Source organism: Polyodon spathula, chromosome 7 (assembly GCF_017654505.1).
Source record: "Polyodon spathula isolate WHYD16114869_AA chromosome 7, ASM1765450v1, whole genome shotgun sequence".
NCBI classification, from domain to species: Eukaryota; Metazoa; Chordata; class Actinopteri; order Acipenseriformes; family Polyodontidae; genus Polyodon; species Polyodon spathula.
In genome coordinates this window covers 28,682,801-28,826,979 of record NC_054540.1, presented here as the reverse complement: position 1 = coordinate 28,826,979, position 144,179 = coordinate 28,682,801, and the positions used below count along the sequence as shown (strand labels likewise).

Sequence of the window (144,179 nt, the reverse complement as noted above, 5' to 3'; positions counted from 1 at the left end):
ACAAAGAACTTAAAGAAACACAATGCTCTGCAGAATAAAATGCAGTATTCCCCATTAAACTAATGAATATAAAAGAGTTACAAAAAATATGATAACATTTGCAGAATGGTTGATATTTGTGAAATATAAAGGGGTGTACTATATGTGTAAAGACATTGTTTCATTAACAAAATCCCTTTAATTAAATATAAAATATAAATATACAATGTATAGCCTCTACCTGTACATATTCTGACAAGCTTGTGAGCAATCTGTTGTTGTCTTTCAAGCTGTGAAGACAATGGTATTTATAATAACTTTTTTTTTATACAGTCCTGAACTTGAACCAGACAGTTACCATATTACTAGCAGAGTCAGTGCATATGTTACGGAAATTGGATTTACATTCATGATTTGCTTTTAATATTCTAAACTATGGCCAAAAAAAAAAAAAAAAACTTTGCCGATACTCCAATAGACAAATGCAAAGCATTGATCTGCTCAATTACGGAGGCAGAAAATAAATGTTTTGGCTTAAGGAGCTTATATGCACTATTGCCCACGTTGATTAGACAGAAATTCATTTTCTCCAGCCAAGATCTCAGTGGAACATTTTAGTACATTTTATAAAGTACTGTGCATCTCAAGATAGCAATTTAGTGCTTAAGCTCACATAGCCTGCTACCAAAGAAATTACAAAATTCAACTGTGGAGACAGCTACATTGAAGGCAGCTTCTCTAGAGCATCTTATCCACTGCCAGTAAACCTGAATGTAGATGAAGACAGATGGCAGACTGCCTCTAGTGAGCCCATGTCAGTAATGACTGGAATTCTCAATTAGGGAAGAAGGAAAAAGAACCTCCACCTTGCATGACAGCACTAAAATAAAGTAAAAAAACCCTCTGCTCTAGGAGAAAATCCAGGCCCTGATGCATAAAAGAGTGTCGGTTCTGATCCTTCCTCCATCACTGACAAATAATGACAGTAAAACTTGCAGCATAAGATGACATCCAATGACATCCGTTAATGATACAATAATTTCATTAAGTCACTGATGCTTAGGAAGTGCTAAAGCAGGGGTGTCAAATTCAAGGCCCATGGGCCAAATACGGCCCTTGGAGGTACTTTATCTGGCCCCCTGCAAAGTTAATTCATTACAGTGTAATTTGGCCTGGCCCAGTTTGACTCCATTGGGTTATTACACGTAAGAACTCCAACTCCCATCAGCCATCAGAAAAGTAGCAGGAAGCTGATTAATCAAATTTTGTGCCCCTTTCTCCAAAGGCACTCTTGAGAAGCTTACCCCACAGCTACAAGGAACGTTCTGCGCCCCTTACTCCTTATCAGCAACCCCCCCCCATCCACCATCTCTTAGTGAGGTGGCTGCGTCCTCACCCCATGGCTCTGCGTCAATGGAGATCAAACAATATACCTAGGAAAGCAGCCCAGGCAGGAAACTGTCTTCATGGTCTTCCTCAACCTCCTCGATCTCTGCCTCTCCCTCCCCTCCCCCACAGAAGAGGAAGAAGAGTCGCCGTTCCAGGCAATCAGCAGACTCTGAGCGCATGAAGAAAATCTGGGCAGTTGTTTCCTACCAAGGAACTGTTCTTGCTGAATTGCTGCAGGAAGGTACGGCTCCACCTGCTTCCTTGGAGCCTATGAATGGGAGAGAAGGAATCTGAGAAGCAAGTCTACCTCCTGACCAGGATGGGCGCTAAGTAAGATTGGTGGTACACTTTCTCAGGAATGGGCCAACAGACACTGTCAAAACTGCCTATGAGCTGGCCAACTTCCCCCCTCCAGAAAAGCTCACTGCCCATTATACCAGGGGCCTGTCAATTTCCAGGCTGCATCTGTCAAGGATATATGAAATGCGGTGGTGTGGGCTACTCCCCATACCTTCATTATGTTCTACAGGATAAATGTTGTGGATCCTCAAAACCGTGGTTTTGGAACTAGAGTATTAAGAGGGGCTAACCAGTCAACCCTTACAACACAGGCAGAGGTGAAATTCTTCCACAGTTTGTCACCCTAGCTACTTGTTACTGGGGTGCCAAATGATTAATGCACAGGGTAGCCTCTCGGCATAGCCTTGTAGCATTCCGGTTATTCTCCAATCATGCCCATGTGACGGCTTGGGTATACTCACCCATTTGGTTGAGTGTGTGTCTGCGTGTGTGTGTGTGTGTGTACATACTAACTGTCAGCATTCCCTGCGGGACATATATTGAAGAGTTTTCTCTTTTTAATTTAAATTATTGTTCCACTTGTAGTTTTAATTGTTGTACGGTTGCACTTAATTTAATGTAGATGTCTCTTGTCTGCCCCATACCCTCTTTGTGTTATCCTAGTTTGTGTATTTCTTGCCCCCAAAGTGTGTTACCCTTCTCATCTGCTTACTCTTTCCCCTGTTTGCGTCTTTATTCTCTGTTTAGTTCAGCGCTTGTAAATACTACTGTTAGTCACCAGTTGCAGAGCAAATAAAAAAGCAACACATTGAAATTCCATTTGCTTGTCTCTTCCTTTGCTGAATCTGTGCGCACCAAAGCCACAATATGCTTTTATTAAACAGTTATTTTATTTATTTATTTTATCCCTGTGACTTTATTCTCCATCATTTTCTCCGTGATTTTGAACGCGATTTACGTCCAAATTTTCCGTAACAAGCTCCTAGCCCTACTCATGACATTGCATCTCTCCTGGCAAAAACAAAACCCCACCTGTTTTTTTTTTTTTCACAATTTAACTTCCTGCATAAGCCGTAGGCTATCATCATGAGCAACTGGGCATAATACAGTACCTTGACTGCCACAACGCAGTGTGCTGCCCCTTCTGCCCCTAAAACTTCTGAACAATAACAATACTTTACTGCTGCTTATTAGGAAACTGCTATTGTAAGCCATCCTTTCAGAATTACTGTGTTAAATTCTTTCAATAAGAAGAAGCAAATCAGTAAAGTTGAGACAAACAGCATCTAAAGCCTCATTCATCATGACTGTTTAATGCAGGTGGTGTATTTGTCTTAATATAGGTGTTGTGGAACATGTCAGCCATTAAGTTTTTCTCTCACCCATGCTGTTTGGTTAAAATCCAGGCTCAGTCACAGGTCTGATCTGTTACCATTATGAGTCAGTAGGCAAATATATTAGCAACACTGAGATGCATATATTAGAAAAAAATGTAGGATGCATCAACCAAAAGACATGATGTTAAATCTGTATAGTTGTATTTTAAAATACATACATATTTTTTTCTGATGTGCTGCATATATTTTTTTGTTCCAGTCAAGACAATTTAAGAAGCCTGTATGTCTGGCAGAATGTTTTAACCATATTGCGTTTTCCCAATATTCCCTGCATATCCTGCAATATCTTTTATTTATTCACCCAAATATGCACCCTCTCCTACTTTATCTCAAGAATGGCAGCCCAGATGTAAACATGGCCATCATGGTTTGGGGGAGATCAGTTACCCCTAATTTTCAGATACATTTTAAGTAGCAATGAAAGTGAACTAGGAAGATAGAACAATAATATGCCTAATACTGACACTTTTTAATATGCCTATTAAAAAAGTATCTGCTGAAAAATGTCATAAATGTATACAGACTGTAACAGGGTTCAAGTTTTGGGTAAAGAGTCCAAAAGGTTTTTTTTTTTTTTTTTTTAGCTAAAAAGTATTTTTTTTTTTTTTTTTTAGACTAGCAGGGGGTTTCCGTTGGAGTAGAGCAGGGGTCCCCGACCCTGGTCCTTGAGAGCCTCTATCCAGCTGGTTTTATAGGTGTCTTTACATCGTCAGTGGCTAAAGATATGGAACACCTGTTAATCTTGACTAAGCCAATAATTGGATTGGTTGAAACGAAAACCAGCAGCCGCAGTAGCTCACCAGGACCAGGGTTGGAGACCCTTGGAGTAGAGGGACTAAAAGTGAGCTCCTAACTATTTTACAGTTACCTCTTGCAATCCCTTATTATTACAGAACTCTATTCCTGACCAGTAAATATCAATTAGTTAAACGTTGCTGCTTTTGATTAGATTTTTTAAAATCTTTTTTCATATTCACATATTTCAGATTTTTCTTCCAACACACCCTGCCGAGGTCATCAAGTAAGAAACCAGCCTCAGAGAGCCTTGTGCTCACCGAACCGATCCGAGTTCCTTAACACTGGAAAGCATTTGACAAGTTATTGGAGGGGAGATTGACATTTTACAAGCCAAAATGAAATCAACAATGACTCTGTTGCAGGGTGTATTGTCATCTTGCTGCGAGAGAATGGGTGAGGTTGAAGCAGTAGTTACAAATATTGAGGGCTGCCTCGGCTTCCTGGAAACAAACTGCACTAACCTGTTGGCCGCAAACAACGAATTGTGAGTAAAAATAGACGACCTGGAGAGTTGCTTGAGGTGAGACAACCTGCATGCCATTGGGATTCCAGAGGGCAAGGAGAAGGGAAATCCAACAGAATTTGTGTGCAAGTTCCTCTTGGAAGTCCTTGACCCAGTTTGCTCTTGCAATTGAACCCCCTCTCTCGATCTCCCTCTGTAGCAACTGTGCTATTCAGGGGATAGTTCAGGCAGGGCAGGAACAAGTTTCCCTATATGCAGACAACCTTCTGTTATATGCCTCTGACCCTGTTTTCTCCCTCCCTCATGCCCTATTCACTCTAGAATAGTTTGGAAAATGGAAACTAAATTTACACAAATTTCTTAACCCCATAGCAGTACACATGTCCTTTAATAACTTTATGTTCAAAATTGCCCATGAGAGCTTTACCTATTTGGGGATTTCAGTCAACCACTCCTTTTAAAAAGTATTTTTAAGACTAACTTTATTTCTCTGTTGGAGCATACTAAACTTGACACTTTGGTCTACACTGCCCCTCTCACCGAGGGGTCAGGGTAATTCTGTCAAAATGAATATGCTTCCTAAATTTCTTCACCTTTTTTTCAGTGTATCCCAGTTTTTATCCCTAGAACCTTTTTTTATTACTTTAGATCACAGTATTTACTAGTTTATTTGGAATGCAAAGAGCCCTAGAATCCAGAGATTATCTTCATAGACTGAAGCCAAGAGGAGATCTGGGTCTTCCTAACTTCCAGCTTTACTATTGAGCCACAAACATCCTTAATATGCTGTAGTGGTTAGAATTTCACCCTGGAACAGGGGTGTTCTGTTATTGTGTAGGTATCTGCAGAGAGACAAGAGAGACACAGAGAGCTTGAGATTAAAAACGCAGCTCAGGCGTCAGGTTTTATGAATAAACTAGGGCTGCAGGTAGTTGCAGTTATTGATGGCCACCACTAGGGTACCAGCAATGGTATCCTTAGTGTGGAAGGATACATACAAACATGTACGTGGCCAAAAAAAAAAAAAAAAAAAAACACACAGTGTGAAAAACAGCTGAAACAAGTTTGCCATCCAGTGGTTCAGCGCTGCTCCCACTAAAAGGGAGGTTCAGCTTATGGAACTTTCTCCTTAACACAAATTTAAATACATTTTGGTGGGATTAAAATCCCTTAAACGAATCAATACCCTAATGTTAATGCAATTATCCCGGTTCCACACACACGGTGATAATCTTGGTTGGTCCATCCAGTTCACTCTCCTTCGCTATCCGCCCTGGTATGAATCGTCACACTGGTACACACGGACAGGAATAAACAAAAGCAGAACAAAGAAGAAAATAAACTGGCTTTTCAGACTCGTTTTAAAAGCAAGGTGAACAGGGTTAATTGATTGTCAATTCTTCAATTGATACCTGGCCACCTGCTGCACATTGGGTTTCAAGTAGGCAGGCAGGGAGGTCCAACCTCCCAGTCCTGCCATTCAGCACACATTTTGTTTTTACAAAATTGAACACATATTATTTACAAACCAAACCAAACTATATTTTATTTAGAGATCAAACCAAAAGTACACTATTTACAGAGGCACGCCTCAACACTGACACACACCCCCAGCATGAACATCCACAGTGGTTACATTTAGAAGAAACCTCTTGCATAGCATCGTCTGTTTCTGGTCTACTGTGTTCCTTCCTTCTCCATCTCAGTACAGCACTAACCCAGTAGTTATTCACTGTCTTCGAACTTGGAGTCTCTTTGGTCTGCCATCACAAAGCAAATAACTTATTTCCACCCTCTCTTGAAGATAAGGCCTTTAACATCTGGTATCAAAATGGGGTTTGTTGTCTCAATTACTCGTATATTGAAAGTACCTTTGCTTTGAACAAACTTCGCTCAAACATTTAATCTACTGCAAACTAATTTCTTTCGTTACCTTCAATTTCATGACTTTGCACGAAATAAGACGCGGCGTTTCCCCAGCTCCCTCCTGAATCCCATATTGATCCTTTGCTTGATTTCAATTCCGCTTGTGGGGCATCATATCACAAATGTATGGCATTATTCAGCCATTACACTGCCCATCACTATCATCAATAGAAAATGCATTAGAGCAGGATGTAGGTCTCAAGTTTCCTGAATGAAGTGTGAGAACCAGTTCTCAGTAGATTACACTCATCAATTTTAAGCCCAACATGGGCTAATACAATTTAAGATTTGTGCATTGTCTACATCTGTCGAAAGTCAAATTGGTGCTATGGTGCTAGATTCTAGTACCAGGGTAAGAACATAAGAACATAAGAAAGTTTACAAACGAGAGGAGGCCATTCGGCCCATCTTGCTCGTTTGGTTGTTAGTAGCTTATTGATCCCAAAATCTCATCAAGCAGCTTCTTGAAGGATCCCAGGGTGTCAGCTTCAACAACATTACTGGGGAGTTGATTCCAGACCCTCACAATTCTCTGTGTAAAAAAGTAACTCCTATTTTCTGTTCTGGATGGCCCTTTTTCTAAACTCCATTTGTGACCCCTGGTCCTTGTTTCTTTTTTCAGGCTGAAAAAGTCCCTTGGGTCAATACTGTCAATACCTTTTAGAATTTTGAATGCTTGAATTAGGTCGCCACGTAGTCTTCTTTGTTCAAGACTGAACAGATTCAATTCTTTTAGCCTGTCTGCATATGACATGCCTTTTAAGCCCGGAATAATTCTGGTCGCTCTTCTTTGCACTCTTTCTAGAGCAGCAATATCTTTTTTATAGCGAGGTGACCAGAACTGAACACAATATTCAAGATGAGGTCTTACTAGTGCATTGTACAGTTTTAACATTACTTCCCTTGATTTAAATTCAACACTTTTCACAATGTATCCGAGCATCTTGTTAGCCTTTTTTATAGCTTCCCCACATTGTCTAGATGAAGACATTTCTGAGTCAACAAAAACTCCTAGGTCTTTTTCATAGATTCCTTCTCCAATTTCAATATCTCCCATATGATATTTATAATGTACATTTTTATTTCCTGCGTGCAGTACCTTACACTTTTCTCTATTAAATGTCATTTGCCATGTGTCTGCCCAGTTCTGAATCTTGTCTAGATCATTTTGAATGACCTTTGCTGCTGCAACAGTGTTTGCCACTCCTCCTACTTTTGTGTCGTCTGCAAATTTAACAAACTATATGGACAATTTGTACCTCATGAAACGCCAGAATATTAAATGCTGGCACTGGTAGACATGTTTAATGTTATTATTTATTTTTTATTCCTTAGTAACCATAGATGAAGATAGTTTCACATTGGTTCTCTGATACTCACATGACCCATCCACACTCACCCACATACACAGGAGATTTGAATACCTGGTACTAGACCTGTCCCAGGCTCGGTTCTGGTCATCTGTTTTTTGAGACACTCTCTAAAGTTCTTAAAGTACCCATCGATCCTTCCCTACTTACAGCTCTGTTTGATGTTGTGCCCAGTGATAGTTTCTTAACAAAGTTACAATCTGTCACCCTGGCCTTTGGCACCTTTTTGTCAACACATGATATTGATGGTCTGGAAACAATTTGCCCTGCCCTCTCACGTTCTAACCCTAATCCTAACCCTAACCATCTCACGTTCATTGGGTTAGAGAACTTCTATATTTCCAGAAATTGCAAAAATTCTTCAAGACATGGCAACCTTTTCTGCTGTATGTTGATTAACTCAGGCAATCCCATAATCTTATATTCTCCTGTCATTGAAAAGCATTACTCTCTTCACTTATGTTTCCTTTTTTCTTTCTCCTTCTTTTTTTCTGCCTTTTGGCTTTAACTTCCAGTAACCCATATGAGGCTACTAGATCACTATCTTTGATAGAGGCCATCTTGCTTGGGGAAGGTAAGGTTTTCTAAACCTAAACTTCAGACTACTGTTTTATTAGTTGTTCATATTATAAAATAAGCACATACTATAAGTTTTACAACCATGAAGTTTCTTACTAATATAGCTTTTATCGTACAACAGGCAAATTAAGGCAATAAAGATTTAGAGGTTTGCTGGCCAGAGAACAGATGAGAAAAAAAAACAAACAATGAAGATTTTAATTCACAACACTAAATTAATACAACTATTCTAGTTTTAGTTTTTTTTCTAGCTTTTTATACCATCAGAAACAAACATTTCCTAGATTATAATTGTAATTATAATTGTAATTGTGGAGTAATTTACAGGGTCTTAATAAAAAGTACATATGATTTGTCAATATTCTGAACATTAAAATTATTATTCAAAACCAATTATCCTTGATATTGTTGTCAAGGACTGCTTTCAGAATTGTGTCAGTCTTCTTTTGCTAGTGTAATATAGCCACATGAATTTTCCTCTTTTTGCAATTGAGGTTAGCAATGAACATTAATACATTTTTTATCAAATCCATTTTAAATCTGATTCAAAACAACTTTCCTGAGGTCCTCCAAGTCAATTTCCATGCCTTTTATTGACTTTTGTTTAATATTACACACTAAATAGTGCAAGCTTACAAATTCTGTTCTTTTTCATGCATATAAAACACAAACCCAAAGGAGTGCGATTTCATATTTATTTCATGTACATTATCCGATTGTTTTTTTGTTTTTTTTTTAACACTTTATATTTTTTTTACTACTTTATCCATAGATCTATAATATTATGAGACTACATAAAATAAATATCATCTCAACAAAAAATAAGATGCATGATATTTATACACTCTATGAAGTATCCTTTTTTATTTATTTATTTATTTTTTGGACAGATGAAATGCTATATCATCAAATTAGCACTGAAGCAGGTACAACTCATTGACAGACTGTCTGTCTGGATACAATAAATGCTCTCAAATATATATCCAAAAGGTACCTGAGGCAGTCATAGGGGATAAGTCAGGCTTACTACATAAATATAACATCAACATGTTTATGAAATACTGAAAGAAATGAAGTGGAATAAAATTTAATGGAAAATAGAAAGTTCTCACAATGACAAAGTACTGTTCTAGCAATGTCCCTGATTCTGTAGAACTAAGTGAAGGTCAGCTGAAGGGCAATGTTTGTATTAAAGATTCTAAATGACTTTGCAGGATAGCCCCATGGTGATAATCTTCCATGTGCTTATTTTAGAACAGAATAAACTACCGGTATTGATGTTTCATGTTTCATGTGAACTACGTGGGGCCTTCCCCAAAGAGATGTTAGGATAGCAGGTTATATCAATTAGAATAAACTGTCATCGGTCCTTTTTTCTTTCTGAAAATAAAATGCCTCAAAAATCAACTGTATGAACCTGACAAACTGCCTGAAGGCTATTGTTATATTGGAACTGTCATGTTTGATGTTTCCTGAACTAACCTGTGTCTCCTGTTCATGAACTAGTTTAAGCTCCGTGACACCTCTCGTCAATAAGCATGTAAACACTTTACATAACCTATTGTCCACACAAAACCCATACACCACACTAACATTTGGTCCCAATATCAAAATATAAAATGTTTGCATGACTATTGGATCTATTCACCATACTTGTAACTCTTTATTTACTTGTAAACTAATTTATTTATGAAATAGTTATATCATTTTAGTTATATTTATTTATATATATATATATTATATATTATATATATATATATATATATATATATTTGATTCAAATTCTAATATAATTTAATTTCTGTAGCCAGAAGCAATTTCATCTTTTTATGGTTTGTGTGACTTGTGACATTTCCTGCACACGTAAGGTAGTAAAAGGACGTGTGCATTCCATCTGTAGAATTCAGACCTATTTTATTATTATTATTATTATTATTATTATTATTATTATATTATTATTATTATTATTATTAGGTATTTAGCAGATGCTTTTATCCAAAGCAACTTACAGACTAGGGGGTGAGCTGTGCATCACAACTGCTGCTGCAGAGTCACTTACAATAGGACACTGTTTTCATCAATTCTACATATTCATGTTATTGGCGTATTCAGCAGTATTGCAATGTTTCACTTTATTAGCCTTAGTAACAAAAAAATAACAATGGCTATTTACCCAATCCACTGTTTGCCTTTTTCACTGATTCCTTGCACTGTCTGGCAATGAGTCTATTACAAGACCAAGGTCTGTCTCTTGGTTAGCCTGTTCAAGTTCTACACCCCCATTTGGTATTTGGATCCTATATTTTTGTGACTGGCATGTAAAACTTTACATATGTTGACATTGAATCTGTATTTTGGATTACCCGGTTGGCCGAAAACATGTTGGCCACTCCCCCAGGCTTTGTGTTGTCGTCAAAATTGACAAGTTTGCTAATTAACCCCAGATCTAAGTCATTGATATACGTAAGAAACAACAGGAATCCAACCACGGCACATTAGTTAATTAATCGGTAGATAGTTAGATTAATCCATGCACATTTTTAATAAAGGTAACAATCTTGTAGCAGCTATCCTGCTTAGTAATACTAAAAAATCAATAGAATCTAAACATTTTTTAGTAAATTTAACACATTTTCACAGCACAGCCATTCTTTCGGGCCACTGTCAATCATATACCTGAAAACACAAGTCCGCTGAGCTGCGTTTCCAACATCAGTTGTTTAATCTACCATTACAGCTACATACTACTGCATCTAGCAGAACCAGAGGAACCCTAAAAGATTAAGTCATTCTGAATCTTGTTAGAGGTATCTGAGAATACTGTGGCTATTGATAAGTGCTTAACATGCAGTCATAGTCAGAAATCGGAGAAAGTAATTCCACATAATTACCTCTTTATCAGCCCTCTAAATGCCAGTGCTTGCTTGCCAAGGTAAACAAGAGAATCAATCAAGCATTTAAGAACCTCACGATTTTTGTCTTGCTTGTTCATTGTGGTGTATTGTATCTCTCTATTTCTGCTCAACCAGTTGAACATCAATCTGGGCTTGTCCCTGGGAACGCTCATGTTTTTGTGCTGACTTCGTTAGACATCCTAGGTTGCTGTAGCTAGTGCTATTCCATATTGTCTTTTCTGTACTGAACAAAATACCGTTCCAGCAGTATTTTTTTTTTTTTTAATTGACAGCTACTGGTAAGCCACGGATACCTTTCATAATTAGAATTTTGGAGTAGCGAGTATATCCCTTTCCTTCCTGTGGCAGTTCAGGTATTTGTCTTTCCCATTGGTTAAACTCTGAATTATGTCCCGACTGTGTTCACATATGATTGGACAGCTGCATAAGAAAGGGGCAGATCTTTGACTCTCCGATTGGTTTATGGTTGGACTGCCGAAAAGAAAATGCAGATATTCTATTAATACCAAAATATATATTTTACGTCTATAAGATAATGATATCTATATATATATATCTATATATATATATATATATATATATATATATATATATGTGTGTGTGTGTGTGTGTGTGTGTGTGTGTGTGTGTGTGTATATATATATATATATATATATATATATATATATATATATATATATATATAATTGCACGATTAAATTGCAATCAACTCTTTACTTGATTAATCGGTCTGATTAATATGTTAATCGGAGCAGCCCTAGTTTTAATCAATTAGGTATCCACGTGAATGTACTTCCTTGTATTCCCATGGATTTATGCTTTAAGATTCTTTCAGTCTTTCATGCTGCACTTTGGCAGAAGAACTGTTTGGGGTTCCCTTTCAATGGAATGACGACCATTACCAAATAGGAAAGAGCCCTCTCTGACCGTCAATTTCTGAGCATATATATAAGCTGCCCTATCAAGGCCCTACTGTGAGGGGGAAGTCCCACCCACCTCCTGTTGAAGAGGGACGTCCTCACAGTAACATATCACCATTTTCTCTCTCACTGAGACAGGTCACAGATTGCTTCATGCTTTCTTTGTTCGAATTTGGCTGATATATCATTTTTTTACTGTCAGATTTAATTTTTCCACGGTAGAATGATGCGAGAGTTTTAGAGTGCTCCTACTCGATTCTTTCGTCAGTTTACTGACTATAGCTGGTTTCGACCCCTCTTCTTGAGATTGGTAAGCGGCCATTACTCTCTTTCACTGCACGAGGCTTCGTGTAGTTTTCAGATACCGTGTGCAGAGCTGTTCTGGTGCTGTAAGGAGACCCCTTGGGCTCACGGTGTCATACTCTATGCCATTATAATCAGCTACAGCGACCAAAAAAAAAAGAAAAAAACAGCTTGGGCCTAGCGCCCCTCCCAAGCCTTGGGCTCACCTAGCGCGGCTGGCCTCGACGACAACGCTGACTGATTCGGCTACATACCCCAGCATCGACTTTCCTGACGACTTTGAGGCTGAGAAAAACAGCAGCTACCCCAATTCTGGACCTCAGGGTCCTCAACTTGTTCCTCAAACAAAGTAAGTTCAACATGTTGACAGAACAGCGTATCCTCCAGTCCGTCCAACCGGGCGACTGGTTCACATCGATCAACCTGCAAGATGCCTACTTTCATTATCCCGATCCGTCCCGCGCTCAAATTCTGCGTGCCATTTGGCCTCTCGGTGGTGCCCCATACATTTTCCAAAGTGCATGGATGCAGCACTGGCAGATCCTGAACTATCTGAATGATTGGCTAGTTTCCACGCATTCCAAAGCACGCGCAGTGGCGCACACAAAACAGGTCATAGATCATGTGACAAAGTTAAGGCTCTCAGTACATCAACAGAAGAGCAACTACGTAGCGTCTTAGTCCACAGTGTTCCAGGGGATCAAACTGAACTCTGTGAGCATGCTTGCCTCACTGTCAGAAGACAGGATTCAATCGTTGGAGGCCACACTCTCCCTATTCAGAGAGAACACTCTCCTATAGGTCAAACTATATCAGAGGATGTTGGGGCTGATGGCAGCCGCCACAAGAATCCTTCCACTAGGGCTGCTGAGAATGCACCCGCTTCAAGCCTGGGTTAATACTTTCAAGGTGCACCCGGTCCCCAAGTCCAGACAATGCTGGAAGACACTGGAGTGGTGGCTCCGTCCCACAATCTGTGCCTCGGATTTCCCCATGGATCCCCTCACAGAAGGGAAGTGGTCACTACAGATCCTTGAACTGAGCCTTCTATTCAGACGAGGTTTGCCAGATGCAGTAGTAGAATCACTACAGTCTGCTAGGGCGCCGAGCACTAGAGCTCAGTACTCATACAAATGGAAAGTTTTCCAAGACTGGTGCATTGCCGAAGGTCACGATCCTGTGTTCTGCACTACTGAGACGATATTAACCATCTGTTTGATGCAGGAAAATCAGCATCCACCTTGAAGGTATACCTGGCAGCAATATCAGTGTGCCATGACAAAATCTGGGCACATCTCCTGGAAGTGCAATTTCTTAAAGGGGCTCGGAGGATTTGTCCTCCAGTGAAAAGTATGTCCCCCAAGTGGGATCTAGAACTGGTACTGTGGGTCCTTATGGGTCCCCCATACGAACCCATGGCGTCAGCAGAACTGCACCTTGTTTCCTTGAAGGTGGGGTTTTTAATAGCCATTACGTCTGCCAGATGAGTACGTGAGCTTCATGTGCTGTCCATCTATGACACATTCATGACTTTCACGGGAAATGACTCGGGAAATCTTCCATATTAACCAACCAGTGGTTTTGGAAACCTTCAGACCTCCCCCGCAAGAGTCAGAGGAGGAGTGTAGACAGTTCAGGCTCTGCGCTGTTACCTGGATAGGACAGTGTCCTGGAGACAGTCCAACCAGCTGTTTGTCTGCTGTTTGACTGACTTCCCCTTATCGGGGGACATTACAGCCCATTCTACAAGAGGTCAGGCAACTTTCGGGGCTTTCTTTCATGGCGTCTCCTTAGATGAGCTATGCTATGCTGCAACATGGACAGGTAGTCAGACATTTGTACGTTTTTACCGCCTTGATGTGGCAAACCAAGCAAGACCCTCTCTGGGCTCTAGGGTGTTGCAGACAGCATGCCCTTAGGCGTCATGTGGGCTCTGAGGATATCACCGTGAGGCTGTACTTAAGGTAATCTGGAGCCACGACAGCTTTGGTACAGCTTCCTGTTCGGTAATGGTTGTCATTCCATTGAAAGAGAATGTTAGTTTTAGTACCATAACCCTGATTCCCTGAAAGAGAATGACAACCATTACCCTTCAAGGTCGTGTCCCCAACTGACCTCTGATTTTGAAAGAAAATGGCAATATGTTACTGTGAGGATGTCCCTCTTCAACAGGAGGTGGATGGGACTTCCCCCTCACAACAGGGCCCTGATAGGGCAGCTTTTTATATATGCTCAGTGATTGACGGTTAGAGATGGCTCTTTCCCATTTGGTAATGGTTGTCATTCTCTTCCAGATTTGTGGTAATAACCAAAGTTATGTTTGCTGTTGTGGTATTGGAAGGACCGTTGGTACATTTGTTGGAATGGTACATTTTCTTAGCGACGAGTCATCACTTAGGTCACCTCTGTTCTGCATTTTATGTTATTACACCAGACTATACCATAGATAGATAGATAGATAGATAGATAGATAGATAGATAGATAGATAGATAGATAGATAGATAGATAGAGAGAGAGAGATAGATAGATAGATAGAAATAGAATAACTGAAGGAACATTTTTGTCTGGTGGACAAACTACACTGGTGAAGGCAAAAATAGAGAAGTGAGAATGAAAAAAAAATTGGGATAGTGTTATGGATAACAGTAGGAATGTAATCTTTTAAGCATTTCCAGATGATTATATTATTATTTTTTGTACCATTGGATTTCCTTATTTTTGTTTTGAAGATCGATTGAGTTCAGAATAAGTGACTCAGTGCTCGGAGCACAAATTCTGTGGCTCAACAGTGTCTGTAGTTCTATATAACCACATTTAATTTAAAAGTCTTGAAAGGGGTGTTTTTTTTTTCCAGGACATTCAAAAACACTACTTGGCTACATTGATACTCTGTTGCTGCATAGAAAATTGATGCTCATTTTCAGGTGTCTGTATTATGCAGCCTAAATGCTGAATTAAACCTGATCTTCATGTAGGCAGATGTCTAGCTGACAATCTGTAAAGTCAGTCTAGATTAGACAATACAAGGCTGTCGCTGACAATCAGCAAGGATAATTGAATGCCTTCAAGGTAATAACATCACTTTGTTGGTTTAGGAGGAATAATGTAATAGGACTGCCTAAGGCTTATCTAATTTGTATTGGGAAACATAGACTGTGGAATTTAAGAAGAAACTTCTGTTTGCCATTGAGATATTTTCCATTTCTGTCACTTTATTACATTTTTATGCCTGAGATGATCCAGTTGTTTTTCTATTAGATGAAGAAAGTATGATGGGATGCTTGTTTCAACTGGCCTTTGCTGACCAGGTAGAAAAACATAAGGAAAACATTATTACATACAGTAGTGGGCTGGAAAGATACCCTCTTTAATTCATAAACCCAGATCGTCCAACTCTTAGCAACTTGTACAATATGTTGAGGAGACTACATTTTATATATATATATATATATATATATATATATATATATATATATATATATATATATATATATATATATATATATATATTGAGGGCAGACTATAAACTTCAGTAACCGCAGAACCGGAAACAGCTCCACCAAAGTTGTACGTGCTACCTTATCCTATTACAGAATTTTTTCTGCCTACCCCCAATTGCATGTCTTCACTATTATAAAAAAAAATACATATTTCATTCTGTTCTGAAAGCAACTAGCACTAATATGAACAAATTATATGCAGAGCATCGTTCAGATTATGGATGTTTTTGTACAAACATCAGCTGAAAACAGTTGAAAGAAAATTATTATACGTAGGAGTGAATGTGAGTGTACAGCTGATCCAGGTGCTCCAAACAAGGACAAATACAAAGTTCACAGTTCACCTTTTTATTTGCTTTCCTGTCTCTGGTGGGATGACCGTGTTAAATAATAAAGCTGGCTCTGCCCAGCTATGGGTATTGACAGCATCAAAACCAAGGGGTTGCAGTCCCAAAATAATAATACAGATCACAGACACACAAAACAGACCCAGGCCCATCTCTGGATAGTGTGTGCCCTAAGTGCAGGAGTGGTGAGGGAAACTGTGGTGCTGATAGGTGTACAGGTGCTGTGCAGTCCGGGTTTGTCACTGGTGTAAAGCTGCAGCTTTCGGATTCGTATTTAGCTGTCTGGTGAAGATAAACACACTGTTAGTACCCAAAACAAGACTTTCACTCACGTTTGAACAGTCCTCGTTTCCTCCCATTAACTACAACAAAGGAAGAAATTACGGCGTCACGTCCCCTAAAGCAGGGGTTGGCAAGTGGCTGCCCGCGGGCCAATGGCAGCCCATTTGAGGTTTGGTGGCGGCTCATCTGATCTTCTTTATCAATGTATTACATTTTAAAAAAACATTAATTAGATCCGCCGCCTCGGCACTTGTGCAGCCAGTTTCTGTTTGTTGTTGTTGCTGGAGTGATTTTATCACACCGGATGCAGTCTGTCAATGGTTGTTAGGCAACAGTTCCAAGGTACGCAGCCAACGTCACGTGGAAGTACATAATCAATGCTCATGCAGTAACTGTATGCTGAGCCAGCAGAACAGTGAAGTTGGCCAAATTAAATGTTTGTTAATTGTTAATTGCTTGTTTTAATTTAAGAGAAATCTTCATTTTTCCGTTGATGGGAGCAAAATGTACAATTTAATAACTACATGTAATGTTAAATGGGAATAGATTAAACCTGCATTTGTGTGTTATGGCTGCTTTTGGTGGAAATCCACGTACCTTCAAACATTATTTGCGCACTTATTTTTTGTTGGAGTTTTTTTTTTCTTTGAGAAACACAGAAGTAATGGGCAGCTAGTAAATGTAAATGAAACCTATTTAAATAATTATTTATCTTTGCTTTTGCACAGATAAGCACTGTTTGAATTCTGTCTGGTTTTATATTGTGAATTCTGTCTGGTTTAACATTGTTGGCTGAAAAGACGATAGCAACGGTACAGCAGTAATGTTTTTCTTCAAAGATTTCCATATTTTTAATAAATACAGTATAATTGTACTCCATGCTTTTTCCAGTGTGTTTCTGTAAGTACGTTGGTATTGTCTGGGTATTGCCACCTGACAATTGAGTTAAAAACTGTTCAGTTTTGTTGGTGGCGGCCCACAAATCGTTTTATGGGTTACAGTGAGGTTGCCGACCCATGCCCTGAAGTACCTTCAGCCCTGCCCCCTCCGATAGCTAGTTCAATCACGTCTCCACCAATTCATGACTGACAGTTCGCTCACCGTGCCAGGGCGGTGACTCCTGGTACCGTGACTCCACCCACGCAGTTCCTGTTGTACAGTGCTCACAGGTCAAGGGGGAGATTGTTGATTCGGATTCATTCACTCTCTCTCACATTAGGGCTTCTGTTTTTATAAATTTAATTTTTCGGAGCTTATTTTTCGGAGCTTATTTTTTTAGCAATTTTCAAGTTTTATATAAATCTCCCCCCCCCCCCCCCCCCCCCCAATGCTTTCGCTTTTTATATATTGTATGAAATTATTGTTTTCGGTTACTTCCCAAAAATGCTTGGGCACTTTTTTATGGTCACAATATGTATAGTAAGTCAATAGTACTTGCACACTTAAGTTGTACTTTCTATTATTTGCTGTCTTTCACAACTAAATACGTATTGTCTCAGGCACAATTTCTTCTGGGGTTTTTGTGTGTCTAGACTTTTTTTTACATTTCGCTACCATTTGCAATTCTGTTTTAAATTCTCCCTATCTAACATTAACATAGTTTAAAATCCTGCAAACCAGCCTTCTAATTGTAATCCCGTTTTAAATCTCGCAAGCGGACTCTCCAATAGAAATGTAGGAATTTGGTGCCAAGGTATTTAGAACAAATCAGTGATAGATACAAGTCAGGAAGGAAGGACATTGGCCAACTGCACTGGGAAAGGTAGTTTGTTTTTGTTTTTTTGTAGTAGGCTTATTTTTTTTTTAAATGGGAAAGGGGTGAAGTCAATCTGAATTGAGTAACCATTTCCAGTTCTTTCCATTGTTTATTGGGGAGGGTTATTGGTTAAAACAAAAAATCAGAAGCCCAAATTATATGCTAAAAAAATGGGAGAGGACTGCAACTAGACAACACGCAATACACTTAACTATTTTTATTAATTCTAGCTTCTAAGATTTTATTCTTCATCAGATTTCCTGAAGCTACATTGCGTTTGATCTTTTTTTTTTTTTTTTCCGGTGGTAACATACTGTTATCTTTTAAAGCAGCGTTTCCTAAGCTTTTGGATTGGTGACCAAAATGAACACAGAAATACTGAACCTACGACCCAAAAGTATTCACTAGTGTAACTGAAATACTTCTTAACCAAGCAAAAAGTGATTGTAACTACACTATATAAGCATTCAGGCTTTGATAGTTTTTCAGGTTTCTAAAATGTTTGCTTTTATCAAATTAATTATTAGTAAAAAAAAAAAATTGTATTAAACTAAACATATTGTAACAAGGCAGACAAACCTGGGTGTGGGGTTCCACTTCTATGAACATTCTCTCACACAACAGCCAGCTCAGGCTTTTGAGTAAGGGTCCCCTTCACACAGACATCAGGACTGCAGCCGATCGTAGACATGAATTTGAAGGAGAGTCCCCATGGGGATTAACGGACTATGTTTGGTGCAAACCCAACACAGCGCATCACCCAAAGAGCACCATTCCTGCTGTGAAGCATGGTGGTGGCAGCATCATGTTATTGGGATGTTTCTCATCGGCAGGGACTGGGGCACTTGCCAGGATAGAAGGGAAAATGAATGGAGCAAAGTAGAGAGAAGTCCATGAGGAAAACCTGCTGCCCTCTGCAAGAAAGCTGAAACTGGGACAGAAGTTCACCTTTTAGCATGACAACTATCCAAAACACACAGCCAAAGCTACATTGGAGTGGCTAAGGAACAAAAAGGTAAATGTCTTTGAGTGGTCCAGTCAGAGGCCCGACCTAAATCCAATCAAAAATGTGTGGCATGAGTTGAAGATTGCTGTCCATCAACGCTCCCCAAGGAACTTGACAGAGCTTGAGCAGTTTTGTAAAGAAGACTGGTCAAATATTGCAAAATCTAGGTGTGCAAAGTTGGTAGAGACCTATCCCAACAGACTCACAGCTGTAATTGCTGCCAAAGGTGCTTCCACCAAGTATTAATAGAGACTTGTCCAATTATGATCTTTCAGTTTTTTTTTTTTTTTTTTAAATATATATATACTATATATATATATATATATATATATATATATATTTCTCAATAAAAACTTTCCCATTAACAATGTGGAGTATGGCATGTAGATACGTGGAAAAAAAATCAAATTCATTTAAATATATGAAACTCTGATGTACTGACACAACAAAATGTAAAAAAAGTTCAAAGGGGTGTAGATTTTGTATAGGCACTGTAAATGCATACAAAATGGTATTTAATCCATCAAAACAAAAATACTTGGGAGTTGGAGAATGGGCCTTTTTTTTTTCAAAACACTACTTAAAATATTGCCTGTATGGATCAAGTGTTTTACATAATTACCGTTTAAAATGAATTCACTTCCCTAAAATAGTAGTCGAACAATACAGTAGACTCTCGTTAGTCGAAATCCCAATAGTTTGAATTTATTTGTAGTCTGAACCATGTTATCAATACGAATGAATGTTCATAGTAGATGTAGGAACCAAACTTCAAATGTATGTAAAACCTTTAAACCTGTCCTTTGCCTTTGCCATTCAGTAACTAACTTCCTGCCCTAGTGCAAGCTGATAGCTTTAATTTTATTAAAATAAATAAATAAAAAAAAAACAAAAAAACAATTTAAATCAGTTAGATCTCAATCTGCTACTGATGTAAATGGGCCTGAGTTGAAATCTTATTCAAGTTGGGCTTAGTTTGTGTGAGCTTTATTATCCACACCTTGCAGAATATCTCAAATTGCTCTAGTATGCTTTTGAAAACCTAAATTATTATCTTAGACGACGTGTCCCAATACTATGTGTGTGTGTGTGTGACTATATATATATATATATACACACACACACACACACACACACACACACACACACACACACACACACACACACATATATATATATATATATATATATATATATATATATATATATATATATATATATATATACACACACACACACAAAAGCAGGAATACAAAAAAATATGTTTTTGCAGTAAAATCCTTTTAAACTAATGCACCATAAAATTGCCTCAGGCTATGATAAATAGAGAAGATATTGCACATATATAAAGTTTTATTGAATTTGAAGAGCTACGGGGGCTTACTTTGGAAATAAAGTACACATTCCACATTTCACTTTAGACATTCCACATTTATGCATTTCTTACATCCATTAGGGACTGAGTGATGCAGGGGAACAGGTTAATGGTTACCTTCTAGTGCGAGAGCTGTACTTAGAGACAGGACTGTCTGAGAGCTCACCTTTAAAATTCTGTGTTTTAAAAAGTCACCAGGATGCCATGACTGAAACAGAGAATAATTTATTAAGTGAATCTAAACAAGACGAATACATTAGTTAAGATAACTGTGATATTTCATACCCATATGAAGTAAAGTGTTGTACCAGTTATTGGAAGTGTTAGAAATGTCACTTTATGTATGCATTTTATGTAATATTTTTTAGTATGGTTCCTGTATTGAAACCCATTGCAAACACTTAACTAGGCTTTAGTATGACATTATCCTAAGCCCTATTTTTATAAAGTGAAATTTGGCAGGCTGACGGCTGAAGGATGAGTACATGCTGAGCATGGTCCCTTTGCATATCAATACTATACTTTGGCGTTAGAATCTGTAGTGTACGTTCAATTCAATTTTCAATTTTATTTTTTTATAGCTCCTTTTTGCAACAGGCAAAAACAATACATATTACTGAACAACAGTAAACATTAAAAAAAAAAACAGAATAAAAACAAACACAGAATACATAAACTGTATTATAAAAATATGATTTTAATCTAGATTAAAAAAATAAATAAAAAGAGTGGGAACAATATGGGCGCAAGAGGATATCAACTCATCTGGATGAAAATGCCAGGCTAGAGAAATGGGTTTTTAGTCTATACTTGAAGACATTGACTGAAGGGGCTTCTCTAATTGTGATGGGAAAGTTGTTCCATTATTTAGGTGCCATATAACTAAAAGATCTACCACATGAAGTTTTTTTTCTCAATAATTGGTACAGACAGTAGGCCGGCATCCAGTGATCGGAGTGGGCAATTGGGGACAAAGGGTTCCAAAAGACCTTTAAGGTATGTAGGTGCAGGACCATTTAAAGCCTTATACGTTAGCACCAACACCTTAAAATCTATTCTAAAACTGACTGGTAGCCAATGCAAAGATGCCAGCACCGGGGTAATATGCTCTCGCCTCTGGACCTGAGTAAAGTTCTAGCTGCAGCATTTTGTACAAGTTGAAGGTGAGAAATAATGTTGTGGTTAGTCCATATAAAAAGACCATTGCAATAGTCAATCCTATAGGATATAAAAACACACATTAATTTCTCTGCATCCTGCCTGGAAAGAATACCTCTAAGTCTTGCAATATTTTTTTTAATGAAAAAAGGACACTTTTGTGACATTTTTAATGTGTTCTTCAAAAGAAAGAAAACACCTAGTTTTTTTTTTTTTTTACTTTTGCCCTAAAATCTGTACAGAGTCCATCAGATAAGACATCAATCAAATGCTCTACATTTGTTTTCTCAGTTCATTTTTAAGTACAATGGAAATGTAATGAAGCTCATTGTGATCTGGAGCAAATGCCCATACCTGTATACAAGGGATAGCAGATCCCCTTCCCCTGAGCTATTTTAAGAAAAATAAAAAATATATTATTAATGTGCTGTAAAAAAAAGTTGGTATTTGTGCACTGTTATCTGCAGACTATTTGTTTGCTGTCAGCATGAACTGTGCTGACAAACGATTGAGAGATTACACCTTTCAGCTAAACTGACAAGACATTCTTAGCAGGGGACATATGGCCCCCTATGTACCTACAAATTCAAGGGCAAAAAGCACATTTTCTGAAATGAACATAATAAAACTGGAAAGGAATTGATAAGAACAATACATGACCTGCTCCTACAGTAGGTGCATTTAGGTTGTTTTTTGCTAAGTTACATTACAGGGGTCTGAGACAAGTAGGGGCACTTTTACTCTAGTTTATTATTTGCGTGTTGCAATTAAATGTATGTTTTATTACAATACAGTGTATGTTAAGCAGTCACATAATTTGGTAGGAAGCATGTCACAGCACTTCGATTCACATGTGTCCAGCACTGGTTTATATAGCAGGCTATACTGTAAGAGAATTGTGAGTGACAAAATAATCTACCAGATGGAAACTGAAAAAAAAAACCATCTAGTTTAAACAGGGTGCTAGTTTTGTTTACTTCCTATATCGCCATGCTCGATTATGTACAAATTATTTTTGTACTGGAATTGGGGAAGCATAAAAATTGCATGATTTTAATTGAACAACTGCTTCTTCATTCTTGGCATCCTAAAACCTTTCTGCCTGGATTCAAATTCCTTTGTCTACCAGCATTTACTATCCCAGTGGCTTCGTCAGACAAAATCTTTCTTGAAGTTGAATCAATCTATCAATGAGGCCCATTTTGAGAAAACTATATACACTGTGACAGTTGATGTAATTGATGTACTAATCAATAAAGGTTGAAGTATAGGTAATGTGACACTACACTACCTTCTAATATTTTACAATGCTTAGTATAGTAGAACATTACAGTTACGAATACCAAACTGACCTGTGAACTGAACACCCCACTTCTAGCTGTAAGTCAGCAATCACTCAGCCATGCAACCAGAATCCAGTACAAAAAAAATGTGAGGGTAACCTACTGAAATGGCAAGTACTGGTAAACACAAATGTGTTACACTTTCAATGGAAACAAAACTTGAAATATAAAAAAGTGGTACCAGACAAAGCTAGGGCAGATTTCAATCTAAGAATTAACATCAATGTAAGAATCAACATAACTTCAGATTTAATCAAAATTATTTTAATTCTAATATCAACACATCACTCTTTTATAACAACTGTGGACTTTGTGTGCAAGGTACAATAAAAAATGTACACGATTGTTAGGTTATATGTTAAAATCTGAAACAGATTTAGTATGTAATGAGGTTAGGCTTTAAAACATCAAGGAGGTAGGAGAAATACATTATACAACATGTTTTCAAAGTTCTAGGCTGGAGTATCCTCTGTTTTCCCTTCTGAAAGATGAAGGATGAACTTCACAAGTTAGACTGCAAACGGGATGTTCTTTCATTCTACTTTATCATTACAGTAAATCTGGATCTGTGATACTTGGGATTAACTTCAGTGTTACTTTGGGATTACTTTGGTCACAAGAATAACTTCAGAGCTCAATACTCTCTTGATGTCCACCAAGTGTCACTATTGATTACAATGACTATCATGTAATGAAGAAAACAAATTCTTCAGGAAATAAAAAAGGAGCAGGCTCTTCCCAGCTCTGCTACACTGATGTCATGACCCAAATGACAGAAAATGAGTACCCATTTAGAAAAACACTAGACCTTGACACTAGACCAGTAACTTGATGAATATTAAACACAGCAGAGGCCTCAGAACCACTTTAATATTCTTCCACTGAGAAGCTTGTAAAACTATGTAAATTAGGAAGGTCAATGCATTTGCCTTTTCACCTGTGTTGCCTCCACATTTGGTGTCACAAGTGAAATGAGTTTAAACTTAGCCCTCAGTAGACAATAGTCAACATCACAAACTGCCACGCATTTCTTTATAATTGGCTATGGCAATCATCGTTTACTCACCCCTTTTAAAGGTCTCTCCAAAAAGACTTACGGAGCAAACTGGCCTTACTGCTACATGGACATCACTTTCGATGAGCATCAACTTTTACACAGAATACACCTAAACCCAAGCAGCTTTTCTCGGTGGATTCAAATAAGCATTTGTTTTCATTTTCATCCTGTAAAATGGATCATCCAGTTACATTCTCAAACAGGTGTAACTGTTGTATGTCATTGACTCTAGTAGAACAATTAACATCATTTATGGAAATCAACTAAAGATTAAAAGTTAAACACAGGAGGTTTTGACATTTAGGCTCCGGCTCGAACAGCTCGGCACTGACCGTGCTCTTCTTCAACGCCAAACCCTACACTGAATGAACTCGGCACTGGCTCAAACATCCTCGGCGCCGACCCCGACGCCAATTAACTTGGCACTGGCTGAAACAGCTTGGCACCGACAGCACTCTTCTTTGGCACCAACTGCTCGGCACTGAGCGTGCTCTTCTTCGACGCCGACCTCAGCACCGACGGCAACAGTCCGGCACCGACCGTACTTCCTTGGTGCTGATGCCTACTGACTTGGCACCGATTAACAGCCCGGCACCGTCCGCGCTCATTTCAGCACCGACATTGATGCCGATGCCTACTACCGAGCAGCCCCAGCTTCCCCACTCCTACTCTCCAACCCTGGCCCCACCTAGACCCGAAGCCCAGACGAGCTGTAGAAATGGAGAAGGTTGCGTTGTTAGATGCCCCTATAACACCTGGGCAGACGTTTGGAGCGACCATTGATGTGAGCTTTGAGAGGTCCCACAAGGCTGAACGCTGCCCTCCACCCCAGACCAAGCAAGCAGGCAGAGGAAGAGCCAGCGGTAAGGGACCACCGCCAGCCAGGGGTAACCGGTTCTTTGGCTTTAGACCGAAGCCGGGGCCTAAAAAAGACATGCCCCCTCCCAAGCCCAAGGGAGACCACCCCTGAAGGGCTCCTAATGCCACCTTCCCGCCTCACAACCGGATTGACGACTGGACATGACCCATGGCAAGGCTGCACCCAGGGATCCTGGATGCTATCGACTATGAGACACAGCTACGCTCTGCAATTCCACTTAGGCCCGCCACCCTTCAAGGGTGTGCTCTTTACCACCTTTGAACCAGCGTGCGCGATTCTCCTTCAACAGGAGATAGCCAGTCTTCCATAGAAGAACGCTTTGTGCTTGGTGAACCAAACGATGCCCTCAGCAGCTTCTACTCCTGGTACTTCCTGGTGCCCAAGATGGACGGCGGTTTTCGACCTATTCTGGACCTCAGGGTCCTCAACATGTTCCTCCAGTCCATCCAGCCAGGCGCACAGAACATATCTATGCATTGCCTTTCAAGGCAATGCATACGAATTCTGCGTGCTGCTGTTTGGCCTCTCGCTAGCACCCCACATGGATGCAGCACTGGCTCCACTCAGGCTGCGGGGTATTTGGATCTTGAACTACCTGGATGATTGGCTAATTTGTGCGCATTCCAAAGCATGCACCGAGGTACACACCAGACAGGTCATAGATCATGTGACAAAGTTAAAGCTCTCCATACATCAACAGAAGAGCAGCTTCGTACCATCTCAGTCTACAGTGTTCCTGGGGGTCAAACTGTACTCTGTGAGCATGCTTGCCTCACTGTCAGAAGACAGGATTCGGTCGTTGGAAGTCACACTGGTAGCCTACATAAACCACCAAGGCGGCCTGTACTCACCAGGCCTTCACCACGCAGTGCACAGACTCCTGTCTTGGATGCACAGAAACTTGCATTCCATTAAGGCGGTTCACCTCCCCGGTGTGGACAACAGAATAGCAGACCTCCTGTCCAGAGGAGATCCAGACAGCTCAGAGTGGAGACTGCACCCTCAGGTTGTGAAACAGATTTGGGAGAGGTTTCGTACGGCACAAGTCGACCTCTTCGCCACAGCCGAGTCCACTCATTGCCCCCTATGGTTCTCTATGGAGAGAGACGGGGGCCCCCTGGGAGTAGATGCACTAGCTCACCCCTGGCCACAGGGGCTCTTGTATGCATTCCCTCCGCTACCGCTATTACCCCTGACACTAGAGAGGATCAGGGTGGAGAGGTCCAAGGTTTTGCTGATTTCACCCAGATGGCCAAGGCGCCCCTGGTTTGCTCTCTTCTCCAACATGTTGTTGGGCCGACCGTGGCAGCTTCCACTCTGCAAGGATCTCCTGAGCCAAGAGGAGGGGTGGTTATGGCACCCGAACCCAGCCCAGCTCCAACTCTGGGTCTAGCCGTTGAACAGAGTTGTCTATCCAGAGGAGGTTTGTCAGACACAGTGGTAGAAACACTTTAGTCTGGTAGGGCGCCTATCACTAGAGCCCAGTATTCATATAAATGGAAAGTTTTCCAAGACTGGTGCATTGCTGAGGGTCCTGTAAACTGCCCTACTGAGACAATCCTTACCTTCTTGCAACACCTGTTTGATGCGGGAAAATCTGCATCCACTCTGAAGGTCTACCTGGCAGCAATATCGCTGTGCCATGATAAAATTGACTCTGTGTCCCCTGGGGCACACTTCCTGGCAGTGCAATTTCTTAAAGGGGCTCAGAGGCGCCATCCTTCGATGAATAGCATGGTCCCTAAATGGGATCTGGAGCTGGTGCTGGGGATCCTTACAGGTCTCCCATTTGAGCCCATGGCCTCAGGAGAGCTGCACCCTGCTTCCCTCAAAGGGGTGTTTTTATTAGCTATTACATTTGCCAGAAGAGTAAGTGAGCTTCATGCACTGTCTATCAATGACACATGTATGGCGTTCACTGGAAATGACTCACAAGTAACATTAAGAACAAACCCAGCCTTTTCGCCAAAGGTGGTCTTATCATTCCATATTAACCAACCAGTGGTTTTGGAAGCTTTCAGACCTCCCCCGCACGAGTCAGAGGAAGCCTGTAAACAGCACACGCTTTGCCCGGTCCACGTTCTGCGCTGTTACCTGGATAGGACAGTGTCCTGGAGACAGTCCAACCAGCTGTTTGTCTGCTATGGGTCCCGCTCTAGAGGTCAAGCCCTATCGAAGCACATCTAGCACACTGGGTGTCAGATGCCATACGCTTGCCGTATGAGCAGATGGATTCCCCCATGCCGGGGGACATTACGGCTCATTCTACCCGGGGCCAAGCGACTTCGTGGGCTCTTTTTCATGGCGGCTCCTTGGATGAGCTTTGCAATGCTGCTACATGGACAGGTAGACAGACATTTGTGCGTTTTTACCGTCTTGATGTTGCAAACTGAACAGGGCCCTCTCTGGGCTCTAGGGTGTTGCAGGCAGCATGCCCTTAGGCGTCATGAGGGCTCTGAGGCTATTGCCGTGAGGTTGTACTGTCGGTAATCTGGAGCCACGACAGCTTTGATACAGCTTCCCATTCGGTAATGGTTGTCATTCCACTTCAAAGGAAACATTAGGTCATTACCATAACCCTGGTTCCCTGAAAAGAATGACAACCATTAACCTTCAAGGTCATGTCCCCAGCTGACCTTCGATTTCGAAAAAAAATGGCGATATGCTACTGTGAGGACATCCCTCTTCACCAGGAGGTGGGAGGGACTTCCTCCTCAAAGCAGGGCCCTGACAGGGGAGCTTTTTAATATATGCTCAGTGATTGACGGTCAGAGAAGCTCTTCCTGTTCGGTAATGGTTGTCATTCTTTTCAGGGAACCAGGGTTATGGTAATAGCCTAAATTTACACTGAAACTCTGTGAATAACTGAAATTAGTACCCAAGAGATGCTGCATAGCACAGCCAATCACCTCATAAATTGTCTGTGTTGCTGTAGTGGCTACCCCCAGCCCCCACCAGATGCGTTACAATGTAATATCAATACAGACACTTTAAAAAAAAAAAAATCAGATGCCTTTGTCTAAGGTGACTTACAGAGACTAAGGTGTGTGAACTATGCATCAGCTTCAGAGTCACTTACAACAACATCTCACCTGAATGATGGAGCACAAGGAGGTTTAGTGACTTGCTCAGAGTCGCACAACGAGGCAGTGGCTGAGCCAGAATTTGAACTGGGGACCTGCTGGTTATAAACCTTATTCTATAACCACTGGACCACACAACCTCCTTGGTGACAGTTTTTTAGGTGTTCAATGTCATTTTAAATATATTCCCATGAAATTAGTATTGAGGCATAATAAGTAGTATGTATGGAGGGTAGTAATGTATGGTACCACTTTATAACCAAGCAGAAGTAATGATGAGTAATTATCAAGGAAACAAACTGGAAATCCTGCTACTGTCACCAGTATTATACTAGAAACTACTAGAAAATGCTTTGAAACATATGGTTCACACAATAGATCTGGGGAATCAGATTGTGCAAATATTTTCAATTAAATGTCAATAGCTTGATATATATTATCACAGATACCTTATTTCAATTCAAATATGCCATTTGGTGTACCAGTACTTTCAAATATTAGCATGTATTATGTATGCCTTTAAAGCATGAAACTGTTATAATTGATCAATTGAAACATACTAGTGAGATATTTGCTACAGTTGGAAAATAAAAGCTTATAGTTTCTTTGTGTAACTTTTTTTGCAGAGTATATCTCCTTATATGTAATCAAATGCATTATAGATACCAGTGCAGACATTTTTAAACAATATTTTTTGGACAACTTTCAAACTTTCAAAGTCTATTCACTCTAGTTTAAAAAATAGCAGTTTTAAGTGGCAAATATAACCATATTGGATCAGTTCAGCTGGGAAAATAATCACAATCACCAGAAGTATAAGCTCAAAGAAGCCTTGTACTCAGAGCCCCAAAGACACACAGCATCATGGGAGCAGCGAAGGGAACACATTCAAGTCAAGTGTTTTTCTTAGATAAGCTGAATTGGACCAAAGCTGTTTTACTGAGTAAAAGCTTAGATTATAGTTTCAGTGCCTGAGAGGTGCTGATATAGCAGATATAATTGAACACTTAGATACCATACTTATAAGGTCAGCTTTGGATGTGAAGAATACAGACAAGGCCATTTAATACAAACCTTTCAAACCTACTTTGGAATCAAAAGTGTTATTTATAGATACCTATGTATCTCCACAACTGATTTATTCTCCCTAGGGAACTTATTGTTCTAAACAACTCAGGGGTTCAAAGTTATTGATTTCTTGGTTTCTTTAAAATTATTATTATATTTAGACAGTTATCAAATAATTTACATTATAATTAGGGCTTCTGATTTTCGGTTTTAACTAATAAAACTCAATAAAACACCCCGATACAAAAAAATGAAATAGTTGGATAGCCAATAAAAAATGGAAAACATCAGAAAAACTGTGGTTAATCAATTCACGTTGGCTTTACCTTTTTCCCATTAAAAAATAAAACCTATTACAAAAATAATAATAAATATATTTCCCAGTATTGCTGGGCAATGTCCCTCCTTCCTGACTTGCATCTATCATTGATTTGTTCTGAATACTTTAAACCTGCCCCTACTACTGAGTGACAGCACATTCCTACATTTCTATTGGAGAGCCTGCTTGCGAGATTTAAAACAAGATTACAATCAGGATGGAGACTTGTTAGCACAACTTAAAGCTGTATTGTCGTCAAGATATGGAGGATTTTAAAAAAATTGTGGCAAAATGTGCAAAAATGCCTACACACAAAAACCCCAGAAGCAAGTGCCTGTGTCGAGTAACTGCTGTACATATTTTGACAGAAAAAAAAAAAATGCTCAAGCATTTTGGAAAGTAACCAAATAAACTAATGTCATACAGTAGATCAAAAACAAAAACCCTGAAAAAAAACAATTAAAATTAAACTCGAAAATAGCAAAAAATAAGTATTGCAAAATACAATGTCTAAAACCTGAAAAACAGAAGCTGTAATTATAATATTGGTTGTAAATATATAATTATAACACACTATCAAATTATTAAATACTTTTTCTTGTTTTCTAACCTAAGATTTTGGACTGCGCTCCAGTGGCCATTGAGGAAGTTGTACCCTTAAGTAACAGTGTCATGGCAACCATATATAACCCTGTACCTTCTTCCTGTTAGTATGTGAAAGGCTGACACACAATATCATTATGCTTTTGTACATTTGGTATGCTTTTCCTTTAGAATCCAAGTCAGTAACATTTATACCACTTGCTGACTTTCTGCTGTAGATCCTTTGTAGGCCCTCACATTCACTGATGACCTCTTCTCCCACAATATTATCCCAGTACTACGATGACACATTTTCACACAATATCATTATGCATATCTACATATCATCTAATAATCAACAACACATGTGATGATGATCACAAATGTTTTTGTTAGCCTTAAAACATGAATCAGTAGCATCCCAACAACAGTTCAGAAGCTCCAAAAATGACACCTATTCCATAATGTATGAGCCTTGGTACCTAATATGTACTGTGCTAGTTTTACTATGCTTTACAGTAAGTAAAATGCTTGGCTGTTTTCTAAAATATTTTACTAAGTTTTTTTTTTTTTTTTTTTCCATCACTGTTTTATGAGTGTAAACTAAATAACTCTTTATTATTCATTGAGTAACAGTGACACCTAGTGAGCAGTATGTAACTAATTATTTACAAGGCTAGTTCACAGTACACTTCGAACTTTCAGCTTCTCAGTTTTCTCCCTAGTTTGATTTATCAGTACAGTATTATACTCGTATACTGAACTCCCTCAACTGCCTCCCTGTGCTCCACATAGTAGGTGACCCGAGTCAGAGACTTTAATAATCTTAAAATACAGATTCAAATTTGATCAGCTACAAAATGGTTGAGGTAAAATGTAAATAAAACAATTTAATAAAAGATTGGCTTGAAATTGTAATTTATATGCATATTATATACTATGTTCAATATTTAAAACGACATGCATTTTTGTATTATCCATTCATCCGTTACCACGTAAGGAGAGCAATGAAGTATTCAATATTTACTTCTGGGGTTTGTTAGAAGATGCACTATTGTTGATCCCAAAAATATATTGAACACCTATGTTCAATATTTTCACACCCATTTCAGTGTAAATTAGCCTTTTTCATATCCACTCTGACAATTATATGTGAACAGATTAGAAAACTGCTTACTTCTCAGGCACCATGGGGTCTGGAAGTTAAAAGACAGCTCCATGTGTCATTTTAATATCTTTTAATAAGTCATGAGCAGTTGTGTCCCGTCCGTCTGTCGTTCTCCCCCCGGTGAGATGTTCTTCCGGATTCTGAACTCTTAATCTTTCAAAGATGAAGGCAATGACAAAGTAAACTACAGGAAGTCTAATATGATAAATTGCCACTGGCATAGAATAGAAGGGTTTTTTTTATGTTTTGTAACACAAAGATGTGTTGGTGATTGATTGCGATCCAAATTTTTAGTTTACATTCACTAAGTTTTTAGTATTTGTCAGATAAAGTTACACATATGTATAGTTAAACTAATAAGTGTTATGGTTTTATCTCTGGATGAGGGTTTGAAGCGATAGAATTACAGGCTTTGTTACCATCCAAGTGAGAACATGCCTGAGCAAGTTATGATGCTGAGGACTCTTAGTTATCGGGGGCCATTCATCTTCTTGAGTCTCACAGTATGAGGTATTGCTGCAGGTCGGGGACTCCTGCTCACCTCATTCAGATAAATTGGTTTTGTGCATCAGGTAGGGCAGGGGTGGCAAATCCAGTTCTGAAGGCAGTTCCACCCAAGGCTTAATAGGTATCATCAAAAATGTAACTATTGTAGGACCTGAGTTGAGGTTTATTTCCACTGGTTCAGTTATTCAATTTAGTACTTGCTTGGAAAAAAAAATATCCGGAATGGAAGGGAAAACTTTGGCCACGTGGGTCTTAACCTGATTAGCTATACAGTCAATCAAGCCCTATGCTTTAGGTCAGTCACACCCACATGATCTCTCTTAGGATCTGTAACAATGGGGTGTTGTTACACATGTGGGTTGTCACTGAACAATAGTTGAGGCAGACACAGAGCATTAGGACTGGCACGCCACACAGGCGTGAAGATTTAATAAACACAAGTGCTGACACTAGGGTACCAGCAATGTAATGTAATGGTAGCCCTAGTGTCACATTTAATAAACAAAACAAAGCTAAAAGGTTTGCCACACTAGGCGAGTGCTAGTCCCACGAAAAGAAACAAATCGCTCCAGGAACCTGCTACTCTACATAAACCCTCTCCTATACATTGTTTGGGATCAACATCCTCTCAACTAACCTATTCCTGGGCATTCTCAAGGGGACTCCTGACTCTTCATAAGACCTCGGCTGGGCATTTCCTTCATGAGCACCGTCTTGCAGTTGAACGGTTCTGCAGTAGTTAATCCTGTGGAGTGGACGCTCTCCTGGGTTGTGATCGTGTGCAGGGGTAGATCTTCCTGGGGTTAGTGTTGGCTCCATAGTTTTACCTCTTGGTTGGTACGAGTCTGCAACACAACAAACAAAACATAGCAATCTTCTCTCAGCACCCGTCTGTATGGCTATGGTCAGGCAGTAGCGCAGATACTTTCTGAGCTCCTCACAGCCTCACCGGGCACGAGGCTTGGTGTGCAGCTGTTAGCTTCAAGCCTCCGTAATATGTATGGACAGAAAATTATACTTTTAGGAAAATGAAATTACTTAGTGGATCTACCGTAACTTTTGAGTTCAGTACTATAAAAACTGGTCTACGACAAGTTGCTCTACTCTGTAGCCAGAGTAAATACGATTTTTCATTCTTTTTTTCACAAAAAATATTTAATAGTTGTCTTTTAATCATTGCTTGATTTACTTAACGATGAGCACAATTATATGTGTTTTACTACATCTGTTGAGGATGTTCAGGGTGACTCGCAACTCATACATGTTTAACTGGAATGCAGTGCTTCCCCCCAACGTCTGTAATCATACCCTCTGTATGTATAGTTAATTATAATTGTTCATAGAAATAACATTTTACTGTTTTTTTTTTTTATCTGTTGATTCGCCTATTTTTTTTTTTTTTACAAAGTTCGGGAAGAAGGTGTGTGAAAAAAAAAAAATCTAGCTTTTGTTTAATTTCTTAATTAATTAATCATAACTGGGGTTCAAAAGACACTCTCTCCAAATGGTAGTCATCTCTGCATTTCACAAATAAGTCACACCATTTCAAACTTGTAATTCCCAACCGACCCATTACTTGATAATTGTAATCATGGCTCTTTTTAATAGAAAATAAGCCATATTCATTCATTTTTAGGAACAAACACATTGTGAGTATGTCAAAATCTGGGCATTTGATCTCAAGCAAACCATGAGGTTGGATTTCAGAGGGGTCATACACTTTTCGGTCAGGTGATGTGCCAAGATGAGGTGCATGGGCATTGACTACAAAGCCACACATACACGTTGTTGCTTGTTACCTTGGAATACAGCTTTGCAGCCACAGGCTCATGCTCTAATCCATATTTCATGGCTTTTGTTTGTATGGGCTTGGTACTACACAAGGTTTTGGCAAGAAGTTCAAAATCTTTAACTCTCTAACATATTCTTTTAAAAACACTGGAGGCCAGTCGTTCAGCACAAACACTATGCCAAGTTTTACTGGAGATCTTATCCTTGCATTCTATCTCTGTTTTGCTATTTCCAAATCTAACTGCAGACCTGCATACTAGTCAATTTCTGACCTGCCCAAAACAGTACAAAAATGACTAGTCTGTGAGGGCAATGGAGGGGAGGGGGTGGGGGGGTACAGGGACAACTGCTATATTTATCAAATCTGGAGACTGCAATTCCTTCTGCTGGTATGATTACACAGACCCACGGGACAGTGTAACAAACTTAGTTTGTAAAAGCTGTGGTGGATTTAAGGGATTTGGCAACAGTTTCAGAATCTGAGCTTCACTGTTAATGCAACTCAAGTTGGACTGCAAGTACTCTGAAAATGTTAAACCAGGGATGGGTATCAGAACCGGATAATACAGATTTGGCAAAATTCCTTCTGAGATGCCCTGTTTTGGGGATTTTTTCTTTTTATGTTGTTTGGAGGCTTTCATTTTCAAATTTTTATAATGTCAACAGGTTTTGGATTTAGGCCTTTTGTTCTTTGTGGTACATGCCAGACTGGAGGAGTGATGTCGTGCACACAGATGGTGGATTCCTTAAGACAACCCAACCTGCAAATAGTCCTATTTTTAATAGGCCTTGTTGCAGGGTGATTTCCCTGCACAATGGGGAATTAGTGTTGGTGTAATTTGTATGTGGAAATGAGTTTGTGTGTCTTTTTGGAGTTGATTTGTTTGATTCAGATGTTTGAGTCTTTATTTTAAAAATGGCTTTACTTACCTTCATATTACTTATACTTGTTCTACACACAAAACATTGAACTTGCTAATGAAACAGAGAATTAGTACATAGTTGATCAAAAGCTTGATAATAATTGGATTAATAACTGAACAGAAGCTTAGAGGAACAAACCAAGCCAAGGTTTTGGGATATGGTGTTACCTGAACCCTGTAGGTGACTCATTCTTTTTCATTGAAAGGAACGTTTTAGCCCTAACATTACATCCATTCTCCTGCGTCATAACTGTGTTTAGAAAACAATCAATTAACACATGCGTAATACCAAACCAGTCAACATAGAAACAATACAGAGGTACTCAATATCAACACAGTAAATATTAATTAAAGTAAACTTTGTCTAACCAAAGCTGCGAGAGAAACATATTTTGCGACTCTATTTATCATTGTAAGTTAAGCTACAGTATTCACTTTCTGATCACAAATATGCTTGCTATTTCACCTTCAATTTCATGAATATAACTGTCAGTCCAGTTGCTGTACCCTTTCTACTGTGAGTTTTTGAGAATTTGCCCAATCGTCAATTTCTTCAAGTTTTATTTGAGGAACGCATATTAAAGACTTCGTCCAAGTATCAGTAGATGTGATAGCCGTGACAATATCTTCCACACCAAGCATCGTTTTCAATCCAACATGGCCGCTGTGTGAAGAAATCGTATTCTACCAAACATTGGAGGCGATTCAGTAAAATAGTGTGGTCCACAATGTCAAATGCAGCACTTAAATCCAATAGAATTAAAATGGATAGACAGCCAGGGCTAATCAAGAAATAGTTGCATATTTGTATACTTCCAATCAAATAAATATGAAAAAAAAAAAAAAAATGAAACTGCAGGGTGTTCTTTTACAATAAAAAATATAAAAGACCATACAGATAGAAATAATAAACAAGCAATAAAATGCATAGAATTAAAGAAGAAAAAAATACATTAAAATCAGACAAAATAGCAGGTTGAATTAACACGACACAAAATGTATGCAATATAGGATGGAAGACTTTATATTATAACCTAGTAAAAACACATGTGCAATGTATTTGTAAACACTGATATGCAAACAACTTTGGCTTTGTATTCTAAGCTTTCACCTTATTTTCAGAAAATCGAGAGATCTTGCGAGGAACGCACAATCTATGAGGGAGGCAGTGTCTGTTGTGTGCTGTTTCTCATCGAGTTATTGGATAGTATTTAGTTTGTCAGATTTGGAAGGAAAAAAAAGTTCTGTTTTATTCATGTTGATTATGTGTTCAGTTGTTTAAAACACTTTTTTAAATTGTATTTTTAGGACTAGGCAGTAAAAAGCAAACAAGGTTAGCTTTGTTTTTTTTTTAATTAAAACAAGTCCTTTTGTGATATTAATCTTTTCTTTGTGTAGCTTCACCATTACCAACTGGTTTTGTGATGGCCAGTTGAAGACACCTTCTTGAACTCAAGACCAGTTCTCGTCAATGTTGACCTCAATATGAGTGGGATTTCAGACCAGTTTTTGTTCACAACTTTGGTCGGTAATTTGACCATTTAAAAGACATGTTTTGAATAAGAAGAAAATAGAAAACCCTAAAAGCTTTCCTTTCATATTTTCCATCTAAAAAAACTTTGCTTTGTTGAAAATTGACTTATAAATTAACAAGAGTGCGCAACTGAATCCTGTATATGGTTTTAAATTATTCTATTCTTAACTGCAGATGACCAACCACAATTAACAGCTTTGACACAGCCTAAAGGAACAGGACAGGAACCATGAAGAACACAATTAAAGTTGAAACATGTGCACGTGTGAGGGTGAGAGGTTATGCCAGAATTATTCTGTAGAAAAAGAAAGCAAGTCGTGCAAAAAATGTCAATGGCATGTTGTTGAGGACCAACGCATGTTTACTATACGCTGGAGGGGAAAAATAATAAATAAAATCAGCCCTAGTATAGAACATAATACAAAATGCATTCAAACTGTCCACTGAGGATATACAGTGAAAAACAAATACATTTAAATTACATTTATTCTTGTTTTTATCCTGTGTGTGTTTATTTTTATTGATTAATGATGGTACCTCATAACAATAATAAAACATGTGACGTGGGGAGGAGGGAGCATATGGATGAAACAAGAATGCAACGGCTAAAATACAAAAGATACTGCCAAATTCATAGAGCGATTTTTCTCATAAGGTACATGGAAGGACATTTTTTTACAAGGGCAGCTTATGAGCAAATGTTCCTTATTTAAAATAACAATAGCAACACTACAAAACAAAAGCAAGTATTAACATTGACAGTTACATTTATTTTCAAGCCATCTCAATTTAATAAAAAAGTAATTTACAGAATAATTTCACAAAAAACATTGTTTCCATAAATAACATTTAGAAGTGTAAACAATTCTAAAGTAGCTTTATTTTGCAGCACTACTTAACACTGCTATATAATTGTAATCAGTTTCTGATTCAGCCTCCTGTGTACTAATTTAGCTAGTTTTACAAATCCTGATTCGCAGCAATCTTGTACATAACCTAATGTTACCTTGGGTAAAGTAATCCAAGATTACTGCTAAATTAGGGTCTGTAAAAACAGACAATTGTAGATATATTTTTTAGAGCTATTAAAAAGCCAGTTCAGTACCCATCACTCATACTGTCGCTGGAGAAACAGATCATATTGCCATATGATTTTGCCTAAAGAAAAATCTAACAACTGTTACAGAAAACAGGTTGATAATGTGGTTGAGAGGAATTTAAAATTTAGACGAACGGCACAGCAATAGGGCATACTTCGTAGATAAAATAGGAAGGGGAAACATAAGACTCTTAGTTGTTATTGTTAAAAACAAACAGGAACTACACATAACCACCAATACTGGCCAATTGGTGTATTGTCTGTGTAAAATCATCTAAAGAAAATACAATGGTGTTACATTTAACAAGCTTTCTTCCTGATGTAACAAAATGCAGTACAAACAATACTAAGCTAGCATAACAGTGGAGGCACCTCAGCTAACATTACAAAGCAATGAGATTTGTCATGGATTTATCTTAAGTATTTTTTCAGGATGGTTCCTATATTTTAGTCAATGGATACATTAGCTGGAATGTTAACCTGAACTCCAAACTGGTCTGAAAGCTTCTTAAGCTGCTCCTCCAGGAGAATATTCCTCTTCACTTCTTGGTTGTAATTGTACTTCAAGTCTTCAATCTCTTCAAAGAAAGTGGGGTCAAAGTTCTCAAGTTCTTTTTTCATCTTTTTTACTTCTTCCTAAAATGTGCAAGTAAGACTTTTAGTTATCATTGTCTTAAAAAAGCTTTAGTAGAATAGATGTAAGGGATCCATTCAGTTAATTTGTATACAAGTTTAAACTCAGTTATTCCAAAAGGTACTTCATTTTTTCCATATGTCACCAAATGAAAACAAAAATGTCCATATTCATAAAAGACGGCGGTAATTTCCAGCCATTAAAAATAAATAAATAAATAAATAAATACTTGGCAGTATTTAACACGCGATTTATGAAAGTACTGCCTGATTATTTTACCAGCCAGTTATGGGTTTAGATGCGCTTTGCTGTCAAGGACTGTTACCGAGAGATTGTATCTAACCAATTGTCAGAAGTATGCAAATGAGTTCCCTATTTAAGACGTCAATGGTTTACACTATCACATTTTATATATTAATAGTGCTTGGTTTATTTAAAATGCGCTGAAACAACATTAGTGTATTCTCCGTACACATTACATTAGCCTATGTAAAAATATAAATCTGCACATTAGGCATATACAGTTATGGCCAAAAGTGTTGCATCACCCTATTGAGGGTGATGCAACACTTTTCATGTTTTCATGTGACTTCACTTTTTCTCCTGCCACCATATTGGCGGTCAAAAAGCGTTGCAAGTCAATGTATGTTAATGGCAGATTATTCATTTTATTATTGCAATTATTATTATTAACACTCTTAATTGTATAGCCCATTTTTCATAAAAATACACAAAATTATAGAACAGAATCCTAAAGGCATTGCACTGTGAATGACAATTTACTAAGCGCAGCGGTACAATAATAATAATAAAAAAAAAAAAAAAATGAAAAAAAAATAATAATAATAATAAATAGATTTAACCCTTTTAATTGTATTGAAATGTTTCATACACATACATTTCTACAGCAAAAAAAGGTAATGTATTTTAATTGTGGGATGCTAATAATAATAAATCTGTGGATTTACATTTGAATCAGCACAGGCATTAATTATTAGCTATACTGTTTGGTTTTTAATAGTGTAGTTTCAAATTTTGGGACTGTAATTACTAAAGACATTACTTGGTTTGTTACAGTAAGCATTCCATACTGGGTGGAAGAGACCTAGGATCACAGTCTGTTTATCATTGTAAGTTTTCATAGCTGAATATCTGCATTGTGCAAATATTAATCTGCATTTTAATACTGAAAGAAAAACAAGTAAACAGAACAGTATTTGCTGTCTTTTCATCTTTTTATAGATAAAATCGTGTTTTGTCATGTTTTTAGAGCTAGCAATACAGTTGTGTTCCAAACAATGTCATTCCCTAACGTGGCCTTGTGTTGTTTACCCATCCTGAAATGAAATACTTATAACTATCGGTACTTTTATATGCCTTCATCTGGGAAGCTGTGTCGGGAGAGGGGTTCTCAACTAAATAGATCCAGATATCTCCGAAGTCGAGGTCGGGGAGTTCATGGCTCTAAGTGCTGTAAAAAGCACCGGCGGTATACAATACGGATCACAAACTCCTAGAATCTGGCACTTTATCTATATCTTTTCAATTCCTGACACTGGAGGTGAGAAGTGTGTTCTATGGCAAATAACTCACTGTAGTGTGGAAGATACCGAATTTGCATTACCTGCCATCACTGTTTTGACCGCCAGTATGGTGCTGGGGTCACATGAGTGAAAACCGTCAACAGAATGAATACATTTTTCTTTATAAAGTCGAATGAAACCTGCTGAATAATGTTAACATCCTGAATTACATACCGCTTTGTCGTTCTCCCATATATGTAACGAAAACCTTAAAACAGAAATTGAGATCTAGCATGAAATCCAGCACTACTATTACGGCTTCCGGTAGACTTTTGCAATATCATTTTGTAATTTCTTTGGTTTACATGATGTTAAAAGATCACAATTATGTTCACATCATTTTTTGTTTTTTTAATTGTATCAATCCTAAAATTCCAGGTGATGCAAAACCTCTGGCGGCAGCTGTACTGCACAATAGTAAAATCAAGTTTATAACCTAGAGCACTTTCTTTTTACTTTGGCCTACAGACTATTGGTAACACAAAACAAATCATGTATTTAAATTATATAATTAGTGGATCATTTATTTTTTTATTACTATTGGCTTAAATACATGATACTAAATGCAGAAATTATGCTAGAAAACTACACTGTTAAGCTACGTCTCATTCTCCACCTGATCTGAGGCACGTGTTAATTATGATGTCGTTAATGGTCAATTAAATGGCACAATACAGATATATGAACCAGACAAATATTATGTTAATGAGAAAATTGGTCTCTAAGGGCAAGTTATTGTAACGTTATTGAAACTGTCACGTTAAGTACTATTACCGCCACAATAAAGGAGATAGTAAGTTTTATGAATATGAGCCATAACATGCACTCGTATTAAACATCTGGTGCATGCCCAATAATTACCTGCAAGTATCTTTTTTCTAGGTCTGAGGCCTTGATCTCGGTTTGCAGATCCACCAAGTCCTTCATCATTTTGTCATGTTTTATGCATTTCTCTAGAAGCTCATCATACCCTAAACATGAAATACCAGGATTTACTTAAGTCACACAAGACATACTAGAGGCAGCTATTTCATAACTGACTGGGTTTGCTAATTACTTTTGGGAAAAGGCTATTCCCATTTGATTGCAAAGGATGTACAAAATAAAATTTTACTGTAGAGCCAATACCAGGCCCATCACAAAAAGAAGTTCAATAGAGCTCTCTGAAGCAACTTCAGTATTTAAATAAGTGATTATTTTCATACTGCTATGGGCATTAATAATGTTGTGTAATTTAACTTTTAAAATTACCAAAAGGAAAAATAACCAAGAAAAAAATTACATATATTTAAACAGTATTTGCGGGTGGCTTTTCTTACTTGCTAAATACAGTTATTTCAAATTCCCATCTATGCTCAGAACAGAATGAGATCACTAGTGAAGTGAATAGAGAGGAAATCAAGTTCTCAGAACTATGTACAGTGTTTTCCTTTCAGGACACATTTTGAGGAAGTTTATAGAAGTCTACTTGTTGGCATTATAAATACATCACACGCATTAACAAAGGACATTGAAGCATGCCTTAAATAACATTGAAGAGATAGATGTATACTGTACCAGGTTCAGCAGCACCCTCTGTTGTTGCCCCAATCTGCTGTCTATAAACTTTTAACTGGTGAATAAGCTCTGTTTTTTCCTTCTCCAGACGATCATTTGTTAGCCTTCAATACAGATATGGAACATTAATGCTGTATTGCTTTAGAAACATGCATCTAGGGTTTACATCAAATTCCCCAAGCAAATACAATTTAAAAAATTAAGATAGATCGAGTTTTCAATCTTCTGAACTGTTAAAATGCAGTGCTTTTGTACCTGATGAGCTGTAGCTCTCTGATTAGGCCTGGCTCAGTCTTTGCTTCCTCAGGGAAATGTTTTAGAAGTTCAATCTGAAAATCAAAGATTGTTTAGCAATATATACACTGATATGTGAATAACTAATTACAAAAGTTAATAAAGATTTCTGAAACAACACAAACCACCGTTAGAGTGCCAGTGTACTGCATCCCCAGCTTGAAAGTGACCAAAAGCCTTTTCTGTCAGTGGCAATTGTGGGCATGCTTGGCATTTTACAATGCAATATAACTAAATAAACCCCCCCCCCCCCCCCCCCCCCCCCCCCCCCTGCAATTTATAAGCCCATTTAATTGGTTCACAGGAAAAAAAAAAAAAAAAAAAAAAAAAAAAATCAGAAGCCTTATTTATACATTTACATATGTGATAAGTTATAAAAAAGCTATTTGTTTAAAAACAAATAGCACTTTCTCATTTTTTATTTTAACGTTTAAACTATTGTAACGAGCCTTGCGGCTCAGGTTTGTTTTGCCCTTTAAATATGGATCCAGACACAGAGATGGAGGTTTTTAAAGCGCGGATTCGCTATTTTTTTAAATAATAAAAACAAACAAAACAAAACAAAAACCTAGCTCTTACGAGCACAAACTGATACACACTGGAACCTTCTCTAATAACTGGACAGGTAAGCTTGTTTACCGGTGGCAAAACAAAAGAAAACACAGCCCACTCAAAACAAAAGGTTTCACACTACCTTTCTTCTATCATTACGCTGTACACACTACAGTACAGTTGGGCTCCTACACACACCAGCAGCCTGGCTGCTTTCTTTAAATACCCTACACCTGACTCTAATTTACAATGATAGCCAGGTGCAGGGGATAATTACTAATGAAACAATTAACATAAGGAGGGTACACTAAATACTAAAGCAGGGTTGTCAACACATTTTTTCATGAATGAATAGTTTAAATATGTTTTTGTTTATTGATAACGGCTATTTTTTAAAATTACTAGAAGTTCTGTATTCTGCTTTTGTTATATTCAAAATTGGTTAAAGTTGACTAAATGCTTGTTCTTAATCCGTTACCTTGAACTATAGTAAAATAAACTTAGGGTGCTAATACTATAGTCTGCGACTGTTTATCATCTCACTCTTACAGAGCAGTGTTGAGCCCAACTGGTAGGATCATAAGTGAGGATGCTTTGACGCTATATTACACTGCCATTGACGGTGCTGTGTCTACTCTAGAGATAAACTAAAGATGTGATCCAGCAATTTTAAAGGACCACTTATTTCTTAGAGATGCATTTTTTGTGATGCAAACATGTTCGAAGGAGAAGATGGTTTGGTGTCCAACTTTAAATTTCCCACAAAGAAAAACAGTACAACTCACTTGCTCTTTCAAGTCACTGATATAGTGCTCTGTTTTCTGTTCCCGCTCAGTTGCTTCTCGTAGCAGCTGTTTCAGGTCTGAAAGACTCTTGTTCTTTTTGTCAATGTCAGTCTCTAGTTCCTTCATTTTACTTTCATACATTCTTTCCAAAAAAAAGAAATAAAAGCTGAATTATTATTTGGAAAATCATTTAAATAGCTTTCATTAGGAAACTAGATAAAGAATGGAGCATTATACCAGTAGCAATTTTGCAGCGGTGTAAACACTAAAGATTTAATATATCTGTCTTCTACATTTAACCTGGATTCATAAACAGGTTATTTTCCAAACCTAACATTGATTAATTATTCTGATATATTGAACGGGAATGATTGCAAAATAGCTTCCCCTATAGTAATGTCAACAAATAATGTATAATTGGGCTATAGCCTACCTTGTGACCACAATAGATTTCCAACTTTTGCTTTCCACACCTTCTAACTGTGGCCCCCTGCTTTCAGCAAAACTTAACCTCTTGCTGGTTTCTTCCAACTGCACCATTAGCTTTTCATTCATGATCTCCAGATTATTCTTTGCTATCTTCAGCTTTTCTGCCGAGTCTGCCTCCTGTTACAAATATCACCAAGACAGTTCACAAAATATCATACCTAATATACTGTTGTTTCCAAATGGTATTAATTGTATTGTGTTTTCTCCTCCATATCTGTTAACACCTTACAAGGAACGAGAAAACCTTTGGTCTTGGCATTTCCTAAAATAAATTGTTATGTTTACAGTCAAAGTAAACTGCTAGATGTTTTGTCTTAAATCTTGTAAATTTGCCTTTTTTCTATCAAAACCTTTTTTTTTTTAATTTGTAAAATATACTGTTTTAACTTCACAAGATCAGACTCAATACAGTATGTATTATACAACAGTATGCAGAATGCCCCATGAATGTTTATATATACACTTTTGTGTGCAGGTCAGTATAAAATGTAGAAATATTCTATAAAGCAGTTCTACCTTTTTAAGCTCCTTGCGTAGCCTCTCATTCTCTGCGAGAATCTTCTCCATTCCCTTTGTTTTAGACTCGTACCTCATGCTTAGCTGACCTCCCATTTGAAGTTTCAGTTTTTCAAACTCTGACTAAAAATATTTTAAAAAAGGGATGAATTTGTCAGCCTCTCTAAAAATCTGTACAATCTAAAAGCTGTATAGTGTATATATGAAGAGAATAGTTGCTCAAATGTACACCTTCTTTTTAAATGTGTAAAACATAGATCAAAAGGAATACTTTATACCATCTATGTTTTAGAAATATTTCTTAACTCAATAATACCCTATTAACAACAAAAACATAAGAGGAGTTATGAACAAGAACCGCTGAGCTTGTTAACCCATTCCACACACTCCCAATCTGCAATCCTCTACTCCATCTCCCTGGTCTGTCACAAACTGTCCCCTGTTCTTGAACTCTGTGCTGTGCTTGAAATACTGACTAGGGTTAACTTTGTTGACTCCTTTTTGGATTTGAAACCCTTCTTTGTTCAAGATTAAAGGCTATTTAGCTCTTAATAATTGAATCCTACATTAAAGCTACTGCTCATATTTCTAAACAACCATACTTTAGAAATAAAATTGTTAAAAGTGGTTTAATTATTTTAGCTTTAACATATATTAAGCAAGGTAAAATGATCTAAGCATAAACTACTGAGTGATATAAAACACATAACAGAATGAATATTAAACAGGTTAGAAATTAAATATTCTGAGCATGTTCATGGTATACAGTATCCCTTTAACATGCAAAATTCAAGGAATTTGTGTCAACTGATCCTTTAGAAAAAAGCAGTGATCAAATATGCTTTTACATGCTCCTCAAGCAAATTGCTTCTGTAAAATAAATCATTTAATTTAAAAGTAAAATTCAATTAAGTGTGTATCATTAACTTGAGGATAATCCATTTCCAAACTGATGAGAGATGACCTAAATAGCTTAAAACAATTGCATCATGGGACTGATTTGGTAGGACCTAGATGCAATTTGCAGTAAATCAGGCAAGAATGATACTTTGATACTTCAGTTTCTGGTCAACTAGAAATAATGTTCAGACTAAAAAGCGTAATCTTTATGAAAGAGAATAACAGAGTCCATTATTCTGTGTGCTTCACTGCCTCCAATTTGTTCAATTTAAAGCACGCCTATGAAACAACCCGAGAGGATACTAAAGCAGCAAGCGAACTTCAAATTTGCCATGAACATTTGATAACAAGCTTAATTGATGGAATGAATCAGCTTAACAGCATAAATCTTGTAAATCTGCCTGCTAAATATAAAACAAACCCGGCAGTAAAAAAAAATACCTGAACCAAGTAGATGCATGCACTCAAACATTTGCACACAACTACTAAAAACTACTGGTACATACCCTAGAAACTTTATCCTAACTTTGCTGACAGTATGGATCAGTGCATCATCAAAAGCATTACCTTGAGCTTTTCATTCTCCCTTTCCAGGCCAGTAAGCTTCTCCTTGGATACCACTCCAGGAGCTTTCTTCAGTTCTTCATTCTCCCTCTGCACCCTCTCCACCACCTTCTTCATAAGGCCTATAGTTTTCTCCAGTTCGGGGACTGTCTTGCCACTGCGGCCAGACTGTAAATTAAACGGGTATGAACATACAGTAATACCAAGTCTTACAAAAACTGAATGGGCAACATCCTCCTTTTTAAGGTCTGATGTATCACTCATTAAGCATTAACTGTAAAAATTATATTTTCTCTTACCCCTCGTACATTTCCAAGTTTTTTCTCAATTTCTGTTTTCTCCTTTTTAAGAAGGTCACACATCTCTTTTAGGTCTGCAACTTTGTCCTGCGTTTGAGTGAAAATGCGTTATCTGACTCAGTTAGAAGAATGTGGTTGTTGTAAATATATCAGTTTAAACAAACAGCTGAAGCATGTACATTTGCAGACATACGCAAAAATACAGGTACCTGAAATCAAGATACAATATGTTTGGTAAGGCACCGTTCATGTTAACTTGACCTTCCTTACCTTAAATCTTGGCAAGTCTTTGCTGGCCTGTTCCAGTTGGAAACGCAGTTCCATGTTTTCTGAAGACAGCTTGAGATTCTCCCTATGGATTTCATCATCTTTTTGGGAATGTGAATCAGATCCAATACCAGATGTCTAGAAAAACACAGGAACAGAATAATTTACAAATTATACAAATGTTGACCACAACACAAAGCTGAATTGAAAGCAGGGAAGTTAAATGCACAAGATAACTAGACAGGAGAGGAAAGAACTGGTGTGGCTAAGTGGATTCTTCAGAACAATCGTATCATTTGCTACTTTACAAACCTTTGAGAGTGGGGCTTTTGATGATACTATGGCTTTTTCTAACAGGAATTTTTTTTTAGCAGCATCATCAAAAAGCAGGAAAGCACAAAAAGTACACTCAGATAGCGCTAACCTCATTAACATCATCTGGTTTCAGTTCTAGCCGTTCAATAATTTCATCCTCCGTTGGTTCTTTCTCCTCAGAGTTTTCCTCAGTTTCATCTACAGCATCAACACTTTCTTTTGCATGACTTCCACTATGTTCATTGCTAAGTTTTTCCACCTCTTCTCCAGTTTCACAGGCAGGGTTTTGATTCTGGCCTTCACTAACCTGGGATGCAGTTGGTTCTTCCTTTTCATCTTGCTGCTGTGCTTTGTTAGTACCTTCTGTATTATTTCCCCTTTGCTCTTTTGTAAATCTAATATCTCCTTCACCAGTTTCGCTTGTAGATGTCCCTGAATGCTTCGAACCATTAAATGGATTCCTATCTAGATCTTCTCTACAAGGGCTCTCAATCTTACCCCCTACGTCTCCAACGGGATCCACTTCCTGGGGGTTCGATTCTACAGCTTCAGATTGTTCTTCACGGACAGGTATCTCCTCAGTTTTAGAGGGAGTGACCCTGTCAGTTTCACTTTCAGCTTTAATGTCCTCTGCAGGGGCAAATCTGTCACTATTTTCAGCAACCTCAGTTTCTAAAGCAACTGCAATACTCTGATCCTCCTCCTCAACTTTCAATGCACTTTCAACTTCTTCAGAAGAGATTACTCCATCACCATCGTCCCGATTTATATTACCTTCGTTTTTGCTTTTGTCTTCACTCACATAGCTTTTAATATTAACTTTAAAATCTGATATTTTTTCAGAAGTATCTGTGATGGCACAGTCGGGAAATACAGAATTGCACTGAGTCAGTAATGTGTGAAAACAAGTAACAAATGTAGCATGAAAGGAAGAAGACAGAGAGATGAGAAATCATATTTTTTTTTATTCTCACTGATTGTTAAAGTTGCTAAATTGACAGCACTAGAGACAGAGCCTCATTATCTATCTATAAAGCAAAATACAGAGCCTTGCCCCGGAGGGATCATATGCCTCTCTGCATCACTGCTGCTTTAATACGACTTGAAAACAGACAATTCACACTTAGGTTCACTTTAATATTCATTGTGATGAAACAGAATAAACAAGTATTTCACATTGAAGTTATACCCTTAGCCAGGACATAACCTATTGTATAACGCTTTCCTAATGATTAACAAAATAAAACTAAAAACAAAACTGGACTTGAGTTAAAATGGTCTGTACTAAATAAATCACATATGCAATCATGTTCTACATAGACAACATACCAATATATAGAGATATACCTCATATAATCATTATAGCACCATGGGTGTATAGCAAAACGTTTCTTTACGCCAATATGCAGTGGATACTTACTGAAGGTCTGGAATGAGTATCTTTTGAAAGTTGTCTTTCTAAAGCATGGAGTTTTTCCTCAAGGTATCGATTTTTTAAATTCAAATCTTCCATTGCAGAATCTCGTGGTAAAGCTTGCTGTTTCCTTAAAGAAAAAATTAAAAAAAAGTTTGTTGAAACCAAGTTCTATTCACATTTACATAAGCAATTCTCTAGACACAAGCATCTAAGCGTGACATACATGAGTACTAAAACACAGGCATATGGACATCTACTTATAGATCCATATTCTGACACTCTTAACATGTGCTGAAGAATATTGTAACCAAGTTTCATCACAACTGGACAAGCCAATGTTTTCTGGATATAAGTAAAACTCAAGTGTGACAAGAGTATGTATAGTCACCTCCACTATATCCATGCTGTGGATAGACACAAGAACTAATGAATAAATCATTCTGCTATATCAATTAAAACAGTTATATTTAAATTGCATTTGGGTCAACATCTGAATTAATACAACATATTTGCTCACTTTATAGTAACAATGTGATTTTCCAGCTCTGAATTCCTCCTCTTCAGTTCCTCAATCTCCTTTTCAGACTCTAGAGTTCGAACTCCCACCACTTGATCCACAGTCACACCACGGGCCTTGATTTTCTTCTGCAAAGATTTTCTTCTGCAAAGATGCTTTTTCCTGCTCAAGCCTGTATATATATATATATATATATATATATATATATATATATATATATATATATATATATATATATATATACACATACACACACACACACACACTTTTAACTTTTTATATATATAGAAATATATGTCTTTAAACACCATATATTTTATATAGATATAAGAAATTAAAATTAAATTTAAAATGAATTATAAATAATATTCCAAAAGAATGACAAATAATATTAATCGTACACTGTTTCATTACGTAAAAAAAAAGAAGCCCTCTTCGGGAGACTACGAGTACGTTGGTTAAATTATATATACATTGGAGGCTGTGTAGTCCAGTGGTTAAAAAAAAGGGTTTGTAACCAGGAGGTTCCTGGCCATTAACTCACTGTCTCACCCTGAGCAAGTCACTTAACCTCCTTGTGCTTCGTCTTTCAGGTGAGACATTGTTGTAAGTGACTCTGCAGCTGATGCATAGTTCACACACCTTTGTCGCTATAAGTCGCCTTGGATAAAGGCATCTGCTACATAAACACATACTACTACATATGAGCATTAAAACAATATAGTACAGTAATACAGTGACATCTAGTGGTTGACAGCTGTATGTAGTCTAGTTAGATGGTTGTGATTTTCTGCCTTTATTTTTAAGCACAGACTGACTATTCCACTGTGGTTTTCAGAAGAAGTAAAATGAAGATGATTATTAGACATCACAGAATGACTTCCAGACACAAGAGGGAACAATGTACAAGCACTGACCGTGTGTAGAGGTCTTTTAAAGTACTCAGTTGCTTTGTTAAGCTCTCAACCTCCTTCTCTTTTTCTTTCAGTTTGTTGCGCATGCCTTCAGTTCTAGCTTGCCATTTTTTACCTTCTTCCCACCTTGCTATTTCTTCTTTTGATTTCTACAAAATCGAAAACATGCAAAAATGTATTACACAAATGTAATCTGATGTTAATCTTTTATACCGGTAAGACAAATACAGTTAGAATAATCTTTTACATGACTTTGCGGTAAATGCATGCAAAAGGTCGCTGCACTATGTTTGCACATTCTTACGGTATGTACCTCCAAAAGAACCCAGTTATCTAAAAGAGAACTACACACACTTTTTTTTTTTAAATGTATCCCTGTTTAAGAGATTATTAAAAGATGAAATAGATTATACAAGGACAACTCTCTGCCTTGACTTCATTGGTCTACAGCTTCAAAGAGTTTAATGTTGCTAAGGTACGTAAAAAGCTGATTGGCTGCCTATGTAGGCTCTGTAAACGACACAGTATCTCATATTGTTTATTAAAAACTATAATGTAGCTTTTAAGGTCTGCTTGAATACCCAGCCACTGGGGGTTCAGTACATTCGGTATAAATAAGAACTGTGGGAAGAACAGTTGACCATGTACAGTTGTTTTTGTAATAAGATTTAGAACAATCTGGAAATATCTTCACCTTGTCTTCCTTTATTATTTTTCTTTCCACATGTTGTGATGTAGCCTTCCTTTCCAGCTCAGTTTCTAACCTTTTTATCTTCTTCTGAAGTTCATCTACTGTGGACTGCTTGCTTTCACTATCTGACTTGATCTGAAACAAAGATTTATAAAATATTATGGGTTCACAGAGTTAATAAAAATATGACCCTTCTGCTGGGACTAAGGTTAGGCTGAGGTTTAAGACATTTTAATTATCCCATTATCTGTTACTGTTATACTTTGACAGGTTTTAGTTCTAGCTATTTTTAATATTAAGATGGCCTTTATCATTTGTTCAGTTATAATGATTGATTGTTGTTGCATGAAATCAAATACATTTCCCGTTGTATTGCATTATTCTTGTTCTACGGCACACTGCTTTTCTGTAACATTGTAATATTTACAAATGCTGTTTAATCCTAATTCTGCCCATCCAGACAGACCTTACCTGCATGCTGCTGGCTAGCCTCTTTATTCTTTTTTTGAGCTCTTCATTCTCTTTGTCCAGTGCTTCTTTCTCTGACTGCAACTTGTTCTGAGCCTTACAACTCCTGTTTAGATCCCGGTTTAAACTGTCCATCTCTTCTTTTAGACTGTTTTCCTTGTTTTTACTTGCTCTCAGATTTTCCTTTGCCGTCAGAAGTTGCTCATTCAAGTCTTCAATGCGAAACTAAAAACATATATATATATATATATATATATATATATATATATATATATATATATATATATATATATATATATATTTTTTTTTTTTTTTATTTTTTTTTTAAACGTGTTTTTTTTTAAACAAACAATGAATGGATTTTGTAAACACAATATAGTTTGACATGTTGTAATACCCACCTTCAGTTCTTTCGTATGCTTATCAACAATCTGCTGGACATTCAGGTTTTCCTCTTTTTGTGATGCACTTGCCACAATCTGGTATTCCGCATGAGCAGTCATTTCTGATCTCAGCTCTAACAGAGCCTTACTGAGAGCCTTCAAAACAGAGCAGAGTAGATATTACTAATTCTGAACATGTTGTTATGGTATGAATCATTTTCTTTGAGATTTAGCTATACCTTTTGCTGTTTTTCCTTTAAAGCAAGTTGAGCTTTAAGCCTTTCCACCAAGCTTTTCATTGTAGTGGTGGGGGCCCTGGTGTTGGCCTCTTTCTGTGCCTCCAGTTCAGTTCTGAGGTAATGCACCTCCTTTTCCATTTGGGTCAAGTGGGTTCGAAGCTCAGCCACATTCTCCTTCAGTTTCTTTACCTCAGCTACATGCCTCTCCTCAAGTCTGCAAGATAAATACATATTTATTTAAATGACAATCAAATGGAACAGAGTGATAGCATGGTATCAGCAAGATGAAAAGGACTACAGCAAGGTAGGATAGGTGGGCTTGGATCCTAGCTAAGCCACTGAATTCTTGTGTAAAGGTCACACACAAGAATGCAACAATACGTTTTCTCATGAATACTTACTTTGCTTTTTCACTTGAGTGTTCTTTAATTTTTAACACTGTGATTTGTTTCTGCTTCTCTAGTTCTGCTGTTACTCTCTTTAGTTTATCAGTAAGATTAGACAGCGAGTTGTCCTGCTCAGCTACTGTTTGCTCCATCTCAGCTAGCCTGACCAGGTGTTTTGTAGTAGGAACAGCAATGGAAGGTTTCTTCATCAGTTCCTAGATAAGGCAAAGGCATTTTAGGATATGAATGATCATGATTGCACCACATAGTCAAAATAAAATAACCTGTTTCACACAAAGGCAACTGAATCAGCTAACAAGTGCTTATGCATTTCAGTATTTCAAATCATAGAACCCTCAGAGAAGTGTGAATTTGAGATATTCAACTGGGAGAGCTGCTATTGCTACAGGTTTCACTATTATATAGTAGTGTTTGATGAGACATATAATGGGAAAAAGGGGGAAACAACATTCTAACCAGGGCAGTTTGCTTGAACTTGTTTAGTGATGTATCAGAGTGCAACTCCAGCTTCTGGTGTAATAATCGGAGTTCCTCGTCATGCTTCTTTGCAACCTCTTCTTGGTCCTATAATCAGAAATTATTTAATTTACCTGTTGAGATTTGACATATTGGCACTGACTAATTCATAGTACATAATATAAAACAACATTGCACCAATGCAATATAATATCTGGAAGCTTATATATAACCACACAAAACACCATTCATGATAAATGTTAACATTTAACTTTTAGAAACCGCAATGTACTTCAAACTTCTTTCCACATAAAAATGAAACCCTTACCACCATTTAACTCTTAATTTGAGGAGCCTTTATACAAGCCCATGTACAAACCCAAACTGAAAGTAGTGTTTATAGAAAACAAGTGGATTAAGATACCTGAAGCAAACATAAAGGCATATGAATGTCTTGTGCTGGCAGAATGGGGTCTACAGTTAGACGATACCTGTCTTGCTTTGGCTTGGAGGCGCTGGTATTTCTTCAGGACATCTTCCTTCTGGTTTAACCGGGCCTGCAAGTTTGCTATGGTTTGATGGGCCACTTTCAAAGCCTGCTGAAACTCAGGGTCCTCTTCCCTGCTACCCAGCTCTGCTATGAGTTTCTCCCTCTCTGCTGTTGCTGGAAGGCGAAGTCTCAGCTCGTTGATTACACGGTCCCTCGATAACACATTTTGTTCTGCTTTCCAAAGGGCTGCCTCCTTTTCTTTCAGTTTCTGTCAAAAAATAAATAAATAAATAATATATATAAATATATATATATATATATATATATATATATATATATATATATATATATATATATATATATATATATATATATATATATATATATATTTTTTTTTTTGTTAATATAACCAAAAACTTTGCTTCCAATGCTCTCCACAGTAACAGTTAACAGTAGTTAATTGTCCATTACCAAAAAAAAAATACTACTTGTCATATTTAAGTAGAATGCAGGAATTTGTACAATTATCTTGTATAACTGCAGGACATAGATATTCATCTAAAATTACTTTTAATAGGACACCTACCAGATATTAAAAGAGAAATTCAATTTTATAAAATGCTTCAGGACACAATTCCTGGAATACATGCTCACACATAGGAAAACTATAAAAAAATAAAAATAAAACTAGACAATTGTGAACAGTCAAACTTGCCCTAAAGCATCATAAAATACAGTTATGTACTGAATGTGAAGCCATATTAAGTCACAGGTCAAAGTGCAGGTTACCCTACTACACTGACTTATAAACAATGTAAATATGATATACTGTAAGTCGCTCTGGATAAGAGCGTCTGCTGAGAAATAATAATAATAATAATAATAATAATAATAATAATAATAATAATAATAATAATAATAATAATAATAATAATAATAATAATAATAACTAGAACTGCCAGGCAGTTTTATGGCTCCCAAGCCCCAGTATCAGTACCCGTCTAAGCGTGTTTAGTTCTAAATGTGCCAAGTGTAAAATCAGCAACTTCAACTGTTCCACAGAAGAAGATTTTGGAAGTTTTTTGTTTTTTTTGTCAAAAATGCGTCAGACAGCCATATTGTTTAACATGAGTTTCTTAAAAGTCAGCTGTACTGATACAGTATCAGGGAAGATGCTTGTGAAGTTTGGAGTTAGTCAAGTAAATCGTTTGTCAACTGACACAGGGTTCAATTTTAAATGTAAACGTATAACTGGCGGCCATCTTGTTTTATAAAGCATCACCATTTTTACATATTTGTATCCCATTGTTACTGGGATGATAACTACCAAGTTTGGAGATTTTTGGACAAACGGTTTTCAAACAGCAGCAGTTTGTTGTTAGGGGCGCGATTCGATAAGATTTGTGGCAGCCAGTTTGACATTAAAATTTATCACAGCAACTTCTGCTTCGCAAAATTGATGCAGGTTTGGATGCTGACGGTATATGCCAAGTTTCAGATCAATCACTTCACTGGTTCCCAAGAAGATTTCGAAAAGTTTTATCGAAAAATGCGTCACGGCGCCAATTGCAAGGACGCAGCAGCAAAATATTTTCAGCATCTGACAGCCAATGCATCCAGCTTGTTACCTGCCAAGTCAGAATCTGAACAGTCACACAGCTTCGAAGCAGCAGCAGTTTAAAGTTTTAGGGGAAAAAAAAAAAAAAAAAAAAAAAATAAAAACAACAAAAGCCTAATAATAATAATAATAATAATAATAATAATAATAATAATAACAACAACAACAACAACAACAACAACAACAGCATGATATTAATGAGAAATTAGCTTGAAGATGCGGCAGCAGAGATTTTAAAAAAACATATATAAAACATGTATTAGTTACTTCATCCAAGGTCTTGCACGTTGTCTGTGTTTCCAGAATGGTGCGGACATGCTCTCTGATCTTTCTTAAAGCTAAGTCAAGCTGCTGTGGAACAGGCAAGCTGGGGTCTGGAATAGATCCTGCAGCTTCCTCAAACTGTAGGTAAACAAATGCAATCAGTTAGCAAAGGCAAATTTAGATTGGTTTTACTCAATTATTGCAGGAAGACGGCCTATATTTATTCTGTATTAGAATAATAGAAGGCCAAAGAAGTCCAACCTTCCGTGCAGTGCTGAGCACGTCATTATGCTGACGCTCATACAGGTCCAGCTGTCGTTCCAGATCCACTTCCCTCTGATCCCAAGATAGCTGCTGTTCCTCATAAAGCTGAGTCAAAAATTATTTTTTTTTGTTATTATTATTATTAGATGCAGTGTTATCACATACAGATAAGCATTTACATTTTAAAACAATAAAGCCAGGAACTGTTAGTTTGCATAAAACAAATTTGCAGATAATCTCACATTGTTTTGCTGAACAACTTCTTCTTGCAGACTGCTGATGGTGCGTTCTTGCTCAGCAATGACATTCTTTAAATATTTAATTTCTTCTTTCAGAATGCCCAGCTCTCGGTTCCGTTTCAGATCCTGAAGACGCAACTCTTCCATTTTCTTGTGCCACTCGTTCACCTGTTGGTAAAAAATGAGGGGTAATTAGAACTGTATTTAAAAATTTAAAAAGCTTAACTTGCCTAAGTAAGCTCAAATGGCTGTTAAAAAGGAAAAGTGTGTATGGTTTCAGTGAATAAGTGAAAAATGAAAAGGTCTGGGTTGGGTTGGACAAGTGAGAGCAGGCATTTAGCTCGACATCCCACACCAAGCTGTACATCATTTGCAATAATTATTCACTCTTAACAATCAATCATAGATAAAACATTTGAGAATAAAATGAGTTCTGTTAAAACCCAAGTCTCAAAGGAGGGACCACTAGTCAAAACATTTGTTTGCTTGACTTTTTTAAAAGTTAAACACCATAGCCTTTTATTCACAGCCTTTGAATGGAGGCATGGTTTGTTTCCAAGTACAGAGGAATTTCAATCCAATACTCCTAACGCAAAAAATGACTGTACCCTAGTGGCTGTTACTCCATCTACTCTTCACAGTTCTCAATACCTTTTGAGCTCCTCTGACATCCTTCAGTGTGCTTATCAGCTCCTCCAGCCCCTTGAGACGGACTTCCAGTTCCAGAGCCTTGTCTTCAGCCTTTCTACTCTCCTGTTCAGCCTGCTTCACCTCCTGAAGCACCTTCAGCTTGTCATTCTGCAGCTGGATCATGGTCTTGGAGAACTTTTCTTGCTGGGACAGTGGCAGGGCGCCACTGAACTGCCTCCTGAGGGACTGCACAGTCTGCCTCAGGTGTTTGGCTCTGTTCCGCCCCTCCTGTCTGGCATAGTACAACGACTGCTCCTTATCGTCCATTTTCTGCTCCAGGCGCAGGTTGTAGGCCTCCAGCTTCTGCAGTTTGGTCACTGTGGCCTCAAGTTTGCTAACAGCGGTTGCTTCACTCACCTGTAATGCTATAATGTGTTGGTGGAACTTCGCTATGAGGGCTTTCTCATCTGATTGAGCCTATGGTAACCAAAAATATAATAATAAACATCAGTTCCCCAAATAACAGATATTGTTTGTGAAGTAATGAAATGTGTGAAATAAGTCCCTGTTTAATTACAAAAACAGCTGTGGATCTAAATACAAACATGATTTAGATAATTAAAATAGGTTCTTTACGTACCAAGGTATATGAATCAAACATCAAAAAGGGCACACTAGATTCATACAGTCTGAGAACAATACTTCTGCATTTACCTGATAATCCAACACTAGCTTTCTAAGGGCTTCTACTTCCTTTTCTCTGGACTGTTGGCGAGCTTCCAAAGCAGAAGTCTGCATCTTGGCTATATCTGAGACATCTCTTAACCTGTTCATAAAATCAGGATCATTTGTTAGTTCATAATATTTGCATGAATAAAAATGTTTGTATGATGACCACTGAACCCTTTGGTTACTCATATAATAAAAATAAAAACGTACTTTGATACTTCAATCTTCAGGTCAGCCTCAGTTTTCTCCAACTCCATAATCCTTCTCCTGTCAGCATCACTAACTGCTTTACTAACGCTGTTAGCCAATTCATCCCTTAGCTCCTGTTCTATCCTTTGAGCTTCTAGATTTTGTTTAGTTAGCTGGTAAAAAAGACATTTTGGACACTTAAGCATTTGAATTTTTAAATGTTGCATTTATTTTTTAAATGGGACAAATCAAGCTTTTATGTGAATGAAATGATGCTTATCATTTGTTCAATTTTTGGCATATGACAAGACATTTGTTACAGGTCTGTAATGACTGAAGCCTGGCATGAACATTCCTATATCAAGTCAGGGTTTTTTAAAGACAACTCCTATAAACGGAAAGCCATGTCAGAAAAGACTATACAACTACTTACTTCTGCAAATTTGGTTTCCAGCTCAAAGTTACGCTCCTCTACTTGTCTGAACGAGCTTCTCAGGTGTTCGTACATTTTATGTGCATGTTCTGCTCTCTGTCGTTCATTCAATTCTTTCATTTCCAGCGTCGTAATTTTCTTGGAGATGGACACAATTTCACCATTGGTGATTGCCTTGGTTGCTTTATCCATTGCACTTTCACCTCCTGTAACAGGTAAGATTACATACTTACATCTGTCTATTTGTATAGTATTTATTATGCACAAAGCTAAGTTTACACCGGCACTTTTACACAAGTGTACCAGACTAAATTTTTTCTGAAGATTACCTAATTTGGTGATCTGTTCCCAGGCTTGCTCTAATGTGTGCAGCTTTTCCTTGGTTATCTCAAGTTCTTTGTTCAAGGCATCAATTTGTCCGCGGAGAACTGTACTTTCACCCTTTACCAGAAAATAAATAAATAAATATATATAAATAAATAACCACAAATAAAAATGACAACTATAAATATGTATGTTAGAAACATACATGGCCATGGCTGTAACCTCAGAATTTCAGCTATAGGTACTATGGAAAAGTTGATGACCGTAACAGTTCAACAGTGTGTATATAGTATAGAACAAAAATGAGTAATGAAATGTTTAATTTGATAGGCGATTTTTCAGATACATGCAAAAATGTAAGTGTGACATTCATCCCAAAAATCTGATATTCAGATATATAAAACATGTGAAGTAATGTGAATGTACAAACTATATTCCACTATATCTCCTTTGCAGAGGATTTCATCCCCAGCATGGGATAACAACTTTGCAAGGACTGTATATACTTCTTTACAAAATCAGAGTTTGAATCATTAACTTATACTACCATGTCTAATTTAATTTAGCAAGAACAGACAGTTGCCTTCACAAAGGTAAAACTTTTCTGACAGCATGCTTGGTATTGCATCAGCTTTTCTTATGCAATAGATATCTTCACCTTACAATATACAAAAAAACAATACCTCTAAATATTCCAGGTTGGTCGTTTTCTGAACAAGCAAGTTGTCCTTTTGCAGCATGTCTCTGTATTTGGTTGTCAGGTCATTATACTGTTTATTTGCTCTCTCCAGATCAGCAGAGGGAACACTGTCATTCAAGGCTTTTTGCAATGCAGCTATTTTAAAAGCTCCCATGTCCTTGAAATCAACACAACGTAATGTTAATTATTCTCTTATGATTTTTTTGGTTCTAAGAAAATACTAGCCTGGAGTAATGACCACATGATATAACACAAATGGTGTTTCAACTTTGTTATCTTAATAAAGATACATTGTAACCTGCCTTATATCTTTGTAGGTATCCAACTCTTTCTGCCACTGCTGCCTCCATTGCAATCATTTCATTCTTTAATTTGTTGTTCTCCTTTCTGAGATGCTGCTCCATTTCCATTAGGGTTGTATAATGCCTTGTCAGGGACTTCTCATTTACCCGTAGGACAGTCATTTTTCGAGCAGCTTCAGCCAGTTGTTTCTTTATTTCATCAGGGTCTTTCTGTAGCACATCTAACCAATGCTGAAATGGCAATGCAATTTCTATTAAATGAATACCGATTTAAAAGCATAGGATTTATTGTCCCACCATCTGCTAAATCAGGAAGCCGTGCCCCAAATATGTATTTAAGACATACATCTTACCTTGTCAGAGTCAATTTAAGTCTTTTAAGCCAGGTACTTGCCACTTTATGTATGAATGCATGTTTCTCCCTAGACTTCATGTCAAAAAAAGCATAGGGATACACCTACTGTTTTCTAAAAGCCCCATGAACAGACTCACAATATAGTCATAAGAAAACTTTAAGTGGAGCGCTCTGCTTACCCGACAGTGTCTAGGGAGTGCCCTGGAAGTGTAAAAAATTGGTTTAGATGACTCACATTATACTCTTGTATTTTAGCAGCATCCTGCTCCTTCTGCTCTCCAAGTTTATCTTGGAGTTCCTGAATCTTTTCAGTATCCTTTTGCCATAATTCTCTTTCACTGAAAAACAGAGCATTGTGCAACTTTAATATGTATGGTGTCAGTTGAAATGGAAATTTGTTCTCTACATATGGACTTAAAATCCATTCACAAAAAAACAACTGACACCTTTGGTACTCCTTATATAGCAGTCCTTGTTGATGACGAATCACAGCAAATTTCCGCTTGTATTCTTCTAAAGCTTCTTCCAGCTTCATCATAGATTCCTCTTTATTATGTAATTCCTTAACCGGAAAGACAACAGCGTTATATCATGTTTGGGTTCTCCTTTTGAAGAAATTCTTTACTGGTATTTTTATTAGGGATTGTGACAAAGTGCCCGCCCCTGTGTATATTTTCTGTTATATGTTGCATGTTGTGTGTTAATGTTGGTGTTCGTGAGTGGAGAACGGGATAGGAGACAGAGGTAGAAGTAATAATAAGAATAGTAGTAATCGTTAAATAGAAGCTCACCGTGTTTGTTTGTTAGTCCATTGTTTGTTTTGTTTAGTCCGTTTTGTTTGTCTATTTCTTTTGGCGAATGTGCCGTGTCCTTGTGTTTGTTTTTGTTTGTAAAACTTTTTTATTTTCTGTTCTGTTTATTAAATGCTGAGTGGAAACATTCGCTCAGCTCCACCAAACCACACCCCTCTGCGTTTATTTCCTGCTTCTGGTCTGACGCCACCCACTCTGGCTGTCTTTGTGACAGGGATACACCGAATCCAGGATTTGGTTTCAGATTCGGCCCGAATACCTACTTTTTGAGCAGGGTTCAGATTCGGCCGAATACTTAGGATTCAGTGAACCGAATCCAAATCCTATATCTGCCTAGGTGCACATCCATTTTTATATATCCCTCCAATGTGTGCCATTCTTCTTTAAATAAAAGACACAAATCCGGTATTGAATGTAACTTTTGTATTTAAGAATACGTTTTATGAACTCCATCGTGGCTCTGAACTCCCTACTGGTGGTGCATGCACTAAACACGTCATGCAGAATCTCGGGACACTAAGGCAGGTCAGGTTTTTTTAATTCACCTCTCTAAACTGCAGTGTATTCAACAAGTGAGTGTGAACTGCTTCAGCAGTTTAGTAAATGTATTTAATTGTTTAATTGTGGTGGTGGTTCTATCCGGAAAGCCTCGTAACAACGATTAACTGTATTGCTTGATTATTTTTTTTTTAATACAGTAAACAATGTCTATCAAAATAGTGCAACACCATTATTATAGATGACTTTGCACTCGCCTGCACTCTTTCCTTTAACCTTGTGATAGCAGGCATATTTACTATTTGTTTTATATGTCTTGCTTTACACAGTCACACCCAGTCAAAGACTCAGAAAGCCAATCAGCTGCTGTATAGGTCTGATTGATGGGAATGACCCTCTCAGGCACAATTAATTTAGCGACAGTTAGCACATTCGCACTCACTTTACTGAATACATTTCAGTTTAGAGAGGTGAGTTACAAAACCTCTTTCCTTAAAGTGTCCCGAGATTCTGGAGCCTGTTGGTAACCCTACTCTCAGATCAGGTTGAAACGTCATTAAAGACAATAGTGGGTTATAGCAAAAATGCAGCTCTCCTTTCTTGTAAAGGTAAAGTAAACGGTTTTGTATTTTGACGTTTCTATTGTGGGGGGAGGGGCTAGCGGTAAATTGTGTAAGTTTCAAACTGAAATCTTATTCAGGGATATATTTCCATTCGTTAATAAAAATACTATGAACTAAAAGGCTCAAAACAATAGATTGTACATGTCCATTGTTAGTAGATGCCAGTCTGTTTTCATTCAACAGTTTCCTTCAGTTTTTCTTGAGTTTTTATATTCAGTATTCGGCCGAAAATTTTGAGATGGATTCGGTACTTCGGCCGAATCCCAAAACCCTGGATGGTGCATCCCTAATTTTTATATGGCTCACTGACTTTTGGTATTTTAGTACATTTAAATATTGAATCAAGAAGACATGTAAAAAAACAAACAATTGTAGTGTTATGTTAACAAATAATAACACAAATATTAATAAAACACTTTTCCATGATTTGTTTAGAACTTACATAGTGCCTTGGACAAATAACATTTCATACAGTTAGCTGTTATGTCTCACCTGTAGAAGTTCAACTGTATACTCATTAAGAGAATTGATTACTTCAGCACTAGAAGGGGCCATCTTATCTGGAAGATTAAGAATCTTAAACACAACACCGCTCCCACCTGACTGATGTAGCATTTGTATTTCATTTTCCATGCGAGCAACCTTTAAGAAAAAAATATACAAATCATTACAACACTATTAATTTCAAGACATGATTACCAGATAGCCATAGCTGTAGTCTTGGACTCATTGCAGTGGTGACTATGGTTAAGATAAAAGGGTTTACTTGTCTACTGGGTTATTTTCAAGAACATGCTGCATAAAAATGCTCTTCGTCCACAGATGTCAACCACTATGCTATGTGTAATTGAAATTGGTGCTAGAATAAATATAGAATGAATAAGAACAAATATAATGGGTGTTAAGTTTAAACGCTGTGAATTCTAATTAAGGGACATATATAGTTATCCGTTTTATTTATTTATTTATTTATGGCATTTGTATAGTGCCTTTCATACCATGGTATCTCAAATCACTTTACAGAAAGTATGCATCATCATTTTTTTTTTTTTTTTTTTTTTTAAACCACAATAAAACAGTCTGGGCGCATTATATCTAAACACAATTTCTCTTCTCCTTTTCAACATTACCTTTGGGAGGCACAAAAGCCCAGCGTTAGCTGACCTTAATGTGTAATTAATAATTGAGAGTGCTAATTCATTAAAACCATTACACATATCAGCTAGTTACTCTCGACTGGGTATTGGAAATGTGTTTACTTGTTAATTCTTCCCACAGATCCATCACCATAATCTGCATTTAACACAGTATTATTTGTACCTTTTCATTGGCTTTCTCCAGCTGGTTGGCAGCACTTGCAGCCTCTTTGCGAGCTTCTTTCATTTCCTTCCTCAGTTCATCATTTCGCCCAGTGAGTTGATCAACTTGAGCCTTTAAATGCACATTGGCATCAAATACTCCCTCTGAGCTCTTTGTCTCAATTGCCTGAACAGAAAACACAAGGTTTCCATATTATGTCAAGTAATATTGCATGGAATCTTTTGAGAATCTGTTAATGTTTAATATCATATTATGTGTGCATAGTTCACTATTAAACGTTTTGCTTATATCATTATAAGCTCATTATGCTTACAAACTATTCCAGTAAAAATTGCTTCTGAAAAGATTCCTCAAGTCACAGCTCAAATGTGTTTCTCAGGGATCCTTCTTACAAGACTTGGAAAATCTTGCTGGACATAGCGTTAATAGTAGTGTGTTATTGTTAATATTATGTTGTTATATTAGGTATTTTAACCCTAGAAAATATACACAAATCTACTGAAGAGCATTTTAAAAACTTACATTGACAAGCCTTTCCAGAATGGGGATATTAAGGCCAGTTTCTCCTTTTGAATCCTTTTGTGTATCTTTTATTGCTTGTAATATTTCTTTCATTCCCTGCTCAAGCTGTTTATTTTCTTCCATTGTGTTTTTTGCTGTATTTAAAAAAAAAAAAGCCATTATGATACACAAATGTGATGCATTATATTTATACAAATCATTCAACATGAAACAACTTCAGGTAATCACAAAATAAAATGCTACTGCAGGGAAATGTTAAAAAAAAAAAAAAAAAAAAAAAAAAGTACAACAAAACAAAGGTAAAAATGGAAAGTACTTACACTTGGATTTTAATTGAGCTAATTCTGTCTTTTTAAGTTCCAATTCTTTTTCTTTACCGTACAGTTCTTTTAAAAGATGTTCATTCTGAAGAGTAATGGAAATAACATGGTGAAATCTAAATAGTAGGCCTAACCCAAATAAAACATTACGAGGGGGGTATTGAGAATCTAATTTCTAATATTGCGCTTTTTGACACATGCTTTAATGCAGCTTTGAAATATTTACATTTTGCTGTGTGAACATTATATATCCATGTGGCTGTACAGGATACAACACTGTGTAGACTTCTATGTCTGTGGACATCCGCATCTGGTTTTGACATAAAAATCTGATTTGGCTGAACCTGTCCTCAGAGCAAAGACCTACTTTCCCTTGTGAACTATTCAGTTTCTATATCTGATCCCCCATAAACTGATACTCTACTTGGAGGATGTCTGTTTATGGACTGCATTAATAGAAGATTAAGATGTTTAATGACCTGCCTTTCAAGTGGCTTTAAATAATCTATATTAAAAAATACAGGACAAAACACCCAAATTTCCTGTTGTGTTTTTCAAAAAAGCCAGGACACAATGACATTTACCACCAAACCAAAATAACCCTTATAAATACTAAAAATAAACAACTTGATGCAGGCAGTTAGATGTATTGTTTTCGGTTATTTTCTACTAGTTTTAAAATGTTAATTGTGTAATCCCTTACAGAGAAAATGGAGATTACAGTTATTTAGTGCTGAAAGAGTGAAGTATGAATTATAATGATGCTGAACTTCAGATTTCCTTACCCTGTGTTTGATCTGCTCAAGACTGTCAGTATAAGGAGTTAGGTTTGGTTTTTCAGAGCTTTTCAGATTTTCTGTGAAATCGTCAACAAGCTGCAAATCATCTGCTGTAAGTCCTATAGGGGAAAAGCACATTTGTTTTAATACGCATTAAAAGTATTAAACACAAATTAACTTTTGGTTAGATGTCTCATTGTTTATGATCTTCCCTAAGTGCCAATGCTAAAGAACTGTATTAAGTATATTTTAATGGCCGAGATTCTGCACTATCGTAAAAAACTAAACTTTGTCATTGACGGTAACGCTTTACTTGATTTCTAAAGCTCACCTAATGCAGCAGCTCTCTTCCCTTTGTCTTTCGCAAGTCTTCTGATATGTTTCTTCAGCTCAAGCCGTTCTTCTTCCAGCCTCTCAATCTGTTTTATAGAGTGAAATAATAGGTCTGTGTCATCATTTCCAAAGGTCTATTCCTAGATTGTATTTCAAATATTTCAATTAAAAAAACGGATGGCCAGAAACAGGAGATTAAACACCAGCATTCTGAATACCATATAAATAGGAGACTGCTGAAGAAATGTCATGCAATCCAAATCAGCTACAGATTTCTCACCTCATAAGTCATAACTTTGACTGGGGACATTTGTAAATCATATTATACATTACGCCTTTGAAGGTCACATTCATTATTCAAACCCAAGCCATTGTTTACTATGCAAGCGGTCTGTTGTTGTGCAGTGTATATTCTTTGTACTCACATGTACAGCATATTAAGCCTTTATTAACTTACCTCCTTAAGGAGGATCTGGTTTTCTGCACAGTACTGTTGCTGTTTCAGAGCCTTTGTTCTTCGAAATTCAGTCAAATCAACAATCTCTTTAGGATTAAGACCTTAGCATGTGAAATAGAAAGAAAATGAGCACTTAGTATATACAGTGTAAAAAAAAATAATAATTATATACCATATGATAGATAGATACAGACGGAAATGTAGTCCAGGAGCTTGAAACAGGACTACACCTCCCAGAATGCCTTGGGGTTAGAATTAAGGCAGAATTGGAAACACCTGGCTCTAATAAAATAAGGGACAACTGCCTGTGATTAAGAAGGTCAGCAGTGTTTTTAGGCTGTCCGTGTGAAGAAGCCTGGGTGTAAACTTTGTGTGTGGTGTTTAAGTTGTTCAAACACAGCATACACATTACCTTTTAAGTTTTCCCACACTTCCAATTCTGGCTCTAATTCTAACGCCAAAGCATTCTAGGGGGTGTAGTCCTGTTTCAAACTGCACAGCTACATTTTTCCTCTCTCCTCCTCATACAATGGCACAATACACACGCACACACATATATACACACACACAGAATAAAGTCAATTAACTGATCTTCGATCAACGGTACCGTCTAATCAACCGAACGCACCTGTAATCATGTGACGAATTACGTGTGGTGTATTATGTTTACAGCTTCTACTGCTCAAAGGCTATGAGATTCAGCAACCAAAAAAAGGAGCAGCAGACTGAGGCAAATGGAAATTACAGAATTATTCAGACCACCAAAACCTTAGATGGTGTACTTTAAATTGTTGCATTCTTGATTTTTCTTCTATTTGGTCAGTAAGGGCAGGACATCCTGACTGTTATTAAGGACTTTTATTTTATTAATTTCAATTGCACGTTATTACAATACATTAACAGCAACTATCAAAGTAAAGAAAGATTTTACTGATTTTTTGAAGTTTAATGATTCCTAGTTCTATAATGTGTCAAAGTTGTACTGAATTGTTTGATGATTTTTAAAAAGTTTGGTACATGGTACGTTTAATTACAGTATTTCATTACCTTAACTGCAGGTGTTGAAGTTTTACTGAATTGCATTAATTTAATAACTTGTAAAGATTTGTAACTGTGTATGCTTAATGTGATAGAATAGGTTACTAGCTATATATCCTCAGTAGGTACTTGTGTAATGTTATCTTTATTCTATACGTTATAAAAAGGTAAAGTAATTGTAAGTAATACCTGTTCGTTTATCCAAACAAATCGATTAAGCAAACTAGTATTGGTCCAAATTAGTTTTGATAATTGACTATCATGTACATACATATATAGACACACACACACACATTATCATCATTTCTTTTTAAGGAATGACATACACCATACCCAAACGTTCTCTAAAATCTTCATTTTCGTCCAACAGGTCATTGATCTTCATTTCAAGTTTATTAATTTCTTTTGTCAGAGCCTCAATTTCGTGATCTCTTATCTTTATCTGGGTTTTGCATTCCTTAATTTCTGCAACAGCATTTTCCAGACCATATTCACCCTGCAATGAAATAATTACATGAATCATTTACAATACCCTTCATACTTTCAATATCCCACTACAGTAGCAGCAACGTGGAGAGGAAAAAAAAAAAAAAAAACTGTTGGGAAGCAGCACTCTGAATAATACACGTATAGTGGTGAGTAAATCAAAATGAAATAGCTCCATCATCAAACACTTCATACATATCTGTGGAACCGCTTTCAAATTAAATAGAGTTAGGATAAATACAGTCAGCAGTCACATATCCAACCATATAACATTTTGACCTCAGTGATGGTTAAAAGAGTGTGACGCATATCTGATTATTATTTGACATCTATGTAGGTTAGCACGCTGTAACCTGCCCCTTACCACCAAAATAACCTCCTGCCATGCACACACAAACACACACACACATATTTCGTACAAAGAAAATGTATGACTTGTGTTTGAGGAACTGTAACCGGAGACGTTGATTCTTTCATTGAAATGTGTTGGCACAAGAGTTGAATAACATAGCAGTAAAAGTAAAAAACTTGTCAGTTTTTTCAAGGAACACAAAAAAGACACAATGTCAAAAATACATAGCTGCAGGTTTCCATTTAGATATACTGTAGATGGTGTTGTTGGTACAGTATTATATTTTCAATAGAAGTAGTATTTTAATTGAGAACAATACGATTCTGAAAATATCACTTGCCAAAAGAGACGACTGGACACGTGGACTGTAATACAGTACATACTTTTAAATCTGGTATGTATTGTAGCAGTATGTAAATGTCCCCTTAACATCCCAACAGCAGCAAAATGAAATCAAAATGTTACCCATGCACACACAATGTTAAAACACAATGCAATTCTGCAAAATCTAAAAAAAATAGCAGGTCTCCAGAATTAAAATCATATCTAAAGTCAGTATTCAAAACTGCAGAATATAGTGCTCAATAAGGCCCTAATGTCACAGTTCACTTGCAAATGAAAATGCACAAAAAAAAAAAAAAAAAAAAATTACAGATTTAAAAAAATAAATCACAGTATCTAACTGTTTAATGATTACATTTTACATTACTGTGCCTTGTTTCGATGGCTTTATTTTGGAGGAAAAAATAAAAGACAGACTGATTTGCCTTCCCAGAAAAAACAAACACACAAACAAACAAAAAAAAGGCCACAGACTTGTAACATTGAAGAGATAGGCTTTGTTATTCTTAATACAGGACGGTAAAACGAGACTTACATGTATATGAGTATTGCAAAACACAGAACAGTATTACAGTTTTAGAGATTCTTAAGTTATTCACAGTTTTGTATGATGTCTGTAACTTACAGCCTCATATGCTCTCATTCGAGCCAGAGCTTCACTTAGTTCTTTGTCCTTGTCTCTGGCATCAGACTCTGCCAGATCCGCTACCCTCTCAGCCTCCAGTGCCCTCTTCTCTGCCACCTGTAGCTTTGTCTGGATCTCTCCAATTCTGTTCTGCTGTGTTAACGATGGAAGACCTTCAGGAAGTAAAATTAAATGGTTGTACATTGCCCTCAAATACAGGCAAGAATGAAGTACTGCAGTAATAAGTGGTGCTAAGGAAAATTATTTCATTATGTTTGAGCAATGTGATGCAAACAAACCTTTATGCAAGGTAAAGTGAGCTCCTATAAACTGAACAGATAACCTTGGGTATTTTATAATTTAACACAGAACACATGCTTAGATCAAAAAAGCAGTGTTCACTAGACACATTCAACATTATTTCCATGTACCTGTATCTTTCTGAAGCTGTTTTTTTAGGTCTTCAATAACAAGTGCATTTCTTTCCATCTCACTTGTGTATTGTTCTACTTGATCAGTCAGCATCTTGATCTGACTGTCCCGTTCTTGTACAGCCTGAATAAAGAAAAGACAACATGAGATACAGAGAGATAGATAGATAGATAAGATATGAGGTTTTAATCAATAAATGATTAATCAATTAATCACACCTGTGGTTAATAGTTGATCGATCAATTGATTGCAATACAATTTCATATCACTAGCAGATAGGTGAGATCAATCATATCAATAGACCAAATGATTAATCAATAGAAAGTCCCAGAATATATGTGTCATTGTGTGTGTGTGTGTGTGTGTGTGTGTGTGTGTGTATATATATATATATATATATATATATATATATATATATATATATATATATATATATATATACACACACACACACACACTCAAATGCTTTTATTGAAAAAAAAAAAAAATTACTTATTACAAATACAAAACTGAAAGATCATAATTAGATAAGTCTCCACCCCCCTGAGTTAATACTTGGTGGAAGCATCTTTGGCAGCAATTACAGCTCTGAATCTGTTAGAATAGGTATCTACAAACTTTGCACACTGAGATTTGGCAATATTTGACCATTCTTCTTTACAAAACTGTTCAAGGTCTGTCAAGTTCCTTGGGGAACATTGATGGACAGCAATCTTCAAGTAATGCCACAAATTTTCAATTGGATTCAGGTTGGAGCTCTGACTGAGCCACTCAAGAACATTTACCTTTTTGTTCCTTTGCCACTCCAGTGTTGCTCCATTCATTTTCAATTATATCCTGACAAGTACCCCAGTCCCTGCTGATGAGAAATACCCGCATAACATAATGCTGCCACTACCATGCTATAAAGTAGAGATGGTGTTCTTTGGATGATGCGCTGGGTTGGGTTTGTGCCAAACACAACGCTTTGCATTTAGGCCAAAAAGTTCAATTTTAGTTTCGTCGGACCACAAAACTTTTTTTGCCATATGGCTACAGAATCTCCTGAGTTTTTTTTTGCATACTTCAAAACAGCAGTCAAGGTGGGCTTTCTTGAGTAAAGGCTTCCTTCTTGTCACCCTACCATACAGGTCAGATTTGTGGAGTGCTTAAGATATTGTTGACACATGCACTTTGACCAGTGTTGGCCATAAAAGCCTATAGCTCTTGCAAAGTTGACATCAGCCTTTTGGTAGCCTCTCTGATCAGTCTCCTTCTTGCTCGGTCATCCAGTTTGGAGGGATGGCCTGATCTCGGTAGGGTCTTGGTAGTGTCACACACCTTCCACTTCTTAGTAGTCATCTTGACCATGATCCAAGGGATATTCAAGGCCTTTGAAATTTTTTTTTTATACCCATCCCCTGATCTGTGCCTTTCAACAACTTTGTCCCGGAGTTCTTTTGAAAGAGCCTTGGTGCTCATGGTTGACTCTTTGCTTTGAAATGCACTACCCAGCAGAGGGAACATACAGGAACTGCTGAATGTATCCTGAAATCATGTGAATCACTACAATTTAACACAGGTGGAGGCCACTTGGTGTGTGATTCTGAAGGCAATTGGCTACACCCAAGCTAATTTAGGATTGCTATTACAAGGGGGGTGGACACTTATCCAACCAAGCTATTTCAGTTTTTATTAATTTTCTACTAATTTCTAGAATATTTTTTTTCACTTGGAAGTTGTGGGGTAGGATGTGTAGATAAATGAAAAAAAAAAAAAAAACAAAAAAAAACAATTTTAATGCATTTTTATTCCAGTCTATAAAGCAACAAAAGGTGAACATTTTGAAAGGGGGTGTAGCCTTCCTATAGGCCCTGTAGCTTCAAGTTCAAGTTCTTATCCGCTTGTGGGTCTGGGGTTTCGTGCCTAGTAATTGTTGGTAGCTGCATTCAGACATTTGCCTAGCCACGTGTCACAAAGACGGCTGAGTGGAGACGTCAGAACCAGGAAATTAATACACAAAGACGGGACAGATGAGGTGAAATGATGAAGACGCTTGCACCGGTTTATTGCAAATAAAAAGGTTTAAACAGGCAAAAGGCAGGATATGGCACTTTATGCCAAAATTAACAGACAAACAAAACGGACTATACTAAACAAACACGGTGAGCAGATCGACACACTAACACACACGGTGAGTTTAAACAAACAAGTATTGTGCTGGTCTCACCAGCACGCAATAGCAATTTATTTTAAACTCTTACTCTTTCTCCTCCTCTCTCTTCCGTTCCCTACTCACCGAACACCCAACAACACCGAGTGAGTAAAACGTGCATCTATATATACTGTTGTGCTGGTATTCAATTACCAATTAATTATTCACTTGAATCCCAGCACGTGAATTATGTGTAACCTCGTGCTCGCATATTAACTACTTTAAATGCACGTGAAGTGATGTACAATCCTGTGCCTAAATACACGTGAAACACAGACCCGTTTATATCATATATGTACCAATGCCTATACACCAACATTTAACACACCACACGCAACATATACAGAAAATACACATGGGGTGGGCACTTTGTCACACCATGTTATGTAATCTTCAATTTTGAACAAATATCAGTTTTTTTTTTGTTTTTTTTTAATTAAAAATTGTTTTACTTTGTGTGAAGAGATCAGTTAAAACAGTAAATGTGAACTTATTGATAAGAAATGTAAGTTACAAATTACAGGTGGAACCCTAGCTAATTTCACTGACACTGTATTATCGCCAATTTAATTTCAAGTCATAAACGTGTTACATCACTATGGAATACAGCCTGCCATTTTGATAAGTGTTGAATCTTGTTTTCAGTACTTTATTCAGTTTATAGTTTTTCCTTTTTTTAACATTAAAAAAAAGTGAAAACAATGAACTGATGTATGTGCATACAAATAAAAAACACAGTGCTTCACTTGTTTGAATCAGTTTTACATTTAATGTACTTGTATAGAACACCAGTACCGCTGTCAGATGTGCTTTCAAGAGTTACAGTGTAACACTCAGGTTTGGGAGCAATCAGAAAAATACTCATTTTTAAATAAACCTTTAGAGTGCACCGTATATGTACATGCATTGCTGTTTTTGTAAACATCCAAATGCTCATTAATACATTCACTTTTAACTGTTGTTGAAATGATAGTGTGTTCTGGTGCTTTTTTGGTGAGACTCAAGGACTGGATTAACAGTTACCTTCAGCGACAACCCTGGAATAAAAATACTGATATCGCATTACAGTGGTCTTACGACCCAATACCTGATATACGAATGTACTCACAGACTGATTAAAAAAAAAAAAAGTCCTGTAAAAAGCTTTAAGCTGCACATCTCCAAACTTCACCCAGAACAGCCAAGGCTTTTTCAAATTCCAAGTAAAGTGATGCTGGAATTGAAGACCAACACATTATTTCAGTTTCTGGACACAAGAGAGAACTCAAGTCTCACGCATTACACGACAAACTGGATGCAATTTTAAAAAAGGAAATAAATAAAATGTCTTCATGTAAGTCTTCAGGAACAAATCCCCCCTGCTGTGACAGCGATGCCAGGAATAACTAGTAATACCAAATCAGAGCAACTGCTTCAACTACAGTTACTAACAACGCTTCAGGACTCTTACCCCTTTTCACACTGGGAAAACTTATAAGTGTACCTAGTACGGTACACTTACCAAGTGTGCTCAGCGCTTTTCAGTGGAAACATCCTCTGATCGTTTCTATTTCAGACTCTATGTGTGCTGAGTTAACTACCATTCAAATGAAACCACTGCATGAGAGAAGCGTGAATGAATAAAATCCTGTATTATTATTATAGCCTACTTCGTGTTCAGACTTTTATCTTGTGGGATCTGCTGTTTGCACAAAATCTCACCCAGAGTTTGTCGTCTCTTGGCTACTGGCACTACTACGAAAACAAATCAAGTTATCATTTGCTTATTATATAGGCCCACCTAATATAACATATATGACATAGTTAAATATTCTTAATTCTCGATTGTTTTAAATGTGGTGCTAAATGTAAAGATTAAAAAAAAAAAAAAACTTTTAAAGTTTACCATCCGATATCACAGTTAGCTAAAGCATAAGTATAATACTTCTACAGCTGCAAAAGAGGCAACAGAATGCTTTTCTTCATCTCCATGAAGTGACACATTCAATTTCAAGGTATCCTACAATGATGCCAAGAATACTATTGTATACAAGATTCTTCTGATTTAAGTTCCAACTGAGTTACATCAGTTACTGAACTAAATATAACTGACACTTTGGTACACTTGACATTCACAACTGAACTGAGAACATTTTTCTTTCACACTGAAGCAAAAATAAGCGAACTGACCCCAGAACGGATGCAACTGTGCTGAGACCAGCTCCGTCATGTGATCTCAGGATGGTTCGTTTTAATTGTTCCCGGGAACATTTGGCACTTTCACACTTAAGGGCAAACGTTCCGAACTCAAACAAACCGTACCAGGAAACAGAATATCAGCCAAGTGTGAATTCCATATTTAATGCTAGTGGTGCAAGCTTTGCAGGACGTACATTTGTTTTTAATAGTTTTGTTACGTTACAGTCAGTTATGGTCGATCCCAGACCAAACCATTTTTAGAAGGGGAAAAGGGTGTGGTTGAATATTCTATTTAATGAAAATAAGTTATTTTTACTGTAAATATCTGTGTGACTAATCCTTAAGTGTGTGATTTATAGTTCCTGTAGGTTCCCTCTGCTGCGTAGTGCATTTCAAAGCAGACTCAACCACGAGCACCAAGGCACTTTCTAAAGAACTCAGGGACAAAGTTGGTCAAAGGCACAGATCAGGAGAAGGGTATAAAAAAAAAAAAAAAAAATCAAAGGCCTTGAATATCCCTTGGAGCGCGGTCAAGACGATTATTAGAAAGTAGAAGGTGTTTGGCACCACCAAGACTCTGCCTAAATCAGGCTGTCCCTTCAAACTGGATGACCAAGCAAGAAGGAGACTGATCAGAGAGACTACCAAGAGGCCAATGGCAACTTTGCAAGACGATGGCTACGGCCAAGACTATGGCCAAGACTGGTCAAAATGTGCATGTGACAACAATATCCCAAGCACTCCACAAATCAGGCCTGTATGGTAGGGTGACAAGAAGGAAGCCATTACTCAAGAAGGCCGACATTGAATCCCATTTGAAGTATGCAAAAAAAAACTCAGGAGATTCTGTAGCCATGTGGCAAAAAGTTTTGTGGTCTGACGATACTAAAATTGAACTTTTTGGTATGCCAAGTGTTGTTTTGACATAAAACCCAACACAGCGAATCACCCAAAGAACACCATCCCTACTGTGAAGCATGGTGGTGGCAGCATCATGTTATGGGGATGTTTCTCATCAGCAGGGACTGGGGCACTTGTCAGGATAGAAAGGAAAATGAATGGAGCAAAGTACAAAGTGCAGGAAAACCTGCTGCCCTCTGCAAGAAAGCTGAAACTGGGATGGAAGTTCACCTTTCAGCATGACAACAACCCAAAGCACACAGCCAAAGCTACACTGGAGTGGCTAAGGAACAAAAAGGTAAATGTCCTTGAGTGGCCCAGTCAGAGCCTCGACCTAAATCCAATCGAAAATTTGTGGCATGACTTGAAGATTTCTGTCCATCAATGTTCCCCAAGGAACTTGACAGAGCGTGAACAGTTTTGTAAAGAAGAATGGTCAAATATTGCCAAATCTAGGTGTGCAAAGTTGGTAGAGACCTATCCCTGCAGACTCACAGCTGTAATTGCTGCCAAAGGTGCTTTCACCAAGTATTAACTCAGTGGGATGGAGACTTATCCAATTATGATCTTTCAGTTTTGTATTTTTAATATATAATTTTTTTCTCAATAAAAAGTTTTTCCCCCCCTTAACAGTGTGGAGTATGGTGTTATAGCGAATTGTAGGGTGTAGGGAACTGGCAGTATAGGCTACATGTTAAATTGGGTCCAGTAACAGATTCCTACTCTCTCAATAGATAGAAGAATGACTCCACTATTTACAAGTTTGTATTCATTTAAATAGCTACCAAAATGACACGAGAAGAAAAAAGGGAATGAATGGAATGAAAACAAATAGAATATTTGAGAAAAGAAACAGTTTAAAGATCAGGAAAGTTGGAAAATAGAAAATACTTACAGCATAGAGTTCATAAATAACCTAGGCAGTGCAAATGAAAAAGGAAAGAGAATGAAGATAGACACGTGAATGAGGGAGATATAAATGAAAAGGGGAGATACCTCCTTAAATTTAGATGCACATCCACAAGCTTTCTGCTGGACATATCAGTAAGATAAACAAGGAGATGAGTGACAGAAGTACAGGCATAATCCCTTTCACATTACTAATAGATTAATAGTAATAATAAACAGCCAGGAGGTGCAACATAATAGTAAAAACTGCAAAACTACATAATAGTAAAACTACACTGGGAGATAACTGTGAAGTGAAAGAAGTCATAAAATGATCTACTCATAGTTTCCGTGTTATCTGTTAAAAAATAGCTATAAAAACTTTTGATTTAAAAAAAAATCCAGAGTTAGAAGAAGACATGATATGAATACACCCATCCTCAATGACTTTACATTGATCTCATAAGACAGGTTACCTGCTGGAGGGCCATGACATTATTTTTGTCAGAGTCAAGCTGGGTGGTTTTGAGCTTTACTTTGAGGTCCCTCAACATCTGCTGGTATTCGATAATTTCATCATCCTTTGCAGATAACACACTCTGTAAAACAATTCAGTCAGAATTTAGATCAACCTTTGTGAAATGTAGTAGTGCCCCACATCTGTAAATGGTTATCAATGTAAGTTATCTTGCAATGCAAAATAGGCCAATGAAATCCACCCCCCGTCACAGATATAAATAAAAACCTCCAGAATGTCAAGCAAGTTTCACCACAGTTGGACATCAGGTTTTCTTGATATATGTAAAACTGTAAAGTGAATATCCCTGCTACAGGGTACATGAATTGCTACAGGGGCATAATATTACTACTACTACCTGCACATCAAATTCAATTTGATCTGGACTAGATACTTAAACAGGATTTGTGAACTTAGTATTTGTCTTATATTTGGCTTCCAGAATTTCCTCCTGGGTGACAAACAGTAAAACAGTAGCAAGAGCATAAATCAGGCTAGATTTACAAAAGCCTAGTGTGGAAAATGCATTACTGTAGAGTATAGAAAAAAATAAGAATATCTTATTTTGTTACCCGTCAGTATGTCTCTGCTACTTTAATCACCTAGTTAAACAAGTAATAACATACCTTCCACTCCTCCACTTTTGCGTTTACTGCTGCCATTACTGGATCATCCTCTTCTGTTCTTGCCTGAATGTGTTCTGTCAGCTCTTGCACCTAAGATGAAAAAATATACTTATAAAAGTTCAGCACTGTATATTTAAAAACTAAAAAGACAAACAATAGAATTAACTTAGTGTTAGTGTTGTTGTCCCTGCGTCCAAGTGGTAAGTATTGGCAAGTAGTAGGCCGTTATGCTTGTACAGCCCTACATTTGGGAAGAGGACTTCATGTAGGTTATATTATGTAAATATAGTAACAAAATCTTACTTGAAGTCTAAGGTGCTCTTTTTCTTTGCTTAGCTGGTCCATGAAAATATCAGTCTGTTGCACAACCACCTTCATTTTGTTATATTCATCAGTCATCTTTTCCATTTCATTAACAGATTCCTCCAGGTTCTTCTGCATCTCATGGTTCTGAACTTCCAGTTTCTCATTTGCTTCCGTCAAATTCTAAATAATGAAAACCAAAATGGAAGTAATATTGCAGTATTAGGACCATTAATTCTGCCAACAACATGGGGAATTTTGTAAACAGTTTGCAACAGAAAAACTGGTAATTATATTTATGTGGTTTAAAGTCAAAATAGCCTCATAAAAGGAGTGATTCTTCACCTTCACCTTTTTTAGAAATATACTGTGTACATGTGTGCAATCCAAATATAAAATCCAGTACAATAAACAAAATACCTGAATTTCATCTAGATACTGAACAAGCTCTAAGTTCTTCTTAGAGAGCTGGGATCGGAAATCCGAATCACCTCCTCTCCTGGAAAGAAGAGTCTCTCTTTGGGAGTCTATCTGCCTCTGATAATCAATGATGTCCTGTCGAAGCAGGTCATTCTGTAAACAAAATAAAATAAAAGATCAATGAAGATACATTTAAAAGCTGTAATCTTTATAAAAATTGGCACATTCCATCCTGGCAACATACAAGTACAAAATACATAAAATCCCGAAGGTTACATTCAACAGAACTTACAAAATAAAATTAAAAAACACAGTAAGTCACAGACCCTTGAGTCTATAAAAAAACAAACGACAAAAGAAAGGATATTTGACCACTGATGTACCATGTTGAAATCAGATGCTTCAGTTTATAGACCGAGATCAAGATTTCAGCATCAGCTCATTGGTATTAAGTTCTTACCTTTTTTTTTAGCTGTTTTATCTTAGAAACAGAAAGATGAAAATAAGAGAAAAAGAAATGAAACATGGATTGAAACATGAATCAAAATAAGATAATAGCACTGAAATGGAATGTAAAAGAGAAATCAGAAAGACAGGAGAATGTTGTATAAATTATAATTAGGGATGTGATTTTATCACGGAACCTGTGAATTTTGACATTTGTTTCCAATTAGCATGAAAATTGGAAAGGAGCAGTTCACCTCTTTAGAATTGGTTTCAGTGTAAAGTTAAAGCAGTTAGCAAATGCCAAAAAGTGACTATTGACACAAAACTATAAAAAAGTGGCAAAATTAAAGTCCTAAACAACTAGCAGAGAAATATCCCAAACTATATCATCAAAGTGGAAGGAGCAGCTTTAATGAGAAATAAACTTCAAATTAACCGAAGCCTTTTGTGCAGAAAGTATAGAAGAAGAAACATGAACTCTGATTTGCGATCTCTAATATGTTAAGTTTTTGGTAGTTTCAAATGTGTCATCATAATAACGAAGTCCCAAGTCCAACATGCAAGTCATAACCCCTCAGCTCTAAGCTAGTGCTATTGGAAGCCCACATTGTTGCTTTTTCCTCTAGATCAATCCTCAGAGAATGCAAAGTTGAATAAATAACCAGTTTGGATAGAACTATGTGGCATTTTAGCCTCACCAAAGTGGCCATCAGCAATGACTGAATACATGACAAATGCAACTTCAAAAATTTGCCAAAAATCCAAAATCCCCAGAAACCATACTATTTTGTTTGATGCTTGTAGATCTCATCAACATCTATCCAAACATATAATTGGGTAATTTTTTAGAGTGTCCCACAAGTTATTATGGCCTAAACGTGGTATAAAAAAAATCACATTTCAAAGGGGTTTAGTGACCAGTGGTGGGACCAAATGTTTTTCACAGAATTTAGAAGATTGGTTTCTAAGGGTCTTACAGCAATACTTACATTTTAGGACCCACATCCCCTACAGGGTAAAGGGTTAGGCTCGTCAGTTACCATAGTCTGGCAATTTGCCAGAAGTGAGTAGGGTGCTCCTAGTATTTTTTTCTGAAAAGCCATATTCAATACAAGTAGAACAAGGTGCTACACATGATTGTAGCATCTAAATTGCACCCAGGGTGATTTTTCTGGTCAAGGTCCCTTTCTCACTTTAGGTTGACCTTTGCAAGGTCACAGGTGGAAAGGGACATTTAAAAAAAAAAAAAAAAAAAAGCTATCATTTCTGAACTCACGTGGCTGAAAACCCCCAGGTGAATTTTTCTACGAAAATCTGAGACGGATGGCCAAAGGCACTGGTTGAGTTGGCATGGAATGATCCTACAGTAAATGTACAATTTCCTGTCAACATGACCTAACCATGATTTATCCAAATTTGCGAATCACTGCTGGAGCACTGTGACACCATGATTGAATGCAGGTAAAAAATAAATAAAGAAAGAAGCCTTTCTGGAAACTGTAAGCCTGCCCTGCAACCCAATTTACTTCACAGGCAATCAATTGTTAAATTTGAAAAACACATAATCTCTGTTATGTTCCTGAGAGAAAACTGATAAGCAACTGCTTATAAAAAGAAATCCAGATTTACAGAATACTATAATTATTCTTTGGAAATACCAGCAGTAATATTCACTGTTGACAGTTTTTTTTTTTTTTTTTTTTTTTTTTATATACACCTAACTTATAATACAAAAAACTTATTTTAAATCATCAGCTCTTTGTTGTACTGTATTCCCCAAGCGAGTCCAGTAGGTTACCACAGCAGTAAATTAGTGCCATCAGCATCATGAAAATCACCATGACTTACATGCACCATAATACATAGTAAAATGTAGTGAGACTGACACGTGGGACATATTCCCTGAATATGATATTTTAATACCCGAGTGTGTATCAACGATATAACGACTAATTAATGAAATTGCTGTGTCTTAGGAAAAAGAGCAAACTGCTGTGTCTTAGGAAAAGGGCCCCCTGGTTCCTGGCAGGAATACTGAACTGAAGATGACCAGGGCTAGGAGGGGGCATCCGGACTAGGTGAGGCTGAAAGGACAATAAAACTGCAAACACAAGCGGGTTGGTGGAAGGAAGACATCAAATATAGATGTCAACAAGTCCCAACTGCAACAACAAGTTGCTGGACAAAAGGAAGCAGACAACAGACGAATCTCAAAGACCCATAAGCTAAAAAGGCAAGATACACAAATTATTTCATGAAAGTGGCTACTCGCCAGAGTGAAAAGACTACAAATATCCAGGCAAAACTAAATATTTTGCGCTCCACCTTGAATGCTAAACAAGGTGCTGTCACTCTGCTAAGCAAAGCTGCAACTCCGTGACTCTGCCTAAAAAACAAAACCACACAGAACCCTGCCTGAAAACAGACCCAAGTGGAGGAAGCAAGCTGCAAGCGATGCTTAAGAATGTCCTAACAAAGTTTCTCCATGTTAAAATGCAAGGTGACCGGCAGATATTCTGACAAGACTCTGATTCTCTACATTAGGGGTAGGCAATTCCAGTCCAGGAGGGCCGGTGTCCCTCCTGGTTTTTGTTCCAGCTGTACCCTAAATTACTTAATTGGACTAATTAAGTGCTTATTACAAGTTTAACTGGTCAGTTGGAACACACACCAGGAGGGACACTGGCCCTCTAGGACCGGTATTGCCTACCCCTGCTCTACATGGCATAAAAATAAATAAAAAAAGTAGGCCTATTGAATACATACGTTCAGCCACACACTGTCACCAAGGATGTTCCTCAGCAGAAGACAACTTACCTAAGTCAGTCCACACTTTTCACAACTACACTTCCAAACAATTCAGTGATACAGTGTCTCCCTCTTACCCTTCCTCTCTAAAACCCTCAAGCTGGCAGTAGCTCTCTGCTTTCCTGTCTAACCACTCTCTGCTCAACCCTCTTCAATCTGGTTTCCGCTCTGCTCATTCCACTGAAACTGCTCTCCTGTATGTCACTAACTCACTAAAGTCTTCTTGATTTCTCTGCTGCCTTTGGCACTGTCAATCACTCTATTATCCTATCCTCTCTCCCTGACCTGAGAATCTCTGGAACTGCCCTGGTCTTGTTCTCTTCCTACCTCTCCGATCGTACCTACCAAGTAACCTAGTGCGGCTCAACCTATAAACCTCACTTCTCAACAGGAGTTCCCCAAGGATCAGTCTTGGGTCCTCTCCTGTTCTCTCCCTACACCTGCTCCCTGGGCCCATTTATCACATACTATGGTTTCTCATACCATTTCTACACTGATGATGCTTAGATCTTCCTCTCCTTCCCCCCTCTGACCTCGCCATCCCCTCCCATATCTCTACCTGTCTGTCTGCTATCACCTCCTGGATGCAATCGCATCACCTCAACCTCTAAATCTGACCTATTTTTCTTTCCCTCCTCATGTTCCCCCTCCTCTGATCTCTACCTTCATTCCTCTGGAATCTACCATGCTCTCTCCCTCCTCCTCAACCAAGAACCTCAGCGTAACCCTGGACCCCTGCCTCTCCTACTCCCAGCACATCTACTACTCTAGCATGCACCAATCGTTTCTTCTTGAGCAACATACGAAGAATCCGACTCTTCCTCACCAACTACTCCACGCAACTCCTCATCCAGGCCCTGGTACTCTCCCGCCTAGACTACTGCAACTCCCTCCTGGCTGGCCTCCCTGTGTCCGCCACCCATCCGCTCCAGCTTATCCAGAACTCCGCTGCTTCCTTGGTGTTTTCCCTGCCTCGTTTCTCCCACGCTACTCTAATGCTCCGCTTACTCCACTGGCTCCTGATCACCAGATCAAGACTCTTGTACTCACCTACCAATGCCTTGACCAGATTGCACCCAGCTACCTCCAGACCCTCATCTCTCCCTACACCCCCACCTAAATCTCCACTCCGCCTGCACTAGAAGACTGGTTGTATCTCCTCTACGCTCAACTGCCTACAGAGCCTGCTCATTTTCCACCCTCGCCCAGCAATGGTGGAATGACCTTCCTATGGATGTCAGGACTACCCAGTCCCTGACCACCTTCCCACTCCTCCTCAAGACACACCTCTTCACACAACACCTATAAAACTCAACTCTTCCCTTCTGGACAATATAACACTCTGCCTTTAATTCACTTTAACTTGCACTTATCTGCTCCCTATTTTACTGTATTTAATCCTACACTTAACCTTAACAACACTTATCTGCTCTTGAACTGCCCCGACATCAAAATGTACTGTGTTTTGTATTTGCTCTTATTAGGACTGAAATCATTGTATTTTGTATCTTGCTCTTAATTGTATTGTAATTCTTAATTGTACTGTATTTTTTGTATACTGTAAGTCGCCCTGGATAAGGGCGTCTGCTAATAAATAATAATAAAAATAATAAGAATAATCGTAGGGTATCCCTAACAGTGTGTTTTTTGTTGTTGTTTGTTTTGCTTTGTTTGTTTGTGTTTTTTTTATGCAGAAAGAGACTTACCGGTAAAACTGCACATAACAAAACCTGCCATTTTAAAACCGATACACTATTCTGTCACCATTCTAGTGCAAATTTTCTAGACTTTCGTGATTCCTGACAAATACAGTAAATTCTATATTTGTACCAGTTAGGCTGATGATAACAGAGCCTACATTTGTAGATTCAACTTTGAAACATGGGAGAACCCAGTGTTGCCAGGATACTGCAGTAGACATTATATTTGTTTTTCCGAGATACATATTTGTTTGGTGTAGACAGCTCTCTTTCAGATGCATACGTACTTTCAGTACAAACAGGTATTGTACTACAGTATCATGGCACATTGTGGCAGTAAATATTTAATTACAGGCAAGAATACACAGTGATTGTACTACAATCCACACACAACCACAATAACATTCACTATATACATGTACAAAAGCACTTAAACAGCAGTGATAGCCACTAACAAAGAAAGGGTCTGATACTGTATTTCTGTCTTTAAGTAATTTATAGCCACAATGAACCAAAAACATATATAATTCTGGTGACTGGAAATTGGTAATTGAAAGTTATTAAAACCTTAAATTTATTAAAATATACCAACCTCTCTTCTTAGCTTGCCGTTTTCATTTTCTGCTTCTTCAGCTCGAAGTGTCAGCTGTTGGTATAGAAATTTAAGGAAATGGTATCATATCTGTGACATTCTTAAACTGAACAGAATATAAAGTTCCAACTTTCCCATGGAAACCAGACATTTCATGGGACTTCAATGATTTCAATTTCAACTGAAGTGCTACATATGCTACAATTACAAACAAAACATTGTGTGCTCCTCCATGAAACTATGGTCCCTAGCAATAACTCAGCATTTCAACAAACAGAAAATGGATCATAGATTTCATTTAAACTGATTCAATACGATTTGCCTTAATCTCTGGTAAAGGACCTTGAATGTTATCTTTCAAACTATGTTTAATCATTGTTCCAAATCAACCCGCAGGAAAATATGTAAATTGTAAAAGCTTCTTTTCTAATTCCTCAGGAAGCTAATGCCGCTTCTTTAAAATGGCTGCCTGTGTGTCATGGATGATTCGACATCAGGCAATAATGTTTTTGTTCATCTTTTTTCTGGCACTCAGTCCTGTTTGGGTACTTGAGCAGTCACGTATTTTATTGGTGATTTAAATTCACGCATCAACACCATACTCAAATTCAAGATGCAGGTTATTTTTAAAAAGAAAAAAACTGGTTTAAAAAAATGTGTCAAATTCAAGGGAATACAGTATTTTTAACTAATAAAACTTTTTGTATTTTTTTATTTCGCCAATGGCATGAGGCCAGCCTTACCAGACGTTAAAGCTCTCTTTTTGGATTCCATTGCTTAAATACTGATGTATGTTCTATTGCCAAGCCAACAAAAGTTGAGAACAGTGATCAACGGAAAACCTACTTATGCATTAAAGCTTTATAATAGGGCTATAAATCAGTATTTTGTTACCATTATAGTTTCCTTATATCAATTCCCTACATTAACCTTACTATGAACTGAGTTTCCTAATTATGTTCCTGCAGGTTACAACAACCTTGCATTAGACTGATCACCAAACTCGTAATTTGTGCTCACCAGTTCAAAGCTGCTCAGTACTTTTCTTTTTCTTTTTTTTTTTTTTTTTTTTTTTTTTTTTTTTACATACAATGCCTATCTACTCCAGAATTTGAACAAATGTATTTTTTAAATACAGCACATAAAATTACATTTCACCTACATACGACTACAAATAGCAGAAACTAAGTGAGTTAGGTATGCTACTGTATTAATTCCCCCTCCAAAATACTGTTTAAAGCTTTACAGAAACAATAAATCTGAACAACTACCAGATCTTTTACAACACTGACAGTGTGTTTGTGGCTGCAGATAAGGCCTTAAGCCACTCCCCCAGGGTGGGGGGGTAGGGTCCCACCCCCAGTCCTGTAGTGGCCTAGCAATTCATTCTACATATTTAAACTGTACATTTTCACTGGCTTTCTTTTCCTTGTTAATTTGCTTCTCCATTTCAGCCAGCTCCTTTTCTTTGCGCTCCAATTGATTTTCCAGCTGCCGAATCTCATCCCGAAGAAAACGAGTGTCTCTCCCACCCACAGACATCTGAGCCATCTGAAACAAAACAGGTAAAAGTGGTTTAACAAACTGAAAACAGCTATGGACAGCATTCGTCTACACATTTTCATCACATTGTGATGAGCCTTCAGCGAAAGAACTGGATGAGTGCAGTAAAAGTCAACACAAAACAGCTGCTACGTATCAGGAGGAATTAGCTCTTTAAATCTCATCTCTATGGCAACGAATCACACTCCTGTCTCTACGTATAAGGATTTTATCACATGGACATACAGTCAGCAATTAAATATTCGTTACCCAGATACACGTCAGTCGTGTTTTACCACCCTTGTATTAAGAATAAAATCAATCCATGATATACCGTGCCTTGCAAAAGTATTCAGACCCCTGACCAATTCTCTCATATTACTGAATTACAAAAGGTACATTGAAATTTCGTTCTGTTCGATATTTTATTTTAAAACACTGAAACTCAAAATCAATTATTGTAAGTTGACATTGGTTTTATGTTGGGAAATATTTTTAAGAAAGATAAAAAACTGAAATATAGTGCTTGCATAAGTATTCAACCCCTACACATTAATATTTGGTAGAGCCACCTTTCGCTGCAATAACAGCTTTAAGTCTTTTGGGGTAAGTATGTACCAGCTTTGCACACAGTGTCAGAGTGATTTTGGCCCATTCTTCTTCGCAGATTTGCTCCAGGTTGTTCAGGTTGGTTGGACGACGCTTGTGGACCGCAATTTTCAAATAGTGCCACAGATTCTCAATGGGATTGAGATCAGGACTTTGACTGGGCCACTGTAGGACAGTCACCTTTTTGTTCTTGAGCTACTCCAATGTTGCTTTGGCCTTGTGCTTGGGATCATTGTCCTGCTGAAAGTTGAATTTCCTCCCAAGCTTCAGTTTTTTAGTGGACTGAAGCAGATTCTCTTGCAGTATTCCCCTGCGTCCATTCTTTCTTCAATTGTAACAAGATGCCCAGTCCCTGCTGATGAGAAGCATCCCCACAACATGATACTGCCACCACCACACTTCACTGTAGGGATGTTGTGTCTTGAGGCATGGGCAGTGTTAGGTTTGAGTTTTGGCCAAAAAGCTCTATCTTGGTCTCATCTGACCACAAAACCTTTTCCCACATCACAGCTGGGTCACTCTCATGCTTTCTGGCAAACTCCCGACGTGCTTTCAGATGGTACTTTTTCAGTAATGGCTTCTTTCTTGCCACCCTCCCATACAGGCCAGAGCTCTTGATATGACTGACTGTTGCACCATTACTCCACTCCCAGCCACTGAACTCTGTAGCTCCTTCAAAGTAATTGTTGGCCTCTCTATGGCTTCTCTCACAAGTCTCCTTCTTGTTTGAGCGCTGAGTTTTGAGGGAGGGCCTTTTCTTGGCAGTGCCTGGGTGGTGTGATGCAGCTTCCACTTCCTGATTACTGATTCAACTGTGCACAATGGCATATCCAAACACTTGGATATTATTTTGTACCCTTTCCCTAATCTATGCATTTGTATTACTTTATCTCTAACTTCTGCAGAATGCTCTTTGGTCTTCATTTTCCTTGAGATTCACAGCTTTACCAATGATCCTTCAACAGTGGGGTTTTTATCCAGAAAATGTGACAGCAACTTTAATGGTTCACAGGTGGAGGTCAATGGTAAGGTAATTGTGTCCTCGTTAGGGCAATTTCTTTCATCGGTGCAAACTGGGAGCTTCCACAGCACAGGGGTTGAATACTTATGCAAGCAAGATATTTCAGTTTTTTATTTTTCTTAAAAATATTTCCCAACATAAAACCAATGTCACCTTACAATAATTGATTTTGAGTTTCAGTGTTTTAAAATATCGAACAGAACAAAATTTCAATGTACCATTTGTAATTCGGTAATATGAGAGAATTGGTCAGGGGTCTGAATACTTTTGCACAGCACTCTGTGTGTGTGTGTGTGTGTGTGTATGTATGTATGTATGTATGTATGTATGTGTGTGTATATGTATGTATGTATGTATGTATGTATGTATGTATGTATATATATATATATATATATATATATATATATATATAATATATATATATATATATATATATATATATATATATAAACAAATAAATGCACTTACCCAGTCACACACGATTTCCGACTCCGTCACCAGTTTTCTGATACAAAGCCCATCTCTTCTACACTATTTTTTTTTCTATCACATGCCAAATCAGTCTGTTTTTATTGTGCAGTTTTTTTTTAATCTCTGACCTTTCACTTTTTCTGCATTTTCATTTGCAAGTGAACTGTGAATTAGCGCCTTATCGAGCACTATATTCTGCAATTTTGAATACTGACTTTGGATAATGTTTAATTCTGGAAACTTTTTTTTTTTTTTTTTTTTTTTTTGCTAAACTGCATTACCTTTTACATTGTACGCAGTTCTGCGTATGGGTAACATTTTGATTCAATTTTGCTGTTTGGTCGTTAACGGGGAATTTTACCTACTGCTACAATGCGTACTGGACTTAAGTATGTAATGTATTACAATTACAGTCCATGTGTCATCTCTTTTGGCAAGTGATATTTTCAGAATCATTATTCTGAATTAAAATACTTCTGTTGAAAATATAGTATTATACCTAAAAAAAACAAAAAAGCAATACAGTTCATCTGAATAGAAGCCTACTTACTTTAAAACACTGTCCTTTCAGCTATGTATTTTTGATATTGTATCTTTTTGTGTTCACTGAAAAATGGACAAGGGTTGGAACGGGCCAAAATAAAAATAATTAGATTATCGTCACGCGCGTTTAACCGTCACAATTTTATGGGGTAGGATTTTTGATTGCTGACTGTAACAATAATGTACTGCTGTAAGAGAATAAGTGCAGTACTGTAGGAGGTTACATCTTACCTCCAACTCATTTTCCAGTTTGATCACTTTAGCTTTCAGCTGGTTTTCTGTGGAAACATACAGAGAATGTAAAAGGGTTGAAGTAATGCAGAGACCTCCAACATCAGAAGAGTAAGGGTCTCTGCCATGCTTATTTTTAGTAGTTGGCTTTTAATGTAATGCTAGAAATGTCATTTATCCTATGGTGGTTTCATAGACCCTAATTAGCATGTATCTTAACGTAATATTACTATTCAACAGTAATGCAAATGGGTCACACAAAAGGATTTTTAAAATGTTCAAAATGATTATTAAGGTTTTGTGATTTTTATTTATTTTTTAACAAAAAAAGGTTTTTATATGACTTGGCTCTCTCACCTATTGTTGCTTGTTCTTCACCAGCTTTTTCTACTTCTTCTACAGCCATATCCACTTCCTGGGCTTTCATCTTAAAGAAAAAAAAAAACTTAAATGTGCTAAATTAAATAAAATAGTCAGCATCTTTGCACCACACATTCCAAAAGTATCTTTAATCCTTGCCAACAAATAACATATTTTTTATTTAACCAGCACAGTACCGTTAAGATACAAATCTCACTTTTCAAGGGGGTCCAAGTTTTTGTGAGCTTGTTCACACAGGAAGCCTAATATTTTTCTTCAGAATTTGCAGAAGCTTATTTATGTATCATAAGTATCACTAGTACCAGCCTTATAAAAGTGTAATGTAAAACAACACCATTATCAGTAGAGCAACCACCTCAAGAAAGTTAGTGAAGTCTGAATGGTGAAGGCATATTCATAATGTTTCCAGCTTACAGTAAAGACGCAAAGATTATTATTATTATTATTATTATTATTATTATTATTATTATTATTATTATTATACGTTTGTGTCCATTCAAATCAGCTTTGACAAGATGGTTTTGAATTTAAATGTAAAAATGTTTAAATAACTGCAATAGCAATATTCCCTCTAGGCTCCAATGCCACTGCTGTCTGGAAGTACTATAACTGAAAATTGACTACAGCTTATCAAACACTAATACAAGGTTGTTGAGAAAATACAAAGTGTAGTAATGCCAAATGTCACACCTTCATTAAAGCTTGGGTGATTCTGAAAAGCTGAATGAGCTTGTCTTGGTCACTTTCTTTCAGGTCATTGCTCTCAACCTGCAAACAAAAACATGGTTATAAGCTTTAAAGTTCCTGGTTTTTGACAAATTCACTACTCTATGTACAAATAAAACTAGAACATTTATGATTCTGACAACACTAATCAAATCTTATTTACAAAAAAAAAAAACTTGCTTTCCTGGATAGGTCCTTGAAAATATGATGGTTACTTGATTTGATATCTGAAGCTGCAATGTGTTTCAAGACAAATTAATAAAAATACATATGAGGGTTATGTCTTTGTTGAAGAGAGTAACAGTACCTCAGAAAGGGAGAGAAGAAGCTTATCTGCAAGCCTTTCCTGACCAGACAAGGCATCTGGATCAACTTTCATTAGCTGACCCCAATCAAGATTGGGTGGCATCTTCAAGCTTCTGGGTGGTTTGAATCTAAGAAAAAAAGAAGAAAAAAAAAACATCGTTAAAGTGTAGCTAACTCAATTCCCTCGCGTTCCATTGGCTCTATACTTTACATCATACACATCAAATTATATTGATCTGTATGATTAGGGAGGAAACAATAAGCTTACCCAATTGACTAGATATAACATTTGTCAACAAACTGAGATCGGGATATGGGAACACGATCACTTCAAAGCAGTGCAGTGCACCAGAGGCAACAGCCGCTAAAGACAGAGATAGAGAATGAATAAATAAATAAATAAATAAATAAATAAATACTACGTCGCCAGAGCAAACGCCCTACATCTGTGAAGAATTTCCAATGATAAATACATCAGCAATCGAGACTGCCCCGACCATATAGGGGCTGTTGTGGGCATGTATGCTTCAGACGCATTTAAAAAAAAAAAATAAATAAGTTCATTAGAACCACAATTTCCAACTGCACACGTTTCCTAGTACTGATACAGCATCAACATTCACTCAGCGTCATTTCACATACCTGCCATTTTCAAAAAGCAGAAAGATAGTACTTTTTAATAGCCACTTGCATTACTTAAACTAATAATAGTTACTTAAACAATTAACGTAAAGCCTGTGCTAATTTTGTCAAATATAACACAATATACCACCGCCTAAGTCAACGTTCTTGCGAACCCCACGATAGCAGAAAACGGTCATACATATTATCCACCCTACCACGTTTGTTTTATTGACACTAGTACGTACAGCATAAAAAATAAATAAATAAAAACTTACATAGTACATTTGTCGTTTTTGCTGTTTTAACATCGAAAATGGCCCTTGTTCTATAGGCCTGCATTTATAATTTGAGCATATTTATTTTACATTTTCGTACTTACACTTAAGCCTGAAACTCCATCTGTCAATATACTCCTGCTAAGTCCCAGCTTCTACCTTGTTGCTGCTAGGCTACCGCTCAAACAGTCAAGGGATAAAAAAGAAAGGCAAACTACTTTACGGTAGCAATAAAACCCCACATCTCGCGGTATTACTAGGTACCAATGAATGCGTCCTTTCTGCATCTAAAAGCCTGCCTACAGACAACTGCCGGTGGAGTGTAAATAAATATCAGGGGACAGTAAGTAATTTTAGTTATCTGCTCATGCACATCGGTAGAATATAGCGAATATTTGGCCTGCTGTGCAGCAGTTGATCATTTCTAAGCGCTCCCTTGTGACATCATGGTCTAGTTAGGTGAAGGGAAGTTTCCGCAACGACCAGGGTGATAATTCAAAGATCTATATTATAAAATAACGGGTAGCATAATATAGATATACTTTCTCACTGAGTGAGGATGTGAAACAGAACTGCTTCTATTACTATTCTGATATGGGCAATTTGTTGCAGCTAATTCCCATTGGGAAAAACTACAGCAAATTTGCCAATCCCCAGCCACACCCCGGAAATGAAGTAAGATAATTCAGTTACCTGAATCCTGACAGTCACACTGAAATGCATAGGGTTGGATAAGTGTGATTTTTTTTCTTCAGTATTTATCAGCAAAACATGTTTAAAAGGTAAGGATTTAATTGCTGCAAAAGGCGAAAGTGTCGACATTTGAAATGATGTACCAGTGGTTGAGAATTGGTTTCTGGAATTGAGTGGTAGAAAAATTCGATTATGCTGATAGCCCAGCCGCAGCCGAGTTACGCGGCATGTGTTGTTATCTCAAGATTCCCAGTTAATTTGGGTTGCTTCTTTTTGGACCGGGCCTTCATTACACAAATAAAGTAGTTTAGTGTCATATAAAAACTTACTGCATCTTATATTTGCAGGAAGACTGACTTGTTTATTGTGCTTTTTGACAGAAAACGCGGAATATTGTCGTTGCTTCATCACACAGCAAAAATAATTAACGATTCTGTCATGTCCGGTCACTTTCTAACTCCATATTGTTATTTCTATACACACTTAACACTGTGACATTTGGGTAGTGTGTGTGTGTGTGTGTGTGTGTGTGTGTGTGTGTGTGTGTGTGTGTGTGTTTGCATATTTGCTCTTTTTTCAAAATTACACTGCCAGCAGCATACCAATACTGCACACCGAGACGTTTTTATTATTATTATTATTATTTATTATTATTATTATTATTATTATTATTATTATTATTATTATTTTTTTGTTTTATTTTTGTTAAACAATTGCTGTTATTGGTTCATCTACACAGATAGTATATGTAACACCTTAAGCATTTCATTTTTTATTGGGTTTGAAAACCTTGCTTTAACTTATGTACTATACTGGTATAGGGGGCCAGCCCTACTGTCATTCATTTGCTTGAGGGGTCAATCTTATGATTGAGTGTTTATGAATGAAATCTAGAAAATGTACCAAGTTCAAAATAGGCCATCTGAACATTTTAAATACCTACATTCAAGGCTTGTAGAGGGAGAGGTGAACTGTGACAGGTGGTACATTTCTGAAATACAATTTAGTTTTAATAAGCAAGTCCCTGCTTAATATAAGTTATTAGCATGATTAGGTGACACAGAAAAACATTCTAAAGCCTCAACCTTAATTAGAAACACTTCCTCAAGAGCCATGCATGATCAGTGGTATCAAATGCCTTGGTCAGATCTATAAAAAGACTTGCCCCTCTTGTATAAAGGCCTTAACCGTGGCACCATACAAATCATCAGGGACCTTTAAAAGAGCAGGAGTTGGTGAATGGTGAGAAAACAGATTGACAGTTATTGAAGATGATGACTTTTAAATAAATTATACATTTGAGCACTTGTCAGTGTATCCAGAATCTTTGATAAAACAGGAATTAAAATTGGCCAATAGCCTAGGTTCAGGTAGTTCCGTTTTGTTTTACAATCAACGTAATGATAAGCCCATACAGTATTTTGTTTAAACAAGTAAAGGTGTTTGCGTTGCCAAGGCATACCGTTCTAAAACCTACAGACTAGGTGTTACCAAAAGGCTCAGTATTGTCTACCGTACAATATGTCTTCTTTATTTTTTATGGTGTCTATATCTTTTTTGCTATTTTAAATTAGGTCTAACAACCCATGACCTCTCTGGCAGAAGATGGCAGAAATGACCTGGAAGGAGGTAGTCCTGGTGGTTGGTGTGGTTGTGGCATGTTACTGGAACAGCTTGTTCTGCGGATTTGTTTTTGACGATGTCTCCGCTATTCTGGATAACAAAGACCTGCGACCCTCTACGCCACTGAAAAACCTGTTCCACAATGATTTCTGGGGGACCCCTATGACAGAGGTACATTATCTTTTTCTCACAATCACATTATTATGTCTAAATGAGGAAAATAGTGCCGCAAAGATAAGATAGCTACAACGTCGTATTAAACAGAACATTTCGATGATGTTTCCGATTTGTGTAAATTGGCAGCTAACCAAGACGGTACTAGAGAAATACCAAAATAAACTTGATAAATTCAGTGACAACCATTTTTCAGTTCAGAAGAGATTGCATTTACAAAGTTTTTTAGCATTTCTAAATGTACCCCTAATGAGTGTTTTATAGTTATGAGTGAACATAACACATGCGTCCTAACCCATTTCAGATTTTTTAAGAACAAAAGTTGAGATTACATTGTTAATTGTTGAGGATTAATGAAAAACAGTTTAACAGCTCGGATGTGAACCAGGCAAAGATATTCCCATGCACTGTATTTATTGAACAGCCTCACCCATATTAATCTTTGTGCCATGTACATTTTTTCTTGTCCGTGCTAGATTTTGCATGTAGGTTATTGCAGTACTGAGTCAGTTAAATAATGATGAATCAAACTGTTCTTGCTTGTTCAGATTTCTAAACTATGTCAGTACTGGCAACTTAAAAAAACTGTCAATTGTCCCTACTCAGCATGAGCACATAGGCTAAATAGTACTGGCACAGTGAATAGAAGTGAAATTAGGTTTAGTTATACAACACAATTACAAAATATTCCTAGGTGTCTGTTTATTGTAGCTTTCAATGGACCATTATTTACTTTTACTTCTTTATCTTCTTGTATAGCAAGCTAACTCACTGAATGAACTGTATGTTCATACAATGATTGTACAATGAATGTGTACCTCACTGAACTTGCCTATGTGTGTCAGATTTACAGGTATGACATGAATGGTATATACTTGGCACATCAAGCAGTTCATAATAATAATAATAATAATAATAAAGCAGGTAAAATCTTTATTAAACAAAAAAAAAAAGATTGAATTGAGTTGTACTCCAGTGCTAACATGTTGGTTTATATTTTTCTTTTGAAGGAAAGGAGCCACAAGTCTTATCGACCTCTGACAGTCCTCACGTTTCGAATAAACTACGTATTCAGTGAGCTCAGTGCAAAGTCATACCATCTCCTGAACCTGGTTCTTCATGCAGTGGTCTGTTTAATATTCCTGCAGGTGTGCAGGCTTTTTTTGGACCAGAAGTCAAGCTTGGTAGCAGCCTTGCTTTTTGCTGTTCATCCGGTACACACAGAAGCAGTAAGTTTTCAAAGTGCTCATTGACTTAAACAGAAGGAATTTCATTCTTTTTTTGATCCAACAAATAAATTGTGTACAGCTTAAACTTCAGTGCTCCTAAAAACAGTGGTTAAGTCAGTAGATGCAATGCTTCTTTTCCACTGACACTGTCTCCTGGGTTGTTGACTTTGTCAATTACAGTGGGAACCACATTTTCTGATCCGTGCGCGGCGGAATACAGAACACCACCTGTTACGACTGTGATGCATGGCAGTAATTGTGCATTTTCTGAAAAATTGAGTCAGCTGCACTTCGTTATTCCATCCACCAGGTGGTAGAGGAAAGTATAAAATGCATTAATAAAACACCTGTAAGGAGCTGTGGACTTCTATTAAATGCTTTTGGAAGACAAAGCTTTAAACCCCTTTTTAGGGGGCAACTACAAGACAGTCAAGATAGTTTTTTTTTTTTTTTTTAAGTTTAGAAACAGCCACAAAATTCTCTGTCATTGTGTAAATGATGAATCGGAAGCAATAGGATTTATATATCATTTTATTTATTTTTTTAATTTGGAATCGCCAATTTTTTTTTCTTGTTTTCTCTCCAATTTGGCAAGCCCAATTATTTTTTTATTCCAACCCGGCTCACTGCTGCCACCCCTGCGCTGACTCAGGAGAGACGAAGACGGAACACACGTCCTCTGAAATGTGTGCTGTCAGCTGTCCACTTCTTTTCACTCTGCAGGCCTGCCATGCATCCACCTCAGAGCTACAGCATTAGAGGACCACGCAGCTCTGGGGAACTTGCAGGCAGGCCTGCAGGCGCCGGCCAGTCTACAGGGGCTGCTAGTGCACGGTGAACCGAGGACACACTGGCTGACCTAAGTCCTCCCCACCCAGGCGGCGCTTGGCCAATTGTGGACCGCCCCTATTGTACTCCCATTCACAGTGGGCAGTGGAATAATAGCCTGGACTCAAACCGGAGATCTCCAGGCTATAGAGCGTATTCTGCACTCCACGTGGAGTGCCTTTACCAGATGCTCCATTATAAATGTGAAATTTTGAGCATACATAAACACATGGATTTTGTGCAGTATAGGTGTTTACAAGGATGTATTTTTTGTTTCAGTTGTAGTCGAGAAAATAAAGACATTTTATGGCCTAAGCTAGAGACACATATCAGAGAAAGAAGTGTGACAGGACAAGAGCAGTCAGTGTAACAGTCAGAAAAGAGGGGCAGTACGTGAAAGTGATGGAATGTCTGGCTTCATACATAGAAAGTAGGTCGTCATTATGGTAAAGTATTTTCAGTAGCTCGTTGCTGGCTTCCCAACTTTTAGATATATTTATTACAGGAGCGAGTGTTTGAAAAATTAAATATTGGTCACATGGTTTCTGTGTAATATCATGTTTATTTATTTTTTATTTATTTATTTTATGTATTGCATAACAACATTATTGTAGAAACATAATAATTAACAAACATTTTAACTTCCATCAGCATTTGCTGATCATTGTTTATACTACATTTAACATTTTGTGTTCAGTTATGCAAGAATTAACAACAGAATTGTATTTTTTATTTTTATTTTTTTTATTAAAATACTAAAACTATAGATATATTTATTACAAAGCCTCCACTGTACATCCGTGCTCTGAAGGACAATATTAACGCACCTAGTGTGCAGTGGATTAACGCACGACTTTTTCGAATGACTGATGATAAATGACGGGACGGACCCATTGTGCAATGGCATTAAGTCTATGTTATTGTTTTTATTTGCTCTCAAACGTGTTATTTACATGTAAATGAATGTTGCAAGTGGAGGTCTTCTCTGTACGATTACATATCAGATGAAATTGTGTAGTTCATATCAACAAGCCTGAGCAACATGCCCAAACCAGTACGTTCAGGGTACCTGGGATAGTTGCACCAGTTAACCCCTCCTGTCAGTTGTGTGCCAGTGGAAACGGGACTACGTACAAAAGGAGATTAATATTGCAACATGTCAAAGAAGCAGATCTGGTTCCCTCAGTAATGTTGTACACCAGGAGAAGAAAATAAAATCAAACTAGTTGAAGAACCCAATAATTTGCCATAATATAATACGTTGTTTTTTACATTTATGTATTTCTAATGTTTAACCGGCAGAAACTCCATGTGACATGAGAGTTGTTGATATACAGGCATCGCGCACCATCTGATTCATTTTTAATTGTTTCCCACATTTGGTAGTCTGATTTCATTTCTATAGCCACTGTATAGTAATCCTCTGAAAAACTTTTTGGACATGAGGATTAATCATACTGTATCCAGTGCATTGATTTGATTAATGTGTTTAACATTATGTTAGTAACATTGAGTTTTTTATTAAACTGGATGAAATTGAGTTTCACAGACTGGTATTGTTGTGCAGAGAAACAAATGTTCAAAGCTTTATCACAAAGATGAGACCTGTAATCTACTGTGCAACTGACACACAGCAATATCTATTTATATGACTGTCAGCTAATACTCAGATTTGTCTTTAACAGAGCTGTATCTGTTTCTTACAATGTGAAGGAGAAGAGAGTCCAGTCAAACTGAATATTTAGGGTAATTGGGATTTTCTTTCTTTTAGGTTACTGGTGTAGTCGGTAGAGCTGAACTTTTATCATCTATATTTTTATTAGCTGCATTTCTGTCCTATACCAAATCCAAAGGCCCTGACAATTCAATTGGTAAGTGGTGTTATCAATTCATTATTACTAACATTTCTAATGTATTATTTGAGCTTGTGTAGTGTGGTGTTTGGTTTACCTGTTGAAGTAGAATGTGTTTGTGCAAGAAATACATTTCTTTTATTTTTATTCCACCTTTTTATTTTTTTATTGTGTACTTTAATTTTAAAATAGTTTTGTAGGCCTGTTTCAGTTTATAACAACAAAAACTAGAACAAACAACAAATAAGTTTAAACATGAAAATAAACATTACCAAGAAAAGCACTTATTTGCAGAATATGCATTTGCATTAAAATGCATTTTTAATATTATATGACAAATGGGATTCGCTTATTATTTAAATGCAACACCTTACTAGAACAATCAAAACTATTGTCATATTAGCTATAGCTACAGGGTGCATATAGATTACACACCAGTAGAACATTTTTTCCACTCGAGAGACTGTTTTCTCCTCGCACACTGTGCACTCTAGTCATCGCTTTGGTCTTTTTGTCATAATGCTTTAGTAATCTCTGTCGACAAGCTGTTCTTTTCTAAACTAACATTAGCCTGAATTTGTTTTCTTTTTTTGAACATATCTTATTGTTGTGTCACATGCAAAATGTGTTAATTGTTAGTGTGATTAAATATTGGTACATGTTTTACAATGGTTTTGATAGCCCTGCTGCTTTTGTCTATAATGTGTTGCAGGACACTCTTGAACAAGTTGGCTCACCTCTGCAGGTTTCAATGTAAAGACCTTGACAGAATGACAGAAATTACTTAAGTGACATTACTGTCATGAATTGAGTACATTTTCACAAAATTATATGAAACTTGATAGAAATTTGAATAGAACCAAGGTCGACAACAATCTAAAAGAAGTTGCACCACAATTGTCAGTAATTTAAAAAAATGAATTTGATGTTTTGCAGTTTGGACTCCCATAGCATTAACTGTGATTTTAGTTGCTGTTGCAACATTGTGCAAGGAGCAGGGGATAACTGTCATTGGAATATGCTGTGTCTATGAAGTATTTGTAGCTCAAGGGGTAAGCCTATCTTACATATTCTTAAAATATAGAAACATGTAATTGATTAACCACTTTCTGTTTTAAAACGTTTTTTATTAAGGTAGTTTTATAAAAACATTGTATGACAAGACAAAATGTACTTTAAAAGTGGTGCCATTTCTTCACTACTTTATTAGACATCATTGAGCTTGGTTTAATTCATCCTCAATCCAGAATCTATGCTTGATATCCAATAGGGGTGTGTATCTTCAGGTTCACAAATATACAACATATACCTTGATACATGCATTGTGATACAGCTATTCAAATGTGTAACAAAATGTTTGCTATTGCTTCGTTCTCTACTCCAATGAAAAACAATACTAGTCAACAACTTATTTCCATATAAGTGATCACATTGACATTCTTAGTTCTAAATTTTGTGTTTAAAATAATTGTACATTTATTAAATATTGTAGCATATTGAGAAAGACTTTAAAAAGTTTGTCAAATAATTTTGCCTATTAGTATCTATTTAACCGTTAATGGTTTTATAGTTATGGGCAAATATTATTGTTGAAAGATCAACTAGATACAGGTGATTGTATGGCCAGCTTTTTCTTATTTACCGTAAAAATTGTTTTATAGATTACACTGGCGTAAAAGTCGCTCCCCTCTTTTGAGACTTCAATTTTAGGGTAACGCCTTTTTTGAGTTTAAAAGATATTTTTTTACAATAATTTTTTTCTTACATGCGCAAAGAGATAAAGATACACAGCTTTAGTTTCGAAATAACCCTTGTTTGCAATATTATATTCCATGAATTTAGTGTTGTTTTTTGTTTATAGTTAAACTGCTAGAAACTATTCATTTTTCAAAATCAATTTAATAATTAACAGAGCATAAAATCAAGTTATATAGTGCACATCATATCTGTATTAAATTACCAGTGTTTTATTTTAGCTTATGAAGTACCCACACAAGTTCAAGAACATATATTATTTGTTTTACTGAACATTTCTTTCCAAAACCATACTTAGATAGCTCCTGCTGCATTGGCTTTTACAAATTTGTTGTATTAATTCAAATGTAACATTAAAAATATTAAAAAGTGCTGCTTCATAAATTGGGTCCATATCCTGGACGTCGCCGGTTCGGCTGACTGTGCACCAGCGACCCCTGTGGTCTGGCCGGGAGCCTGCAGGCTTGCCTGTAAGCTGCCCAGAGCTGCATTGTCTTCTGATGCTGTAGCTCTGAGATGGCTGCGTGGTGGGCATGCGGTGTGTAAAAGAAGCGGTCGGCTGATGACACACGCTTCGGAGGACAGCATCTGCTCGTCAGAAAAAAAACAAAATGCTTTCTACATCGGGCCATAAACATTTTCCTTCTATACGCTCGTTTTTCTTCGGACATTTGAAGTTTGTCTTGTTTCGTCTCCAGTCACATACTGTTTTTTTATAGTGTTGTGATTAACATGTATTTCGTCAAATTCAACAACACGCTATTTCAAACCTGTTATGTAGCTTTTTTTTTTCTTATTGTCTTACAAATCAGTGGCTCGGGAGGGTGAGAATAAGGAAATTCATAGAGACTGACAGCTATTATGTTAACGCTAAGTGAAGCAGTGAGGTTTTCGAGAGGTCTGTCAAAAGTCTGAAAGCTTACGCTCAACATTCAAAATGACTAAGGGTATTGAGAGTAAGAAATAACAATTTTAAATTAGAACAGTGGTTTTGTGTTTCTACCTAGCAACATGACCCGAATGCCGTAGTTCCTGAACAAATAAATCAGGTTGTTAACAGTTAAGTTTATAGGAGACATGACCGTGGCTGTAGTAATCCCATTGTGGCACTGGTGCAGTAGTTTAGACACACCGCCGCGTACATCGCACCGGTGCATTAGTCACTCCCCCCTTTTAAAGGGTCCTGCAAAAATGCCTAGAAAACCGACTTAATCAACATTTTTTTTTTTTACTGTAAAATGTTCTCCAATCTCTTCTTGGTAACACTTTTTCTCTCTTTTTTTTTTTATAGTTTACCTTGCCTCATCTGTGGGACACAGTGTTAAGGATTCTTCGAGGAAAAGATGGTCTTCCATATTCATTGCTACAGACTTTATTTAAGCTCATTGTTCTTATGTTTAGCACTTTACTGTTGGTCATTGTTAGGGTACAGGTTATTCAGTCGCAGCTACCTGTCTTTACCAGGTACATTTTAATCACGGTATTCCTTTTTAAACTGTTGTTTCTAGAGATCCCCACATAAACCAATTTCAACTTTAAAAGGTACAAAAAAAAAAATGCTCTATGTGAAACATTTTTTTTTTTGTGTTTGTTATACCAAGGCACTCTTGGCACATACCTAGTAGAAACGCCATAGTGATTAAGAACACACATCATCTGATAATGAGCAGATCAATAACACGTTGATAAATTATGATGCCAAGTCAGATGGTATAAAATTTTCCTTTAATTGGAAGTCATTATTAAACAGTTGTTAAACTGAAGTCATTCCAAAGCGATGATGCACGGAATCCCATTACTGACAATGCGAAATTCTCGGCTCAGTTCTTCAAAGGGTGCAAGTACTAGCATACTTACTATCTCAACTGGAATTCCCACCCGAGTGTAGTTCCTGCAGTTGCTAAGAGGCCAATGGTGAATGCTTGAAATGCCCAACTATTTTCCGGCAGTAGCTTTGAATGCTTGATTGTAATATTATGGGTTGGGTCCTTTGTCACAAGTATTTTAATAATCATTCTCTATTTTAGATTTGATAATCCTGCAGCAGTTAGCCAGACTCCTGTAAGGCAGCTCACGTTTAACTACCTTCTGCCCGTAAATGCTTGGCTGCTCCTGAACCCATCAGAGCTGTGTTGTGATTGGACAATGGGAACTATTCCACTGGTGGAGTCTTTATTGGATATCAGAAACCTTGTCACAGTCACCTTCTACTCTGTCTTGGGACTGATGGTGCATCACGGTGTCCGATATTCGGTGGACTCTTCCAAAACTGTCATTATGGTAAGGCTACAGTATACGAGAATGAAAAAAGAACCACCATAATTGAAATCATTTTCTAACTGTGTCTGATTTTTAAATGTATTCTCAAATGTAATCAAAATACTTACAAGTAGTTGACAACAGCAAACCGAAAGAATGAATAAAGAAAACAAGATTAGTCCAATGCACACTTCAGGAACCCTTTATACCTTTTACTGAAGTCCCTGCTTAGTAGAGTCTGAAAGCATTAGTTTAGTCTCACTTCCAAAAAAGGATATTGAAGCATAGTTCAGAAACTTGCATTCACAAGTTTAAATATCAGGTTAATGATTGCCACAAACAAAACCCACACATTTCTAGTTTGTAAATATTTCTTAATTTTACTGATTGTTCATGATGTATTTTATTTTATTAATTTACACAAGTCAATAATGTTAGAGCATGGCTGCCAGAAGTTTTAGCAAACAATAATGTACATGCTTTACCATGCAATGGTAAAATGGAAGCCCATATTTGTTTTAGTTGAATTATTTAAAATAAAATGTTATACCACTCATGAGGCAACATTTCCATAAAATGTTTGCCATGAAAAGTTATAACTCATAACGTACAGCACAGAAAATACATTGAATTGCAAAGCATACTGCTTGGCATTTAAAAACAAACACTGCTTACAAAACACAGATTTTCAATATACAAAACATTTTAAGGTGGAAGTAAATGTTGATCTACATTTCTTTCATGAGGATATTTTAATAGAAGAATTTCAGAAAGACTACAAAACACCAGATATGAAGAATGCAGTTTTCTACACCCAGCACACCTGTCAGAAGCTCCATACTACCGACTCTCTGTATTGTCTTGTAAAAAGTAATTACTGTGCAGTACCTTCAAAAGAGATAGGGGTAGCTGCAGTATTCTTTTTCATAGAAAATGTAAACATTTGTGGCTTAAACAAAAAAAACATAAAACATGGCATAGGGCATTCAAATAAAATAGGATAAATAACTAGGTAAGGTAAGCAATGCATTAGTCTGAAATGTATTTATTAATTACTGACTTGTAAACCTATACAAATCACTACTAATTAAAAATATCAGTACCGATAGTTGTATACCCCTTCAGGTTCCGCTGCATTTCTGTACTTCACTGCAGTGATGTCATAACCTACATTGCAAGAATAAATGCTCCTTATTTTAATATCGTCCTTTACAAACTAACTAGTGCAACATCATGGTTAAAACAAAATTGTTTGTATGTTTTTTTTTCTCGTAAGCATTCGTGGTATAAACAAGATTTACAGTGCCGGGAAAGTTTGTGAACCCCAAAGATAATTATGTAAATTCCATAGTTTTACTATGATAGCCTTCTTGAATCAAAACCAGTCTTTTTTTAAAAATATCCTGTAGGGTTTATATTAACCAATTCCATGTCTTTTGAAACAAAGTGATGTATGAATTAGACAAACAATAAGTAATTAAGATTCAGGATATTTGAAAAAGTGAACCCCTGGTTTTATCAGCTCAATTAAGGTGATAATTATTTAAACACCTGATTCTAATTAAGTAGATCTTCAGGGGTGAGTTTGGGAGGCCCCACCCTATATAAAGATCAGAAACTTTGTGAGTTTGGTCTTCACTATACAGGTGTGTGGAAACAAGTCATGCCACGATCAAAAGAAATCTCTGAGGACCTCAGAAAAACAATTATTGATGCTCATTAGTCTAGAAAGTGTTAGAAAACCATTTCTAAGGATTTGGGGCTCTACCAATCCACTGTCAGATCTACAAATGGAGAAAGTTCAAGACCATAGTCACTCTACCCAGGAGCGGTCGTCCTACCAAAATCTCTCCAAGAATAAACCGAAAAATCATCAAGGAGGTCACAAAGAACCCCAGAGTAACATCTAAGGATCTGCAGGCCACTCTCGCCTTGGCTAATGTGAGTGTTCATGACTCAACTATCAGAAAAAGACAAGAATGGTGTTCATGGAGGGATAGCCAGGAGGAAACCACTGCTCTTCTGAAGTTCGCCAAAGAGCACATAGATGATCCACAAGACTTATGGAACAATTTTCTCTGGATAGACAAGTCAATGGTAGAACTTTTTGGCCTCCATGAGAAATGTTATGTTTGGTGAAAACCAAACACTGCGTTCGAACAGAAGAACCTCAGCACAACTGTCAAGTATGGTGGTGGGACTGTGATGGTTTGGGGATGCTATGTTACCCAAGGACCTAGACGGCTTGCCATCATTGACACAATGATGAATTCTGCATTGTATCAGAAGATTCTAGAGGAGAATGTCAGGCCATCAGTCGTGAGCTGAAGCTGAACTGAAAGTGGGTCATGCAGCAAGACAATGATCCTAAACATGCAAGCAGATCTACAAAAGAATGGCTGCAGAAAAAGAAATTCCGCGTTTTAGAATGGCCAAGTCCGGACCTAAACCACGTCGAAATGTTGTGGCAGGACCTGAAGTGAGCTGTCCATGCAACGAAGCCCTCAAATGTCACAGAGCTGAAGCAGTTCTTTAAAGAGGAATGGACCAAAATTCCTCAAAACCGATATGAGAGACTGATCAACCGTTACAGGAAACACTTGGTGGAAGTCATTGCTGCTCAAGGGGGTGCCACTAGTTACTGAATGTACAGGTTCACATACTTTTTCACACATGGATATTGAATGAGGAATCATTTGTGGATAAATAAATGTTGGAAAAGTATCATGTTTTTGTTTCATTTGTTTAATCATGTTATCTTTATCTATTATTAGGACTTACATTAAGGTCTAATAACATTTTAGGGTTGAAATATGTGAAAATCTTAAGGGGTTCACAAACTTTTTCTCGGCACGGTATGTCATTGGTGGTAAGTGGGAGGGGAAGAATAACAAACTCGCCCGAAGACTCATTTAATATCGCCTCATCTGCCCAGGACACAAATACCATAATTTCAGGTTTTTAATTAGACATATGCTCTAGGGCTCAAAATTAACGGCAGCCATGGGGCATTTGGTGTGGGTGGCTGTATCAATTAATGCAATGCCCCTCAAAATGTCTGTTCATGGCCGTTATGACTGCAGTGTCCTTTCAGCTACAGCAACTGGGACACCTGTTTTAGGAAGTGTTTGGGTCCAAACAATAACAGGATTCCGTGATTTGCTTGATAAGCCAGTAAGGAAAAGAAAAAGCCGGCATATCACAGGTTGCGAGGGATGATGACAATCTGATTGAACACAAATACCTGGAAGTCCAGAGATGCTGTATTAATGCCAGCAGAATGTGGTAACCCGAGGTTCATGCAGCAATTGTGTGGTGACCAATGATTTATGCGCAGCAACTTGCCTAGTTACATGACAAGCTAGTAAAATCTCCTGTATCTTACCATATTGGGAAAACAGTAACTGTAGAATGGATTTTGTACTAAAGCAGGGTCAGCTGCTGCAGGGAAATTGAGTTTATTTCTCAAACATTCCATTTTAAGAACTGTGACAGCAGAACACATAAATAATTCGGACTGCAATTAGAAGGTGTACTGCGGCTTACTTGATTGCAGTAGAACAACTACCATTCACTAAAATTAGCTTTCAGAATGTGGTAATAAAAAGAGAATGCTTTGGAAATATCTAAAATATATGGTATTGTTTACTGTGGTGTACTTAATATCATAAATAACAGAACGAATTCAATGAAACTTGTTTTTCACTGAAACAGTAAATGGTTATATGTACAGAACAAAACATAAGAGCTGGCTGTGCTACCTGCTTTCAGACCAGGGCTCCGCTAACTTACACTGAGTATACAAGCTGCAGCATGCTATTTCCCATATTACAACTGTACACAATTAGAGGTGCTGTCACCAATTCATACACAACACAAGCAAAATATCTGATGTATAATGCTACAGTCATCGGCTACATAGTTTACCTATTCAACAGAATGAGGCAACAAACAAGTGAGTGCTAACATAAGTTACTGTTTTAGTATCTCTTTAGTGTCTTAACAAGTTCTTGTATTTTAAGCAGTTGAATATGGTGGCAACGAACTTGCTCCTAAAGTGGCATCCAATAATTGGATTTGGTGACCAATTTTGTTTTGCGTAGAGCCAGTGGCTCCTAAGGCAAAAATTGAGTCTGGAGCCATGGTTGACCAAAAAAAAAAATAGCCCTGCATTTTCTAAATAAATAGTTATTATTAACACTTTTTCTTTCTGTGGCCAATAATTTACTTCATATGTGAATCCTAAGCAAAATTAAACAACATCCTACACTTTGTCCTTGATTTTAGTTTAGTGGCCTTGGTGCCCTCTACAAATGTATTGAGATCTTTTTGGCCTTGCCCTTTTTGTTGCCAATTTGGATATGTATATGCTTCATGCATCTATCACCTGGTTTCTTTGGGTCTCTACTATCTCTGTCTTTTTCAGTTTTTTTTAGGAGTACAAAGTGTTGGAAAATTGTTTTATTGACCCTAAATCTTGGTTAAGATTGAAACTGTAGAAAACATTATTTTTTACTAAGCATATGCATTTCCTAAACATATTCTAGTGCAAGCTAGGTGTATTTAGTAGAGTGCAATAGTTTATATAGCTTGTGTATAGATACTACTACTGGGAACTAGCATACATATTGCATTCTATTCTTACATTTTTATTATGAACAAGACCATACAAGACCACGTTATAATTCCAGTAAGTAGCAATTAGGTGTGAAAAGTTCAAATGTGCTTAAAAATGTCTCTTTGGGCTTAACATTAATACTGCAATAATAGATTGTTTCCTTTGTAAGCTAACAGAAGTTTATGAACTGCTGGGCAGATAATGTTTATACCCTTCTGAGTTGCCACAGGGAGAAGTAATTAATCATAATTAGGGTTTCTTTTCTTTTATAACGCATAAAAAAACAAGCATTTGTGCAAACTGTTATATGAACCCAGTCAGCAGGCTCCAAACTAATATCAGACTAAGTTTGTTTTATTTGGCTGAAAAAAATCTCATGAGCTGAATGCGTATAAATCAATTTAAAGGGTGAAAAACAAAACATATATTAATTACAGTAATCTATTACTTAAACTTTAACCAGGTAAATAATGCATTTATTATTATTATCCATTCCTATTTAGAAACTTTTACTGCAAAAAGAGGCTCTCCTTCCACCACTGGGATACATTTATTTTATTTTGCCATTTGACTTGCACATCGAGAAATTGCCTAATCATGCTAATCCATGAATTATGAAAATATGAGAATTACCAAAACTGTAATAGAAAGCCCATAAATGGTCGCAATTTAAGGACGGATGATCAGTAATCGATGCATCGGATAATTGTTGCGTCTCTAACCACAATGCTTACAAGTAAATTGAAACACTTGTATACCAGAAACAAAAAACACTACAGTCGAATAAAATAAAATCTAGTTGCATATCTAGCTAATAATTTCCATAATGATGATCTTAAAATTACACAATATACTGTATATGGAAAACATGACTAAGTGTTATGTCAAAGTGCTATTTAAAATAAAACTTTTATTTTTTTTTTTTTTTTTTAATACAGGTACTTCTGCATGTTCAGGCTTGTTCAAAGTCTTGCCCAGAAACAAAGTATGCTGGTGAATGTATTAATGCGTCAAATGTTCATGACAAGAAATAGTAATAGAAGATGACAAAGACTACATATTATGAGATAATAAACAATTAAATATATATCGTGACAACTTAGACGGTATAATTAGGGCTTTTGTTTTTCGGTTTTTATTAATGTAATTTTCTGGTGCTTGCTTTTAGTTATTTTTTTAAATTTTATATAAAACGTTTTTTGGGGGGGTTTTCAGGGTTTTCTCGGGGCTTTCGAGCTTTTGTTTTCGGTTACTTTTTAAAATGCATGGGCGTTTTTTTTCTGTAACAATATGTATAGTAACGCGACAGTACTTGCACACTAAATTTTACCTTCTTTCCTTTGCTGTCTTCCACAACAAAATCCTTATGGTCACAGGCACATTCTTGTAGATTTTTTTTTTTTTTTTTTTTTTTGTGTGTGTGTGTGTGTCTAGGCATTATTTTACACTTCACCACAATTTGCAATTCTGTTTTTTTATTCTATATGTAATAGTTTTAAATCCTGTGAAAAAGCCTTCTAATTCAAATCTTGTTTTAAATCTCGCAAGTGGAGTCTCCAAAAGAAATGTGGGAATGTGCTGTCACTTAGTAGTTGGGGTGGGTTTAAAGTATTCAGAATGAATCAATGATAGATACAAGTCAAGAAGGATGTCACTGTAATGCAGTTCTTTTTGTTTTATATACTTTTTTAAAAACAAAATAATACATATTTCTTTTTTCTAGGCACTGTCTTTAATTGTGCTGCCATTTATTCCTGCATCAAATCTATTCTTCCCTGTGGGTTTTGTGATCGCGGAAAGAGTCCTCTATGTTCCCAGCATGGGCTTCTGCATTTTAGTGGCACATGGATGGAGAAAAACCACTAAGAGCCGGTGAGTGCAAGTTGTGGTGTTAAAATATTAGGTAGAATTGATGAGTAAAACAAAAAAAATATCCAGTAGAAATGCTAAGTCAAATTCTGTGTTTTTGTAATGGTTCTAGTGTGAGTTCATATCTTGTGTTATTTGCTCTTAGATTGAAATTAAGTGTACTGACATACCTGAGTGCATACAATATATTTTGAACTTTTAAGGAAGTGAGCTGTACATTACTTGTGCTAAGCAAGATATGAAAACAGATAACATAAATGCAACATAATTTAAATTTAAACATAAAAATTGTGTATTTAGATTTTAAATGTTCATGCTGCAATGTAACAAGGGGATATGTGCTGCTGGCTGACAAAACTATTGCAACCGGGTAAGAACCTTTCATACCACAGGTGACACCACAGGCGACAGTGGAACAGTTCAAAATAAATAGGATTAAATGTTTTTTTTTGTGAATGTCACATTATAGATAGGGTACTGAAAAATCAGAGTTCACCGTCAAATCGTGATCTTTCAGGAATTAGAAAATGATTCAGTACACCAACCAGTCAACTTCCAACTCTAGATATAAAATGTCACAGCTGTGAATCAAACTTAAAATCAGCACGTGCAGGCCTTTTCATTTTGACTTGCCTTAATGCAAACTCAGGTCACATCTATTGGACAGCAAATACTAAACAAAGACACAATTGGTACCAATGTGGTTTATTATCTGTCAAAGTCAATACTTTGTCTTACCAGTCTTGTACCTGCAACTGCCCAATCAGCCAAGTGCAGCCTTTCAGCTCGACTGGAGCTCAGCATCTTTCACAGCAACAAACAGAGATACAGACAATTTAGTAATATTGCTCCATTCAGATGTCTTGCACTATCCAGATAAACTATAAGCAACTCTGGCTAGTAAAAAGTTATTTGTTTAATAAAGTTAATTGTTCTGTTGTATGTGATCCTTTATGAACATTTTTGGGACTGTTTTACTAAAGAATTACTCAGTGGAAGTGTACCTGACAAACGATTACAACTTCACAGTAAATCTAGATTTTTAAAGTGTCTTTTAAAAGAATAATGAGAAAAAAAAAAACCTTTTTTCTAACAGCGATAGTGCCCCTTTGATGAAGGTTCTGACTTGGGAAGCTTAACTCCAATCATGGTCAGCTTCCACACGGTAGAGTCTCGACAAGCAATGTCGCTTAAATAAAATAAAATCTAGAAAATTGTGCATTGCCACACAAAATAATTGCTGTAATCTACACAGTACATGGCATTTAGTCAGTGTCGCCTCTGGTGTGCATGATCATTTCACTGCGAAAGTATTGTCGGCCCACAAGAAATTGCATTGCGTATGGTTTGTGGTAGCCTTTACTACAGAAATAAGTATTTATTGTAAGTACAAATGTGTTTTTTTTATAGCAATCTGAAAAAACTCTCTTGGATTGGTATGGCAATTCTACTTTCTACTCATGCAGTCAAAACAATTAACAGGAATTGGGACTGGGAATCTGAATACACACTGTTCATGTCTGCATTAAAGGTATGTTCTGTATTTATAATAAGTAGGTTAAATTGGGACTGAATTATTTTGTAATCTCCTACAAAAAAGTGTAATCCTCGGGGGGGATTCCCATTATGGCCAATGCAAGCACTGCAGTTAAATATCCATAGGGTAGTAAACCAGACGAGTTCAACTGAGGGAAGACTCTCTCCCAAAATGATGTCACCTTTCAATGTAAAATAATTCTCACTGATATTACACTTGGGAAATGTGGATATCTGGATTAGTATTTATTTCTTTTTTTTTTTTTTTTTTTTTAATAATTTTTAGTTCCAAAAAGTAAAATATAGCATGAAATTAAAGAAAATAGTTCACTAAAAAAAGAGAAGTTTGTTTGTTTTATTTTATTTTTGATACTTTCTTCATAAATAGTGCTGAGAAAGTACATAGATATCAACTATAACTAAGTGGTACCTGTAGTACTGTTAATATGTGAATGAGAGCATTTGTGTTGAAAACATAGGAAGGTTTCAAGACTTTTTTTTTTATTTCTTTTATCTTGAAGAACCTTTTGGTTTTTTACAGGAACCTATCATACTAAAATGTGCAAACAAAACAAATTCTTATAGTGTAAAATGGCCTTGAGTGCTTATTCTTTGGTTGCTTGCCAATGGAAAAACAATAAATAGCCTTATCTTCCTTTAACATCTTTGGCTTGTCATTTATATTTTGCTAATTGTCCACATGAGTGAGACTATTTGTATTACTTCATAGTACAGCACATTATCAAGATATTGCACAATTCCTGTATTCCAGGTCAATAGAAACAATGCTAAGCTTTGGAATAATGTGGGACATGCTTTGGAGAATCAGAACAATTATGAAAGAGCTTTAAAATATTTTCTGCAGGCTACAAGGGTTCAGCCAGGTAAGGAGACCAGACTCTTCATTAAATGTCCAATAGGTGTGTATTTCAAAGATGTAATATTTGATACATTCTTCTCTATATGGTTATATTTCAGGTGGCATCCAATAGAAATATTAAGGATTTAGTCCTACCCTGAATATAGGCATCCATAACAACACACACACACACACACACACACACACACACACACACACACACACACACACACAAAGACTGAGACTGAGTCACTCTTGCCTTCACACCAACTGCAGACTGAACAAACGTGTCCCTGTTTAAATACCTGCCTGCTAATCCCAGGCAGGTAACACAAATCAAATCACAAGACAATTGCACAGGTAATCAAAATAAAATAATTATTCACTCTGAATATCTTTGGCAGTCAATCTCGGATTGTTATTAACCTTCCTCACAATTCTTCTACTTGTTCTTCCTGAAAGAACCTTTCTTCCAAACCGAGGGACCATTTTGACAGTACCATGAGTCTTGTACTTCTTGATAATAGAAACAGCAGTTGAAATTGGTATCCTCAGATGCTTGGAAATCTTCTTGTATCTTTCTCTAGCTTTATGACAATAAGTCATTTTCTGCCTGAGGTCTTCAGATAGCTCTTTACTTTTTCCCATATTAATTTATTGGTAATGACAGCAATCATCCTATTCCTAACCCTTTTATACTCTCTAAGAATGCTTTTGAATTAGCATTTTTGGAGTTGTGTGTGTGTGTGTGTTTGTGTCATATATATATATATATATATATATATATATATATATATATATATATATATATATATATATATATATATATATATATATACACACACACAGAGATAGATAGATAATGTATGTATTAAAAAAAAACATCAAAGCAAGAGTTTCAGATTGTTTATCTCTGTATAATTCCTGTCTGACTTGTTTAAGAAGTGTTCAGTACAGAGCTCATGTGTAAATGTCTACAGGCAACCTGGTATCTGCTAAAGTTAAGCAGCGTATTAGCAATTTTAAAGCACTAAAAAGAAATCGGTCTTAACTTGTAAAGTGACGCATACAAAGGATACAATACTTAAGGTTGTGACAATTGTTCAAAGACGTGTTGAAATCAGCTTGTACTAAAAGTGTCAGCATGGTGGTCACAGTGATTTGCAGGGATGTAAGAAAATCCAAGATGTTATTGGTAAAGTTCCTTCCAGAGCAAAAGTAAACTGAATAATGTTTGAAATAAATGTATTTACTCTCATATTCAACTTTTATATAAGAACATTTTACAAGAAAGTTTACAAACAAGAGGAGGCCATTTGGCCCATCTTGCTCGTTTTTGATTGTTAGTAGTTTATTGATCTCAGAATCTCATCAAGCAGCTCTTGCAGGATCCCAGAGTGTCAGCTTCAACAACATTACTGGACCACAATAGTATTAAAATTTAAAATCAAAGTTAATTCCAATATCAATTCATTTAACTATCGAGCCAACTTAATTTTGGTCGTCAGTGTCCCCAGGGGTCCTGCGCTCAAACATCTTCGAGCCTCAGGTCTAGATTCTGAAAGAATCAGACGCTGCATTCCACGTGGCAGAGGACTCCTGGATATGGATTTTCACCGTGACCCATGGATCGATAATATTACTCCACTGGTTACCTAGCTCCATTTTGAAGTTTCTCCTCTAATCAGTACTTTCTGTTTTCTACACGTTAACCATGCACGTGGATTTCCTTGAATCCCTACTGTGTTCAGTTTGAGAAGTAATCTTGTATGTGGGACTTTGTCTAAAGCTTTCCGGAAATCTAAATAAACCATGTCATATGTTTTGCAGTTATCCATTGTCAATGTTCTATCTTCAAAAAAATCAAGCAGGTTAGTTAGACACAATTTCCCTTTCCTAAAACCATACTGACTGTCTCCGAGGATAGTGTTACCATATAGGTAATTTTCGATTTTGGATCTTGTTATAGTTTCCATAAGTTTGACATGTAGTAGAAGTCAGGCTTATTGGTCTGTAGTTACCTGGTTCAGTTTTGTCCCCTTTTTTTGTGGATCGGTATTAAGTTTGCAATTATCCAGTCTGCTGGTACAACCCCTGTGTCAAGAGACTGTTGCATGATCTTGGTTAGCGGTTTGTAAATAACTTTTCCTTTCTTTGAGTACTATTGGTATGATCTCATCTGGCCCAGGGGATTTGTTTATTTTAAGAGCTCCTAGTCCCTTCAACACTTCTGCCTCTGATATGCTAAAGTTATTTAAGACTGGATAGGAACAGGTCGATGTGTGTGGCATGTTGTCCGTATCCTCCTTTGTAAAAACTTGTGAAAAGTAATAATTTAGTATATTTCCTATATTTTTTCCCTTCATCTATGATTTTGCCATTTTTATCTCCTTAGACATTTTACCTTCTATTTGAATGTTCTTTTGCTGTTTTATAATATTTAAAAAACATTTTGGAATTGTTTTCACCCCCCTTGGCAATGTTCATTTCTATCTCTCGCTTGGTGTTCTTTTTGACTTGGCTTTGCAGTTTCAAGTACTCTGTCTGTGTACTTTGTTCTTGGTCCCTTTTAAACGCTCTGTAAAGTGCCTTTTTTTCTCTGTAAAAAAAAAAAAAATATATATATATATATATATATATATATATATATATATATATATATATATATATATCAATATATTTATATATAAATAATATATATTGTTTTTAATTTATCTATTAAACCATTTTGGCCATTTTGTTTTAGATTTTGATTTGTATACTTTTGTATTTTGCTTTGCTCCTCTAGTACTACATTTTTGAAAAAGTCATCCTTTTTCTGTGCATGTTTTCCCTATTTTAATATAGCTAAGGGCTGATTGTTACAGCTTTTGTGGAAGCAGCGCATCTCCATTGACATTGTTGTGGGCAAATCTTTGTTGCCCTCATTGCCAGAGCAAATGCTTCTAATTTCTCTCAAATCAAAATGCAAACATCTCAAGATTTGGCAAACGATTCCGTAACTTGTCGAGAGAGAGAGAGAGAGAGAGAGAGAGAGAGAGAGAGAGAGAGAGAGAGAGAGAGAGAGAGAGAGAGAGAGGAGAGAGAGAGAGAGAGAGAGAGAGAGAGAGAGAGAGAGGAGAGAGAGAGAGAGAGAGGAGAGAGAGAGAGAGAGAGAGAGAGAGAGAGAGAGAGAGGAGAGAGAGAGAGAGAGAGAGAGAGAGGAGAGAGAGAGAGAGAGAGAGAGAGAGAGAGAGAGAGAGAGAGAGAGAGAGAGAGAGAGAGAGCGAGAGAGAGAGAGAGAGAGAGAGAGAGAGGAGAGAGAGAGAGAGAGAGAGAGAGAGAGAGACGAGAGAGAGAGAGAGAGAGAGAGAGACCTTCAGGTTGTACATCCAGGAGATGTCACAAAAATTAGGCAACACAGTTTCATTGAGTTACAGCCAGACCACACCACCTCTGACATTCTGTTGAAATACATACAAAAAAACAAACCAAAAAAGTACTGTATTATGATACACGTCAAAATGACGTGTCTGGTGGTTCTAGGTAGAAGTGCTTATAAAATTGTTATTTTTGCAAATCTGTTGCTCATATGCCGCCAGGATATCTAAATACATATATTTAAGAAAACTAACGCTTGAAGTGCACTCTAACAACAGTTTCGATTTCAGGAGTTAAGTTTAGTGAAACAAAAACAAAAATTACCTGTTTAAATAACAAATGAAAAAATTAAAGCCTGAATCTCTCCACAAAATGGGGGGCTCCACTTTTACACAAGGTCGACTTTTACTCGAGCGAATACGGTATGTTTTTAGTGTTTTTATTTATTTTTGTTTTCTGTATTTTGTTTTTATTTTTTTAGTTGATCAACAATGCGTATGTACTGAGACTTTTTTTGTTTAAAACCAGAAAACTGAATTTACTGTTTATTTGCACAGACCGTAAATGTAATATTAAGGCCATTCCAGAACTTGTATCTTCATTTTCTTCAAGCATTCCAGAGTTGACTTGGTTGTATGCTTTGGGTCGTTGTCGTGTTTGAAGATGAAATGTCTGCCAATCAGCCTACTAGCAAGTGGTGTCTTTGTACTTTGTAGAATGTTTTGATACATGGCTGTATTAGTTTAACTTTCAATCACATGAATGTATTTAGTCCCTGAACTGCTAAAACACCCCAAGATCATGATAGAACCACCTCCATGTTTAACTATACAGTGGCTTGCGAAAGTATTGACCCCCCTTGGCATTTCTTATTTTGTTGCCTTACAACCTGGAATTAAAATTGATTTTTATTTGGATTTCATGTAATGGACATACACAAAATAGTTCAAATTGGTGAAGTGAAATGAAAAAAATAACTTGTTTCAAAAAATTCTGAAAAATAAATAACGGAAAAGTGGTGTGTGCATATGTATTCACCCCCTTTGCTATTAAGCCTCTAAATAAGATCTGGTGCAACCAATTACCTTCAGAAGTCACATAATTAGTTAAATAAAGTCCACCTGTGTGCAATCCAAGTGTCACATGATCTGTCACATGATCTCAGTATATATACACCTGTTCTGAAAGGCTCCAGAGTCTGCAACACCACTAAGCAAGGGGCACCACCAAGCAAGCGGCACCATGAAGACCAAAGAGCTCTCCAAACAGGTCAGGGACAAAGTGGTGGAGAATTACAGATCAGGGTTGGGTTATAAAAAAATATCCAATACTTTGAACATCCCACGGAGCACCATTAAAGCCATTATTAAAAAATGGAAAGAATATGGCACCACAACAAACCTGGCAAGAGAGGGACGCCCACCAAAACTCACAGACCAGGCAAGGAGGGCATTAATCAGAGAGCCAACAAAGAGACCAAAGATAACCCTGAAGGAGCTGCAAAGCTCCACAGCGGAGATTGGAGTATCTGTCCATAGGACCACTTTAAGCCGTACACTCCACAGAGCTGGGCTTTACGGAAGAGTGGCCAGAAAAAAGCCATTGCTTAAAGAAAAAAATAAGCAAACATGTTTGGTGTTCGCCAAAAGGCATGTGGGAGACTCCCCAAACATATGGAAGAAGGTACTCTGGTCAGATGAGACTAAAACTGAGCTTTTTGGCCATCAAGGAAAAAGATATGTCTGGTGCAAACCCAACACCTCTCATCACCCCGAGAACACCATCCCCACAGTGAAGCATGGTGGTGGCAGCATCATGCTGTGGGTATGTTTTTCATTGGCAGGGACTGGGAAACTGGTCAGAATTGAAGGAATGATGGATGGTGCTAAATACAGGGAAATTCTTGAGGGAAACCAGTTTCAGTCTTCCAGAGATTTGAGACTGGGACAGAGGTTCACCTTCCTGCAGGACAATGACCCTAAGCATACTGCTAAAGCAACACTTAAGTGGTTTAAGGGGAAACATTTAAATGTCTTGGAATGGCCTAGTCAAAGCCCAGACCTCAATCCAATTGAGAATCTGTGGTATGGCTTAAAAATTGCTGTACACCAGCGGAACCCATCCAACTTGAAGGAGCTGGAGCAGTTTTGCCTTGAAGAAGGGGCAAAAATCCCAGTGTCTAGATGTGCCAAGCTTATATATACATACCCCAGGAAACTTGCAGCTGTAATTGCTGCAAAAGGTGGCTCTACAAAGTATTGACTTTGGGGGGGGGTGAATACTTATGCACGCTCAAGTTTTCTGTTTTTTTGTCTTATTTCTTGTTTTTTTCACAATAAAAAATATTTAGCATCTTCAAAGTGGTAGGCATGTTGTGTAAATCAAATGATACAAACCCCCAAAAAATCCATTTTAATTCCAGGTTGTAAGGCAACAAAATGGGGAAAAATGCCAAGGGGGGTCAATACTTTCGCAAGCCACTGTAGGTTCAAGTTTTTCTTCATTGAAGGCTTTCCCTTTTTTGCTCCAAACATAGTGTGGCCCACTTTTGGAGGAAAAGTTCTATTTTTGTCTAATTTGAGCCAAGGATTTTGTTATAGAAAGCTTCAGATTCCCCATCACATTTCTTGGCAAATTCTAGATAGTGTATTGTATGAATTTTCTTTTAATAGTTGTTTGCAGCGAGGTCTTTTTGCATACAACTCTTCTGTGTTCAGGTTCCTTTGTGCAGTTCTTTCGTGCACTGTTATGCCTAATGCTTCGAAGTCTTTGGCTGTTAATCTTGGATTTTGTTTTTTGTTTTTCTGCTCAGACGTGCTGTACCTGTAATTTTCTTTGGATGACCACGTCTTTGAATTTGTTCTGTGGTACTACTTGATTATTGCTCTGATTGTGGATTTTTGTATTCCACATTTCTTTGATTCTGTTCTGTAGCCATTTCCTTTGTTGTAGTTTGCTATGAGCGCTTTTCTCAAACGTAAGTCTAACTCATTTGCTGTGTTGCCAGAATGTTGTTCTTCAACAGATGTTTGAAATAATTACCTCTCATTGTGCATTATGGTCATTGTCATATTAATTAGTGGCTAATGTTCATTAAATGCTTAAATGCTTAAATCCGTGTTATTATGCACACCACTTACCTTGTATTACCACCAATGCCGTTCTGCAAATCTATTTTTCTACTTTTATCGTAAACGCTTTTGAAGACTGTGATGCATTAGATCATGGGGGAGTGTTTGAGCCGTCTCTGACTTAATGTGCTTATGAATAATTTTACACAGAAAAAGGTCGTGTGCCATGGCAAGAAACAAGACTTTTATTTAGTTTAATCTTCAAAACTATGAGCTTGGTAATGTTGGGATGTGTCACATAAAATACAAACTGGCTTTGTTTTACAATGTATAAAATTGTAGGACCTTGATAATATTTTTGTATGTTTGGTGAATCTAAAGATGTGATGTAAAGACCACCTTCTTGTCACAGATTTGTGCTATAGCTTAAAATTGGGTCACATGTTCAAGTTCTGAGAATGCGGGACCTTTCTTGTGTCATTTTTAAAAGTCAGCAAAAGTGCACATTTTTCATTTAAATGCTGGATATGTAGACTGCATGTATGGTCTGGTTTATTTATATTTTTTTATTACTAAACCTGTTTTTATGCAACTTGCATAATCGGAAAGAAAATGTCTCGACTACTAAATACACCACCTGCAAGCCAAAACTGCTAGTACTACATAAAATGATTAACTTGTTTTGAGGCGTGTGTTTGACGTGTGTCAAGGGTGTTAACCTTGCTTCTGATTGGTCAGTTTCATCACGCAAAAAAAAAAAAAAAAAAAAATAGAAACAGAAACAGGTTCTATTTTAGCTCGCTGCTGGTGCGAATGCTCCCATTTGCGATTGCAGTAACCTCTAAATTATTTCTTTGCATCCAGTGTGGATCTGGCTTTTGCCAGGAAGCACTGTCCATTCCCATTGCATATAGATAATCATTAAAAAAGTGACAAACAAAATAATAAATTATTTTCATTTTAACTTTTTATTTTTAGATGACATAGGTGCCCACATGAATGTAGGAAGAACATATAAAAACCTAAATCAAACCAAAGAAGCTGAGGACGCCTACATGATTGCAAAATCTCTCATGCCACAGGTAAGTTATTATGAATGCAAAAAATGGCTTCCAATAGGATGACTAACTAAGATTTGTTGAAATTACATATTGAAAATGCTGACTCAAAAGTAGCTTAATTCCTGTTTACTGTATATGTAAACACCAAGCTCTGGTATCATTTGTCCACTAAGAAGTAGATTAGCATTGATGGTCTGAATGGCCTCCTCTTGTTCGTAAGATTTCTTAAATGCTTTAAAATGCTTTAAATATAACATGGGGTCACTTCAGTTAAATGATGCTGTGAATCAGCCTCTGCTATTTCAACTTTTAAATTCTCGTGTAAACCATTTGAGATGCTGACTTCATGTTTTTAATGTTACAAAAACTCCTCAAGCAAAATCAAAGGGAACCCTTAATTTTGTTATGCAACCTAAGACGGCTGCCATACTTCATGTGTCTTTGATTTCCAGGCAATAGTAAAGCCTATATATGCTTGGTACATTGCTGGATTTTAGGATTCTCATGAAAATGATCCCTTTTGTGGAAATAATTATAAAAGGCTGGTGCTGCCGCCCTGTACATATAATACCTCTCTGAGATATGAAGAATGTTTTTACTGTGTTGGAGAGCGTAACATGGCACCAATAGACTTAGTATGGCTGTCTTATTGAGGTTGTGTAATTTTTTCAGGTTTCAGCTGCGTAGAGACAGTACATGTTGAGTTATTGTAAACCGCATGATTTTCTAAGCTAAGTTTACCAGTTTTGTACAGTCAAAATTAACCTTTTCACTAAGGGTATACCGATTTAATTTCTTTACTTGATACTGTACAGTGGTAGCCAAAAACAGCTATAAAAATGTTGCAGCGCTCTGAAGTCAATGATATATGCATTTTGTTAACCTGCCCTGCATCTTCTGCACACCTAGATGGTGTTATCTGACTAAACTGGTTTGTTACAGGTTACGACTGAAATAGTGTTTCACCAGCAGGTTTCACACACTGAATCTCGTGAATGCCAAAAGCGTAAAGCTTACATTGAGCTAAAGTAATTTTTATACTGTACTCTGAGTTACGTATTATTTTGTTTATTTATTTTAACTGTTGTATGATATTCATGTTACTGGTTAGACAGAATTGGCTTTGACCCCGCCTCCCTATTAAAAAATTTATATTGTTGTATTGTTCCAAGAATTTGTTTTTAAAGCACACTGAGTGAGATAAATGTGGGTTTCCTTATCTAAATTTCAGGAGATACTATATGGAATGCAGGTATTTTGCTAATTTCCTTTATAGTGTGTCAAGATGTTTTTATCTTTTTCTAGCTGTTCGGTTATCTAAAAGTTAAGGTGCTGCATAGTTTCTTTCAAAATAATTTCAATGAAAGAGACACCAGCTGCATCAAGTGTCGGAAATATTTCTGCTAAATATTGCTCAGTCTAGTACAAGGAGGCATTTCTTGTGTTATTTCTACATGTATTGGTAACATTTTAGTGGTTATAAACAATATATAAGCATGTTGTTAGCTATGCTATTAACCATTATAAAGTATGATTAACAATAATAAGACTGTTAATACACTTCTGCCATTTGTATTTTTGCTATAACACGTTATAAAAAAGTTATAATATAGATTTTAACAGGATTTATAATGTAATATATAACATGCCATTTGCCCACTAATAACAATATCTTGTGAAAATGTCTAGGTCAATTTTAAAGCTATTATAAAGTATCTTATAGGACATGTTAATTGCATATATTACAAGTATCCTGTTATGTAGGTTATTGTGTGTTTTATGAGATTACTTTATTACTACTATATATAGTATAAATATATTAATCGCCCCAAGAACCTTTCTTTCACTATTTTAAAGCATGAAACAATGCACTTTGGCTTCCTGCCATTATATATCATTTGTTACAATAGCTGCCAATCTGAAAAGGGTGCTTTTCTAAAAATAATTATTGATTGCTATCTATCAAAAAAATACAGCCTTATTTTGCCTGTTTTCAAACTACTTTTTTTCTGATTCAGTGACTGCTGATGTAAATTTGTGTTAATTGTGTTTATCAGAACATAATCTTAGAATGACACATTTTAATAACTCTTGGAACATACGCCATGGCAAGAAACATGTTTTACTTTATTATACAATACAAAGCTTTCCCCTGCTAGTATTTTGAAAATGAGTACTTATGTCAACACTTTGAAACCCGAATAGCAAAATATGTTGTACTTACAACTTTAAAAAGCACTTGCTTAAGTACATCTGACATTGGCACCTTAAAATACTGAAAAAAAAAAGAGTTAAGATTAGCTGCCTCCTACATATATTGCTCTTTGTGCCTATTTTGCTTCCAGGTTTTCCTTGACTTGATTATTTTTCATTCTCATTTATTTTTCCTTAAATATAAAAAGAATACACAATCATGCATTAGTATTATTTTAATCTCCAACGATTACATTAAATGGCATGAATTCTATATATACTCAGTGTTTCAAGAACATGATTGCAGTTCAACTGTACTGGTCATTAAACTTCTAAGACACTTACTGTATATGTGTATTCAGAATTGCCTCACAAACCCAATAAATGTAATTATCCCTGCTATAAGGCCATTATCTAATCTAGTCACTGTTTACATTATATTTGGGTGAGAGGTCAGTAACTTTATTGTAGCACAATGCTACATATTGAGAGACCATGTGCCTTATTTTCAAAGGGGCAAAATGAAAACTAGCTCTCCAAAGTGATTTCTAAAACATGACACATTTATCTAATCCCTTTGAAAGACATATATTCCATTGTGACAGAGTTTCCACCTGTTGTTTAAATCTTGTTGTTTAAATGGCTGGGAGGCGTTTGTGAGGAACCTCACGGCGGAGTTGTGCCCCGGCTGTGGGGCATATGGGCACACGTTGGCCATCGGCCACGCAGTATGAAGAGGAGGAACTAGCGCCCAGAAAGGGGGAGCCCGTGCATCCAGCACCCAGAAGGGGGGAGCCAGTGTAGCCACAGCCCAGGAAGGGGAGGCCCACAGGTCCAGAACCCATGTCTCCAGCAGTGGAGGAAGGGTGCCTGCTGTTCCCGCCTCAGCCAGCAGAGGGAGAATGCCTGCTGGTTCAGCCTCCACCACCAGGAGCAGAGCAACAGGAGCTGCCTCTGCCTCCGCCAACTCCACCACCAGGAGCAGAGCAACAGGAGCTGCCTCTGCCTCCGCCACCTCCACCGCCAGGAGAAGAGCAGCAGGAGCTATCTCTGCCTCCACCACCTCCACCAGCAGAGGGTGAAAACCTGCTGGTTCCCCCTCCAGCGCCTGAGGGAGAGGAGCCATCGCTGTTATCTCCAGCACCAGAGGGAGAGGTCCCACTGCTGTCTCCAGAGCGAGAAGGAGAGCGGCACCAGTCCCTTGCAAGTGAGGGAGAGCGGCACCAGTCCCCTGAAACGGGTAGACTACCTGCTGCTCCCACCTTCATCACCAGGAGACTACATGCTGCTCCCACCTCCACTAGCTCCACCACCAGGAGGACAGCAGCAGGAGCTGCCTCTGCCTCCGCCACCTCCACCAGCAGAGGATGAATACCTGCTGGTTCCGCCTCCACCGCTATGGGAGGACTGCTTGCCACTCTCACCTCCACCACCAGAGTTGCTGGAACTACCTCCACCACCCAAGGGAGAGGAGCGACAGCTGAGTTTGCCACCGCCCAGGGATGCCTTCACGTCACCGCCCAAGGATGCCTGCACCGCATAGCCCTAGTTTGCCAGTTACAGGATACGAGGGAGAAGTGGAGCTTCCGCCTGTATGGCCAGGGACTCCCCTTCCGAGTCCACCACCTGGGGGCCTGCTGCTGCCGTCATCTCTCAGGGGTCCGCTGCTGCCGTTGCCTGGGGTCGCCGGAACTGTTTCGCCAAGGGTCATTGGAACAGCTTCGCCAGCGATCACCATCAGCTCTGCTTCGCCAGGGTTGCTGCCAGCTCTGGGGATCTGCTGGGGCTGGAGGAGCTAGCCCGGAAGCCATTAATGGCTCTGCTGCCAGTTGGCAGGCTGACGGCCTTCCATTTAGACTTTTCACTACACCAGTCTAAATGGAAGTGGCAAATAGATCACTTAACATGCAGTATTTCATTATGTAAATAGGTAAGCATCACAGCCTGCAACTACTGTACAATCAGAAAAGTTTATTTTACTTTACTTTCAGCACGTTTTGTTCCCGGCATTACAGGACAGCACAAATAAAATTGAAAGAGTATAAAGAGCAGTTTCGTGGCTTAATGGAGCGTTTGCTATCGCACATATTATATATATATATATATATATATATATATATATTGTGTGTGGTATATATGTATATATATATCATATATGCATATATATATATATATATATATATATATATACTAAACATTTCAAACTCACGAAAGTGAATCACTTTTTAGTGCATACATGACATGTCACTGTATCACGGGCATTAAAAAAAAAAAAAAAAAAACGATATCTGTGACATCGTGACAAGCCCAGACATCATCATCATCATAATAATAATAAAGAATTTAGTACATTCATGCTTATTGATAAAACCCATCACTGTACTTCTGAAGTGTTACAGTATTGTGGCTGTTATATTTTAGATTTGGCTGTGTATAAATTGTAATTAATTGAGTATTACTGTAACTTATACTCTAATTACAACTATGTTTACCATGAACACGTTCGCTGCAGATGGTTCTTGAGATCCATCTTGGCAGCTGCCGATGTACAGCAGATAGACACTTTTCTCGTCTGTCTAGGCTTAAAGTTTAAACGCTGCTTTGGCAATTTAAAAAATGACAGCTGCTTGTCTTTCATACAGTCGTGGTAGTGGCATCCCACAACCACACAACTTGTCATTTTGGGAAAATTACCTGTACAGTGTACGGTAGTTGCAATTAAAAGCACCTCAATTACAAAGGAAAATTGTCTGACAGCTGTTTGTTTTCAGCAGCTCTGAGACTATGTGCGTGCATACCAACTTACCCAGAGGTCCACGCAAACCTATTAGAAGATTTAGTAAAATGCTGTCGAACAGACAGCAAAAAAATACTGTCTTTTTGTTTCAAAGACAAAGAAAGTTCCACCAAAATACCAGCAATACAAATGAAGCAAGCAAGTCAGAAATTAGAAAAGAACACAGTTCAAATTTTGAACCCACGACTTCGGAGTCTTCGTGTTATGAACGTGTTAAACGAAAAGTTCACTTGAGATTTCAGCCATCATGGTGCCAACAGTTCAGCTGATTAGTTAACGAATCTGGGGTAATGTACTGCAGTTATTGTAAGCAAGCATAGTAACGAAATTACTGTTCACTATTAAACCTATTCTAAAGTTTGTTTTGGTCTGCCTTTTTTTGTGCAGAAAAAACAATCTGCAAAAGTATTGCATATATAGGCTATGGAAATAAAACATACTTAGAGATGCGCATTGTTGTTTAAGTTAAAAATGTATACATTAACATTATATTATTTTGGACAATAGTTTTTATTAATGTTTAATAAATTTCAATGCAGTTATGGGCAACCATTTTCTTTTTCTGGTGACTATAATAAAAAAAAAAATAGGAGACTGCTGGCGCCTAAAATAAAAAGCTTACTTTGAGCACTGTATATAACATTATAAATCATTTTACAATCTATATTATAACCCCTTTTTTAACATGTTATAGCAAAAACACAAATGACAAAAGTGTATTATAACATTCTTATTTATAGTCATACTTTATAATGGTTAATACCATAGCTGCTAATGTGGTTATAGATTGTTTATAACCAGTTATAACGGATACCTAAACTAAAGTGTGACCCATGTATTTACTTTTGTATTGTTTGATAATTCACTGATGTTGAAAATAGTCTTGTCTTTAAAAGGTATGCATTTAAATATTTAGTAAAATGTGTTGTATAATAACTAGAGAAATGTAAATTTTGCATGTGACAGCTCTATTTAATAAATGTTATGTTCAGTTGTGAAATATCTTGACATAGATGTTAGACTGCGAACTGCTATGAACTAAGAAATGTTTTTAAAGCAACAAATACACCCCTAACAATCAAACATATGTATATTTGCCATTTGTTACACAGTCTTGTGTGGTTTGTAAAAATATTTTTAAATTGATGTTGCTTTAAAACCCCTTATTAGCTATATGGTTTTTGATTCAGCTTGAATTGTGCAATCACTGTGTGTTTATACATAACCTGCTTTCTATTTTGAAAAATTGCATGAACCATGTACAGATTTTACATTGGGTTTCCTACGATATTTAAATTACTGTTTCATAACTCCAATAACGTCATATTAAACTAAAATATAAGACGACATGTACTGCTTGAAAATGTACTTTTTGGGAAAAGCATTAACGTTCCTGTGATATTGCAAATTAGCTCTTTCTTGCTTAAACATCTATCCTACAGAACACAACACAAAAGGGAAATGCCCAACTATTTTAAAATGGTAGGTTTTTGGGCAGATACTAATGTTTAGAATAAGCTGAGCAGACCTTTTTATGGAAAGATATAGATTTTTTTTTTTTTTTTTTTTTCTTGGCACACATCAAAGTTTTACATTAATCTGTGCCGTCAAATGAGTTAACACGTTGGGAAACAAGTCTATCTAAGGTGAGAAGAGAACAATTAACGTGACAATATTATCAAAAGAATGCACTCTCAATGTACTGTACATTTTAAAAATAGAAACTTCTACAAAAACCTAGCAGAACAGCAACACAGACCTTGTCACAGCAACTACTACCTTCCCCAGTGCTGTCAGTCTAATTACAGACAGCACTATAATTAAACTAACTTCATGCTTTTAGAATACATGTACAGGTCTCAATGCATACCTTAGTTTCCTTCTTCTTAAGGGTAAGCACGTGCTATTAAACATGAAGGCAGCAAACCCAGTCTGTATGTGCAGCAAATACACAAACACGCAAAACAGCATTTCACAAATTTATTATTATCAAGCCAGAAGCAGGAACTACACAGACTCTGGTACTGCGGCACTATTTTTGTTGAAACCAAAATAAAATAAAATGGTTTTACAAAAACATTACTCACAGAGCAAGGTAAAAGTTTAAACAAAAAATCTAACAATAACAAATGCAAAACACTGTGTTGTAAATCAACACGAAATACATTTAAATCATATACACTAACTTCCCCTGTTTAAATAACTCACCAAGCAATACATTTCTTTTAATAATGATACAATACACCACAGCCATTAATTAAATCTAAAACAATCAAACAGTACATTTAAACAGCAGGGCTTTATGTGCACGACTCTCTCCTACTGGCGTGCCACACATTCATAAAGCAATTTTCTCAATGGAAAGCCATAATAGATGGAACAAGGTCAATTTACTATCAGTCACTCCATACCATGCGAACGAGCAGGTAACCTGGATTATTACACTAGGATTTTAATTTTTGGAATGTCTTTACAACCTAATTTTCTTGTATATTCCCTTCTCTTTATTGAAAAGGTGATTTATAGATTGTTTTGCATTTGTCTGAAATTCACTGTTGCATGATGTACCTTTCAAGCAACACAGTCACTATGTGCTTTTGAAATTACACTGTATATTGTATCGTATTGTGATACACCACCAAAAGCACATAGTTCATTGAATGAAGTGTGCTTTTATAGTTGGTATGAATAGATACTGTTCTTTAACTCCATTCATTTTTATCTTAACAAAGTAGTCCTTCATTAAATAACCATTTGATCCTATTATGAATTTATACAAGTAATGTGTCTGGACCATCAAATGTGTCATGATACATACATATACAGACCATATGCTTTGATATTTGTCTTTATGGCATCTTGTTAGTACACATCTCTAATCTATAATTCTCTGAATAAAGTTCAATTACATGTGTTGTCCAAAGTAGCATCTAAGCTTTTTCCTGCCAGACTGCTTTAACCTCTGGTCACATTAATCGTACAGATCACATGCTTCTGCACTGTTTGTGCTTAATTTTTACAAAGCCTTTGATTATAGATGCAACTGCCCTTTCGAGGAGTTGTTCTGCCAAAAACCTGAAAGGTGATCCCTATTGCAGGTTATCTTCCAAGCATTATAAAAAACAAATGCAAATATGTTATGCCTTCTTAATTATTTCAGCAAGTGCACAGTTATTAAATTACTGTAAAGGCGTGCTGTGGAGATAACTATAATACTAGATTCGTTTTGGAAGAAAAATTAAATTCAAGATAAAATACAACTGTGAAGTTTTAAGTGGATGGAGTTTGTTTTAAAGTGTGCAGTGACAGATGTGTTTCATAGATCCATGTATTTATTTCATTTTTGACATCAGTTGTCATTGTATTGATCTGTGTAAAGGTCTGCAATAAGACTTCAGTAATCTGACTTCAGACAAAATGGTTACTGGTAAGTTGCAAGCTCCATGGTAAGATTCTTTTGTATTTTGTAGATCATCCCAGGGAAGAAATATGCAACCCGTGTTGCCCCCAACCATCTAAATGTCTACATAAACCTTGCAAACTTAATTCGAGCAAATGAATCACGCCTAGAAGAGGCTGACCAGCTATACAGGCAAGCTATCAGTATGAGACCAGACTTCAAGCAGGCTTACATCAGCAGGTAAGTAGACAATAATTAAATAGTGCTCCCTATTTAGACTACAACAGCAACCACTTCCTCTTTTAACATTCATCATGTGTAATATGGTTATAGTTAGGGGTCTGCCTAAGTCACGATTTTGCGGAAATTGAGGGGTCACTGTGAAACTCACCTCTTTTAGGGGTCAATGCATACTGGACAAGTACGGGGGGGGGGGGGCTTGTTTAAATGAACTACTGCACAATGCAGCAACGCAAACTACGTATCTTCCTTCTGTAGATAGGCTTTTTTTTTTTTTTTTTCGGCCGATGATGTTGTCAAGATATTTCCCAAAGAAACTGTACATCCAGATGTAATTGTTTTCCACATCATGTGTCTTTGGAGAAAATACAATCGATCACCATTTAGCTTCACAATCACACATTAAACGAAAGGCAACTGCAGAGGCTGTTGAACAAAACGTAAAATAAACAACTTCCAGAAAACAAACTGGAAAGTTTAGCGCTGACAACGTATTCCTGTAGGTTGTAGCCAAGTTAAATAAGTACTACAAGTACAGTCTCGCACAGCCGCCTCACTTCAAATAACAAATTTCAAATTTCTTTGTTTTAAGAACATAAGAACATAAGAAAGTTTACAAACGAGAGGAGGCCATTCGGCCCATCTTGCTCGTTTGGTTGTTAGTAGCTTATTGATCCCAAAATCTCATCAAGCAGCTTCTTGGAGGATCCCAGGGTGTCAGCTTCAACAACATTACTGGGGAGTTGATTCCAGGCCCTCACAATTCTCTGTGTAAAAAAGTGTCTCCTATTTTCTGTTCTGAATGCCCCTTTTTCTAAACTCCATTTGTGACCCCTGGTCCTTGTTTCTTTTTTCAGGCTGAAAAAGTCCCTTGGGTCGACACTGTCAATACCTTTTAGAATTTTGAATGCTTGAATTAGTTCGCCACGTAGTCTTCTTTGTTCAAGACTGAATAGATTCAATTATTTTAGCCTGTCTGCATATGACATGCCTTTTAAGCCCGGAATAATTCTGGTCGCTCTTCCTTGCACTCTTTCTAGAGCAGCAGTATCTTTTTTATAGTGAGGTGACCACAACTGCACACAATATTCAAGATGAGGTCTTACTAGTGCATTGTACAGTTTTAACATTACTTCCCTTGATTTAAATTCAACACTTTTCACAATGTATCCGAGCATCTTGTTAGCCTTTTTTATAGCTTCCCCACATTGTCTAGATGAAGACATTTCTGAGTCAACAAAAACTCCTAGGTCTTTTTCATAGATTCCTTCTCCAATTTCAATATCTCCCATATGATATTTATAATGTACATTTTTATTTCCTGCGTGCAGTACCTTACACCTTTCTCTATTAAATGTCATTTGCCATGTGTCTGCCCAGTTCTGAATCTTGTCTAGATCATTTTGAATGACCTTTGCTGCTGCAACAGTGTTTGCCACTCCTCCTACTTTTGTGTCGTCTGCAAATTTAACAAGTTTGCTTACTATACCAGAATCTAAATCATTAATGTAGATTAGGAATAGCAGAGGACCTAATACTGATCCCTGTGGTACACCGCTGGTTACCACACTCCATTCTGAGGTTTTTCCTCTAATCAGTACTTTCTGTTTTCTACATGTTAACCACTCCCTAATCCATGTACATGTGTTTCCTTGAATCCCAACTGCGTTCAGTTTGAGAATTAATCTTTTGTGCGGGACTTTGTCAAAAGCTTTCTGGAAATCTAAATAAACCATGTCATATGCTTTGCAATTATCCATTATCGATGTTGCATCCTCAAAAAAATCAAGCAAGTTAGTTAGGCACGATCTCCCTTTCCTAAAACCATGTTGACTGTCTCCCAGTACCCTGTTACCATATAGGTAATTTTCCATTTTGGATCTTATTATAGTTTCCATAAGTTTGCATATAATAGAAGTCAGGCTTACTGGTCTGTAGTTACCTGGTTCAGTTTTGTTTCCCTTTTTGTGGATCGGTATTACGTTTGCAATTTTCCAGTCTGTCGGTACCACCCCTGTGTCAAGAGACTGCTGCATGATCTTGGTTAGCGGTTTGTAAATTACTTCTTTCATTTCTTTGAGTACTACTGGGAGGATCTCATCCGGCCCAGGGGATTTGTTTATTTTAAGAGCTCCTAGTCCCTTTAACACTTCTGCCTCAGTTATGCTAAAGTTATTTAAAACTGGATAGGAACTGGATGACATGTGGGGCATGTTGTCGGTATCTTCCTTTGTAAAAACTTGTGAAAAGTAATCATTTAACATATTTGCTATTTTTTTTTTCTTCCTCTACGATTTTGCCATTTGTATCTCTTAAACATTTAATCTCCTCTTTGAATGTTCTCTTGCTGTTGTAATATTGGAAAAACATTTTGGAATTGGTTTTAGCTCCCTTAGCAATGTTTATTTCTATTTCTCTCTTGGCCTTTCTAACTTCCTTTTTGACTTGCGTTTGCAGTTCTGTGTACTCTTTCTGCGTACTTTCTTTTTGGTCCTTTTTTAATGCTCTGTAAAGTGCCTTTTTTCGCTGAATATTTTTTTTAATTGAGCTATTAAACCATTTTGGCAATTTAGTTTTACATTTAGATTTGTCTACTTTAGGGATATAATTGTTTTGCGCCTCTAGTACTACATTTTTGAAGAACAACCATCCTTCTTCTGTGGGTGTTTTCTCTATTTTACTCCAATCTACTTCTGTTAGTCTCTGTTTCATACCTTCATAGTTTGCTTTTCTAAAATTGTAAACCTTAGCTTTAGTCTTTACTTTTGGGGATTTAAAAAACACTTCAAATGAGACCATGTTGTGGTCTGAGTTTGCCAGTGGTTCTCTGACCTCTGTTTTAGTTATTCTATCTTCGTTATTTGAAAAGACTAAATCAAGGCATGCCTCCCCTCTAGTGGGTGCCTTCACAAATTGTGTTAGGAAGCAGTCATTTGTCATTTCCACCATTTCTATTTCATCCTTCGCGCTACCCACCGGGTTTTCCCATTTTATTTGGGGGAAGTTGAAATCCCCCATTAGTATGGCTTCTCCTTTGCTACACACATTTCTAATGTCATTGTATAACAGATTATTGTGCTCACCGTCTGAATCTGGCGGTCTATAGCATGCTCCTATTATTATGCCTTTTGAATTTTTGTCTGTTATTCTGATCCATATTGATTTGGTTTTATTTTCTTTGGGCTTCAAGACTGTTTCTTATGTATAGCGCTACCCCTCCTCCTCTTCTGTCCTGCCTGTCTTTCCTATACAGTGTATACCCACAAATATTATATTCGTCCCCATCACTCTCAGACAACCACGTTTCTGTAACACCTATCACATCATAGTTACCTGTTAGTGCAGTAGCTTCAAGTTCTAGAATTTTGTTTCTGATACTTCTAGCATTTAGATAAATACATTTAATGGTTGTCTTACCTGAGTTGTTGTTCTTGTTTTGATGCGATTTCCCTTCTGTTTTTTTGTTGATTTCTCCCCCCTTCCTTTCTAGTTTAAATGCTTCTGAACCTGCTCGAGGATCTTTTCTCCGAGTAGACTAGTTCCCTTGTAGACTAGTTTTGACTCTGTATTAATAAAATTAATTATTGGATGGGACAAATAGCATGACAGCAAGCATGCTGCATATATTTATTTATTAAAGTTTGCCAGATGCCCTTGGATAACCGAGTTTTGGGACTGTTTCTAATCGATTTCCACATCTGTATAACTTGGGAAAGCTTTGCCTTAAACTTATAACCAATTCAGTGGATGCAGAACATGAGGTCTCAATGTGTGGGCAAGTCCACACCAGACAAAGAATGTCGGCAGCAACTGCAGGGGGATGTTGCATGCTTGCCTTTAACAAATGACAGCACCATGTTTTAGTAAGGAAGCAAGTACCACTATTTTTACTGCTGTGAAATATTTTACGTTTAAACAGGTCTGCGATATGTCCACAAAATCAAAATTTTATTCCATAACCTACCTGCGGTAAATACATAAATTTACAGCGATTTAAGTGGACCCCTAGTTATAATCATTTGTCAAAGTGCATCGTAATGGAATCCTCAGTAACAAACTGCTTCGGGGCATTGATACGCATATTGTTTACTTTCATCTGTCACCAGGTTAGCCCTGCTTTATCAATGTGTGAAATCACCTACCCGACCCACATGGAACCATGTCCTGACTTTGTTAGAGCATGCCAGTATGAAATGGGCTTTAGATGCCTGGCAAGCATAAACTAGCACTCTTTAATTCTGCTCTGTTGATGCAGGAGTCTGGTAAGTCAGTATGACCATTCTGTAGTAGTAGAGCATTCAATTTTTAGCCAATTTGTAAGTTAAGTCATGCAAAGCACATTTATACAAATGTGTGGTACGTATTGTAGACATGGTATACGTTTTAGGACCAACCAAAAAAGTTCTATCACACTTGGAGAAAGAATGAAAATAATTGAATTAACTTAGTCTTAAATCATACAATAAATAACAGTTGAAGTCAACCATGTTTTGATTTGTATGCAGCCAGGATTTGTAATTATTGTCTCACAGATAGACATTGGCTGTTGTGTTTGTCAAATGTAGATGAATATTTTTTGAAATGACAGTGCTGTTATTGCTTTAAAGACATCTGTATACAGGGAACATCAGTAATGTGTGGTTAATGAATAGCATTAAGAAGTCGTGTGTGTGTGTGGTCTAATTTGCTAAATAACATTATTGTAATAATTCGATATTAAATATAACCTTGTTGGGAGGGGGGTCTTTTTAAGTCCAATCCTATAGCCGCAGCATGAACTTTTATTGATAAATTGCAGAGGTTGATTTGTTTGCTTATTTGCTAGGTGATGCTAGACTCAGACCAGAGGCTAAACAAAGATTTCTAACCTACGTCGAGCAAGACCCCGACGATGCAAATGGATACTTTAACCTTGGCATGCTTGCCATGGATGACAATAAGAATGAAGAGGCAGAACGATGGATGAAAAAGGCCATAAAGATGCAATTAGGCTTTAGGAGTGCACTGTTTAATCTGGCCCTTCTCTATTCTCAGACCGGTAGGGAGCTGGACGCCTTACCTGTTCTGAATGAGTTGTTAATACACTATCCTGAACATGTTAAAGGCCTGATCCTCAAAGGTGACATCCTGATGAATCACAAAAAGGACACCAAGGGGGCCAAGGAATGTTTTGAGAGGATTCTCCAAATGGACCCTAACAACGTTCAAGGGAAACACAACCTCTGTGTGGTTTATTTCGAAGAGCGTGACCTTGTGAAGGCTGAGAGGTGCCTGGTGGAGACCCTGGTCCTGGCACCCCATGAAGAGTACATCCACAGGCACTTGAATATAGTCCGGGGGAAAATTGCAGCTCTGAGTGCTGCAAGCCAGCAGGTATCTCCAGCAGATGGTGCTTCAAGCTCAGCAGTGGAGGGAAAAAAAGCTCCACTGGAAAAGGGAAAGAGTGACAAGAATACACAGAAACCCTCCTCCCCTGCCAAAAAGCCCAGTGAGAGCGAAGAACAATCAAAGAAACTGCTAGAGGAAAGCCAACCTGATAAGAGGACTAAAACCAAATCTACCAAGGAAATGAAGGAGATTGAAAAAAAAAGGGCTGCTGCCTTGAAGAGACTGGAAGAGATTGAACGTATTTTAAGTGGCGATTAACCACATTCAATCTTCTGATTTTAAAATGGTCACGTTCTCTCTTTACCATTGTGCAGTTTTTGTCTTTTCAAAATAATTTCCATTATAGTCTAAACTGGTACAGTATTTCAGGTGGTAATGCCTTCTAATAATGTCTTGTTTGGGTTTTCTTCATTTTTTTAAGGTGCAACATGTTAGTCATCATAAACAAGAAACCACCTAGCATATGTAAATAAGCATATCCCGTATAAACTATTGTTGAGGTGTGGGTTTGTTTTTTCCTCAGTTTTGTAGTATTTATATTATGTTTCTTGTGACTGAAATTTATCTTGGACAATCTGTAGCTGTCATTGCATAATACAATGTATCATTTAGTTTAAAACTTAGAGATTATGAAACACTGCATTTATCTAAAACACTGTGATTGTGTGTTCTAACATGTTTTATTTTATGTCTGTACTGTATTTTACCTTAAATTGTGTGCTTTTTGAATGTATAAATGTTGTTTTACCTAAACTTCATTTGATCCATTTAATACATTTTGTAAAAGAACCAATAGGTAGCTAGATTTTAATTAACACTGGGCTTGTAACTTTTTCAATAAAGACTACTTTTATCAGAGGGATATCCCTAAAAAGTCATTTGTACCAGATGCAGTCTATTCTAACTTCTGGAATGGTTGGTACACTGATGGCTAGTACTACTTGTTTCATAAGTTGTTTTTTTTTTTTTTACATTTTTGTTTTTTAGAACAATTGTGTTTTTCAAGTTATGGAGTGGAGAAGTGTCAGCGAGCTTTCTTAATGCAACTCCCTGTAACTGCATCCCTCTTCTCTGAATGGACGGCGTGGGGTTATCATTTTTTATAGGTCAAAACAGAAAATCAGAAGCCCTTATCCTGAGAAACTGTAAGATAAACCTAGAGAAAATATTCTGCAAACAAAAGATCTCAAATAGGATCTACTGGCCAGCTAAATATTGCAACCATGAAAATAACTGATGATATCTCAACGACCTTGAAAAAAATGTGGGTGGAAAAGGTAAGGAGAAAGTTAAACCTCTAAGACCTCTAAACCTTAAAAAAAAAAAAAAAAAAAAAAAAAAAAAAAATTTAAAAACACACATTTTCCTAGAAATATACGGTAAAAAAGGTAAAACTTTATGGATCCAATTTATCGTTGTGGTGCCTAGTACACCACTCACTACAAATTGGATGTTTAATCTCATACATAGAAGTTTTCAGTAAAATAGTCAAAGAATGACTTTAATTAATATTATTATTATTATTATTATTATTATTATTATTATTATTATTATTATTATTACTGCTTAATAACTGTCTTAAGATGTTTTTACCTGAGTTCAGAATCAAAACTAATTGACTGCCATAAATATACATAGTTAGAGCCTGTGACAGCTGGTTACATGCCACCTGGGAACAAGTTTGGCTGAGCTAGCCAACAATAAATATACATATGACAAGCAACTAAAACAGAAGAGTAGGCCCTGAACTCGTAGAACCTTAACTCAGACTTGTAAAACAAAAATAAATGCACAATATTTTAATAATTCCAACCAGAACCACCCAAGGCTTTTTTGTATATTCTGACTTACAGTACACTCCCAATGTCACTGCCTTACAGCCTACTAATTCAGTTGATATACAATTTGTTGACTGTAATAGATTACAGTATTAAAATCAATCGGAAACATTTTAAAACCAGTGTGTTCTGCAGTATTCTATTACGAAATACACTGATGCGTCAAACAAACAAAAATATGATCAGAACAGACAGGAAACCATGTGAGTTCAGACCAATACCCGAGTTGCTCATCTAGGTCACTGGTTTTGTTTTGTTTTGTTAGCACTGTTATGGGGTTCTGCTCTGAAACTTGGATATGTGGTTTGCAAATACTGCTTGTACTAACAATACATCAAATAAGCAGTTGAGAGGGTTTTTTAAAAAAAAAAAAGTGACTTTAAAAAATTAATTGTATTCAGTAAATGCTCATTTTCCCAGGTAGAAGCAGTATCTCTAAGTTGTCATAATCACTTCAGTGATGTTTGAACTACAGCTGATGTGGAGTTCAATCAATAGAAACCTGACAACAAAGACCAATACAAGTTGTAGTACAGTAAGCAGACCACTTTCATTCAGCATAGATGCCAGAGAACAGAACTACTTGAATATATTTGAACCCAGTTGAATGGCCCAGTTTATCATGTCTTTAATTGCCCTGCAAATATGGTTGCTTAGTAATTACATTCTGCACAATAACATATTGATCTCATTGTAATTATCTAATACCTTAGCAGCCGAAGCAATTTGTGAATATTGTTTTTTTCTTTTTTTAAATAAGTTGTTATAATTATTTTAGCAATTTTAAAAATACTCAATTTTTCAAGGTATTTTCATTATGGTCTCTCTGTCAAGCATCCTAGAACTGCCACGGTAATGGTTAGATAGAAATGTTCTAAAGCACTCGGGTGGAATAAAGCAATTGTGACATCTCTGAATTTACCTTTCATGATTAATGGAAATACAATCTGCTTTCATAAGCCGAGCAGTGATGCATATCCTTTTGTACAGGAAAGCAATCCAGTGACTTGACTATCCCAAAGGAGCAAGATAACATCAAAGAAGTAAGATCTATTCAGTGCTGCTTATTCGGTTTCATATAGGAGGCTGGGACTTCCTCAACCAGCAAAGCAGAACAATGTAAAGGACACCATCATTGAAAGATCAGATCCCATCAAAAAATGTGGTGTGGCTTTGAAAGAGTTAGTAGAGATTTTGCTGGTACCAGAAAGGTTTAGGCTGATGATCTTCTTCCTGTCACCTGTTGATGCCATTAGAAAGTCACGGGTGAATTTTATGGTATACAGCTAGTAAAAACATTTAAATTATGTTTTACTAACAGCCATTTTAAAAATGCACAATTTTAATGTTACCTCATTTCTACAGCCTACAAAGAGACTCTGGGGGAATCAACAGGAAACCTCTGTTCCTGCTGTCTATCCCCACTTCTTCCCTCCAGATGAACATACAGGTTAATCTTTTTGTTCAGCAGGATTGTTAACTCCACTGTAGGGATGTAAAATCAAATTTGCAAAAAAGTGCCAGATGTACAAAAATATATCCAAGACTCTACAATTTGGAGTTGTTCCCAGTGTCTCAATTGTGAATATACTGTACAATATACAATAGCTAGAGAATGAATCATAAAAATGCAGGGACAGCTACATGTAATTGTAGCCTGTTTGGGAATTGGCAGAAACACGTGACCTATAAGTCCTGGTTTTCAATACAAAATGGTAATAAAAAGAGGGCTAACAGTTATGGGGGTAGGCTATTACTAAGTGGAGTTAAACATAACTTAAACTATGTTCATATGCATTCTGGAACATCATTTCTGGTGTGAACTTTCACTGATCTAGTGTTCTATACAGATAAAAGAGATTTCCTTTCACTGTATAGTTCATTGAGAGATTGATTCCTACCAACACAAGAAAGGAATGAACATTTCTTAATTTTAGCACCATACTAGGCAGCAGTGCTAAATTGACATGGATCAGCAACATTTTCTTCAATGCTATATTGCCATTACCTGCCAAAATTATGAAAACTAAAATACCAACATTTTAATTAAGCAAAGTACAAAAACTTTATTTAAGGTGCAACATGAAAGTAAATGTCATGTTTTTGTGAAATTAAAATGAAGACTATTATCACAAAGCATAGGCTTCCTTTAGTCCTTGAATTAACACAGACGAAGGCCAAGAGAAAATATTTGTCCACTTGAATATTACAGTTTTATTGCGAATCTCTGGTGGTGTTTTAAGTTCAGGATTTTCCACTGTTTATTACTCGCTGTTTTTTTCCACTGTTTATTTTTTGAGATTACTCACAAAAATCTGTGATCAACCTTGATATCAGGGCCCTGTGCAAAAACATTCAGCGTATGAAACTAATGTAATGAGATAAGGCTTTCTCTTATGACAGCTAATGTCTCAGCCTCGCAAACACTTGACAAGTGAGGTTCCAAACTTTTGAAAATCATTTACATTCCTATAAAACAAATCAATCCCATCACTGGAGGTTTATTTCTTACATTATATTTATAACAAAGGAACAAACTTGTTCAATTATGTGTGTTCTTAAGCAATTGAACCAAAATATCTGTATCATATATATGCCAAGATAAATATTTGTTTTCCTGTTAAAAAGAAAACTGAGCTTTCTGAAAATCTCACCTTCCCACCCATTTCCTCTAAATTAGAAAACTTCTGTCGTGCCTTTCTGTTGCAAGATAAAAAAATACAAAACCACCACTGCTTTGATCATAGGTCAAGAGAAAGATTTCCTGGAACTGGAATTGGCAACAAAGCACAGCCAGTATATTTGAATTGCTCAGAAGATAGGATGCACTTTTTCACACAGAGTGGCGGGTATATTAAATGGGTTGGCAAGTCTTGTTCTTTCTGCTGATTCATTGGGATTTTTAAAGTGCCATCTGTTTGTAGTTCTAGGATCAATCCTCTATTAAGGAACTGGACAAGGTAATCCAGGAATATGAGAATGCAACTGGAATTAGGTAAAAGCCTGTCGGAGATGAGCCACGGACAGGAGTAAATATAATCAGGTTAAATTAGATAATTGACAGCCCAGTTGCTGCCAAAGCTTGTAGTATGACACGTATGTTTATATTTGAGTATTTTACAAAGTGTGCAGAGTTTAAGCACATCCTACTGTCACAAGGTGACTAATTGAAAAATATTTTTTGTAATCATTATTATTATTATTGACACTAGTATTTGTCTTCACCTGTGTTATTTAATATTTAGAGTATTATTGGCACGAGTGTGTTTTGTATTGCACGTTTTCTTTTTTATAGCTACAAACATTATGAATGGACTGTGGAAGTAGATAACGAGAACACAGATTGGCTTCAAAACAGGAAATGTTAAACAAAACAAAAAAACATACTATTTTAAATGTATAAAACAGACAAAAAAGTAACTACCGTACATACTCGATATAGCTCCCAGTCTCAACTGTCTGGCCTTATTCATTAGCACTGGTAAAATATTGTACAAATAAACATGTTTAATTAAATAGGTATTGATGTTTTTTTTTTTTTTTTTTTTGTTGTTGCTGTTGTTTTTTTTATATTCTGTTTAGATTCTGCAGCTGCAAGCTAAAATGCAGAAATGCTGTTAACTACCATGGAAATTATAACACAGCTTCCATCACAGAATCTGTCAGATATTTCTAGAACTTTTTTTTCAACTTAAAACCTTAGACAGCTGCAGCAGCCTCTGCAATGATGTCCATCTTTAATCAACAAAGCATTTCTAAAAACCTAGAAATGTTGACCTTTTTAGTGAAGTTTTTATTGACTCAACACTGAAAATTACCACTGAGTTTAGGTATGCACCCACTCTAAGCTGCAGAATTCCTGATTAAAGACATATAATAGAACTTGGGATGGGAGGGGGAAGGAGAGATCCCACCCCCTTTTGGGTATTTTAGCATTCTACAAGAGGCAGAAAACAGGAGAAAGATGCTTGCTTTTCTTTTTAATGTTTTTTTTATTCACCAGAGTCCACAGCTCTGACAGCTCCTCAGGTCACACACACACACACACACAAATGGATGAGTCCAGGAGGATGTACGCGGGCTGCCGAGAAGTGGAGAGGACCCAGGGAACTGCAGAAACTATTGCACAAATGATATGCAGAAATCTAAGAGAAAGAGTTGGACGCCATCCTTGGTATGCAGTGGCTGACAGAGGAAGCAGGGCTGCCAGATTAATTTTGCAACGCCCAACCAAATTTTGGACTTAACCAGCCAAAAAGTAGCCAAATTATGCTTTTTAAAACAGCCAAAACTTAATAAATGTTACATATCCTACATATGCTATATGAGAATCTGCTTGACTGATCTATCATCTGACTGGATCAAGGATTTTCAACTGAAAACATCAACGTACAAGTGGCTGTAAATGATTTAAGTAATATCTGCCAAGAAGAAATACTGTGTATAAAAACTGTGTGTGCAATTGTATGTAACACCGAAGTGAATAAAAACAACCAATTCACCAGTACTCTTGCCTCTGAACCAGTGTTTCCACACCCAACATGACATGCACACACATCCTATTACATTGTTTAATTGTTGCTTTGTTACTGTGGAGTTTGAACTGCTGTCTGTAGCTGAAGGACTAAAATACAAGTAAACAGCTAGTAAAATGCAACCTGGTTACATTGGATCTCATTTGTGCTGGATACAGTACATTACAATACAAGGAAGAAAGCTGTATATTTGTAACTTTGTAATTTTCGTTATTATGATCTTGCATAAATTGCTGCCTGTGGATTTTGCTTGAGGATAAAGTATTCGATACTAATTCCAGCAATACAGTGCCTGCTCTGAGTTTCTGGATTTCTAATTCTGCAGCATTAACATCTGTTTTGCAAATTATAATTTGAAAATGTGTTAATCAGTTTTCACAATGCTTATAATTTATAGTAGTAGTACGAGGGGAATAAAAAACCTTAATCAACTAGTTACTCCAGGAAGACATAAACAGAAAAAGTGGAAGCTGGTTCAAGGTGTGCGGTGACTCCTTATTTCCAATGACTTTATCCCAGAATTGTACCAGCAATTCTATGGTAAAATTATCTGGAAATAAGGCGTCACCGTGTGCCTTGAACCAGCTTCCTCTTTTTAGCAAATGAGAACAGATTAACACGATATCCACTCCACGAGAAGTAATAGTGAGTGCCCGCGAGTGGCTTTGCTGGTCTGAGCTTGAGTGGGTGAAAATCAATTTGTATATCATACACAGCACTCTATTAATATTCAGAAAAATAGTCATATATATATATATATATATATATATAATATATAAGATACATAATAATTATTAAACAGCATAGCTTATTTTAATATCACATCATAAAAAGTATTTGGTACAAGCCATCTAATACAAACTATCTGATGCAAAGAAATTTCAGATGGCTGTTTCACCTCTATTTGTCTCCTACAAATGTATATGCACATACAGTAAACAGCTTCGCACCATAGGTTACATTTCAAACAGGTGTTTGTTTTTACTGTTTCAGTTAAGTTTTTAATGAAACTTGTCTTGTGAAGATACTTTAATAATATTTCAAGAAGACATTATTAGAGCCTGGTACTATATAAAAATATTTATAAAAATAAAATAAAACACTACGCTGTATTGCACACTTTATGTCTGCAAGTCATCCTTGTTCTCAAGACCTTCACACAAAAGACCAGCTTTTAGTATTTCAGTGGAATTTACTTTGTGCACTTTATCCTATTTCTAATTTTAATATAAATATATAATATAGAAAACAAAGAAAGAAGAGGATGACAGCAGACACTTTTAAGGACTAGTGTTAGCTGAATGCAAGTAATTAGAATGATGAATTCAAGGCACTCAAATACACAATGCTAAAGGCCCAATTCTGATGGCAGTAATTGCTGTCAGGTACATAACTTCAGTCCTGAAAAGTGTGTGCTGTTGTACGCAGCTTTCTTGTTCTGTTCAGAATCAGCTGACAGCACTTGGTGAAATATTAAATGTTCTTGCAGCCTGCCTGCCATTACAGTATTTTTGTTTTTTCTCCATCACTGCCAAGCTTTACCATAATTGAATGTAAAAATAATCTTAAAATGAGAAAAGATCATAATACAGAAGTGTATAGGTGGACCCAAACTTTAAGCCTTTGTTTTTCATGGCACGTACGACATTGGGGAACACAATTGCTGCTCATCATCTAGTTGCCATCAACTAAACTTGCAATAACCTTAAAAGTTCTTCTGTACTGCTGGACCCTCTTTTGAATACTGAGATAATTTAGCTGTATAATAATAATAATAATAATAATAATAATAATAATAATAATGAGTAGTAGTAATCATTTACAATTATTATTTTTGTTTATATTTACAATTTTTTTTTTGTTTGTGTGTGTGTTTTAGTGTGGTTTAATGTTATCAACCTTTACCCAAATTCTTATTACAGTGCAGGTATAAATATCTAATTACACATGTAGACCAACTGTTTACTTTATTTGGAAATACAAGGGCTCAAAGTATGTTTTTAGCTTACAGCATTTTAGAGGAAATCAACAATGCAGGGACAATAGACACCTCCCCCACCAAAGTACACAGCTGGATCCTGGAATTGGGTTCCCATGCGGTCATGTACATGAGGTAAGGAAATGTGTTGCTTGCACAGTGTAGAATAAAACATATAAGAATTGCTTTGAGCCACAAACATTGTTTTACATTACTAGTTCTGGAAATAGTGTACATCGTGAGTCATGGTTAAATTACTCACCTCCCGACGGATGTTTTGTTGTGGTTATATATATATATATATATATATATATATATATATATATATATATGGACTGGAGAGGAGGGCCATAGTAGAAAATTATTGTTCTGAGGGAAGACCGGGAGGCAACAAGTCTTCTCGAGTGGCATTTAATTTTCCACTATGGCAGTAGATTAATCAGTCAAGAAAATAAGTGAGGCAAGGTTTGATAGTAAATACATCATTATATGTTTAGTTTAAATTACATCATCCATAAATAAATATTGACTCACATTTTATTTAAATATAGCTGATACAGCATAAGTAAATAAATAAATAACAGAAAATGCTTTTGAAGTTCATACCATAGAGTTAGCAAAGTTTTTCTCTGTATCTGTCTGGTTTGCACACTACTGCATAATCCAGTTTATATTCCAGCCAACATATTTGTTTACATTGTCGAGTCAGAAAACAGTGACAGTGATGTTATAATCACCATTTTAATGTTTGGTGTGTCTTTTGTAGTATTTTTTGTAATTCATTTTCTGTTAAATCACAGAATCGGTGTTCAGCCATTTTCTGTTGTGATAATGCAAGGGAGAGGGGTGTTCCTTTGAAAAGGGACAGAACTGACAGTGATGTGAACCAATCACATGACAGATGGAGACCATAGTTCGTAGATGTAAAGATGTCTGGGCAATAGTTCAATCTATTTTTGCGCCAATGATGATGTTTTAATCAATCACAGGCTAGGATTACCAACTATGGGTTCACACATCTGTATAAATAGCCATTTGAATAGACATGATTTTAATTAACACAAGAACTGCAAAATATATGACTGTGCCCAGCTTGAGTAATGAAGATTGCCTGGTTGCTATCAGCATGATTGAAGACAGCCTGTTGGTGAGAGAAGTTGCCCAGAGAATGAGATGTTCTGCTTCAGCAATCATCAGAGTAGTCCAGCGAAACCAGGAAACCAGCTCTGTGAGGCACAGGCAACGTTCTGTAAGGCTCACCACACTGGCCCAGGACAGTCACATCTAACTGATCCATCTGAGTAATCATTTCCAGACTGCATTGGCTAGAGCATGAGAAATTCCAGGAAGAAATAATTCGCACATCAGCAGAATGACTATAGCTTGTCGTCTACGTAAAAATGATGTGCATGCTCGGAGGCCATTCGGGGGTAACATGTTGATAACTGAGAGATGAAATTGCAGTCTTCTGTGGGCCAGAGAACATCTGAGGTGGTGGCAGAGAGTGGTGGAGTATTTTATTCACTGATGAATGCCATTTTGCCTTTGACAGACCTGACGGAAGACAACATGTGTGGAGACATCGTGGTGAGCATTATGTTGACTGTTGCACTGTTCAAGACAACCGGTGGGGCAGTGGAAGTGTGAAATGATATGGGGAAGAATCTCCTTTAACACAAGAATGCCTTTGGTGCAGATTGAGGGCAACCTTACTGCTAAGCAATATATTGATGAAGTCCTTGAAGCAACAATTTTCCATTCCTGCAAGCCAATCTGGAAGTGTCAATTTTTCAGCAGGACAATGCAAGACCACACAATGCTAGGATTACAATTGAACGACTTCAAGAAAACATTGTCGAGGTGTTGCCATGGCCAGCTTTTTCTCCTGACCCGAGTCCAATAGAACATCTGTGGGACCAAATCGGCAGTGCCATCCACCCTTCGCCAGCTGGCTGCAGCTACACAGAAAGAGTGTTGGAACATCCCACAGCAGTATATCTAGAGGCTGATCAGGTCTATGCATCAACACTGCCAGGATTGTGTTAATGCTCAGGGAGGTCATACCCGATAGTAACTTTGTAATGTTTTCATTTTGAGTGTATCACGTTTCATACTGAAAACATATAGTGATTCTTTGATCTGTATTTTTGTTCAGATTTTGTTTGATATCTGTGTTTAAAATATTTGATTAAATCTATCAGACCTGAGTATTGGATTTTGTTTGTGCATCAGTATGTGTATATATACAGCTCTGGAAAAAATTAAGAGACCACTGCAAAATTATCAGTTTCTCTGGTTTTACTATTTATAGGTATGTGTTTGGGTAAAATGAACATTTTTGTTTTATTCTATAAACTACTGACAACATTTCTCCCAAATTCCAAATAAAAATATTGTCATTTAGAGCATTTATTTGCAGAAAATGACAACTGGTCAAAATAACAAAAAAGATGCAGTGTTGTCAGACCTCGAATAATGCAAATAAAATAAGTTCATATTCATTTGTAAACAACACAATACTAATGTTTTAACTTAGGAAGAGTTCAGAAATCAATATTTGCTGGAATAATCCTGATTTTCAAGTACAGCTTTCATGCGTCTTGGCATGCTCTCCACCAGTCTTTCACATTGATGTTGGGTGACATTATGTCACTCCTGGCGCAAAAATTCAAGCAGCTCGGCTTTGTTTGATGGCTTGTGACCATCCATCTTCCTCTTAATCACATTTCAGAGATTTTCAATGGGGTTCAGGTCTGAAGATTGGGCTGGCCATGACAGGATCTTGATCTGGTGGTCCTCCATCCACACCTTAATTGCCCTGGCTGTGTGGCATGGAAAAAACAATCCTCAGAGTTGGGGAACATTGTCAGAGTCAGAGTTTTCTTCCAGGACAACCTTGTACTTGGCTTAATTCATGCGTCCTTCACAAAAACAAACCTGCGATTCCAGCCTCGCTGAAGCACCCCCAGATCATCACCGATCCTCCACCACATTTCACAGTGGGTGCGAGACACTGTGGCTTGTAGGCCTCTCCAGGTCTCCATCTAACCATTAGATGACCAGGTGTTGGGCAAAGCTGAAAATTGGACTCATCAGAGAAGATGACCTTACTCCAGTCCTCTACGGTCCAATCCTTATGGTCTTTTGCAAACCTCAGCCTGGCTCTTCTTTGCTTCTCATTGATGAAGGGCTTTTTACTAGCTTTGCACGACTTCAGCCCTGCCCCTAGGAGCCTTTTTTGAACCGTCCTCGCAGTGCACTTCACCCCAGCTGCAATTTGCCATTCTTTTTGTAGGTCACTTGATGTCATCCTACGGTTGCTGAATGACATTCGAATGAGTTGGCGGTCATCTCGGTCAGTGGAGAGCCGTTTTTGCCCTCTGCTGGTCTGTAGCTTTGTTGTCCCCAATGTGTGCTGCTTGACCTTGTTCTTATGAACCACCGTCTTTGAAATTTTAAGGATGGAAACAACCCGACACTCACGGTATCCCTCTGCCAGTAAAGCCAGAATTGAACCCTTCTTTTCCTCACTCAAAACTTTCCTTTTCAACTCTTTGGGCATGGTCAATAGTTATTTTTTGATTCCAATTACTTTTGAGGTACTACTAGCACTGTTTTGCCATCCAGCTGGTCCTATTGCAAGAGGATAGTGATGACCACAGGAGTGGTTTTTATACTTTTCCTCGTTAAATAAGATTTGGTTCAGGTGATCCCCTAATCAGTACCTCATTCAGTAGAATGAGGTGTGCCTGTGTTGGAATTCAACAGACACTGGAATGGAATGGCTGCCATACATGTAGAGATGCTGATTTAAGAAAAATTTGCAGTGGTCTCTTAATTTTTTCCAGAGCTGTATATATATATATATATATATATATATATATATATATATATATATATATATATATATATATATACACACACACACACACACACACACACACACTACCGGTCAAAAGTTTTAGAACACCCCCATTTTTACAGTTTTTATTGAAATTTAAGCAGTTCAAGTCCAGTGAATAGCCTGAAATGGTACAAAGGTAAGTGGTAAACTGCCAGATGTTAAAAAAAAGTTTAGGTTACCAAAAACTGAAAAATAATGTACATTTCAGAGTTATACAAAAAGGCCTTTTTCAGGGAACAAGTAATGGGTTAACAACTTACAGATGTTCTGCAGCAATGGAAGTAAATTAAGCCTTGAAAGTTGATGTTAATAATTCCTACAGGTGTCCCAACTTTTGTTGATTACTTACAAACCCTCTGTCTGTATAAAAGCAGTGTTGGAACAGACTGTGTTACTACACCCTCTTAGCATTATTTGAACAGTATTGTACTGCAGGAAGAAGTATATTGCTATCATAGTAACAAGAAAAAGGCAATTAACAAAGGAAGACAGACAGACCATTATAACCCTTAAAAGTGTAGGTCTTTCCTTTAGAGAATTTGCAAAGAAAGCTAAGCTGTCAGTGAGTACAGTTTCCTACACCATCAAAAGGCACTTGGAAACTGGAGGAAACTCTGACAGGAAATGGTCGGGCAGACCCAAAGCCACAACAGAATTTGAAGACAAGTTTCTGAGAGTCAACAGCTTGCATGATAGGCGGCTCACATGACAACAGCTTCAAGCGCAGCTTAACATTTTAAATTAAGCAAGTCTCAGTTTCAACTGTGAAGAGAAGACTTCGAGCTGCAGGTTTGACAGGTCGAGTGGCAGTAAGAAAGCCATTGCTAAGATGACAAAATAAGAAAAAGAGACTTGTCTGGGCCATGAAGTACAGCCAGTGGACTACTGAAGACTGCAAGAAGGTCTATGAACCGATGAATCAAAATTTGAAATCTTCGGTTCATGACGCAGGGTTTTTGTACGCCATCGAATAGGCGAAAGGATGGTTCCTCAGTGTGTGACACCAACTGTCAAACATGGAGGAGGAAGTGTGATGGTCTGGGACTCTTTTGCTGGATCCAGAGTTGGCGACTTGCACAGAGTGAGTGGCACCCTGAACCAAAACGGCTACCACAGCATTTTGCAGCACCATGCAATACCCTCTGGTATACGTTTAGTTGGTCAGGGGTTCATCCTACAGCAAGATAATGACCCAAAACATACCTTCAGGCTATGTCAGAACTACCTTAGAAGAAAAGAACAAGACGGTAGGCTTCAAATCATGGAATGGCCAGCACAGTCTCCAGATTTAAACACCATTGAGCTGGTTTGGGATGAACTGGACAGAATGGTGAAAGCAAAGCAATATATATATATATATAGATATATATATATATATATATATATATATATATATATATACACACACACACCTTCCTTTTGAATACCTTCTTTTTGAGCAGGGTTCGGATTTGGCCAAATACTTAGGATTAGGTGAACCAAATTTGAATCCTATATCTGCCCTGATGCACATCCATTTTAATACATCCCTCCCATTTGTGCAGTTCTTATTTAAACAAAAGACACAAATCTGATATTGAACGCAACTGTTGTATTTAATAACAAGAACAGGTTTGATGAACTCTGTCGCAGCTCTCAACTCCCTTAATTACTGGTGGGCACGCACTAAACAGTCACACAGCTGCTGAATGCAAACATACCCCAGTATGCAACACCACAGTCACATCACACTTTTCATGGGGTAAAGTTATGATACTGATATAAAAAATAAATAAATAAATAATCGGTTCACAAAAAATATATTTTTTTTGTAACTTTACAATTGTCAGATGTGCAAGATGTTGTTGAACAGTATGCTTTAGTAAAGAAAATTACATTACTGCAATGTGCCAATACATGTTAAACTATTTGGGAGCTGCTGTGTTTTATTAAAATATTTTTTAAACTATTTTGTATCCTATTTGATATGTGTTACACACACGGTGCATTTAAATCAACGTGGGTTTATTTTGCAGGGAGGTTCAGGTCACTCATCACGGTAATTGTTTTCCTAATAGCTCTCAGATAGGGTTGCCAACAGGCTCCAGAACCTAGGGACACTAAGGCAGGTCAGGTTTTTTAACTCTCCTCTCTAAACTGCAATGCATTTGACATATAAAATGAGTGTGAATTGCTTCAGCAGTTTAGTAAATATATGTAATTGTTTGCGGTGGCGATTCTATCCGGACAGCCTTGTAACAACGATTAACCGTATTGCTTGAATTTTTTTTTTATACAGTAAACAATATCTATCAAAATAGTGCAACACCGTTGTTATAGATGACTTTGCACTCTCCTGCACTCTTTCATTTAACCTTGTGACAGCAGGTAACATTTCTATTTGTTTAATATTTCTTGCTTCACACAGTCCCACCCAGGCAGTCTCAGAAAGCCAATCAGCTGCTGTATAGGTCTGACTGATGGAAACAATCCTTGCAGGCACATGTGTGCATTTGGTAACAACTAAGTAAAACAATTCAATTATTTTAGCGACAGTTCGCAAAATTCACACTCACTTTACTGAATACATTGCAGTTTAGAGAGGGGAGTTACAAAACCTGACTTTCCTTAAAGTGTCCCGAGATTCTGGAGCCTGTTGGTAACCCTACTCTCAGATCAGGTGACACAGGTTAAAACATCATTAAAGAAAATAGTGGGTTATGGCAAAAATGCAGCTCTCCTTTCTTGTAAAGGTAATAAACAGTTCTGTATTTTGACGTTTCTATTTGGGGGGAGGGGCTAGTGGTAAATTGTGTAAGTTTCAAACTGAAATAAACTAATATATATATATATATATATATATATATATATATATATATATATATATATATATATATATATATATATATATATATATATATAATTCTATGTTACCATGGTAATACAATGCTTAATTACAAGAAATACGCTGGGTTTCATGTTTATACTTGGGTAGTTAAATGTTCTATTATTTTTACAATTAGGTTCAATTGAGGTTTTTCATGTGATGTCCTCACAGCACAGCATGGTTATACTGGCGAAAAAACATTGGCAGATAAAGACAACTTAACTAAGCGAGGCAGTTAAACTTTCGATTTTACAATGCCAGATGTGTGTTGTACCGTTGACGGGTGCACCTACAGAAGACAAGAACAACTGCTGAGCCAGACAGAAGGGCAAAGTGGATTTCAGGCATTAGCAGGGCAGCAAAAGTGGATCCACATAATCCAAAGTCGAAGAAGACAGACTGGACCTTCATAAAGATTAGTATTAGAAATATACTGGTAGTTAGTTCTGGTCTTGAGTTTTTATTATTATTATTTATTATTATTATTATTATTATTATTATTATTATTGTGTAAGACGCTTTATTGTATAACCAATTTTTCTGAAATACTTATACAATTAACAGGTTGACGATTCACAGTCCTTACATATATGGCTTTACCATTAACAGAATGCATTATGCTACATTAATTATTTTACTGAACTTCAATATGAAATCATGGAACTATCAGTTTAATTAAATGCACAATAATGAAAACTACATTTATCTACATGTAATTCTAGGCTACTTGAAAACTGAACAGAACTCGTTATGCACGTGTTAATGCTGTGCTCATTTTTGCACAGCATAGTTCTTTAATACAGTCTCTTAGCTTATTTAGCTAAGAGACTGTACTATTTAGCTGTCACTGGCTGAAGTTGATTTTACAGGAATAATAAACCTACAGATTCCAGTTACTGATGCATTTTTTTTCTTTTTTAAGTCCCCATACAAAGTTATGATACTCTAGGCAACCTATGAAAAAGATTTAATCTGGCTTGCCAAGCAAAACCGTTCAAGCTAGTTAACATGTGGCTAAGCTGATTGCTGATGGGGGAAGATCTTTTACAGACAGAGAATTAATCAAAAAAACATTTATGATGAAATTGATTGAAGAGGTATGCCCAACA

The 144,179-nt window shown here is 37.0% G+C and overlaps 2 protein-coding genes across 2 annotated transcripts; one reads left to right on the top strand and one right to left on the bottom strand.

Annotated features, from left to right (window-relative positions):
• Nucleotides 1-36,517: 36,517 nt before the first annotated feature.
• On the bottom strand, nucleotides 36,518-87,324 carry cep290 (centrosomal protein 290). The gene is given in 55 exon segments (XM_041255220.1): nucleotides 36,518-37,754; nucleotides 40,197-40,306; nucleotides 40,893-40,996; nucleotides 41,148-41,221; nucleotides 42,524-42,665; nucleotides 42,957-43,129; nucleotides 43,529-43,651; nucleotides 44,996-45,160; nucleotides 45,292-45,378; nucleotides 45,562-45,696; nucleotides 47,294-47,417; nucleotides 47,808-47,959; nucleotides 47,961-47,979; nucleotides 48,725-48,870; nucleotides 49,416-49,547; nucleotides 49,884-50,105; nucleotides 50,282-50,419; nucleotides 50,503-50,716; nucleotides 50,904-51,103; nucleotides 51,366-51,473; nucleotides 51,857-52,123; nucleotides 53,741-53,875; nucleotides 53,999-54,106; nucleotides 54,244-54,408; nucleotides 54,892-55,347; nucleotides 55,585-55,696; nucleotides 55,810-55,961; nucleotides 56,222-56,427; nucleotides 56,551-56,662; nucleotides 57,229-57,402; nucleotides 57,548-57,778; nucleotides 58,138-58,240; nucleotides 58,349-58,464; nucleotides 60,328-60,477; nucleotides 61,156-61,320; nucleotides 61,678-61,811; nucleotides 61,998-62,082; nucleotides 62,783-62,895; nucleotides 63,108-63,195; nucleotides 63,567-63,667; nucleotides 64,938-65,100; nucleotides 66,410-66,582; nucleotides 66,841-66,964; nucleotides 73,478-73,600; nucleotides 74,145-74,234; nucleotides 74,448-74,630; nucleotides 74,868-75,020; nucleotides 80,415-80,468; nucleotides 81,822-81,965; nucleotides 84,832-84,878; nucleotides 85,189-85,258; nucleotides 85,903-85,980; nucleotides 86,246-86,372; nucleotides 86,513-86,608; nucleotides 87,248-87,324. Coding segments are annotated over 53 exon segments (7,434 nt in total). The 5' UTR covers nucleotides 86,348-86,372; nucleotides 86,513-86,608; nucleotides 87,248-87,324; the 3' UTR covers nucleotides 36,518-37,565.
• Nucleotides 87,325-87,565: 241 nt separating this feature from the next.
• Nucleotides 87,566-128,807, top strand: tmtc3 (transmembrane O-mannosyltransferase targeting cadherins 3). Its single transcript, XM_041253929.1, has 14 exons — nucleotides 87,566-87,925; nucleotides 89,411-89,630; nucleotides 90,644-90,862; nucleotides 93,462-93,561; nucleotides 94,480-94,595; nucleotides 96,590-96,762; nucleotides 97,326-97,578; nucleotides 103,899-104,047; nucleotides 105,455-105,575; nucleotides 106,353-106,464; nucleotides 113,849-113,952; nucleotides 122,392-122,562; nucleotides 126,766-126,823; nucleotides 127,387-128,807. Exons 2-14 carry the CDS (start codon nucleotides 89,442-89,444, stop codon nucleotides 128,205-128,207), a joined length of 2,586 nt encoding a protein of 861 aa, XP_041109863.1. The 5' UTR covers nucleotides 87,566-87,925; nucleotides 89,411-89,441; the 3' UTR covers nucleotides 128,208-128,807.
• Nucleotides 128,808-144,179: the final 15,372 nt, after the last annotated feature.

Bases quoted from the DNA above. Each gene is read 5' to 3' on its own strand.
- tmtc3 (XM_041253929.1), top strand. From the start codon at position 89,442: ATGGCAGAAATGACCTGGAAGGAGGTAGTCCTGGTGGTTGGTGTGGTT. The intron at 89,631-90,643 runs GTACATTATCTT...TTTCTTTTGAAG, and splicing joins GGGGGACCCCTATGACAGAG to GAAAGGAGCCACAAGTCTTA. The intron at 93,562-94,479 runs GTAAGTGGTGTT...GATGTTTTGCAG, and splicing joins AGGCCCTGACAATTCAATTG to TTTGGACTCCCATAGCATTA.